Source organism: Balearica regulorum, chromosome 20 (genome assembly GCF_011004875.1).
Source record: "Balearica regulorum gibbericeps isolate bBalReg1 chromosome 20, bBalReg1.pri, whole genome shotgun sequence".
In the NCBI taxonomy this organism is placed as follows: Eukaryota; Metazoa; Chordata; class Aves; order Gruiformes; family Gruidae; genus Balearica; species Balearica regulorum.
Genome location: NC_046203.1, coordinates 5,115,001 through 5,244,707, shown reverse-complemented (window position 1 = coordinate 5,244,707; position 129,707 = coordinate 5,115,001). Strand labels below are relative to the sequence as shown.

Sequence of the window (129,707 nt, the reverse complement as noted above, 5' to 3'; positions counted from 1 at the left end):
TAGAGGGCTTTTTAAAACCACCATTCTACTCTTTCTATTTGTCTTCTGAATACTTTTAGAGAAATAGAATATCTTGAGAATTGTTTCTTGTTTGCATGAAAAGGTCTTACCTACTCATTCCTGTCTCTGCCACGGTCTCAGCACACAGAGAAGAGCGAGGCATGGCCAGCCCTTCTCAAACACCTGCGCGGGGGCCTCGGCCCTTCCCAGGGCACCTGTGAAGACAGAGCACGTGTGCATCCTCCCTCCGCCGTACTCCTCCTCCCCCAGAATGCCTGCAACCGAAGGGCCCGATATATCCACCCAAATGCTGCTTTAATAATTCATTAAGCTGTGTAGATCATGCTCTCTCTATACCTCCTTAAAACATCTGATTCATCTCTTTTAGATCTGTTGGTACCATTGGTCGGATACTAAAGGTGTAAAGTGTGTTGTGTGAGAATTAAGACGTGCCTGCCGACCTCTGCCCGCGAACGGCCATCCCGCGGAGTGATGCTGGCCTTGTCACACCCCATGCAGTCTCAGGAAGGGAGGAAGACAGGTAAGAGCAGAGGAAGCTTGGAATAATGTTAAGCTGTTTTTCTTTCTCTATTCTTTACATGCATTCCTGGTGAAGTTTTAAACTTTGCTTGCTGAAAATAAAACAAATGAAGAAACAGAAAGAACCAGACATTCAAGAGAGCTTGCAAACACGCAGAGATATGTTTGCTGACCACTAGGATGCAGCAACTTCCAAAACAAACAGCATCTGCATAGAGCAAGACTCAGCAAGAGCTAAGAATAATTAAAGATGTTAAACAAAGAAATATTCTCAGTTTCTCTGAATTGCAGGGAGGGTTCAGTACTATCTCCTTTGTCCTTTACTATTTCAGCTCCAAAACCAGCACCTCAAACAAACTGCCATGAGTTGCTCAGAGGCAGGTAGGTGCTGATGGTCCTTTGCTCTGCTCCCCAGCAGAGCGCTGCTCTGTTCTGCCATCCTCCCGTTCCCGCGGCTGAGACGAGTCCTGCCTGGCACAAGGGCATTGGGGCGGTGGGGGCAAATCCTGCGGTTGGTTTCGCTGAGCTCTCACCCAGGCATTCACCTGCCCCAGTGCCCCGAGCTCAGGGGTGGGCTGAGCGGGCAGCGCAGAGTGCCAGTGCAGGACAGCCCTGGGCTGGGAGGGGAAGAGCGCTGCCTCCTCGGAGAGGTGCAGCTGAGGCCCGAGCGGCAGAACTCTGTGAAACCATCCATTCATTAACTGTCCTGCACCGAAAACAGAGCCTTTGGTGAGTGCTTGAGGTTTTTTCCACAGGTTTTCCACTTCTCGTTGTAAGTAAAGTTTGTTTTTCACAAACATGGAGATGCTTTGGTGTAAGCAAAATTGCACATATGCTAAAATATGCCTTGGGCAAAATGTTACCGTTCCAACATCTTTCTTAATGAAGTAGGCTGATCGTAAGTGTGGACATGACCTTTCGTTTTGATGTAACAGGTACTGATGTACAGTTTACTCAGCATGCAGAAAGCAAATTTCCTCTGTTGTCCTAGCAATTATAATCCTTTCTCCTCAGAGACTACTGTTGTATTGTAGCAGAAAGAAGCAAAAGAATAGACTTCACAATTCCTGGAGCTCAGGCATACTTTTCCTGCTTTTTAATCTTTGTGTTCTCTATATTGTGCCTTGCACAGTCGTGTCGTGGGCTCCTCCTGGGTTCCTGTCTGATGTTTTCATAGGGTCAATACGTTAAAACAACAGTGCTGTTGAGAAGGTACAGGCAAATAAAATCACCGTTGTGAGTTTGGAAAAGATTATCAGACATCACAAAATATGACAAAAATGATGGATGACTTTGGAGTATAAGCTTGCACATGAGCATCTTTACTAATGCCAGCAGTATTAAGAGTTTTCAGATTCACGTGCCTCCACCCTAAGCCTTTTGCAACAGGGGTTTGCTGAGCACACCGCCTGCACTCCACAGCCTGGAGAATCGCCAGTCCACGGTTAGGTAATGTTGTATTACCATTCATCCACCTCAGTTTGTTCAAACTGGAGGTCCCCATTGCAAGTTTAAGCAATGAGGATGAATTTCACCTTCCGTGGACCTCCTGCTATCGCTGTCGAGAAGACAGCTTCTCCGGGGAAGCTGCGTGACAGTGGCTGCTGGCACTGACACTGCACCTACTCTCTGAATCTGCTTCCTAGGCTTGTCACATCAAGAGTGTGTCCTCGGAGATGCTGAGGATAATTAATGCCCAGCTGAGTAACTTTCCAGGGATTGCTGAAGAGGAAGGAATATTTCAGTGCTCAAAACCCTATTGCCACCCTCACGCATTACTCTCCTCAACTCTCACTTCCCAGAGAAATAGTACAACCACCCTCTTTCCTTTCCCCTGCATACTTCATCCTGCAGGCTAAACTGCCTCCCCGTCTTTACTTTTCCAGAAGTCACTGTTTTCCACTGGGTATCATGCTGGCAGAGCTACACGTAACTATTCCCTACATTACTTTCAAAGCATCAGGAACTAAATGAGAGATTTTTTTCCTAATTGGGTCAAATCAAGAGCTAAACCTGCACCGTGGGAGAAACGCTCGCTCAAATCTTTCTTTTCTCACTTAGCTCCATCTACTGACATTACAGAAGATTGCATATAGTTGCAGAGCTGTGCTACACATACCAGACATGCTCTGTCTTCCATCAATAATAATTTTAAGGTTAATTCTTCAAGAGATTAGAAAAAAGCTGCTATCAAGCAAAAGACAAGGGCTTGTGTACGTTTACCCCACGGGGTTTTTAGATCAGAAGTGTGAAGTGAATTACAGGGTACGATAACCCAGAGGAAAGTTAGCTGCTTGTCGGTGAAAAGCATTTTGGAGCCAGTTCAATAACCCACCACGAGACCACACATCAGAATTGTATTTATTTAGGGACCTAATTGAAATGGAGCCTGTAAGGAGGAGCCAACATCAGAGGCAAGATGCAGTTAAGATCTGAGAAAAGGTGGTATTTGTGGGCAGAAATAGCGCAGAGTGTATATGGGGCCAAACCTGGTAGTCCTCACCCAGGCGGAGTTCCCGCTGAATGGGATGGGTTGAAGTCACGAGGTGGTTTTGCCAGGGAAAGGCTTGTTAGCTCAAGCCTCTGGGTAATTTTCCCGGGCTGTGATGCAGGTCTGCTTTCACAAGTGCTGGCACTCTGTCTGCCTCTTGGCTCTTCTGAATCCCTTCTCCATTTTGCTAAGAATCCAACCGCCGAGCCACGCTGTGCCCTCCTCCCGGCGCTCACTGATCAGACGGGCGATAGCATTTCACGTTTGGTCTAGTGGTATGGTTTGATTATTGTTGTTTTGTTGGTCTGTGCTGCAGGATGTTCTAAGCTTGTTTTTACCAAAGGAAAAAAAAAAAAGGAATGTCAGATTGGAAAAGCCTGTTGTCATTTAAACTCGAACAAGCATTTTGGGGCAAAATGCTGAAATCCTTATTCAGAAAAAAGCTTCAAAATCAGACTCTTAGAATCCACTCAGGTGGCTTAAAATCATGAAGAGCAATAAATAACGGTTGAGTTGGCCTCCTGCTCTCAGAGTATCACGAGTCACACTGTCAGCTCTTAGCTGTGAGCGCAGGGACTAGAACCTCACATTTTAAAGTAAGCGCTAGGAGTCCTACGTAGCCCAAGGGCTCCTGGAGCTGAACCTTCAAAGGCAATATTGAACCCCATGACGCCTATGGTAAACCCCCAATATTGTATATAGGGGGGTCATAGTCACTCATTTAAGAAAAGGCTGAATAAAAGTGCGGTGGGATCACAAACAGCTGCATTTTACCTTTTATTTTCACTTTGGAACAGCACTTTGAGGGCTCATATTTTGCAGAATTTAGTTAGAAAACCCATAGTTGTTGTGCCGGAAACAGCTTCAAGGAGAGGCAGACATCGTCAACCATTTCCCTCCGCTGTGGTCCCCTCCTAGCACTGGGCATATACTCCAAGGTAAAACTCTCTCTACTTATGTTAAACTGATAGTGTAAGTAGTAAAGTCTTTTCCCTTTTGGTTTAAATGAATCCTTGCCACTTAAGTTCATGTTTATTTTTATAATATGGACTCTCTGTCGTTTATTGCTCCCAAAGGGACTCCAAATACCATGATGGTTATGAGTGAACCTGGGAATATACTTCTGAATTGCTTGTGATTTATCCGGTTTCTGATGCACATAATAACACAGCTCTTCCAAAGCCTGTTCAAGGCTTTTAATTATTAATTTCTGTACTTTGTGTGGCACCATGTGACAGTTATTGCTGCTGTGGGTGGGAATTACTGTGTCTGTGCTTTCTGGTAACAGCATTGTCATTGGGAATTTCATATTTCAGGCTAACTGCAGAATGGCTTTGGAACAGCTTGAACCTGTCCGCAGCAACAGAACAAAAGTCATTTCAAACTAGGCCCTTCGCAGCATCAGGACGCCGAGGAGCGCAGAGCTCAAGGGGAAAGATGAGACCAACAGGGGCCGTGAAGATAGATGGTGGGAGCAGAAGTAAACATGCAGCACACCTTCCGAGTCACCCCAGGCTGCGCTATACCTCTTACTAAAGATAATACAAGAATGGGATGACTCTACGTTTAAGCAATTTTATATTCCTTGGTGCCAGCTGCCAACAGCTCTAACCCCACATAACTCTTTGAAAAAGCCAACGGATCCAACCAGGTAACAGTGTGACGATTTCGGTGCGCCCAGGCCTCCCGTACCATTCCCAGACACTTTGCAGCACTGTGTAAGCAGCGCGCGCTGGTAAGCATTTGTCCTCCTAGCAGCACAGGACATGTTCCGTTGCAGAGTCTGCGTTGCCCTGCACTGTAAAACAGGTCCGTGGCTTTGTCCTGCTCCATGCTCCCCTCTCTGCCTCGTGCACCCAGCTTTTCTCAGGAGAGACAGAGGTTTTACCACCCCAGACGCGCATCTTGCCGGGTGCCGAGTGCAGGGCTGGACCCTTACGCTGAGGACGCCACAGAACTGGGTCCGTGTGGAGGACCTTCAGCAGCGACCAGAGGAGAAGCCCTCCCTCCCCCCTTCCTCCTCAGTTACTAAATCTGTTTAAACCAGGGGAGAGGGGTGAGGAAGTGAGACCTTTTGGAGAAGCCACATAGATGTTTGTTTTCCTTGGGGGTTTATATCAACATTGGTCTTGACATTTTGCCTCTTATTATGTGTGGCTCTTTAAAGGGTGAAATAATATTTTCTTTTGCTTGAGAAAAGGACAAAGTTCAGACAAAGCGCTCAACCCAAAATCATTTTCTTCTTTCCCAACAGTTTACACATTGTCTACACTATGGCTCTGTGTAAAGCGCCACTCTGCAAACAAAAGGAGACTGGCAGGGAGATGCTGCTCCTCCGGGTCCACCCAGCCCTCCACAGGCAGAGGGCACACCACAAACCCACCCTGGTATGCTTCCTAGCGACCGACTTTAATAGGTTTCATAATTGGCAAAATGTGCTTTGAAGTTTAAAAATGCAATTTTTCTCTCTGTCAACCTCTTCTCCCTTCATCTGGCAAAAGCCCGTTTCCAGCACAGGCTGTTTATTTGTGCGCCCACAGGGCTGATGCCGGCCCCGGTCAAAGCATTTAGGAGCAACCAGGGCAGCATCTTTTTTGCACGCTGCCCAGAAGGAGCTTCCTCTGCCTTTTCCCACTGCGGCCTCGAGCTGCGCAGGTCTGGAGGGGAAGCAGCAGCAGGGACAGGGAAGGGTCAGACATGGAGTTATGCCTCTGGGCAGAAGCTGCAGGACCAGGAGGAAGCCTACCGTAGCCCATACTGATGTTTAATTAGGGTCAATCTAACTCATATGACTCTTCACCTGTATCCCCAAGGGAGTAAAAGGAAAAGCTTAGTTAAAATGCAGGCTTTAAAATTATTTCTGTGCTGTCCCTCACAGAGCAAAGAGAGTCATCTGAGCAGGAAACCCCGGCAAAACATGTTAGTAATTGCAGACGCTCAGATGTGATTGAGAAGTAAACTGAGTAACACGGGAAAAAAATAAATAGATATATAGAAGACAAAGATATGGGAAAGCTGCTTGCTTCAGAAAGTTGCCAGAGTTTTCGGATAACTTCTGGTGGTTGTAAGTGAACAGTCGATAACGCATCCTGTCACAGCTCCACAACCCACCTCGACCCCCAGCCTGGGAGCCCCGTCCCTCCCTGCGGACGCGGGAGCTGACAGAGCAGGGTGGCAAGTCAGCACAGAAGGAGGGTCGCTCCCTCTGCACCGTGCAAGTGTGGAGGGAAGGAAATGGGGCATTGAAGTGAATTTGGTGGGGAATTCATAAGACAAAGATGCAAAAGGCCTAAGCCAGAAGAAAGCGACTCTGGGAAGAAGGATGCTGCTGGGCTCAGTGCTGCTGGTCGTAGTAGGGACAAAAAGACCAATGGCTAACCCTCACACTTCAACGTCAGAGCTGTAAGCTGATGGACCAGCTCTCCTCCCTGCTTTGCTGAACGTGCTGTTGGAAAGCAAAGGGGTCCTGACACCATCAGGAATGAGGGTGAAATATTTTCCTAGCTGGCACTGAAAGGTGCTGATGGCGGTGAGAGCTGAGGCCAAACAGATGCATCATAGCGTGCGAGAAAAATCTCGCTGCAGCTTCAGCTGGAGATCAGGTGGGCGAATGGTTTACGGCAAAGGACCTCGTGTATCGCCACGGGTCAGTGGGATGGGCTCAGAATGGGAGATGCAGGAGGGATGTGGGGAGGAGACTGGGCCAGGGTGAGATGGCCTGTGATTGACAACGCAGATGGGAAATCAAAAGACAAAAGCCCATCCTTGCCATATCTGCCTCTGAACACGCATCGCCTCGCACGCAGCACGTGTGTCTCTCAGGGCACGCTGCCTCTCGCATGCTCGAAACCTAAATAAAGCCCTTTTGTTACACACCTTCCTCGGTGTTTAGTGGCATTGCGTCTTCTAATCCTATCTGAAGCTCAGAAGTGCTAATGCTTGGGTAAATATTTTCTGCTGTGAAAAGCTGGGGTTGTTTCTTGTTAGTGTAAAGTTGTAGTTCATTTTTGAATTAGATAAGGGTAGCCGCTTCTATTGCCCTTTGTAGATAGATTTTATTTTGTGAAAGATGCTGGAATTTGGGTTTGATTACATTCAGTAGAGAGTTAAGTATAATACTTAAAATTGTAACATACTAATTGCTATAGATACAGAGCATTGTATTATAAAAAAAGTACATCACTCATTTGCAGAATTATTTTACCCCAATATTTAATTGTAACCTAATAAATCTGCATAGTCTGAAATCAAGTGAAAACAGACCCAAATAATAATCTGCAAACCTCTGGTAGTAAAATGGGATTTTTCTGTAACTCATGCACTTCTATTTCAAACATATTTTTTTTATTCAGTGTTCTCTTTAGGAATGTATTGCATAGACAGACAGTCTTCAAGCAATACAAACCCATAAAATATATATCAACAGAAAGTTAGCAAGAGTCACGTAACTAGCTGTGATAAGAAATACACACAGAGGCTACGCCGTGCTCTCTAGGTGGGATGGAAGGGGTCGCCCTGCTAAGTTTGCTCACTATGATGTAACCTACCCCAGCGACTCCGAAGTACGCGACATATTACCATTACCTCAAAACAGCTGTTCAAATGCTGTAGGACATGCAGCAGACCTCTGACCCGCAGGTGAAGAGGGAATGAATGCAAATCATAATTCCCCAATTATTTGGGGGTGAAATGTGACACTGGAGTTAGTGCTCACCAATCAGGTTAACAAGTTAGCCGAAACTTTATCTTTCTGTACTTAAATTACTGGGAAATCATCTTGGTGCCCTGATCGAAGAGATATCGATCATCCCTTGTTTACAGAAGGGCTGCAGGGGTCGGATGCTGTCCCCGACCGGGCACTGCAGCGTCCCCCACCCCGCGGCACTGCTGGGCTGCAGCCGTCCCGGGCACGGTCCCGGCTGCCCCACGGCCCCGGCTGCCCTCGCCCTCCCATCCCTGCCGCATGGCTCCATCGCTGCGGCCCGCGCTCTGCAACCGGGAAGCGTCGTGCGGTTTCTGTCTCGCACGTGGGGGAGCTGGAGCGAGCACAGCAACACAACTCTGGTCTTGAAGACTTCTAAGTGGTCATGTTTGTTAGGCATTTATCTACAGACACCAAGAGTAGCTTGCTGCAAAACGTGAAGCTAACGAGAAGCTCAGGAGCTCTCCACGTCTCCAACACCTCCACGCCATCGGCGCAGGGTGACCAGCTTTGCTGAGGAACAGGCGGGCGAGACAGGGAGTGCTGCTCCAGAGCACCCAGCGGCAGCCGCAGCTCTGCTGGGGAGCTGGAGGCCGACACACACGGACCCCTGCCCAGCCCACCGCCCCGGCGGGCGCAGCTGCACTCCCGTGCCGCAGCACCTGGACGGAGCAGCACCGTGCAAACAAGGACCGCAGGCACACCCCATCATCCGCAGAGCAAACCTCTCCTCCCCTGATAACTGCACAGTAATTTAAGGGCCCCGTTACAGCAGTAATGGTATTCTGGGTGAAGGCTGATGCTTCTTTGAGTTTAACAGCTCATGGTAAATATGGTGTATGTTGTCAGGGTAAGATTTATCCTTTCCTTTCATTCTACCAGCTGTCAAATGTGTTTGATTTTTCTCAAGCTTTGAGTGTAGCAGGAATTTAGCCAATAAATACAACTGATGATGATTTTCACTTCGGTTTCAAGCATCTGCCATTCATAACGAAGCCTGATTAAAAATGTAAGAAGATTATTTTTAGTTTTAGAATGTGGCAGAGCCTTGCTGCAAAACATGGTGTGAGGCATGAATAATTAACTTAAAAAAACCCAAGGTATATCAAGCTCCATAAAGCAAACGAGCGAATCCTCCGCGGACGCTGCTTTTGCTGTGACGTATCCTGTGTGCAGAGCACAGTGTAGCAGGCGTGCCTCCTGTGCGACAGCCAACTCTTCGGCTCTCGTTGAAATTTCTGTGCTTTTTTTGTGCCTTACTGGCAGCGAGTTGCAAGTTAGTGACTCCCCGCGCCGTGAACAACTTCAGCGTGGTTTTAGAGCCTGTGAATCCTTCAGAAAGCGATGGAGGAAATGCAGGAGCGGCTCTCCAGGTGGTGGCAGGAGCAGACAGGACTGCTGAAATTCAGTTTTTCTTCTCTCCATAGGGCTTCATGGCTCTGTGCATGGAGAGTGGCTCCCCTCCCTGCTGAGCTGGGTCTATGGAGATGTAGCTTTTGCACTGCATAAAGCCCTGCCAGCAGCAGCACGCACACAAATCAGCGTCTCCCCAATGGGAACCTGCCCCCCGAGCCCTGCCGGCATCTCCCTGCAGCAGTGCCGGGGCCCACGGATGTGCCTCCAGCTCACTGCTGCTGAACCTGCCGCTGGAGCTTCTCTGCCTCTTTCTCCATTTTCACAGGGTGGATGTTAAAGAGAGCTTTTCCTAGAAACTGTGCAGCAGGTGGGAAGCTGTGGCGCAGAGCGGGGACTCGCTCTGTTACTCCTCATCTGTGCCAGGAGCCGGCAGGCAATCCCTGCGGCGGGACGCAGGCAGCGCTGGAGCAGATGAAGGAAGGTGATGCGGCTGCGGGCCCCAACTCCGGCAGTGGTTGATCTCCTGCCCGTTGTATTGTTAACTCCTGAATATTTAGTATATGAAGATGTAAACAATGAGGATTGGTTGTTTTAGGGATTCACTTACTTTTACTCACGTTACAAAACCACCTCTAGTTTCTTGGAAGGAATTGAAATTGACAGGACCGAATTGTCTGATAATAAATTTATCAAGATGTTAATGATCATCAGCTTCTCTGTGTACTACTTGGCAAAATCACTACAGGTCTTCCTATTAGCTGGAACTGCTACCCATTTAGGGCTTGCTTTGAAATTTTATCTTTCCATCTTGTTTTCTGTTTCCTCCTTTTTTTTTTTTTCTTTTTCTTCTTTTCAGAGACCTCATCTGTTTGCCAGCATTCTCTGATCAACATCTCTCATGTGTTTCCTATTAAGGCTATGATGTGTCTAGCCATTTTACTTCTCCTGCCCTTTTAAGTGGTGTCAGTCTTTTTGCTTTGCTACTAGTTGCCTTTTATCTCTGCAGTCTCCAATTCTCAGCGCACATCATTACCTAACTCTTGAACTATCTTTTTCTTACTCACTATGACAAATCTCAGAGGCCTGTGGCAAGCCCTTGCCAGGATGTAGCTAACGATGCCTGACTGGCCGTCAGGAGAAGTGGCTTTCTGTGAAAAAACAGAAACTCCCTGCTTTTGTGACCTCAGTTGTGGACGGGGGCATCTGCCAGGCATCTCTGGCATCGGGCATCCTCTGAGCACAATATGCTCTGCCAAACCCAAGCGGATTTCTGTTGGGACCACAGCACAGAAACCAGCATTCCTCCTGCCGGCGCAACGCCCTGGTAGACGCTGCGCCCAGGACGATGGCTGTGCCCATCCACGGGTGCCTGATCCTGTCCTCGCTTCCCCGAACTCTGGGGGGTCGGGGTCTGCTTCGTCACACTGTGGAGCAGCACGCACGGCTAGCTGGGGAGCCTGAGACGCACCTGAAGGCTGGTGCTGGAGCCTTCAAATATTTGAAGGCCTTGCTTAAAAAGGGAAAAACCCATCAAATGTTATCCAGTATTAATTCCTTATGGCCCCGTGAGCTCTCTTTGAGTACGAGAATTTGTTTGAGGTGTTTATTTTGGCTAGTCTCTGTGCTTTCATGATTGCTTTTCTTCCAGGCTTTTCTCTTTCTAGCTGTTTTCCTGCATGGTGTACTGTGTATGGTCACCTTAATGTCTGGCTTATTTATTTGTATTTTATGCTGCATATAATTCAAAAGTGGATGTCACTAATGATCCACAGACAACACCACAGAGCACCACATAACCTCAATCTGTAACTAACTATGGATAGTGGCATCCTACACAGTTACTAAGAATAGCTTCTAAATATATAACCAAACCCAGGGCTCCAGGGGCTCCCTCATCTCGAATGACTGGTAATCTTTCCGTCCCAGCTGTCACAGCCCTTCTAGTGGCATTAGGCTCTGACACTCTGCCAGGGACTGTGCCCGAGCTTGCGGAGGTCTAATCCGGGGGGTAATAGATGCTATCTGGTATCTGGACAGACAAAATTATTACAGGGCTCATTTGCGGGCAGCGGACGTACGTTACCCAGCCGCTGTCTCTGCAAGTCCATGGGACAGACTTGCCGGAGAAATCAGACACTGGCATCGCCTGCCTCCCAAAACGACGCAAGGCTGGCTAGCCAGGCACTATTCAGGGCTGGCTGGTAGCACACAGCAGTAGAGCGGGCAAGAGGCCGCACGACAGCCCTCCTGGGGCTGCTGGCGATGCACACGAGGTCACCTTTCAGCCAGCTGGCAGAAGTGGGCGGAAGGCTCAAAATCACAACTCAGCGTTAACATAGCAGCTTTTCCTGTGCCTTTCACAGCAGGCGCTGCGGGACGAGCAGCGTGCTCTCCCGAGCAGGGCAGTACGGCGCCAGGGCACGGCCACCCCGGTGTGACACCGCTCCCCTCTGTGCCGCTCTCAGCGGGTGCACCCAGTGAGGCGCTGGGGGTTTGCCCCACGCCGACCCTCCCAACGCCCATCCCCGTGGGGATCCCCGCTTCCCCTCCTGCCGGGGAGCACACCCGCGGTGCAGGGAAGGCATCACGCCCGCACTGACCAGGCGCTCGTGTTCCCTCGCTGCCGCTCGCTCTCGCTCGATGCGGTGCTGCTGGGGGGCTGGCAGCAAGGACAAGTGGCCAAATAGGAAAATGAAATTAAATGAAATGCATGCAGTGTGGTTCCCTGTCCAAGTAAAACTCCTCAGGATCGGAAGAAATCAAATCTCTACTTTTCCCTGTGTCCAACTTTCCCTATGAAAAACATGAATAAATGAAAAAACTCCCTGTGAAAGTTCCTCTAAAGGTGTATAAAATAAGACTTGGATTACATATGATCTATATGACTCGCCTGTAAAGTCTTAATCTATTCTGGGCTGTTTTATAGGAAAGGTCCCAGATAGCACTTAGAATCAGCTAGAATTCAGACAAAATTTTCAATTCAAAAAGATGATCTTCATTAGGGTAATTTCAGCATAAACCCATTATTTTTTCTCACACCAAATCACAAATTAAAATACATTTTAAATACAAATGCACCCACATCAAAAATTTCAGAACATTTTCCTAAAGGAAATCGTAAGAGTCCAATCAGAACTGACACTTTCCATAATGAAACTGGTTTAAAAAGCCTTTTGCAAAAAACCCATTTTTGACATTACTTATTTCTAAGAGCTCTGTTACAAACGTGATGTCCAATTACAGAAAATGAAGAGAAAGCATTCTGTAAACAAGCCTCTTTCCGTGCTTGTACTTGCCTCCCTTGACAAGAGCCGGCGCTTTCTGCAGCGCCTGAGCAGCCCCGTGGAAACGACAAGCGATGGAGCTCCTGCTGCAGCTCCCACCAGGGAGGCACGTCGCTGCTTCACACGCTCAGAGCTGGTTACTGCTCCTGCGGGGAACCTGCACGAGAGCCCGGAGGGTAGCTGCCTGACAGCAGCAAACACCTCGCATCGCTCTGGGTTGGTAACCGTTTATTTGCACGCTTCATTCTGAAAGTAAGGACTTTCCCCTCTGTCTGTAGCTGTATGGGAATTCTGCCCCTGTAAATTGGTCACCCGTGAGGCTGTCACCACTTGCCCCCGCAGCAGCTCCACGCCATGCTGCACCCGGGGGAGCCATTGCAGCAGTGTTAGCACTCGTAACTCTCAGCAATACCCAGCTGCTCCCGCAAAGGGCTGCTTCCAGGGCTTCTGTCCCCTGCGCAGTGACACCTGCGAGAGGACAAGCCTGCAAAGCCCCGTCACCCATGGCCAGGGCTGACACGGCCGCCCCATTCAGCGGAGTGCTTTGAGAAACCGAAAGCCTCACGGCTGTCAGCACCGGCACCCCTGCCTGCTGTGGGGAGCCAGGTCTGAGCCATCTCTGCCCAACGTGCCGGCAGCACGCCTGGCCGGCCGCTCGGGCCGGTCTCTGCTCTTTGCGCACCCCTGTGGAGGGGACTCCTGGACGGGTCTGTAATTACGCCTCCCACACAGTCTGCGCTGGCACTGGCATTCCCAGCTTCAGGAACCCCCCAGAAGCCCCCTTTGAAAATACCTGGAGCACCACAACAACGTGCCATTTCACCCAGCACCGTGCGCTGCCTGCGCCCTTCTCGTGAACTTGCCAAGCTTGTGCTTACGGATTCACAGATACTAAAGTGGTAATTGGAGTAAAAGCACAGAGCTGCTTTGGCTCTAGCTGGAAGAAAATCTACTCATTGCTCCTTGAAAAATAAAACAAAACCAAAGCAAATCTTTATTTTTGTAAGAATAAGTGAAGCAGAAGGCAGTGGATAGTCTCTTGCACGGCTCTGTCTTTAGTGGACAAGTGCTCTTGGTTTCGCCATGCACCTGGGTGTGCAAAGCCTCTGGCATTTGTCACAAAATGCCACAGGAAGGGCTGCACACTGACACCAACAACGCTGAGAAATCACAAGACAGTCCTCATTTTTCAAGTGCAAATTGAGTGATAACTGTTTAGGAATTCAGCCCCATAGGTTGAACCAGAAAGGTGTTCCAGCTCAGTTTTCCAGAGGGTATGAAAAGGATTTCCTGCAGTGTGGTTCGTTCAACTCACTTTTCATAAGCTAGTTTTCAACAACATCATCCAAAAGCCATTAGTTTCATTGTATGTATCATGCCAGGTTATTTAGTAGGTCAGAAGGAAAATTTAAATGGACAGGTGCTTTAAATTACAAGATGGTGGAGGTGGTTAATAAAAAAATACTAGAAAACATCGGTAACCTTATTTTGGGCTTGAAGTGGGTTCTGTAACTGATGGGCAAATGGCTTGGAGAAACACAGAGATCTGTCAGAAGTGGTAGGTTCAAAATGCATTCAGGAAATCAAGCTGCTCCCCAGAGATCAGAGCACAGTGCATGCTTCCCAGACGTTATGCACCTTTAAAACTATTTATTTCCTCTTGGATATTTGCACCATGGGGACAATTAATTACATGACGCAAATGTCTTATATGTGTGACACAGAGAGAAACCTCAAAAAGCTTTTGTATTTCTTGTCACAACCTGAAAGGTGCGAGAACCATGATGGGCTGCCTCCAGGTACACTGCAGCTGACCTGAGCAGAGACCGAACCCGCCTCCGCACTTCTGTGTCGTGGGCTGCACAGATGTGAGAAAGGAAGAGGAGACCGTCTGGAGCTTGGGGTGCTTCAGCTGTAACCCACCTCCACCCTGCTTGGAGTACACGGACTGTGTAACAGGTCCCACCATCTAACAAGAACCAAGCAAGAGGCTTCTTGCAGCTGAGCATCTGAGCATGGGGTGCTGGCCACCAGCATTATCCAGAACCTGGCAAATGACTTCAACAACAGCTTAGCAACCTCCTGCCACTGCCACAGCCTCACAGACTGATGCAGCACACGGATATAGCACCCAGCGCACAGTCCTGAGGTCTTTGAGCACCCAGGGACTCCTGGGGTCACAGCTCGTACCACCACCTCTTGGTGCCTTGCACAGAGCCAGCACCTATGCAAAGGCAGAGCAGGGCCATGACATGGGGACGTAGAGGAGACGTCACGTGCGTGCTGCCAAGCCCACCGTGCATGCACAAGAGACTGCAATCGCTCAGAAATACTACCAGTGCCAGCAAGACAGCTCAGGAAGAGATGTACTAACACAAAGGAGAAAAATACAGGAAGGATTTAACAGGGAGATGAAGAGGATTTAATTATTTCTTACATTGGAGGCTACTTATTGAGATGTTTACTGAAAGATTGGTGCTTGTAAGGCATTCATGTATACAGCATGCAAGAAGGGCGAGTCTGGTTTGTATAAGCATTCCCCAACATCACCACATCTTATCTGATTCCTTTGGCTCAGAGATCAGACTGGAAATCTAATGGGAGTCAACTGCTTTCCAAGATGCTTGATATTTCCTAATTATTCCAGGTTGGAAACATGTCAACAGCCAGAGCAGAGATGCTTTAGCATCTATTAATTCCTGGCCAAATTCAGACTGTTCCTCTGCTCACGCAGCTCAGGGCACAGGAGGAAGGACAGAGGTAATTAAGTTGTAGGAAAAAGCTACTCGGTACAGCAGGCAGTAACAGGGAACAGGCAAATGACTGAGGGCACGACTGGCAGCCAGGACAGCAAAAGCTTTGGGCTGCCCCTCGGCTGCTTTCCACCCTGCCTGGGACAGCTCAGGACCACAGGGGTCCCTCCGGCAGGGGTGGGAGGCTTGCAAAACACAGCCTCCTGCCACGCACGTGCCTGCAGGATGTTCTCAGGCTTCAAATGCAATTCCCTTCTGAGGCTTGAGAGAAAGATTGTCTTTATTTGCCTACAGTTTGTCTTGCCAGACTGCAGAGAGGTTAGCATCTTTAACTAGTTTGGTTGATGCTGCCCCAACCTGACTGAACTGTGCCCTTTAGCCACCCTAGACCTTGTTAGGATCTGACCTTGAGGCTGGGGAGAGAGGAAATGCACAAAGTCACAGGGAACAACAGGAAATAAAAGAGCAAACCCCTCATTTTTTTTTCTGCCTTGGACACCCTGATGATGCAGCCTCAGATGATGATGTGCAGCCAATGTTTGGGTAAGAGGACGGGGTTACTGTCTGAGCCCCAGAAAGTGAAGCTGCATGCTCTGTGCTTCATTAGACTGCTCATCCTGTGAGACGTGCTCTGGGCGGCATGCTTGCAGTCACTGGAAATTCCAGCTTTTTTCTTTTTCCTCTGCATCTTCCCCACGTGCATAGCTTGCATGCCAGGGGATGAGTTTCTCTGCCCGCACGCTTTTCTGATTGTTTGAACAACTTGTGCCAATGCAGCATGAAATCTAATGAACTAATTGCTGCAGGAGCAGGTGATGGTTTGGACTTTGGAAAATATACATAATGTGTATGTTTTGCTATAGTATAGCATGCCTCGTGTCATCTCCTTCCTAGCAAGAAATGGCAGAAGAACCTATAGGATGCCTTTGTTTCATGCAGTGTAGTATGCATGCCGTTATGCAGACATCACATACTTTAGAAATAGATATTACATGCTATCAAAATAACAGACACATTTTGTATTCAAGAAAGAAACATTTTAGTCTGTTTTGGTGGGCCAAATCCCTCTGCTGCCTGGCCATTTGGGTTCTGATGGCATCGGTGAATCTGTTTGAAATCTGAACATACAGTCTAGTTGTGGGATGCTAAACTCAGACTGTAAGATGCGTTGCAATAAGATGAGACAGAAATTACTATGCCATTGAGGATTGTATGGTTTTGTGTAGTAAACACAACTATGCTTATGTTATCCATACTAGAAACATACTGGAAAAAAAAAGTGATATTAAATAGTTGAGACAGGCAGAATTTGGCCTGGAATCTGGATTTCACATTGGATGTTTTTAAAAATCAGAGAAACAGATATAGTAAAATAAAAGCAGCCTTTTAAAATGAAGGAATAAAACATGAAAAAATTTTCTATTGGGTTCCTTCTAATACTGATTCGGGCTTCCACCCTTATCACAGGAAAAACTGACATAGTCAGTGTTGTCAGTAACAAACTGCAGTCTAGCCTAGAACCACATTTGCTCATAACGAAGCTTGAAAGTAACACCTCCTTCCTAACTACTTAACTCCATGGGTAACTTTCCCACCTTAAGATTTTAAAAATCTTGAAAATAACTTCTGACTACTTTTGCTTCTTCATCTAAATGGACAAGCATACGTCAGATCCTCAGAGATCATCTACTTGACATCAGAAATTCAGTGCTCTGAACACTGAAAACTTTTAGCTATGCCCATGAAGAAAAAGCAGACAGTACGCTGTGGTTTTAACACTACTTTGCAGCATCAGGTGTAACCTGAAGGGCCAATTCCTCTCCATGAGGGGTCCCACACCCAAATCCAGCAGATTCACACTCTGCCTCCAGGGATACTCTGCAGCCCAGCCAGGGCTGTGCAGGCAGCACAGGCTGTGACCCACTGCCTGCTCCTGCCTGTCCCACGGCCCCGGGGAGCACCCTGTCCCAGGCTGGCAGCCCCCAGGAAGCCAGGGACACCGGCAGCAGCCCCGTGGCTCAGCCACCGCCTCGCCAACCTCCATGCACACACCCCAGAGCGCCATCTTTGCTGCCTGGCCTGGGGCAGCGGCCCCTTTTTCCCCTCGGTTTTACTCAGTCACACCAGATGCCCCCACTCTGATCAAAGTACTCCAGCAGCTCTCATGATAGTGGCAAATGAGGCATCGTTACCACAGAACCGGCAACATCATTTGGGCAAACTCCAGTACCCGCAGCTAGGGTTGGCTCGCGCCTGTCCCCAGCAATGATGAATGAGGGAAAATGGAGTGAAAACAAAAGCCCAGATGCCCACAGGGTTGCTCCCCACCGTGGGTGCCGTTATGGTGCAGAGGGGGAAGCGTGTGGCCGCCGAGGACAAACCCAGCACTGGGATTTGCAGCCAGACCCGACCCTGGTCACGCCACGGCAGGAGCAGCCAGGCCCTTCCCGTGGGCCTGCCCCGGCTCACGACCCCAACCCCGCGCACCGCGCTGCCGGCCGAGCGGGTTCTGAGGAGGCTCAGTGACCGCCCTGCGTCCAAAACCGACACCCGCTGCTGCTCCCCACAGCGGCGACAGGCCGGGCTTGGAGAGGAGAAACCCGAGGGGGTGCGTCCCCCCGGCCACAAGCCCATCTGCCCGACCCTCCGGGTCTTCAGGAGGTTTTCATTAAATTTCGTGTGCAGGAATAAGCCTCAAGAAGATTACACGCAGGTCCAGATACTGCCCTGAGCAGCATCCTGACGTGTTTCAAACGGAGCCTAAACCAACACAGGATCATACATGTGTTTTGAATGTTTTTGGCATTTCTTTAGCGTGCTTGCAGTATTTGCACTACTAAACCGCAGCTTCCTTCTTTGGGGAAAATAAGAAAGGTCAGAGGAATATCTCATAAACACAAGCAGAAAAAAGCAAGATGCATTTCGCATACCGCTGTAGGTACCTGAAATGCGTAAGCGACCAGGAAAGCGCAGTTCTGGTGTTTGCTCCGGTAGCTGCAGGGCTGCCCTCACAGAGGCCGAACGCTCCCCCAGGCCACCCTGCCGCCATCCCCAGCTCGCTGCAACCACCCGGCTCTGCTCAGCAGCTGGAAACGGACCTTTGCTCCAGCCCTCAGCACCAAGCGGGGCCACACCACGGCCTGGCAGCAGCAGGGCAGCTTCTGCGAGCCCAGAGACAGCATCAGAAACCATCCCGGCTTACAGGAGAGTGGATTTTTTGAAACTATTTCAGCTGGAGTTCAAACACGAACAAAGCTAACTCTATGAAGGTTCATATGTTAAAACCTGACACAGGTATTTTTAGTGTGCAGAAAAGAAAAAAACCCAGCCTCTACATTTTCCTATGTTTTATCCTCAGAAAAAAAACCTCAAACAATTTGGACAATCTAGCTTGAGCTTTCACTGTTGCTGAGCTCTGCATTGATCTGGATAAGTAATGCTTGTGTTACAGCGAACCTCTGCCTCATCTGGACTTAAAACCTCCACAGAAGGCAGCTTCTGCCCTGTCTTTGGTTATCTGCAGAAAACCTTAATTGCCCTTAATACTAAAGATGAATGTTTTGTTCCAGCTTGGTCTTATTTCAGTGCATTTGGCATGTTTGGTCTCCTAGCTCTGCATGCCAGGTAGAAGTTGGTGAAACTTTGGATACTAGTTTGAGTATTTTCTTTGTTGTTAAAACACTATCATGAAAGCTACTGAAAGAAAACATACAGTAATGTTTTGTTAAAATCTGAAAGTGAAATAAACAACTAGCATTGCTTAAAATGCTGCAGTCATTTATGGTTTGCATTTTTATGCATCCAGGCTCACTTTTACAGTTCTCCCTTTCCACTCTAGTGAAATAGCCTTAAATAAGAGAAAATAGATGCAAGAGTAGCTGCTATTTCTCCAATTTTTAAAAGCAAGCAAACAACAGAAAAATTATTTCCCCCCACCCAGTTTTCTTCAGGGGAAAAGGAAAGAGAGGACACAGAATCCTCCTTCTACTTCCTTTTCCTAAGTTTCTCTTCCCCTACTAAGAATTCAAAAAGAATAAACCAAGTAAAAATACAGTGGAAAAATGAATTTTTTTCTACTTATTTTTAAATGAAAGATTAATTCTTAATACAAATTTTATAGTAATAAAGCTCTATGACAAAAATTGTATTTCTACACAAAATTACTTGAATGTAACATGATGCTCTTAAAACCAACAACTTTGTTTATTACAGCAAATGGTTAGACAGGGTCTTTTGGCCAAACAAAGATCTGAAGTGGTTTTATTCTAAGCACAGACCATCCTCTGCTCTTGAGCATCCTCTCCCATCTGGGTGCTACAGAGCGGTCTCTCAGCCCTGCCACCCTCTACACACACCAGCGTGGTCCTTCGAGTCTGTGGCAGTGGATGGCAATCCCACGCCTGTCAATGTCACGGGATGGAAAGAGGCTGAAAAGCTGATTTAGAAATAGGGAGCCAGCACATCAAGCCCTCGCTGGGTGTCTCCCAGCTGGCGTACAGGGTCTGCCCGGGAGCCAGCCGGCTGCCCCGCGTGGGAACCACCCACCCCCCAAAACCTCCTCCACTGCCACCACCCTGCTCTGGCAGCCAGGCGCTCTCCTCCCCATTCCGGACATCCTCCAGCTCTCTGGGGGCATAGCCGAGCTGTGTGTGCGTGGGGAGGGAGCTCCACCAACATCGGGGCAGGGTGCCCTGGGGAAGGGTCCTTCTGCACGGGGTGCAGGGAAGGTGCCTCTGCAGAAAGGAGGGGGAAGGGGCAGCAGCCTGGCCAGCCCAGACAAGGAGTACAGACACCTATCCTGCTGAGATAGTGCTAGATGGGCACCTTCATCGCACAAGAAAGTGGCTTTGTACAAGATAACTTGCCTCTCTTATTCCAGTAGTATTGCGACTGTAAAAATCATGCCTATGAAATTTTATACTAGATGGATTAAGAGGAATTTACTTCAGTAAAACTTCATGAGAGCAAATCTTGCAGTTTTATGGTGCAAATTTTGCATTCTCTTGATGACCTTTTTCTTGTTTGCAACCAGAGCTCAAGCTTGCACTGAGCTGGCACTTGACAGTGAAGGAATACATCACCAGCCTGGCCTGTCATGACTTAGTGCAGAAGCCAACCCCATGTCAGCTTGAGCCAGCAGAGAACATCACAGATCCTCCAGGAAAGAATGGCCCAATCCTCAAATGACCAGTTTTCAATCTGCCTCATTCAAAAAGGCCCCCAAACAAGGAAATACAGAGACCTCAGATTTGGTTTTGTGTATCAAGCTAAAAATAAACCCCAACATTTAAAAGAAGGATCAGGTGAAATCAGTGAATTTTGCCTGGTTTCCATCCAAAACCTCAAATCCACTCAGGTTGTACCAAAACTCACACAGGTTCACCAAGAGCTCACCTGGTTTCCAGTTTCATTGCCAAAGTTCTGCATAGCTTTACAGGCATCCCAATTAAATCCAGAGCGAATCCCCTGTGAAGCCCTAGGTATAATACTTCTATATTCTGCTTTCTTTTTTATGCCTATACCCAAATCACTGCCAAATCGAGGCATCTATAAGTATTGGAAACACTTCAATTATTTAAGAGTACACGCACAGTGGAGAGTCAATTAAAATCACTGATGTGCTTTTTTTTGTGTTGTAAGTGTTTCCATTTGGAAGCAATTCAACTCAAATTCTAGCAAAGCCCTTCAGAGCATATTGAACTGATTTAAGGAGTTTGCATCCAAAAAATTTGAAATTTAAACAATGAAAAAAGAGGTTAAAAGGCGCATTAATGGTTGTTTATAAATCATGCCCTCAAATGTTAAGAAAACACACTGCCTTCCTTGTTGGCAGGAGGGGAAAAAAAAAAGAGCATACAGTAGATGCACAGATGTGGGCAGAGGATTAGGTGAGGTTTCCCCAGTGCCGTGGCATAGCAGCACAGGCCAGAGGGTGGGCGAGGGGCCGCAGCCCCAACCAGGCTGCAGCTCCGGGTGAAGCGGAGCCGCGCAGCCACTCTCCATCAGAGGTGCTGGACCCAGCCCAGCCTGGTGCTGTGTCCTTGCCTCTCCCTGCCAGGAGAGCGGACAGACTTGCTGTGCTGTCAACCTGCTGGGGCCCATTTTCAGGGGATACTGTTTTAAAAACAAAATGCTTCTGCTATTCTTTAACACCTTATTTTAGACTAGTTGAGAGCAAGCTCCACCAAGACAGAGCCTGAATCCAAGGGGACAATATTAGCACACCTGAACAGCACTTTTTTTTCATCCCTTTGCGTGCACTTACAAAAAATGAAAGGGATCTGCTTTCATCTGTCTGAAAACAACAATTTCCTATGAAAGAGCTTCAGCCCTGAGGGTGCTGTGGGTGTCTCTGCCCCTCCCCATCAATATTCTTTTGCCTGCACAAATGGAAAAAATTGGGGCAGCCCCTAGGCTAGTAATACTTCTCCAAAGGTTTCTTTCAAAACAAAACACAAAAGCATAAAAAAACCCCCCTAGTGACCGCTGCAGATTGTATGTGGAAAATCCAGAGACTTCCCAGAATTGCTCCAAATTCAAAATCCCCTGGGGAAACGGGCCTTGTTTTATAACTAGCACAGGAGCTGGTGACTCCAAAAGGGGTGGAGGCACACGCGCAAAAAGACACAGGAAGAGACGTGGGATTGAGGGAATTCACCCGCAGGCTGCGAAGGGGAGGGAGAAAAGCAGGGACACAGCGAACGATCACAGACCCGCTCTAGAGCACATGGCAAGCGATGCCTGCGCCTTCACTCACACATCTTCCCGACGGGCCTGCACCCTCCGTGCGAGGGCCATCCCTGCGGCTCCCGGGGGCCGCACCAGCACACTGCCGGAGGGGCTGCGCTGCGGCCAGGGCAGCTGGGCAGGCATGGGGCCAGCGTCCGTCCTGAGAGCCAGAGACCCATGGCTGCAGGAGAGAGGTGGACGTCGAGAGCTGCCCTTGCTCTTTGGAAACAGCAAATGCCCCCAAGTCCAACAGCTGTCTCAGCACTCTTGCACAATGGCTGTGGTGCTGCTAGCATCATTGGGAATTAGGGTCCAAGAAGATCATTTGGACTCCCAAAATGCTACGTGCCAAAATTAGATGTAGCTTGGAAAATGTGCCTGCAGTTAAATAAGTCAGTCCCCTGGCAAGCACAGCAAAGCCTCCATCTCCCACCTGTGCCCTTCATGCACACAGTTTGCTTGCACATGTCTAGGCTGCTGCGAGGTGTTCTGCTGACATATTTGTCTTTATTTGTGCATCCTGCAGAGCTGCATAATTACCTTTCAAACAAAAAGCACTGATGGAAACTTGAGGCTAACTCAATGCTTGTTTTGTGGGTTCAGTTCTCTCTCCATTTGTGCAACTACATTTCATTATACATGAGGATGGATGCACAGGGAACCATCCCTGTGTTAAAAAAAAAAAAAGAGGAGCTCTGTTCATCCAGCTGCCCCCCCCCCCCCCCCCATATTAGGCAGCCCTGCCTTGCTCCTGCCCTGGCACTGCAGCAGGCAGCACAGGCAGGCAGGCCACTGCCTCAGTGCTAATGGTTGGAGCACGGATCTAGAGCAGACATTCACAGCAAAGCATCTCCCTGCAAAGCTCACACAGGTACCACCGCAGCCCCCACTCAGTCTGCTGGGGACTGCTGCGCACACCCCGTGTCGCTGAGGGGTCCTGTGCCGCTGCCTCCCTCCCGCAGAGCCCCATAGGCTGCGACGCCCCTGGCCCCGCTCCCCTCACTTGCCTGCAACTTTGAGACAAGCAAGAGTTTCTGGCAAAGGATTTATCAGCCCATCAAGTGCTTTCCTGCCTGGAAGTGGGGTTTTGTGCGAGAAGTGCAGCAGGCACAGGCTTTAGAGGGGTGCACTTCCCCATGCCACACCTAGCTGCGTTCAGAGACAGCTGCTCTCCCCAAACCCCTCGCATCGGTAAGGACTGCGGTGCCTCCACAGACGGGTGCTCCTAGTGTTAATGAAACAGCTGCCAAGATCTCCAAATCTCTCCTGCACGGAGAATGCCATTACCACAACAGTCAGGAGGCAGCTCAGCTCAGTCTAGCTGGCTACGGCCCTCCTCTTCCTCTCCATCGTGCTTCTTCACTGTTTCTGTGCTTTTCTCACAGCTTGAGCAGTGGAGGAGCAAGCCCTCCCTCCATTTAAGTCTCTTCCCTCTGCAAGGGCACAAGGTCACTCCCAGCACGAGTGCTCGGGACAAAGCCTCCTGCCACCACTCGTGGTTTTCCCTGAATGCTGCTGCCTGCCCTGCAGTGGCACTCACGGTGCTTTTAGCTTTTTGAATCATTTATGGTATTATCGAGACCGGGCACAGCCAGAGAGAATTTAACCCCTTGCATTGCCATCCCAGATTCTGCAGGCAGCGAGTGCCGTGGCAGCAGAGCTTGCCGGGACGCGTGTGCATTTGCTCCAGGTGGGAGAAGCCTGGTTCAGAGATGGGCTGGTGGCTCCCAGCGCCATCGAGGTGTGCGTTCGCTGGTGAGAACGCCGCGCGCTCTGCCAAGCCGCAGGGAAAGAACCAGATTTCAGCTGGAGGTCTGCCTGGCAGGCCAGGGTCATACGCAGAGGAAAGCTGTATAAAGCTGAAGTGGTTCCTTGGTGCAGTTTAATGGCAAAAGGAAAGCACGTAGGGAAGAAACAAAATAGACGCAGATTAAGAGCAAAGCAGCGTTAGACACTTCACGCCCCTGTGACATTTTTGAGAGTGTATCTCTATAGCCATCCTGCCAGCAGGAAGGGGGGTCCAAGTCTAACCTCTCAGTAGCATAAACATTGCTAAAGAAAACTGAATCAAACCGATACAAAACCAATGACAGAAGCATCTGGGTTGTGTCCACACAGACCTGCCTCGAGGATATCCTCAACAGACCGAACCTGCATACCAAGCGGGTGTAACTTTCTCACACTGTTTCTTCACTCTCATTTTCTCCCATCCCTTCCTTTTCTCTTTACCTACCAGCAAAAGAAGCAGTAACAAATAATAAAACAGCAATCTGCAAGCAGTACAGACAATGGAGCAGGCTACAAGCATGCGTATCCCACAGCAGAGCCTCAGAGCTCCAGGGATCTTGACATTGGGATGCTCTGCCTTGGGGTGTCACAAACTGGGCTGGAACCAGGATTTAACGCACATAAGAGTTCCCCACAGTTTCACTATTTCAGGTGAGTGTTTACTTCTGCAGGCCAGGCTAACAATCTGAGAGTCAGACACTTACTAACAGCTCTGTTTACAAAGCAATTGTGTCATACCCGGGATCAGCAAACCACAGAAAATTCTGCAAGGGAGCTCACTTTGTGGTGGATTTGCAGGGAAAATCCCAGAGTCTCTGAACATCAGATGCCTAAGCCGAGCCCTGCAGCTCTCTGATTCAGTGTGACGAACAGGGACAGCTACACAGCTGGCATCATCCCCCTGCACCGAGGTGATGCTTCTGCCTGTGCGCAACCCTGCCGAGACGCCGGGGCCATCTTGCTGTGCAAGAGCAGGGAGCAAACATCGGGGCTGTGCCTGGTCTAGCGCAGCACAGACCTCAGCACTCAGCTCTTTAATCTGTTCCTCTCCTCCTTGCTGTTATTTATAACTATTTAAAGCACCTATTGAGTCCTGTCTGTAAAAGGCCTGGGTGCTTTTTGATCATGCCATGAATCTTTTCCTCACAGACTTCTCCTGGACCTACGCAGTTTTCCTGAAGAGCTGCACACACTTCTGTTCTTTTCAGAGGAGGAGTCCCAAGCGAGGATTACGGAGCTATAAAAGCGGAAGCGGACTGCTTGGCAGAGCATTCCTTGAGATTTGCCAGCCTAAGCACACAGATGTTTCTCAGATGGGTGAATTTGGAAATGAAGATCTACGTGGCATCTGTCAAAGGGCTAGTGTTTCTGATCTGTGACAAACACTGCGCAGGATCCTGTCTTTCCTGCCAGGCTAACGCTGCACACAGCAGATCTACCCATCACTGAAGCTAATCCCGAGTAATTTATTAATCTTCTTGTGCACACTCGTTTGTACCTCATAATTCTCTTGTCCATAATGAAAAATTATCTCATTGCAGTTGTCCTTCCAGAGCCAAGGAGAGCTGCAGCAAAGGCACACAAATGCTGTTTGGATGATGGACCACCCCTTAACTACATTCACCATAGCAGCCCTCAGAAATGTGCCTGCAAACCCTCTCGGAGGGAGGTGTTTCTGAATCGTAACTGCAGTAACTTTCTTGCCAATAATCTTCAAGGAGCTGATCAGAGCAGAAGCGAGCAGCTGCTCCGTCAGACACCGGGGGGGCAGGATGCTGGCAGCACACCCCAGCGCAGGCTGCTGCCGGAGAGGGACCTTTTCAGTCTCCAACCAGTCCCCAAATTTGTTCTTCCCAATGGCCTGCACCTCAGTGAGAACAAGACTTTTACCTTAAGGGACTCAAGTGGTGGCCACATTCAAGGCTCACATCCACCACTGCTCGGGGCTGATCTGATGTTCGGGGGTCCAGCGCAGGGGCAAAATGCGTACAACTGCGAAAAACCCTGTGGCGGACCCATCATAGCGCTTCCCTTTCGTCCCAGCGCTGCGGAGGGGTCCCAACCTGCCTGCTTGCTGGGGTGTGCACGGAGCTTTCATCCGCACCCAGAGCTGCCTTGCTCTGGGTGGAGGGCAGCAACTCCTGCTGCAGATGGGCCTGTGGTGTTTCACCTCTCACAAGCGCAATGGCAAAGCTGCTTCGGCAGTGCTCGCTCCTACAGACAGCAGAAGTTCCCTGCTCTGAGCCGGGGCAAGCTATAGACGGGGGCAGAGAAGATGAAAAGGATGTACAAACACCAGAACACATTTGCTCATCATGAATCCCAAATCATAATTCTTCACTTTGGAGTATGCAATAAAAATCCAACTGCAAAGTGCTTACAGTTGTTGTAATATTCTGTAAATCACAAAAGAAAGAGAAAAGAATTAGGCTACAGGTTTCTGAGGAGTTATGAATAATGGATTGTCAGCCTCAGTTCAGACCCATGCTAAAAATCTTTTTAACTAATGCATTAACTCTTTCACTGCTACTGCAGATGAAAGCGTTAGGGTCACAAGATGTTACAATTTCAACATCCTGCTCCAATTCATCCAGATATATTGTAGGTGCCTGTTGGACCCAGCTCCCCTTTCTACAGAGTGAGATTTCACATTCAAAGCTGCTGAGAGTGTTAATTAATTATTAGAGTATTGCAGAAAACATAGGGAACTCACATGCCTACATAAAAAAGTCTGCCAAAAGTCATCAAATGAAGAAACCATGAAAGAGGGAAAAGGATTACTGGTAATCCCTCACAACCATACTCATAGCTTGCAACATGCAATGCTTGCAGAGAGGCTAAAAAAATATAATCATCTATAATCGTCATTCAATGCTTTTTCCTCAAACAGTGCTGCCACAGGACTCCTTAGGTTCCTGCGGTACACTCCAAGTTATCTTTACATCTGCTGCTGAGATAAATGCCCACAAGCAAGAGAATCCCAGTCCTGCCTGGCACTCCCTGCTGGGACAAGCTCTGGCACACGCGGCCCCGTGCGACGCGGCCGTACTGGCGGTGGGCACGTCTCTGCGCTTGCTGGGCTAAAGCTGGAGCAGATCCCCTGCCCCGAGGAGCAGATCCCCTGCCCCGAGTGCTCAGTTCTGTGCCCCTGGCTGGAGTGGGACTGGGTGCGTTTCATTTAATGCCTCAAAATTCTTCCTCTGCTTTGCTGCTTGGATTCACTTCACAGGGGCTTCTGGGATTTCACCTCCACCCTTCAGAGTGCAATGTTCCTCACTACTTTGTGGTGAGGACAGAGGCGTCTGGCACAAAAAGGGATGTGGCTTGCTGCTCTGAATAGCTGCGTGGAGAACGCAGTTGGTTTAGGCACAAGGTTTGTGACACAGAGGCTCTGCAGAGGAGAAGTGACGCAAAACATCACGCTCATTCAGCTACCTTGCACTTTTCCTTGGGGTTGCTACTCCCTTGCTGCCTCCTACTCCACCTTGGTACCACTGACCCCTGTGGTCAGGGCACCCCCACCACCCCCCTCTTCTTGCTGTGGAGAGCGTGGTACCTGGCTGTAAGCGAGCGAGAGGCTCAGGAAACAGGTAACTCCCCGCAGCAGGACAGCAGATGAGTGCTTTCTAAGGTGACCTTGCCTGGCTGCTCATTTCTCTGTTGGAAACGTCAGGCTCCTGGAGTCACGGAGTGCTGGTGTCCTGCACTGGAGAACTCGCCTGTTCCCTCCTGGAAGCCAACAGGCAGCAGAGCAGCCGTGCAACAAGGGGGAGCGGGCAGGCCCGCTGCCAGGCGAGCATACCAGACAGCATGTCTGACCTCAGGAATATTGATTAATACGAGGACATGACTGTCTGCAGAACGTCTAGCAAAGTGCAGCACTGAATTTCATTCATAAACATTCAAAAAAAGGCATAAATCCATCTGTGAGCCTACCAAGCCTCATGCTGTGTTCGTTCCCTCCCCTTCAGCAGCAAGCCAGAGCCCTGGGCAGGCACCGGGCAGCAGAGAGGTGCCGTCTGCTGGTACCGACTTCCCTCCTAGCACCGAGCACTCCAGCGAGGCCAGCTCTCCAGCGTGTGTATTCAGCTGTGCCAGGAAATACACTAAATACTAAACCAGCATAATGGCAACAGTAAATAACAATGTTTTGACCTCATACACTCTTTGATCTGGGGATAACAAACATTTACAAACAGAATTTAGTGAGGAACAGACCCTTGGGTGCTAACTGCCTCTGCTCTAGACCACACTGCCTTCCAGCTGAAGAAAGCAAGCAACTCTGCCACAGTATTTATTTTTTATTTCTATCTCTGACTTGCTAGAGTTCATTCTGCAAGTATTACAATGGACTACGATGAAACTTTGCAGGATAGACGTGGCTGGCAAGGAGGGATGCTCCCAGACCAGTGCATGGAAGACAGATAGCTTGGGAAGGCCGTCCCAGGACATTCATTTGCCCTCTCCAGTTGCAGGGAGAGCTGCACAAGGAAGCAATGATTCAAGCTGAATGTCTGTCTCTGGTGCTAATTATAAAATAATTTCTGGTTTTGAAGAGTACTTGCACTGCTATTTTAAATGCAGCTTTAGAAGCAACTGCTTGGGCTGTCAATAAGGGCTTGACCACTATGGCTTGGTACCTCTCACCTGCATCCTCCAGGTGACAGCATCATCTGCCCTGGCACAACTCACAGCAGTTCGGAAAGGGAGGAAAATTATACAGTCTCTTCCTCATTGCCTGAAATAGGGATCCCAGCACATGGATAAAGTCATTAACTGGGCAGGGTGACAAAACCTGACTTGTGCTGCAATTGCTTTCAGATGGTTTGCATCATAGCAGCATCAGCAACACAACTCTCTCTCTTGTTCCCCATGCCAGACAAGCTCCTTAGAGTAATAAAGCAGTTCACACCAAAGTACCGAAAGGGGAAAACATCTTCAAACTTCTGCAGAAATTACGGAGAGCACATTGTAGAAAAACTTGTGGATGCCAGATCACCAGGGGGATCTGCTCTCGTCACGGCCGGGGTGCACTCCATTCATTACAGCAGGCTATCGCGACAGCGCTGGCTCCTGCCCCGCACTGGCAGCGTGGCTGCAGGGGTCCCTCCGGCCGGCCGCGGGGCGATTCTCCAGGCGCCGGGCAGAAAGCGGCAGCGGCCCCGCCTGCCCCCCGTGCGCCGGGCCAGCGAGAGGGCAGAGCCGGGCTGCCTTTCCACCGCCACCCGGTGCCGAAGCGCCGCGGCGCGCAGGCGGTGCCCACGCCGGAGGGGGCTGTCTCTCCCCGGGTTCATAGCCGGGCTCCGAGGGCAGCTCCCTGCGGCGGCAGGGCCCGGCTCCCCCCCCCCCCCCCCGCGTCTCCCGGCGCTGGGCCCCCGCCGGGCCCGACCGGCCCGCAGCTCACCGCAGCGAGCGGCTCCTCCTCCCGGCGCAGAGCCGCCCCCCCCGGAGCCCCCCCCCCCCCCGCCGCTGCCGCTCCGCCGTCCCGCCCCTGACACCTAGCGGCCGTTCCCGGGCGGGGCCGTTCCCGGGCGGGCCCGCTCCGACACGCGTGGGGGCCGGGGCAGAGGAGGGCACGGCGAGGACGGCACCGGCCTCCCCGGAGCCAGCGCAGCCCCGGAGGGTGGCACCGCTCCCCGGTCGTGGGGACGGGCACCCCCCCCGCAACTGCATCGGCTGGCCACCAGCACAAATTCATGATAAAGCACAGCAGGAAAACTTCTGCCCCTGCCTTGAGTTCTTACACGAAGGCAAAATAAAGTTGCCATTTCTTTACCCGAATTTTCCCTTCACACACCTGCCACTCGTGCAGGCATTCCTCCGGGCAGACTGAGCCCCAGGACAGAGGATGAAAAGGGATTGTGACCGAGTTACGAGCAGCACAAAATAATTCTCCAGAATAAAAAGTAAAACTAATGGCAAATCAAAGACAAAGCTAAGACCACCCAAAATAAAGATGTACAGAATGTTTACAGGTTGCGATATGTGACCAGCATATAGGGAGATTTATGCATGTTCAAATCTTGCCTCTCTCCTTCTCCCCTCACTGTTTTTGCAGCCACAGAGAAAACCCGCTAAAGAACTGTAGGATGTATGCTACCACACAGCATCACCCTACATAATGTTAGGGATCAGCAGACAATGTCTAGGAGGGCTTTAGGCTCTCGCAGGTTCCACAAAGGCCCGGCTGTGGTCAGTGCTGGATAACTGGCTGGATGCAGGAGGTCCATTGATGCACCGAGCAGCACAGAGGTCCTGGCCCGCTGGGGTCAGTAGGGATGGATGCCCCGTGCAGGAGCTCACACTCCACCAGCAGTGCAGAGCTGAAATGCTCCTGTGAGTAAACAAGGTCTGCCCCGCTTCGCCACACGGCAGGGCTGGCTGAAGTGTCCAGCTCACACACTGCTGGGTTACAGAGCCTGCACCCAAGTAGCTCTTACTAGGAAGCATGTTGTGCTGGATTATTTAGCCCCAGATCACTTCTCACCACAAGCGAAAATATTTGTCTCTCTCTGGATGGACAAAGGAATGAGAAAAATAAAATACCCATCCCACTTACTTTTATTTAGCACAGCTGGCAAGACCTCAGTCCCTGGGCATGAGGCTTCCTGGAAGTGGGTGAACACCAGCAAGCAGCTCTTGAGGTTCATGATATTCCTTGATGCCACATTTCCTGCCCTCTCCTGCTCTGCACAGGTCTTCCACCAGCCATTATTCGCTATGCTTGGCATTCAGGCACTCACCTGTCTCAGAAGAGCTATTTGGTGCAACAACAGATGGACAGAGGTTGGCAAGCACTAAACAGAGCACTCAAGGGGCCTTGGCACATGTTTCTCTGATCTCTGCTCTGCCACATTGTTCATGATAACTAAAGCTAAAGGCCAAAGTCAGATATGAACAAAGTCTCCTCCTCTCCCCATCCACCAAAGCACAAGTGTTGCATACTTCCCTTGTGCATTGGTCCTAGACATTACCTTGCACATGTCCCAGTGCTGTCCACACACTGGGCCATTTTGGGACCCCAGTCCAGTTCACACTGTCTCTCCTTTTGGGTGGCTGCTGCCCTGTGAAGCCCTGCCCGACCCAGGGCAGCTCAGCCCCGAGCCTGGCACAGCATCACTGAGGCTTACGAAGGTTTCCCTCTTCCTCTTGGGAGGGAAACTATTGCATAGCCAAAGAGCACTCCTGCTCTGAGAAGGAGCCTTGTGCTGCCTGACACAGGGCAATGATAGACAATCAGATGAACCTTGAGAAAGCTCAACGCCCTCAGGCTGTGGGCTAACACGATGTCTGTCCAGCCAGAGTTCACCTCCAGCCTGCACAGCCGCAGGTGCCAAGCTGAACCTGCGAAGCGCAGCAGTGACCAGGCAGAACCTGGCAGCAGCTGCCAGCAGCAGCACTTGGGACAGGTACTGCATAAAGCAATCTAATAGGCAGCATACATTATTATTATTTATACAGGTGTCAGAGGTGCACATGCCACTTTACAGATTAATAAAAGGAAACTCCTTACCACTGTGGTTTGCAAATGTAGAGATTCTGCAGTGGGAATCAGTAGAAGTTATTCATACAGTTGATACAGGAGAAAGTAGAAACATGTTATATCTGCAGCATACTGTACTTCCACTAAAGTTACATTCCTATCTCTAGGTACAGGTACAGAAGTGTTCTAAGCCATTATTCCCTGCAAATACATCTGTTAGTAAGCATCTCCAAACACTCCTCCCTGCGGCCGTTTGAGTCCGATGGCACTGTGATCCTCCCTGAGCAGGACTGGGGCTGGTCCCGTGTCTCGTAACGGGCACTACAACGCTGGCTGTTTGTACGGGGCAGAGGTGGTATTTCAGGCTGAAACCCAAACGCTAACACAGAACTCCTAGGAACATCAGACATGAAAACCTAAACTGATAAAATATTCCAAACTAAACCCTGCAAGTGTCAGCAGCTGACGGTGCGGAGTCTAATCCAGTCTGGCTGTTACTTTCCGAGTGACACATTGGTCATTCTTATTCATTGTGATGTTCATTAGTACCTGGGGAATTCGTTACTAAACACATACAGGTTACCTGCATTGTAGCTACTGCAAGAAACAGGCATTTCTGTCCTCAGTTATATTTTACAGCTGTAATGACATCAGTAAAAAGCATTTTTGGATCGGATTTAAAACTGAAAAGTCAAGGCAAAGCTTAGATGCCGCAGTTGCGAGGAACTGCCACAAATACCTTCAGCAGAGCTGGATATTAAAACCCGTGAGCTTGTTTGGTCAGAGTAAAGTAATAAACCACTATGTTCAATCACATTGGAATGCAAGGGCTGCAGCGAGCGTGGTGATGCCTCCGCACTGCCGTGCCCTTTCCAATGGCTGCTGCACGCAAACTTTTCAGCACAAAATCTGAAGGAAAAGTAAATTCCGATGCAAAGAATACACAAAACAACATTGCAGAGAATAGCAGTGACCAAAAACTAATCATCGTGACACTTCAGCATGTATGACCAAAGAACAAGAGACCTGTTGCTGAGAGGCAAAGGGCAGCTGGGCTAAATTAGCTGAGCAAGTTTGAGTCTGGATAGTGTCATTAGGAGAAAAGCAGAACTATGCCATAAACTCTAATGAATGCATTAATGGATGGCTTGTGCCTCTCAAAAGGGGAAAAAACGGTTTAAATAAAGTTATTAACACAGCCCACCTGTGTTTGGCTCTTGGACTATGTTGTTTAAATAGCCCATTAACTCTTGGAGTAACTAATCTTGAAAGTGAATATAGCCTTTCTGAAGTAGACATTTAACTACATTCATATAATTCAATTAGATTGAGCATTCTTAGTCCAAAGCCAGTATTCTATGCTTTCATCTCTAATAATGGTGCACAGACAAACCTGGTTAATATGGTGTTAAAAAAAGAATTTGCATTTGTAATGGTAACCAGAAATAAATTGCTGGACTGAACCCTAAGATATAACATGCAATTTAAGTGGTATGAGTTAGCATTATTATTGTAATACAGAATTTTAAGGTTATATTTAATTCTGAAACCTGTATTACAAGAGTGAGCTGAGTTTTACAGCTCTGCCTTAAACTCACAAGGGAAAATTAATTATTTTTTAAAAACTGATATTGAAATAAAGTTTCTTTTCCGGGTACCAGAACTCACATCAGTAAACAGACAACACCCTGGACTGCTCCTGCTTGGGGTTTGGGGGGAAGCAGGGGAGCGAGGAAGAAAAACAAATCGTGGCCTGAACAAGTTCATCCTGTTAATAAATAGTTAAAGCAAATTCATTAGGAAACAGGAATTTTATAGATTTAGTTAAAGGTTTCTTCCTATTTATGTCACTGAGAAATGATAAAATTCCTTTTATCACTCTACAACTTGTTAATGTTTTACCCCAGGACCACTTCATCTGTAATAAACATCTTAACAAAATATGCATCCCTAGGGAGGAACCGTTAATTTCCTTAAGGCCTCACACATGTAATAGGTTTTTATTGCATGCAGGTGCTTTGTGAAATTGCATTGACTTGTAATAAACATCCAGTAAAGAGCAGGTAGCACCTAAAAGGGGGAAGTGTTTGTGCACCTGTCTGAAGAGACTTAACACACCCTAATCCTCCACGGGCTTCTCCTCGGCTGCGCATAGACACATCACCGAGCCTCACCTTCTAGGGCGTCTGCTGCCTCTAATCACAGCAAGGTAAATGCTTGGATTTTTACAGTTGTGTTTAACCAGCTTAACAAATAATGCTAGGTGAATTTAGTATATTCAAATATGTTTATTGCTGCTTTGACTAAAATTGCAGCATAAATTACAATCAATTAAACACACTCTAAAGGATAGGGAAAATAATGCATGGCAGATTTTCCTTTTCTTTTGTAGAAAGTTATCTGTATAAGACTCTTCATAGAATTAATATATTTTATTAATCTGTTTAGAATGAAGTATAAAGAAAGTTTAACATAATTCTTACCAGTAATAACATACCTTATGTATTTCAGTGAGGATAGCTTTGCCTTAAGTGTTTACTTTTGAAAGTTTATTATTTTTTAAAACCATTTGAACAAAGATGTATCTATAGTTTTCCATGGACACTTATTGAGGAGGGCTTTTTTTGCTCATCCCAGTAATTAACAGGAATGAAAACTCTGTGTTTCAAGAGAATCCCCATCTAGCAGCAGCGTTGCATACATATGTTGAAGCTCTTTGGTTTTGGTTTTTTTTTTTCTTTGCTGATTCTCTGTGTTCTGACAGAACACTTGCAATACCTGCGAGCAAAGAATTGCTCCCCCTCCTAGGGGAACGCAGTGGGTATCTCTAAAGGATGACATACGCAGAAAACCAGGGAGTTAATGTTCTGTGTCACCATTTGAGGCAATACTACCGAGTCCGTAACTAAGAAATTCTTCAAAGGTACAAAATCCACAACTTACAAAAAGTTCTTCAGTAAAACATCTGCATATTTCCTTCCTCTTTCTACATACAATTTCCCAGTGAAGGGATAAAGGCAAAATTGCAGCTAGAAGCCAAGTAAATGCTTCTGGAGATCTCCAGTAGCTCCGATGAGAAGTCTTTGAGATGAGACCGGATCAAACGCCTTGGGCTGAAACTGCCGAAGTTTCGCTCGCCACAGGGTACCAGAAGCGGCTTGCGCAGGGCAGCAGCGGGGCAGTCGCTCACGCACCCCTCGGTGAAACGTGGGGCAAGCTTTCAAAAGCTCCGGCGCTTAAAAACACAAGTTTACTTAAAAATTTTACCCAAGTGCATAGGATGGCCTTTTGACCTTTAATGGAACTATCACTGAAACGCCTAAGATGATTTTTAATTTCACATTTGGGTATTTTTGAAAACTATGACTGCATGCAAGATTATTAAGAACTTAAATGTTTTGACTAGCCCAAACAGAAGGACATTTGCTTCATAGTACAAAGCATCACCTGAAATATTTATTAATGACTGAAGCATTTAAGTTCAGCAAAAATTTGTAAGAATCCAAGAACTATTTTAGGGGTGTGTTTAATTAAAAAAATTATTTACTTTTCACCAGCCCCTTCCTGAACCAGGTACATAATGTAAAAACTCAGCTGTGATGTTATTGAAGTCAAGAACAACAAAAAAAAATACCAAAATGAATCCTGACTTCTTGGGGGGAGGAGGTAAATTTACTCATTACTGAGTTATAAGAAAACTATTCCTGTCAAAGTGAGTGAAAGACAAATTTAGAGTTTTGTGTGAAAAAATAGTAGAAAAAAAAAAGAACTGAATGAAAAAAACTAAGAGCAAAGACTAGGATAGCGAATTCTGAAGGAAATCTCCCCAAATTTAAGGGGCAGAGGAAAAAGAAACAATAAGTAACCTCACACCTGAGCTAAGATGGCAAAGAAAAATAGCACTGCAAAAATCAGGAAAGCATTTAAACACATAAGTCACTCGTGCGCAGCCCCATTAAGCCCGAAGGGGCTGTGCACACACAGAGGGCTCTGCCGGAGCCAGGCCCTCGGCTCTGACCCCTGCGAAACACCACATGCCCAAGGAGGCTGATGAATTATACGCACGGCATCTACGAGGGCTCATTAGAAAATATTGCACCGGGCTGCGGAGGCAGGAGGTGGTCCCGGCGTGCAGGGGGTGTTGTGGGAGAGCAGACGGGGCACACCGCGGGGATGCCGAGGGGCTTTGGGGGTCTCCTGCAGCGGGTGATGCTGGGGACGGCGCTGCGGGAAGGAACACAGGGCGCTGCGGGCACAAGGGCTGCTCCCTCCGCGCCCCGACATGTGCAGGGCACCGCTGCCTGTCTCAGGCTCGCCAGGCCGAGTGGGGAGAGCCACTGAGAGACAGCTTTGGGGGGCTTTTAGCCAGGAGAGCCCACCAGTGTTGGGGAACAGGGTGGCGATGGGGCTGGGGAAGGAGCAGCCGTGGCCTGCATCCCTGTGCCAGTGGTCCCAGCCCATCCTGGGAGAGGATGGGTGGCAGGGGGTGCTCGGGGGACCCCGCTGTCCCCAACCTGCTTGAGAGAGAGGCAACAACGACTCCCAGGACCACAGTCATGCTCAGTGGGCGCTTAGTCTAAGCGGAAGAAGAGCCAGGGACCCCCACCACCCTTGGCCAGGAGCTGGAGGACAGTGTGGCGAGCAGCAGAGCTCACAGCCCTCCTCTTCCTCACAGGCTTCGAGCGAGCCCTGCTCAGTGCGAGGCACAGCGTGGTGCGTTGAACCACAAGTAGTCTGGTAGGACTTAACAGTAAAAGGAAAAAAACAACTTATACTTGTCAGTCAGCAGCATTTGAGCTGTTTTTCCCTCCTGAAACAGCCACACAGGTATTTCCTTCCACCCGAGCGGCTCCTGGATGTGCCCCCGGGCTGCACCGCACCGGGGGCCATTCCCCATGGGTGCAGGGCGAGCATCCCCAGTGGGCTCCGTGCATCCCCGTCCTGCAGGAACACCCGCTCCTGCATGGAGCCCCGGCCAGTGGAGCGGGCAGGCAGCAGCTCTCCAGGAGCATCGCAGGGTGCAGGCAGGGGGGTGCCAGCGCCGCCAGCCCCTCCGGAAAACCCCCAACCCCGGCTCTGCGCGGAGCGAATGAAGGGCAGAGGCACCGGGGCCGGCGGTGGCAGCTGTGCTGTACGGGACAGGGCCCAGAGCAGCAACTTGTGTTTCCTGCAGCTCTGAGCTGCTTTTTAAAGGGGTCAAATAGTAGGAACAATCATCTTCAAAGAGAGAGGATTTATAGATGCTGCCAGGTCCCAGGCTTTGCCCATCAGAGCTCGAAGCAGACGGGCGTGCTTCCTTCACTTGTTATCTCAGCCATGCGTCTCACGGGCTGCCCTGAGAGCTGCGATTTCTGAATCCCGGTGGCTGCCATTTTAAATATTCCCTCAGAAAAGCTTGACGTAGCATCTTGATTTTTCAAAGAAAAAAAAAAAAAACCAAGAAAAACAATCAGCCCCCTCAGTACTAAGGAAAAAAAAATAGAGACAGGAGTCATAGAGGCAAATGTAATTAGGAAACATATGAGAAGATTCAAAAAAGTTCAAAAGAATATGAGAAAGGAAATGTATAAAAAGTAAATAAAACACATTGTTTAAAAATGTTTCATATTAGACTTCCCCTATAAACATTTTACTTTTTATTTTATAGATTTCATGCTATTCTAATCAACTTTATTTTTGTAACTTCACAACTGAAACTGCAAACCTTACAGCCTGTTTTCACGTTTCTGGTGTGTCCTGTCAGTCTTTTATATCTCTCTAGATGGGGGGAAAATAAAGTCAATGAAGTGAGCCAAAAAATTCTAATTTCAAAACTTTTATAGAAATTTCTCCTGAAGAAACTCAGGCACCACATCATGGAAAGATCATAAAGGTTTGGTGAAAACAGCTCCAACTCCCAGACAAATCAAAGACTAAATAGTTTACTATTGCTTACGAAGAGTATGTAAACTTGTAAAGGATATTAATGAAGGTGTAAACTCTTACTGAGGAAAAACAAATCTTTGCTGTAGAGGACTGGGGTATTAAAATAAAGCAAACACAACACCTCATCTGCCATGCCTTAAACTGCACCAGAACGTTGGAATTAGAGAAGCCAGGTAATCTAAAAAACAATTTAGAGATGCAAGGCTTTTGCTGGCCTGCAGTCATCTGGATGAAGGTCCCATCTCATCTTTACAATCAAAGAGTTAACTCTGATGTCCCAGCACACAAATAAGTAAATGTGGGATAATTAGGAAACAAATTCTGCAAACATCTTGAAAGGGGCTGGAGACCTTTGATCTTTATAGAAAAGAAAACATTACAATACAGTCTAGCTTTTGGGGTCTGCACACATTTTATACCAAGGCAGAGGATGGTATCTTTCTTAAAAATCAAGTAACACCTAATTCCATCATACCCTAATTATCTTAACTGATTTCATATGTCTAAAGGTATTTCACCAAAAGATTAGAGTAGAAAGAGGGACTGACAAAATAATTAAATATGCAATTTGCCAAGCTTGGGCAATATGGCTTTGAAATCACCTTTTCAGGAAGTTTTACAGCTTGTTCATTGACATATATATTGCAGCCTTCAGATTCTTATTTAAGCTCTTTTGATTACTTTAATGGATTAATACCCGAGTACCATCAATGTAAAGTCTAATACTCAAGCCTGTTTCTAATTTGCCAAAAGTTGCACTAGTTTCCTTTTGGTGTTATGATAAGAAAAAAATAATCTGTGTCTTGATACATATATATTTTCTTTTAAATCATAAAATTCCTTCTTCCAAGGAATTCTGTGAATACAGAAATAGGCCTGTATCTAATGTCCTTTTTGGTTACTTTGCTTTCGTGTTTTCTAAGGTTTTGGTGACTTAACCAAAATACACACGACCGTAACAACATGCGGGGTGGTGTGTTTTACCAGAAGAGCACAGAATTGCCCCTTTAATCCTTTCAGGTTTATTTTGGCAAAAAAAGCACCTTGTAGTGAATTCATGTCTGGAACCTTCACCACCACACCATTTTGAGGGGCACGCAAACCTGGGCTGGCATGGCAGCACCTGCCCTGGTGCCCGTGACAGATGTGCCCAGCTCCAGTGGCATCACCCGCTCTCTCCCCTCCGGAGCTGCCACGGCTGCATGACAGCTCTAACCACGCATCCACGGCACGGACAGCACCGAGGTGGGAAGACAGCCTCACCACCTTTCCAGGTCTGTCTTCCAGCCAGTCACAGGGAGGACATTTCTATACTCGCAGCAGTAGCAATATTCCTACTTCTCTCTCCTGCTCTGCACCTTTAGGGATGCAAAGTTTGCAGGAAAACTTTCCATGTAAAATCTGTGACCAGCTACTGGAAACCCTGATAGCAAACCTGAGACATCAAAGCAAGAGTTGTCCAACCAAGACTCTGACACTGGCCAGCAGCAAATACCCGAAGCAGAGCGATGCATCCCATAGATGCTCTTTTGACACCCCACAGCCAAGGAGTTTAACCAAGACACAGGTGGTTTCTGTGTCCATCAGCCCTCAGTAAACTCCTTCCCTCCCGGTTCTCATCACAGCCTGTAGTAACTCATTTCATGGCATAGTGACAGGCTACACAAAGGACCGCTGTCCTCAGCTTGTTTTGCATGACACAACAGCAATGGCCATCTCTTGCTACGCAAACACACGCACGGCTCGTCTGGCCGGGTACGGCTCTCTCACCAAGATGAAATACAGAAGGAACACTGCGGAAGTTGAAAGACATTTTAAAAATAAAATGAAAATACACACCTGAAGAGTTAAATGATTTGGCTATGGATACCCAGAAGCATCACTACTCAAATGCAATTCAAGCATGAACCAAACGAACAACTGCGTAGCAGGGAAAAGGCAGCCAGCTTCCCAAACACAGTAAGAAGTAAAGCTCACTTTACCTTTCCTAACCCATCTACTGAGTTTTCTTGCTCTGCCCTGTGCAGAGATGAACAGCCCTCCAGAATTCCTTGGGAAAACATCCTTCTTCTAGCACTTGTTTGACAAACCTTCCTGGGCTACTCAGTTACTGGTCGTGCACACCGTAAGTGTCCGTATGGCCAATGCTCACACAGCCAGGGCCAACCTGGCTTCTGTTCCACAGCCTGCGGCATGTGCCATCTCTCCATTTCAGTTCAAGTTTTATGAAACCAAAAGGAAAGGCAAGCTTTAAATATTTAAATGGAAAATAAATTCAGCTTTAGACATGCACAAGACTCTGGATACCAGAAAGGGGAAAGGTCTTCAGCCATTTCTCCAGAAACCAACTCACATTCTTTAATGAAGAACAGTTTTTCTTGAGATTTAACAAAACAATCTAACCCAAACCAGCACAGCCTTTGCCTCTTCCTGAAGGATTCCAGCCTAATCATAAACTTCATCTGAAAGATTAGAGAATATAACTGATACTCACAGTTTGGAAGAAGATGCAGCCAGCAGCAACTCTAACACAGCCATTCTGCAAATGGCTGCTAATTGGCTCCACACCTGCAAGAGATGATAGAAAAAAGCCTTTCTGCCGGAGGAGAGCTCTGGGCAGGTCCCTCCTTTTATTGTTCATCGGAGAGCCTGGCTTTGCCGGCTTGCACCTGGTTAACTTTCTTTGCGTGTGGTCACACTGGCTTCTGTGGGACTCCCGGGTGTGTTGAGTGTCAGTGCCCTTCATCCTCCTCCATAAACAGACCCAGCTCTAGATTGTTGGGGTTGTTTTCCTACTGATGTTTTTCAGGTTTATTAATTCTCTGTTACACATTATCATTTGAAGACATCAGAAATGACCCAGGATAGAGAAAGGGCACTTGCTGACCACAAACATGTGTGCAATGTTCTTGGTTAGAAAGGTTGTCTGTGGGTTATTTGAAGGTCTCAGAGCAGGGGATGGAGAAATGCTGGTGGACTCCGGTCTTTGCTGCCCACAGGACGCTGCTCTCCCGGCTGAGGAAGCAGCGGATCCCCGTGGCGAGCGCTGACCTTCCAGGGCAGAGGAGCGGGTCTGCTGGCTGAGCTGGGGAGCCTTGCCCAAGGACTTCTGCCAGGGCTGGTCCTCCAGCCCCTGCTGCACGCAGCCGGGGGGAGGCTGGCTGGGGCACCGCCGGGGATGCCGCCAGCGCGGGAGCTCCGGGCCGTTCACCTGCGCCTCTCGCGTCCCCATCACGGGGCAGCCTGAATCTGGACGGGCAGGAACGGCGCTGCCGCCGTGTGCTGCCTGCTGCAAAGCCCACCATCACTGCATGTTGGTGGTGCAGGGAGCACGGGCTGCCAACAGATCCCTGCCTTTGCCAGCGGGAGGGGAAGGTGCGGAGGGCTGGGAAAGGAGGGAAAGAATAGTGCTGCTTTGATGCCAAGACATAGTTCAGGGCCTGTTTGCTTATTAGTGTCCATAAAGTTTCACCAAGTGACACACGGTAGGATTAAAAATATAGGTAATGTCAGAAATGTTCCCTGGAAGCCACAGTTCAGCAGACGCCTTTAAAAATAACTAATTGAACCACAACAGAGAGACACCAAACTGACCCAATCCTTTCTGTCTTTAAAATCATGTACATACACTATATTTCAGGGTCAATTTATCACAACATGCCCCTTCCTCACTGGTGCATAGCAAAAGGGAGTGCACAGACATATTTATAGCAGTCACTGCTTATCAGATGGTATAAATATGTCCGTGCTGAAATAAATCAAGATGTGGATGTGAAGCTCAGAGACCCGTAGCAAGAAGGAAGTGTTGATGAGCATCTGGACCAAGGAGCCTCTCCTGTGGGCATGGGGCAGGCTGCCCGCCCTCCGTGATGAGACGAGCTCCCCGTGGTGAGGGCGGATCGGGACTGATGAATACTGGGCACTGCGGTGGGGATTGGCCTTTTTTTTTTTTTTTTTCTTTCATGCTTGCACCAAGGAGCCTTCTCTGTATTCTCTTTTTCTGATTGTTGCTCTGTAGCTGTTTACCTAATTGCATTTTGGATATAATGAAGCTCCCCAAGACAAGGGTTTGTCTCAGCTTATCTGAGTCAGGTTTTGGACCTGCCTCCTGTGATATTAGTTGTAAGGCATCATTAAGGCATGTCATGCTCCTCTGCTGAACTACAGAAAAAATAAATGATTTTCCTAAATTTTTAGCTGTTACCAATTTACTCTAATCTCATTAGCACTGTTGTCCAAATTCTAAACATCCCTGCAGCTGAAAAACCCGAAGGAAACTTTGGATACTATGGGATTAAGACAAAAAAGCCAACAAAGTGGGTTCCCCATCAGCCGTTGCTTTTGGGAGAGCAGTATCTAGTGCATCCCCAGATACAGAAATAGGCTCAGAGGGAGTTTGGGCACAGGAGAGGTGCGGGGACACTTTCAATTCAGGGTCATTTCTTGCTCACTTGTGCATCTTGTGTCTCCTGCAGCCTTGGGAAACAGCTAAGATTTAAGGTTTGCCAAACTGAGAATACAAATGCATTGATAGGAAAATCAGTTTAACGTTCAGACAGCAAAACATAGTAATTCACAAATCAGCAGAAGTCTTGGGACAGAGCTGCTGGCAGTGATGCAAAAAATATTCACAAAAGAATTACAGAAACTGCACGGAACTGGCTTGTTAGGAAGACTACTTAGCAAGCAAAAATGCCAGCAAACACTACCAAAATGGAGCTGCTAGGTTTCCTTACGGGGACCATTTAAGATAACGCCCACTCCTGTGCCTGGACAGTTAGGGCCTTCTAAGAATAAACTGATTAAAGAACATTTTGCAACCTATAAACTTGGTGCAGTTTAAAAGAAGTCTTTTAACCTTGGAGGTCTTATTTTCCTTAATAAGAAGTTGGGAAACCCCTTGCTTTCCCCAGTTTGATCAGCTCATTAACGGACAGACAATATCTCAGGAGCTGCTGATACTCAATGCTTTAATAATAACATCTGCTGACTTCCTCAGGGCCCTTTTCAGAAGAAATTAGGTACAGGTTTGCATGCCAAAGAAAGCAGGGATGTCATGAATCTGCATCCAGCTGGGAAAAGCAGACAGGCTGCAGAATCGCTGCTGCCACGCAGTCACCGCCCAAGCAAAGCCCGGCCGGAGGAGGCAGGTTTTGTTCCCTCTCCCTCCCCTTTTACGAAGAGCATAAACCCGGACTGCCGTGCCTGCTCCACGGCCCCCCGCCCCGAGCATCGCCCTGCGCGAGACCGAGGGGGTGGGGTGCCACCGAAAGGGCTGGTAACTGCTGTGGGATTTTTTTAATCTAGTTTCCTATGAAAACAAGGTTCCTGTGATCGCTGTATGCTTGTCTGTCTGCCTGTCCTGACCAATAACTTTGAACTCTTTTCTTTACTGATTTAAACCAGATTTCACAGAGAGGTAGAAGTCTCAAGGATAATTAAGTTCCTAAAAGTTTCATATAAGTAGGCATTTGGGCAGAAAAAGGAATTTAGAGTTAGAACAGGCAAAAAGTTTGCATTAAGGGTTTTGAGTCCATCAACTGGCTTCTGCTGACTGCGACAGGTCACTGCTGGGAGGCTGTGGGAAAAGTTTTAGGTGTAGGTGGGAAGAGCAGAAAATCTTTGTGTCATTCAGATAAAAGTCAGTTGCAGGAAACCACCTCCGTTACCTCCAGCGCTCGTGAAACAAATTGATTCTCATGCATCCCCGAAGTCTGTACTTCTTGGTTTTTGCCGGGCAGGGCGCTTCGCAGCGGCGTCCCACCGCAGGGGTTGCCATCGGGCAGCCGTGCCACCGCACCGCACAGCGCCGGCTGCCAGCCCGGGGCTGCCTCCAGCACCCATCCTGCCCGGTCCTGCTGTTGGAGGGAAACGGTGGTTACGGTGCCGTGGGTGCTGTGCCGTGGGTTACTCTGCCGTGGGTGCTGTGCCATGTGGCCGTGGGCGAATCAGGCTGTTTGTGGTCTGGGGGTGGAGGCGAATTGTACATGTGGGCTTTTATACAGGTAAGAAAGGTGGCGTTCCAGAAAGGAGGCCAATTTAGTAGCAAGTTTTGGTGTGCTGTCGTTAGGTCCTTAGGCAGTGCAGCTTGCCGTGGCATTCACGCTACACCCCGTGCTCGGCCCACCACCACCCCCCCAGTTCGGGCTGGGCAGGCAGCTCGGGAGAAGGGCTGTCCCGGTCGCAGTTACTGTGCCCCTCTCCTTCCCCTTGCTCCCCTCGTGCCCTCTGCTTGTTCCCTGACGCCTCCCGACCAAGCCCTCAGGTGCTGCTGCAGGACACGCTACAGGCAATAGCAGTAACGGGCTTCTTGCCTACTTTTTGAAGAATGACTATTTTCAGGCACTCCTGCTGGGAGCGTTTCCCTGGCAGGGAAATGACCTAAAATGACCTTACGGCACATCGGCTTCTGGGGCTCCATGTTTTCTTGACACTTCAGTGACTTTATAGGCACCGTCCCCCAGCTTCCAGCAAACCCAAACAACCCAAATCCCAAACCTTCGCCATGACCGTGGGAACAGCCCACTGGTGTGCTCCCAGAGGAAGGGCAGCGCCGAGGGAGGGAGGGAGGGAGGGACGTGGAGTCGGGCACTGCTGCACTCCCCTCCCGAAAGAGCCTCAGCTTTACCTCTGCTGCTCCCAGCGAGTGTTTAGCAAAGACTTAATGATGGAAACTACGTGGCCCTCCCAGGGGCCCTCCCTTTAGGGAGTTTTCTTAATATCCGCTATGAATTTTCCTTGTTACCCTTTAAACCCACCATACTTCTGGTGCTCTCCGTCACAGGAGAGGAGACCCACAGAGGCTCGTGGGTCCATCACCGAGGAAGCGCATCCCTCCCCAGCCTCTTCTGCTGATGCCCCAACAGCTCAGCTGCCCACGGCGCGTCCAGCACCGTCCCCTGGGCGACCAGTGGTAAACCTGCCACAAACCCACCCAAACTTGGCCGAATCTAAGACACGACCCCGCTCTTGTCTCTTTGCCCAGCTGACAGCGCACTTCAATTTGGTCAAAAATCTGTTCTGGACAATCACTATCTTTATTGTTCCATTCCAGATTAGTTTAAATTATAAAACTATAAACTATAAGCAAACCAGTGGGCAGACTCACCCGTGTGACGTAGGTGTGAAAACCCTCCTAAGAGCAGAGCACAGCCTCCTCCTGCCTGCTTCTAGTCTTCGCTGCAGCAAGGACCTGGCAGCTGCAGGCAACGCCGGGGAGCGCGAACCCCGGACCGGGCAGGGCTGCTGCTGCCGGGGAGCTCTGCCGCCTCGGAGAGCACCAGGAGCTGGGGCAAAGCCCTCTCCGTCTCTCCCCTCCCTCCTTCATTTTCCAAATGGCTGGAGAAACAACTGGTTTGCTATTTTTTTTTCATTGAAGATCAACAGTGAATTTCTGCTTATGATTTAATGTATTTATTTTTTTAATTATCCTCTAATATAAAATAAAAAAAAAAATCAGGGAAAAAACGTCCCAGTGAAAATGTTTCAGCATGGGCCATGAGGCACGGGGGGGTCCCCTGTGCGGGTCTCCGAGCCCCCTTTGCTCAGGTGCCAGCGGGGTTTCTCTGAGGAGCTGCAAGGGCGGCACAGGAGCCGATCTCCAGGCACTGCCAGAGCTCTGACTGGGGCGAACCCTTCCTAGAAAGGCCTTTTTCCCATTATGAAAAGCAAGATTTTAGTTATAACTGCAAAAAAAGAAACAAATGAAGGAAGCTGTGGTTTTGTCCAACGCACGGCTGCAGTTACTGGAGGACAGAGGGAAGACACGGGGGTTCAGAGCAACATTTTGTTCACAGGTCAGTTTACGATCACCGCGTGAACCACCAACGTAATGCCCAGGGCTTCACATCGCACTCCCCAACACCGATTGCTTCTCCTGCCCGCTGGGGCTCACGCGCTCGAAGCCTCACCTGGGTGCCAACCGGCACAAGTGCCGCCGGCGGCAGCTGACGCAGGGCAGCTCGGAGCCGCGGGGAGCGCTGGGCAGCGGCTGGCGGGTCCCCGCTCTGCCTGCGTGGGAAACCGCCTGGCATCGGTTGTCCCTCTCCGGGATAATCCTGCTCCGAAGCACCAGGAGCTCTGGGCTTTGGGTGGGGACGTGCGTTATTTCATGTCGGGTTTCTTCACTCACTCGCGTGCATTTTGGAGGAACCCCTAAGGATGCGCTTGGGTCCCGTTGAACGATGGATGTCGCATTGGGCCCTTAGGATATGTAACTATAGCAAACCTTTTTGGGACGCTCTCAGCTGAGCAGATAGCATTTAAAGGGCTATTCCCGTAAAAGCCCCTCCAAGAGGATTACCTGGAGTTTGCTTTGGACTTTTTTTTTATCAGCAGCCCATATTGCTTGCCATATTGCCATATTGGCAAGCGAGCAGCAGAGCACTCCTTTATGTGTACAGGTATATTTTGGAAAGCTACGATACGGCACGGTCTCCATCGTATGAGTTGGTGGGAAGACTGTAAAATAATACCTGGCAGAGCAGCTGGATGAATACTCAGTTTAATTTAAGACCCAACACTCACAAGTCAAACTACAAAGTGGTCCCACTTGGGGCATTCTCGCAGTTTTTGGTTTAATCGAGCAAAATTCTAGAGGTCAAATTTCACCCTCAGTAGAAGTATGTCACGAGACTTCCAGCTTTTCTGGTGGAAAAAACCCAACCTAGAACCTGTTTCCTCCAGAGAATTGCACTACGGTTTGATCGGGCTTTTTCTCCTTGACATGTCGCCCATTTTATTAACTTCTGCTTTGCTTTAAAAAGAGGCATCTACCGTTTTGCTTCCCTGAAGAAGCTCATAATGTTATAATTCAAGTGTCAGGACAGATTAGGTTAAATGTACTGTGTGATTCCCAAAGGAAAACAAACTTCCAAACATACTCTATTTGCCTTGTTACATGTCATGGATTGCATTAGAGCTGAACATGTAATTCTGTCGCCTAATGTGTTAAAGTTGGCATGAATTTTATTCTCTGTGCAAGGTGAGAAATTACTTAGCTAACAAAACATTTCGTTTCCCCCTCTTTGCGTTCTTTCTTTATGAGATTCTGAATGTGACATTTTCACAAAAAATCCCTGCACTTATTTGTGAAAAATGTATATTAAAACCAAAACACATCAAATGGAAAGAAATCACAGATGGTTTTATTCACAAGCAGTAGAATTAATGGCCTTCCCTACTCTTTATAAATATTGGAAGCAGATGAGTTCATTACTATTTCACTCTAATAAAGAAAACCTGCTTTATTTTGACAAGACATCTACTTATCTAGTGTTTCTACTGAATAATAAATCTATTTTCTTTGAAAAATAAAATAAAGGTTATCAATAAACAAAAACCTGCCTGGAAAATTTGTCAATCAAAAAAACCCCAAACATCTTTGTTTCTGATAATGCAGCAATGGAATTCAAGGGATTTTGAAAATGTCACTAATTTTCAGAATAGAAAGTTTTGAAATGTTTACTTTGTGGTTGTCTTAAATTTTTACATCTTTCAACAAAGCAAGCAGAAAAGTGAAAACATCTGAAAAGGCTTTTGAAAAGAAAAGAGTCAGCACAAGCTGGATAAAGCTGTGGGCTCCTTTATCTTCGAGAAATCTGCACACATGGAGTGGAGTTTAGGACTTTTTTTTTAACTATGCATTCAAACACTTCCCAGTTCACAATCCAGGCTACATCGACTTTGCCAGACCTTCAAAGTGCTCCTGGCAGCCTTTCCTGCGCTGGGATAAAACATCTTCCCCTAGGGAAGCAAAAGCTGAGTCATTTTTAACCCCAAACAACATTCACTGATGTGGTCATCTTGTTAGTCATGGAAATCCTGTGTTATTTCTATTTATGCTTCTTTCAACACTTATTAACCAAGGAGTGAGGAGGTTTGATTTTAAACTGCAGAAGATGTTTATCCTCTCCAGGGCCATGACAATCAGTTACATGGCTTATCCATCATTTCAGAGAAAGGAAAAGATTTTGAGAAACTCCCCAGGCAAGTTAATTTTTAAAGCTGTAGGAGGGAGAGGAGAAAAGAAAACAAACACCACCACCAAAGCCACAGGCACACAAAGCCTGACACAACGTCTAACGCCGCAGGGACCGCGGCCGGCTCCTTCCAGCCCTTGCGCCTGCTGCTTCCCCTTTGACAAAAGGAGGATTTCCTTGGGGCAGGAATGGCCAGGAGACACCTCGCCGGAGACAAACGGCTGCTCCCGGTGCCGGGAGGACTAAGCAAAGCAGAAGAAATAAGGAATTTTCCTTAGAAAACAAATTCCATGAATGATGGACAACGTAAAGCAGCTCCGGTCTCACCCTACGCCTGCGCCTAGGGACCCTCCGGGGCAGGCGGGTCGGTCCCTGAGGTACCCGGGACCGTTGGTGCAACGCGGAGGGGCCGCACTGAGCCAACGCCGAGTGCCTGGACAAGCTGATGGCCGGGGGGGGCCGGTGCTGTCACCCTCCCAGGCCTCCGCACCGGCTGAGACCCTGCGCAGGGCTCATGGCGATGCCCCTCTCGGCACAGCTGAGTTCTCCGCTTGCATCAAAAAACCCTTTGCAGACAAATTTAAGTTTAGTTTGTCCAACAAGGGACAAACGCAGGAGAAGGAACTGAAATATCGGAGAATATTGTTCTAGCTGAGGGGGAAAAGATGGTTCAATGGATGGAGATTTATGTTTTCATAACAAAAGGAAATTCTGTTCAGGCACTGGCCTGGCCTGGGATGGCACCAAGGGATGCGGCAGGTGAGGCTCTGGGTTTTCTTTCTCTCTGTTTTTATCATCCCCGCCAAGCCGTGCTTTTGAACACAACGCCCACGCTCCAGCTTTGGTCAGCGAGCACAACACCTCCGGCCAAAGTGCCACACGATGCCTGGAGGGGTAGGCCGGGATGTCTCCTTGCAGGAGGCAGGGAAGAGGGAGGAGGATGCCTTCACTTCCCCAGGCTTTGAGCATCGCTGTTGCTCCAAGGACGGAGACCCCCTTCCAGCCCATCACCACCAGTAACAGCAACTCTTTAGATTACGGCTGTTTCAGAAGAAATGCTGCAGAAGTGACAGAAAGATTTGGTGAAGAATTAATCTATTGTTTTTAACATTCAATAATTACCCCAAAATTCTGAGCAGCTGAATTAGGAAATGCGAAGATCAGAGGCTGAGCAGAAATCCTGGGATTTTGGTAAAGTCTGGAGTATTTCAACAGCAGAGTGATCCCAGAGGCCTCACGGGGGGAGGAGTGCCACTCACCACCAGCGGGAGGAAGGGCAGCTCACACTGTATGAGAGGGTCCCACCACAAACAAAAACAAGGGTTGGACGACGAGGGTCCTCCCCGGCAGACACGCCTGGAAGCTCGGCCGTATTTCCAGGCAGCGGTTGCGCAGCCCCACGCGGCTTCCCGTGCCACAGAACAGAGCCCACGTCCAGTGGCAACAGCTAATTAGGCAGAAGTGGCTTTGATGTTCGCAGGCATCACCCGCTCAGCGATGGCTCCGAGGCAGCTCGCATGCCTGCCCACCACACTCCGGCACGGGAAGACGTGAGCCGGCATGCGGGACGGGCCCACTCTGGTTTACGTCCCCCCCGCGCCGCCTCCTCCCCGGCCGGGATATTCAATCAGGTGCCGGTGACGGCTCCCACAGCAGCTCCAAGATGCAGTTTCTTAGGTTTTGGTGGAACAAGTGGTACTCACTTTCAAAAGGAGGTTATAAAAACATGTGCCTGAAGAGAATGTCGGGAACTTGGGTATTAATCTCCTTTAATTCAAAGACCACTCAAAATAAGCGAGACAGAAATATTGGCTGGGGTGAGAGAAGATGCCAGAGGTCGTATTGTGCACCACCAGCTTGGGTCAAGTTCAGAAGAGTAATTTAGCACAAAGAATAACAATTTCCCGTTTTAGTGGTGTGGTATTATCCTCTCCCTAGTTGAGAAGCCCATTTCCCCCGCGGGGGCTCGCTGGCACCAGCCGCACAGGTACCAGCCTGCCCGCAGCGATGCCGGCCCACCGCAGCTCAGACCCCTGTGGCCGCCTGCCCGAGCCCGATGGGAACGGCTCTGCCTCTATCCCCAGCGCGTCAGCTCTGAGCTGAAACGCTGCACCAGAGAACGGCTGCCCGGGCGGCCGCTGGGCGAGAAAGGCCTCCCCGGAAGCCATGCCTGCGGCCAGGTCACTGTGCGGTGGAGCAGGCAGCAGCCGGGGGCCCGGGGGGCCAGGGAGGTATCGTGCAGCTCCATGCAAGCAGCACACTGCTGTCACACTGCACGCTACTGTCACCTGCTGCACGTGACTGCAGAAGTCCCTTGCTGCTGCGGCTGCAATGCCAGGAGCTGCTGGCCAGAGCCATCACCGCCCCGAGCTGCGGCAGCACTGCCATCCCCGGCACGGCGAAGCACGTCTGTACAGAAAAGCCTGGGGAAGCACTGGCCACGCACAAGTGCGCACACGTTAAAACCAGTTAATTTAAAGAAAGCCTGTGCTGATGAGTCAAGCCTGCGCTCGTGCTTCCAAGCTGCGAGGCCGACTCCATGACTTTAACTTGACCTCCTCATAATTACACACAACGCAAATTTTGCAGTTGATAATTGTGGGTGACTAAAGTTGTTAATCTCTATAGAGGAGAAACAAGTTGTTTCACCGACGTTGCCATCATTTACTGTAGTGACACACTTATTGCCACATGCATTTGGGACGTGGCCTGCGTGGCAGTGTAGATGTCACGTGCGGTCCCTTACGTTCCAGAAAACACTTACGTTGAGCTATTTTGACTTCTGTGTTTTGACTTTGCAGCATACCTTTCGAGAGAAACATTTTGGACAGATTTTCCAAGGCTTTTTATATCTAATTTCCAAGGACAAAAAAACACAAACAAAAGCAAATTACCTGCAGGGGGATCATGCTGTCACCTCTGAAGCTGCCCCTTCAGATCCACGAGCAGACTGTAGCTGCTCCAGTCAGCCCAGAGACCGGCCAGCACCGCAGCAGTCACCGCTGTTTGCTGCTCCTCCTCGGAGGCTTCGCAGCCCCTGGTCCGGACTCCAAGGATGCCTCTGCTCCCGTTTCGTTATTCCTCCTGTGCCTGAAGCCAGGTCTCATCTTTTGCGGCGTCCTTCGCCTTCCTGGGCAGCTCGAGAGCAGAGGAAAAGGTGTCTCTGGTCTCGGCCCTCACGTCCCACCACAGCTGCTCCAAAAGTCCCCGTCAGCCCCAAGCAGAAGCAAATGGCAATCTGCTCAGCTCTGGCAGAGGAAAAAGCACCTTTCCAAGCGAGTATCTCACGTTAAAGCCTGCAATCCCTGTTCTTTACTGAGACTCTCAAATCCGAGGACTGTCATTAGCAACGATTTGGTATTTTCTTCCAAAAACAGATCGGAGATGTGAAGGCAGAACCCCACCTCTGCAGGACACCACTGGGAACACCCACGGGGCGACAAACCCGGCTCTGTGCCCTCGCGGTGTGTAAGGCTGACCCCGCGCCATTCTCATTCCTTAACGAACGCTGTCAGGGTGCAAGGCCCAAGGCCACTGCAGGCAGCGTTACCTGTACCAGGAGAACTTGTGATTACGTCGGGAAGCAGAAGCGGTTCCAGGTGCCACAGCTACAACCGCTACCCAGCAGCTCAGTTCAGAATAAGCACTGACTCATGTTTTAATCCTCCTGATGTTTTTAACTACTTTCAAAACATCCGGGTTTGGGACCCGAAGAAGTCAATGCAATGGTGGCGCAGAGGGACAAGAGTGGCTGGTCCCAAGGGACGTCCCTTTCCGCTCCCGCCCGTCAGAGCTGCGCCGTTTTAAGCTGCTTAAACTCCAAATTTAAAACACAAAACACAGAGAATAAACTGGTTAAAACAAGTTTTATTTAACAAATTATATTAAGAATACAGACTAAGTTATCACACAATGAAACTTCCCTTTGTAAAATACAGGAGGGTCATCTAAAATAAATATAAAACGTAGTAACATTCATAAGATTAATGCACAGTAAATTCACTTTCAATAACCCAACAAAATGCATAGCATCTTAAAAAACCACTTTGCAACTGCATAAAAGGTTGCTCTCTTCCATTTGCATTATGACATTTAAAACTGTTGCTGTTAGGAAACAATTTCACAATAAACAACCAGAATATCCAAACTGTTTGGTTTCCCTGTACTGAATGAATTGAGCAGCACCTTACTGAGCTTTTTCACGAGCAGAGGAGCACCCTCCCTACTGCAACGCTGCCAGAGTTTTATGGCTCAGGATAACTCACGCCGACACCGCTCGGCTGCCCCACTGCCGGGAGAGATTCCCGTCTGTTTGTCAAGGCTCGAAGGCTGAGGTAATTATTTGAATGCGGTGAGACGCGCGTGCCCTTCAGGAGTGGGAACGGCTCTCTGGTGAGCTGCTCTGCCGGCACCCACGGGACGTGCCCGCTGCCAGCCCGGCCAGGCCCCGGGGCTGCTCTGGGAGAGCGGCCAGCGGGCAGAACGGGGCAGACGGACCCCGTGTCGCCCGAGGGCAGTGGGGAGGCGAAGGCCAGCGTGGGACTGGCCAGCTCCAAAGGCGCCGCATCCCATTTTCCCTCCCCCAGGGAGACTTTTAGGGCCCCCGTGCAGAGGAGGTGCGCAGACCTGCGGACGCACGCCAGCATGGGACGTGCCGTGCCCTCGCCGGGATGCTCTCCAGGCTCTGCGGTGTGCGGGTTCGGTTGGAAGAACTCAGGAAACCGGTGGGGGCAGGGACGGGTGTGAAACCAAACAAGCCCAAAGCTACAGACTACCAACAACCTCGTACTACACAGGAGGCTCGCGGGGATCCTCTCCTACGAACACCGCGGGCAAACTCAGTGACAGTCCAAGGAAAAGTTTGACAAAGTTTATTCCTATGTAACTACAGCTACGAGATGCTCCCACAGGGAAGGCACCTGCTACGACTGTCCACACTTGAATTTTATCACAAAGTTCACACTCTACATTACTGTCTGGACTAATTTCTTGCCTTTCCATCGTTAACATATTAGACAGCACAGCCTGGCCTGGACGGCCCACGAGTCATCTCGGCACACTACCTGCTCTTTGCCGTGAGAAATCCAGGAGGCAGTGCGTCACTACTAATTCACATCAGAAGGTGTATTTTACAGTAAGCAAACCCCTCACTGCTGCTTTTCTGTCTCTGTCGCAGACATACGATAATTTGGCAAACTAATTTCTCCATCAGCCACAAGATTAAGCTACCTAGAGACTAGTTTTGTTCTTGAAATAGAGGCAAGTAGCCAAGCACATCTGGTAAAGCTCTGCAAATCCACTTCTGATGCTTTCCACTGACTCATCCCCTCCCTTTATGCTCCAGGCTTCTCCACAGTCAGACAACATCAACATCAGGCTCCCCGAAGGTTTATTGCCTGGACCAATGCTACCACAGTTGCCTTTTGATCAGGGAGGGAGGAAGATGCAGAGGGATGCTGGTACTGGCTATGGCACATGCCAACGGGGAGGACTTGCTGCGAGGATGCAAGGACCAGCCTTGCAATGAGTTGCTCTCAGTACAAAAGGTACGGAACAGCAAATAAAACCTGCCTGTGGAAATGCTGACCTGCTGCCCAAGATCTTGGGAATTCAGAGGTGCAATAAAAAAGCTTTCTATAATCGGTGGACTGAAAAGACGACACGTACAGTCAACCACCCTGCACCGTGTGTCACTCTGTGCTTCCAAGCGCTGGCTCTCAGCCCTCTCCCCTTCGGCAATGCCCAGTTTTCCAGCCTTCGGTTAGCAGGTCTGAGAGCTCAGCTGGCTCTCAGCAGCTGTAGCTCTTTGCTCAAAACACCTCTTTTGCATTTGTACCACAAGAACTGCATTGCACTATTCATGCTTTCAGTAGAGGGTATCCTTGCAGTGCCACAGTGCAGAAACACACTGTGAAGATCAAACTAATCTCTCAAGTTTCTTTGCAGATGCAGCCCTGAAGCAGCTTTGCTAGCCCAGTGTGAGAGAGGGAAGAATAAGAACCAACTATACAAATATATCCTGAAGATTTCTTAGACGTCTGTCCCAGCTGCATGTCCTGTCAGCGTTTTGAGCCATCCAGTGTTTCTTGTAGGTCACTGAAAAGAAAGCTGAGCTCGCAATCTCTACGGCAGCTGAGCAAACGTAACTGTTGCTATAAATACTATGGCACCAATTTTACCTAAGCTAAATCTCACAGGAAGGCACTCGGAGCTATGTCCCCGTTTTTCCAAGACACACCAAGACGTGCCCCACCGAATGCGAGGCTCGGCAGCAATCCAAACCTGCTCCTCACCGAGCGCTCCAGCTGCTGCAGAGTTGGCCCTGCCCTCAGCATGGGAAGACGGGGCTCCTGGCAGCTGTCTCCCCATCTCCCAGCGGCAGGAACGGCCCCTGGAGCTCTGCAGACTCTGCACTGGCTGCTCTGCACCAGCCCGCAGCCCTCGCTCCACCCCAGTAAGAGGGAAGGTCAGCTCTCTGCAGCTCCCTCATCCCAAAGCTATGAGCGCCGCACCGCTGCAGACAGCTTCTACCTACCTGCAGTGTCCACTAAGCCGCAGGAGAAGCTATAAACAGATGCCACAGAAAACTACAGAACAAATTACAAGCAGAAAAATAGAAAGACAAAAGATAGATGAGATGGGCATAGTACTACAGCATGGAGTGGATTTGAACTTCAAGTGAACCTGAGCCGAATGACCAGGCTGCCATGGTATGTTCATTTGTCGATGTCGGCATCATCAATCTAGCCTTTGTGAAGCTTGGCAGTGAGGTCTGGCTTTGCTTTCCTGCAGGATAAATAAGAACTAAAAATGGTGCTGCAACCTCCAAGTAAAGGAGCACTTCCAGGGGGGTCACCCAAACCTCCAGAGCTGGTGCAAGTGGCATAGCTTTAATTCTTTTGCCCAAATAGGACACATCTGCAACCGAATCGGCCTTTGCTTCCCAATCGCACAGCCTTGCTTTACAGAGGCAGTTTTAGAAAATGATTTACCTGATTGGAAGAAGTTGAAGCAAAGACTTGGAATCAGTCTGTCCTGAATGTTACGGTATTTTGTGCTCATTATCCCAGCAATACGGTATGGTGCCTTAAAACCAGAAATGAATCTTTGGACAAGAAATATTTTACATATGTACAAATAAAAAATACAAGCTGACAGTACAAAACCTACTGTTAGTCACCATTCTGTCCAACTAGAAAACGCAAGATTAATCAAAAGCAGTGCAAAGCAGGTCAGGGCATACGTATGACCCAGACTGAGAGCGGCAATACTGTTATTTGTTACTATGGCAATTGCATTTCAACAGGGTTAGGTAATCAGTATTTTACAATATAAAAAGTTGTACGTTTTAACACTTACTTAAAAATTGCCATTTTGCTGCCATGATGTAGTTTTTGTTCTACAGCAGAAACTTGAAAAAGCAGCACAGAGTCAGATGGGCACTTCTAAATAACTTATTACAGCAACAGACTTCTCCAAGACATGCATTTGACTCGGGAGCGAGCTAAGGTCAGCGATCACAAGGAGGCTGAGGTCAGGGTTTAATGCATCCCACTCTCATCCTGCACTACGTCAGAGTTCAGTGCTTCCCTGTGCGTGCACAAGGGAACAGGCACATCTCTTGTTTTAGCAGCTAGCGGGGCAAATATGAGAAAAGTGTCCGAAGTGATGGGCAGGTGACAGCATCCACGTTGTCAGCAGGGCCCCTGCTCCATGGGCAGCTCGGCCAGGGGTCAGCGGGAGCTGCTGGGCTGGCTCTGCCTGGGCTGCAGCCAGCATCCAGCCCGGAAAGAAATACAGGACGTTTATCGCTCTGGGTCCTGACGGACACACAGACACCCTGTGCAAAGCGGAGGTGCTTCACCTTGGTAACTGCAGTGCAGCTTGTGCTTTCTGTGCCCCCCCGCCTTGCCAGTGCCAGCGGAGAGGGTCCCAGGCAGCTCCGAGCACACGACCCCGGCTCTGCCAGCCGACAGCAAAAACAAGTGACCACAGTCTGGGGTTCATCCCGGCCGCAGCAGAGCTGCTGCGTGCCTGTACCTCGGCAGAGGCAGACAGGGCATCCGCCGCAGCTTGGTGCTGCCCGCCGGACTGAGCACCGCAGGGGCCTCCTGCCACGAGGTGTTGAGAGCCCATCAGCAGCTCCGGGCCAGCCCAGGATGCGGGATGCCCAGGGGCTTGTGGATTAACCAGCCGTATCTTTTACTTTTTCTTACTTTCAGGGCTCGCTGCTGAGCATTTCTTGATGGTCTGCAAGCTCATGGCTTGTTGTTTGCAGCAGTTTGTGACTGTCCTGCAGCAGGGGTTACAAATTGGGGACCACCAAGGGGCTGCCGTCAGGCTCCCAGTCACGTACTCACGTGCAGAGGCGTCCGCAGCAGCGTGGGGCAGGGGGGGGACAGCTGCCAAAGGGTTGCGCAGTCCCAACGCGTGGAGCAGCGTGTGCAAGAAGAGGTGGTGCAGTGCAGGGCGGGCGGCGATGGCCGGATGAGCGGAGGTCTGCCGGGACGGCCCCGGTGCCACGTCCCGCTCAGTAGTATGCACGCACACGCCTGCTCCAGCGCCGGCGGCCCCTCTCAGGACTGCGGGACGGGTGGGCACCTGGTGGGGCTGGGCGGCAGGCGGGCCGCCGCGCTCTGCTCCGTCCGGAAGCTGTAGTCGTACTGCAGGGCAAAGCGAGACAGAGGGAACCGTGGGGCACCGCTTGACAGCAGCCTGGGCCAGGGCGTGCGGCCACACAGCCATGTAGCCATGCAGCCACGCTCCCTGGCCTGTGCCTGGGGTGGGACATTACAACACGCAGAAGAACGAGATAAGAATTGGGCCTGGCAGCACCCTGAGCCGTGATCTCGTCCCCCCTGCCCCAGGCAGGACCATGCCGGGTGAGCCGGCTGGCACCGCCTGACCCCACGTCGGTAACCGTCCCCGGTAGGATTCACCCCCATCCCCTAAACCCCAGCTTTAACACAACATGACCACACTCATCCTGCGCATAAGGCGGCTAGTCAGAGAAGTTCCCCTTTGCAGGCCTCATTTACACAAGATAGTATCATCATAATTAACATTTCTGGATTGGCAAGGTGGGTGAAAATTCCTATATACAAGACCCTGCACCTGACAGATATCCCTGCAGCTGGCCGGAGGCTGCTGCAGCCCAAGGGATGTGCCTGCAGCCGATGGACATCCCTGCAGCTGAGGGATGTCCCTACTGCCGGCTGGATGCAGCCGAGCGGGCCTGGGCACCGCAGCGCGCGTGGAGCGTGCCGTAGCAGTGCCATCTCGTGGCACACCGTGGGCCGCACCCTGACAGCCCCAGGCCGCTCTGGACGGTGCTGTGGCCCCTTGCCGTGCCATGGCACCCCCAGGAGAGGCCGGGGCTGCGGTGGCTCTCCCATTGCGAGTGATCGAGTGGTGCGACTGGAGTGATACGCTGGGGCTGCCGGGGGCTGCTTGGGCAGGAGCGGCACACCACCCTGGCACACTCATTGTAACGGCTCCACGTATGGACTGTCCTCCCCCACGTCTCCCAGTGTCCCGTTCGTGGCTCCTGGGATGTCACCAAGATGTTCCCACGTTCCTTTGGGCCGGGCTCATTTGTCACCACTCCTCTCAGCCAGCCTGGGGCACGGGACACGCGGACAATGAGATGTCACCGGGAACTCAGCGCCTTTGCTGGTGCCTGACCCCAGCCACGTGTGTGGGGATGGAATCACAGTGCCGGACAGGCTGGCTGTGCCAGGGCTGCCGCGGGCTTGTCCACGGTGCCGAGACCCCTCGGAGCTGTGTGAGGGCCGTGTGCTTCTTGTGGAGAGAGACGAGCTGACCTGCTCCTCCTGCCAGTTCCCAGCAGACGTAGGCTTGGCCTTCTCTGCTCCAACGCCGAAACCTCCTCTCCATCCCGGCGTGCCCAGCAGCCATGTGAGCGAGGCCACCGACGCTCCAGCCCGGAGGTGCCAGCTCCTCCCGAAAACACGCTCCGTCCCGCAGAGCAGCGCAGCCCTCCCCTCCCTGGGCTGAGAGGGGAAACTGAGGCGGGGGGGGGGGGGCCGAGCCGGGGGCACGGGAGGAGCCGGGGGCGGGGCGGGGGGGGGGGAGCTGCGGGGGGAACGGGAGGGGAACGGGGGGCTGCGGGGGGGGGGGGGGCGGGGGGTTGCGGGCTCTGCGGGGAGGCGCGCGGCCGGCAGAGGGCGCGCGGGGACCGCGGCGCGTGCCCCCGCCGCCACCGGCTCTTTGCCGCCGCGAGAACCGGGCCGGGCTCCGGGCGACGCCGCGGAACCGGCAGCTCCCTCCACACGACGCCGCAGAGCCCCGTGCAGCGCACACTTCGCTCGCATCGCGGGGAAACTGTGCGAGGGGATGTGTCAAGGAGCCGTCTTTCTCAAGACTGCCTTTTAATTGGCAAACACGTCTTCATTAATTTTACCTCAATGTCATGATGTCACAGCTAGCGGTACCAGCCCCAAGCTAAATAAGCAATAAGCCTCATTTTTCAACACGCAAACACATAAAGATGTCAGCTCAAACTGTTTACTAATTAACACTTAAAAAGACACAAATTAGATATGCGTGGCTAAGAGCAATTATAATCAAGACGAATTTCTCTAGTCATTTGGGAACTGAAAAAAATGCCTAATTGCTGGAACCAATGTTTTAAAAACTGAAATCATGCCAGTTAGCAAATATGTTCATTTAAAGAACATTTCATGTGACTACGCTCTGGAGAATTGACTACAAACATGAGAACAAGGAAAAATATTTCTGTATAAAATTAAAATTTTAAGCTCTTTTAGATTTACAACTTCTCCATTAAATATATTTGCAAAGAGCAGCCCATGAAAACTTGTAGCAATTAAGTGGTTAAATGAACTGCCTTCCTTGTCAGGTTAAAAGGAATGATTAATATTAGATGCTCACTTTACTAATTAGACTCTCTCCAGACTTTTTCTCAACGCCAAGCTAAAACAAAGACGGGGTGCACTCCGCCAGCACCCCGCGAGCGCGGCAGGCCCACGGCAGCCCGACGGCTGACCACGCTGCTGACAGCCACGTGGCGCAGCAGCACCCGCTGCCGCCCGAGCCACGAACGGTTCCGGTGCCTTCGCTGCCGCCTGCACCGCTCTGCACCGTACAGAGCCGCCTCGCCTGCCGAGACGCCCGCTTGGTGACGTTCCCCTGCCCCGGACGGGCAGGGCCAGCGAGGACAAACCCCTGCAGCCCCGCGGGGAGAGCCAGCAGCGGCACTGCTGGGGTTCTGCTCCCTTCAGCCCCAACGTCCACCAAAACAGCCGTGGGCGAACAGCACCCACAGCTTAAACCCGCCTTCGCTGGGCTTCACCCTCTTCATGCACCACTTCTTCACATGCTCCTTGGGGCACGGCGGTGCAGTCCTGCTGCAACGACACGCTGACTTAAGGTGCAGCCTGAGCGTGCAGTACAGGATTTGTGCCTACTTTCACCACTTTTCCTGAAAGGGTGGAGTCCTTTCATTCGGCTCGCCTCGCAGCTCGGAGGATGGGTGCGTACGTCTGCAAATGTGGCGACAGAGAACAATAACTCTTGGAATTCTTTGGGAATATTTTTTGCAAGGCATCTAGCTCCAGGGAAAATGTTCTCGCTGCTCTGGAAATCCAGATTTGCTGTAATGGTGCTATTGCTTGCAAGGGAAATAAAGCCATGCAGAAATTCACAATATTTATATGCGTAGCTATCTATGTGCAGACAAGATGCTTCATCAAGGAATATGGGCTGCATAATTATACTTTTCATTACTCTGTAATGTACACAGCCTGTAACGGAACAGGAGGGTGTGGGGAGAGCCGACAGGTATCAACCTTTAATCCAAGGCCGCACAAATCACTCCGGTGCCGGTGTCTCCGCATTCCGCTGCCCTGCACGGGGCACGGGGGAGGGCTGCACAGCCCACCCCTCCAGGCAACACCCCGAGCTGCCAAGACCTCTCCCGGACCAGGCAACACGCAGAGGGCTGCAGAAGCAAATCCAACGCGTGGGGCCCTCTGACAGATGCAGGCAGTCCCAAACAGAGGCACCGCACCCGTGCCATGCTGCAGGACCGCAGCGCCCGAGGCAGTGAGTGCTTCTGCCAGCGATTGCCCGTGTCGGGCAGCATCTTCAGAGTCACCGTCACTGCTCCCCTGGCCTGCCAGGTGCTTGGAGAGCCCCGGCAACAGACCACCTTCTTTTCATACTCAGTCAAAGCTTCTGGGCAGGAGAAGAGGGTGGATTTAGGAACTTGGACTCACAACTCAAAAAGTAGAGAAGCCATGAGGAGTCTGGAAGTTTTGCTACGCCATCTTCTTACTCTCTGCCTTTAACCCAGCTGGTCGGCACAAGAGATGACGTTTGTGACCGATGGTGCCCGCGAAGAAGCACGTGCTGCTGAGACAGTTTTCCGAGACTTCAGCTGAGGGGCAGCCCTTGCAGACCGGCGGCTCCTCGGCACCGTGCAGCCCAAGTCACGCATGTGCCAAAATGCTCCTTCGGGAACACGAGACCACCCTCAGTTTGATGGCTGTCTCTGCCCTGAGCTCCTGGAAGGTGCACACTCACAGAAAGTGCAGCCCGGTTTTCCTAGTAACAAGTTGCCAGCACCATTAAACCGAAAAATGATGAAGTAGTTTACCTGACATCGCTCAGTCAAGTTCATTTGCTTCCTTGAGATGCAAGAGGCAACCTAACACAAACAGTGTGCTGCTTGTAACATGTTTTGTTCATAAATGAAAAAGAAAGGTTAAGACAGACAGACATCTGGAATTAAACAGAGGGCAGCAGACTTCACCATTAGATTCAACACCTAAAGCATCTTCACCCGGCACAGATCACAGAGGACATCCCTAATTCTGAGCTGCCTGTTTGACCTCGTGTTGACTTTATCCACCAGCAGTGACTCGAGAAAGACAAGAGGCCTTTTCCATAAGGGAAGGGATCTTACAACGAAGTGAATGCCACTCTCGCGACGCTTTTGCTTAGTGCCTGAATGGCTACCTACCTCCTTTTCGATTTCTGCAAGGGTTTTGATTGTGATGCCCAAGAGATCAACTGGCTGCATCTGGCAAGAAAAAGAAAAAAAAAGTAACAGAAATTTAGGGGTTTTTTGTTTCGGTTTTGCTTTGTTTAAAGTCAGCAAATACTCTATCGCCAGAGATTTAGAGGCACCATCTGTAAACACATGCATAATCCTGTTCCTCAGCGCACCACGAGAGTGAAGAAGGCGGCGGCAGGTTGGGGATAACAGCTCTAAGGGCTCTCTCCCTAAGCAGGGACAGCTGACACTCATCTCGGTGCTGCTTTGCACAGGTAGATCTTTAGCCATCTCCCTGCCGCAGGACGGCTGCTACTGAACGCGCTTTGTAACACCCTATGGATTTCGTACGTCCGCAGCACGTAGGTGTGAGCAGCACCGGCTGTGGGAAGCCCCGACCAAACTGACCATATGGTGGCAATGGTGTCTAAAGGATCCGAGGGGAGGATTAGCACGACCTAATCTCTCTGCATTTGTCCTCGCAGCAGGGACTCCAGCTTTCTGGGAATAACGGCCCATAAACAACCCTTTCAGAAAGCAACGGTTGTGAAAAACCGTGTCCGGCTGCACACACAGGTTGTGTCAGCAGGAAGAAGAAAGCACAAAGCGGGAGCACGACATGAAAAATCAGATACAGCTGATGGCTTGGTGTTTGCCTTAACAGCTTCTTGTAAATTGATTTTTAAAGAGATATTGGTTTAGGATTGGATGAATTAGGGAACTGGTAATGGGATGCTGAGCCTTTGAGCTCTGGATCACCAACTTAAACTAGCACTGACCCAGTGACGCTCAAAAGTCATTCTGAATTGGTACTGGGGTTTCCATTTCGGCCGAGCAAACCTGCCCTGCCCAGGCCATCGGCAGCACTCTCCACCGGCACGGCAGTGCTGTACATTTGCAGCTTTCTTTACAATCTATGCTAAGAAATTAGAAATGCTTCCAGCACCAAAGAGTCTGGTTGCCATTCCTACTTCTGATGGTGATAAACCTCAACTCCTGGGACAATTCAGTTTCAGAAATGATCTGGCAAAAGCCATTCCCACCCTATGGAAAGTACCGTGAAGCACAACCTTGGGTTGCATCTCAAGCACCGGGTATGTATTAGGCCCCAGAGTAGAAAAGCTCCCAGAAGCAGGGAATTTGCGTTGATGCTTTGTGATCACTCTCCATGAAAAGATGAATTTCAGACACTGGGAGAACAACGAAGGCAACTCACCCCTTCAGGAGCGCAGGCAAACTTCTCCGAAATCATAAAAGGCACTCCATCCATTGCTGAAAGGGACAAAACGGGCAGACATGTCACATTTCCAGCTGACTTCTGACATGCAACTTCACGCATTCCCAGTGACAGATCAAGTATTCACGGCATTGACACATGATTGATAGCTCGTAGAAGTTATTGCCAGGCTTGTCCTCCCTCTAACTCGCCAGTGGTTTCTCTCTGTTCAAGACTCAGCTGGGTTAGTCCCTACCAGATCAGGAATTCAATGAACCCTCCCTGCTCTACCCACATACAATTTCATGGTCTCAACTTTCCGTCTTCCAATTTGGTTCAGCTGCCAAAACAGGACAGTATTTGAAACTGAAAACAAATACAGCTTAGGAGGACAGACATCTCTTTACCACTTCCACAGAGAACCATCTGAGTGAACTCAGTGGTGTCTGAGCAAGAGGATAAGGACCATACCTGGCTCAGGTGGCTCCCCAGAGCAGCAAGTACTCCTGCCTGGGGCCAAGCACCCTCCCTGGCCTGGCTGCTGCCAGTGCAAACTCAGCAGTGAGCAACGGAGCTCAAACACTTGCAAACCACATCTGGAAGATGGAAACCAGTGGAGGATGGGGACAGGCACAAGGACATGACAGCATGTGGCACAGCCTTGTGTCACCTGGCCAACCTCTCTGTAGTACAACCTTAAGGATACCAAGAGGATTGTTTGCCTTTATATTCTCTTGTGTATTCTTCTTAGGTAGTGCGGTGACGTTCAGTGGTTTTGTCTTGCTATTGCCACCTCAGAAACGTCACAGAAGCCTCCCACCACAAGGTGTGTCAGTGCAAGGGAGACACTTATTTTTAAAACATGTAACTCGGCAATTTCCACACAAGACTGAAAAGGGCACATTTCTAAGGCAGAGTGCAGCCCCAAATACACCCGGTTTATTTCAGTTACACCTTTAATGTTTTCAGTCTTTAAATTTCAGCTCTGAAAGAAATAAAAACCTCAAACTACAGCAAATTTAAGTCCCGAAATGCCCTCAATTAAGCCTCAGATAGGGTTTTCTTTCACAAAGCATCTACGCCCACGAACCTGGTGTTTCTCTGCTTGCTGTTTGTAACTTCCATCAGCACCAGTGAGTTACCACGTTAGTGATTTAACAAGCATTATTTAGGAATACTTAGCATTTTATATTTGCTTTGGATATTTTTGACTTTAAAAAAACCCTCCTCTGGAGTCATTTCATTATCAAAGGTGCTATGTGGCAGTCACAGCACTACATGAAACAAAAGGAAACAGATGAAAAGCAGCATCACCAAATCCAGGAAGTTTTGAACCTGAAAGACCATCTGCATTTGTTATCCCGACAGAAACCTGCTTTGATCAGTCACACGCCGGCTTTTGTAAAGTAATTTAAAGAATAAGTCACGATGAGTGCGCACGCTCCCCCGGCAGCCCCCGCCGGACTGCCTCCATCCGTCCTTCGGTCCTTGCGCGCTCCAGCCCTCCCAGAGCTCAAAACTGCAGAGCAAAGCAGCAGATGAAAGCAGGGTGTGCCAAAGGCTCAGCAGCGCAATTAGCACTCTCCTAAACAAACGAGCTTCAACAGAGCTGTAATTAAGCAGGCCTGTAATTAAGTATATGCCCTTTATCATAACGATCATGCTTAAAAATGGCATGATGCATGGAAGTGTGTTATTAATGCTGCACTCCCAAAGCGCAGGAGCGTGCACTGGAGCCAGCGTGTCAGGCCCGTCACTAGGCTGCTGGTAAAATACATTAAAAGGAGAAATCGGAAAACAACACACTCATTCAACAGCTCTTTTCACAGCCAGGCACCAGGAGTCACGAGGATTTAAATACCCACCAATTCAGGAAACTTTACACTGCCATGGCCGGCCACCTCCCGCAGCCTCCCCCAGCCTGCCGGCAGGAGCTGTTTGGGCACGCAGGGGCTGCAGGCAGATGGTGGGGACCTGCCTGAGATGCGTGGGGAGCGGCCGCTGGCCCCCTCGCCTCGGCTTCCAGGCTGAACCATGGCCCCGGCCAAAGTAAATGCTTCAAAGGAAGGAGATCCCCGTGCCCCCACCTTGCCCCTGGAGGTACCGCCTGCCGTCCCGCAGCACTGGCCGCAGGTTGATTCAAAGCTCCTGTTGCCTAAGGAGGGTTTTTTCATGTTCACGAGGACTTCATGGGTGAGACACCCAACTTGCTTTTTAAGAGTGTAAATCCAAATCCAAGAAGATTAACAAACGCGGTAACAATTTGTTCCAGCACAACACTGAACCATCTCACGTTAACGCTAGCTTTTATATCTTGTGGACAAGGCCGTGTCACACAACGTGTGCTTCGTGGGGTCCCACGCACCACGCTGCTTTGAACAAAACCCCAGCTGCAGCAATACATGTCTGCACTCATTTTACCGGGGAGGCTCAGCACTGCAAACCCCTGCCGATGCCCTCTCCCGGCACAGGGCCATCTCTCCATGTTTCCCAGGTGGAGCATGGCTGTGCGGCACAAGCAGTGATGCTGCCGTGATGGGGCTGCACATGTGCAAGCTCACGCTTGGAGCTTCTGTGGATTGAAGCCTTAAAAGCACTCCCCACCGCACACCAGCTCACTGAGACTCGCAGAAGAGGGAAGGAGGTAACTGCAGGAAGCGATCTCCAGGGCCCAGCATCTCCAGCAACAGGCAGGAAAGAGCTCCCACCGCTGTGCCGCAGTGTCCAGCACCGGGGTCTGGGTGCGGGTGCCATCGCTGCTGCCCTGCACCGTGAGACAGTACACAACTGCCATTTACAGCAGCCAGTTAATTTCATAATAAAATTAAATGAAACCAGAACTGTAGGAGGCTTTTAATTCCATGTCCCTTGTTTTGATGTTGTGCTGTAAATAAACATCAGCAGCAGCCTCTGATTCCTCCTTTCTTCTCTTTTTTTCTCCCTGTTGCTTTTGAAGCATTCCTGGCAGTCTCTGATGAGCAGAGAATTCTGCCCGGTGTTACCATTTCCATGAGCAGTGTCAAAACTGACCAGCCAGGCTTTGGCCTGGAGCTGCAGTTCTTGTTTTAGTCTGGCCAAGAGCTATTCAATGCTCCTTGATGTCAATTTGTGCCATGTTCGAGACCAGCAGACAGTAACATAAAAGGATAAAAGGAACTGGTGCTGGTGAATGATAAAATGGAGGTCTCTTTCCAAAGGCAACGTGTACCGGTTCAGAACAAAACAGGTGGGCAAGGTCCCATTTTTACAGCACTGCCACCAGTAGCATTACTCACACCACCACGAGTAAGCTCACGCATTGACCCACGTAGGTTTTGACATCTTCAAAAGGCTGTAACTTTAAAATATTTTTAAAGACCTATAAAACGTTTGCACCTTGCACGTTTCACTTCCTTGCACGTGTAGGTAAAGCTGCTCTTGCCCTGCACTGCTCCAAGCAGAAACATCACCTCCGCCAGCGCCGTTCTGAGGCAGCCCCAGCCCTCGGGCGGTCGTGGCTCCCAGCCCCACGTGGGGAATCGCCACTCGCCCGCAGAGCCTCCCGCCCTGGGAGGACGCCCGCAGCCCCAGGGCAAGGCACTGAAGGGCTGAATCCAGGAGGCAGCAGGTTCTCCCCGTGCAACTACACCCACAGCATCTGCAACAGATGACGGAGGTGCCTGTGCTCTCCTCCCTCAAAATGGAATAAAATAAAAACGGATTTCAGAAAAAAAAATGTTTTCAATGGCTGTTTGGCGTCTTCCAGGAGCAACTCCTTCCTAGGGGTCACATCCAATTAGCTCAGTATCTGCAATTAGATAAAAGAGTCACAGAATCATAGAATGGTTTGGGCTGGAAGAGACCTTGAGGACCATCCAGTTCCACCCCCCTGCCATGGGCAGGGACACCCTCCACTAGCCCAGGTTGCCCAAAGCCCCATCCAACCTGGCCTTGAACACTGCCAGGGAGCCCGGGGCAGCCACAGCTTCTCTGGGCCACCTGTGCCAGGGCCTCAGCACCCTCACAGGGAAGAATTTCTGCCTCAGATCTCATCTCCATCTCCCGTCCTGCAGCTTCAGGCCATTCCCCTTGTCCTGTCACACCCTGCCCTGGTAACCAGTCCCTCCCCAGCTTTCCTGGAGCCCCTTCAGGTGCTGGAGTTGAAAGGAGCCAGTGGCCAGAACTGCGCCCTAAAACCAAACCCCGAAGGACCGCATCTCCATCAATCCCCGACGGCAGCCGGGAGGAGGCTGGACCCTCTGGTGAGGGTCACCCAAAAGGGCCCCGGAGCCACCCCCTTGGTGCAGGACCAGCTTTTAACTGGTGGCGGCTACTTCATTATAATTTACTAAGACTTACTCTCAGCCTTTAAAGGGCAGGCCACAAAACTGTGCTCTATAAATACAACTTGTTAGCTCGCTTAGAAATTCTCTCTTTAATCTGAAAAAGTACTGTCACCCTCCTCTAAGCACACGATAGATGCTGCCTTCTGTGCTGTAGACTCCAACTAAATCTCAGTTGTCAAATTAGTAATTCATCTTTCTTGAATAACTATATTTTTAGCAAAGCTACCAGATTTAAATAATCAGACCTGCCAATGCTACCCTAATTTAAACATGCTGACGAACTTTCACAGGCAGCATCAGCTAACATAATGAGTTTCTGGGTGACAAAGAACTTCAGACCGTAGTTCTCTACACTACCCAGCGTAATAAGCACTTGTTCTTTTCTACAATGCGCACATAAAAGAGGAATCTAAATAATAATTGCTGTAATTATCTTGAAAAATATGTGGTGATTAATGGTGATTATGAAAATCTGTATAATTGTTCATTGAAATCTCCAATGATCAGATGCTTTCTTGAAACAGCCATTAATGAAGAACTTGGGAACACAAAAAGCATCAAAACTCAAGCCAAGCTCCTGACCGTTTGAAGCATGTGAGGATGCGATTGCACACACGCCTGGCTGAGCTTCCACCCCTCTTATGAACTCTCTGCAAGAGGTTCTAAGATGTCCATGATGTGACGCATATGTCATTGCGGTTCAAAGCACGAAGTTCAACCTGTTATTTATGCAAATAATTAATTACTCTTGTATCCAACTAGCAGTTTGTCATGACACATTAATGACTTGATAGACTTCTATGAACTAGTGAACACAGGACAGCAGAGCGCTTTTATCGTCATTTAATTTAAAAACGATCCTGTGTGAAATTATCTAGTCGTGAGTGATGGAAGCATAAAGAACAGACTCAGCAAAGCTTCTTTTGGATCATTGCTTTATTAATGGTAACGTCAGGGAAATGAAAAATGCTAACATTGTCATATTTAGCTCCTGGGTATAGATGAATAGCTGCCTCAGTGCTTGGCGGGTTCAGTTTGCACACTGCAGTGAGCGCTAATTCTTCACACCACTATTGTGGGGATACACAGCCATGGAAGGGTTTATATACCTCAACTCCCAAGGAAATAACAGCTGTTTCTGCATTTAAATTCTCACCATAAGCTTTTATAGCTTTGGATTTCTTTATTGCTACTTTTGCATGGCCTTTTACACTTGAATTTTCAACTGCCGATATTAAAAATACTTAAATAAATAAATCCCTTGCAAAACATTTTCCTGCGTGACTTTGAAAATTAAGCATTGCTAATCCAAACCAACAAAAAAACCCCAATGCTGAATGTACCATCGCCACCTTTAAAATTTAAATGATCTTAGATTTTAGAAATGGCTTTCTGTAATACTGCAAAAGTCTTCAGATTTTCCCCAGACCTGAAATGCTAGCGGAGTGTTTATGTTTTACCAAGATGAATATCTCATAAACCAGCCTACAGCAATACCATAAAACCAGCAAAGCTCACCTGTTTAGAGAAAACTTTATTTTCAGCTAAAACACCAGAGGAAATAATGTCTCCGCATTTCCACCAGGAACATGGAAGCGGGTAAGAACCAGGGGGCTGGCACAGAACGTAGGCACGGCAGCGCTCGGAGTGGGTCGCTGCACACACCCGCCAAGGGAAGCCACAGTTAGACCGGAGGGACGTGCAACGTGCAAGCCCCCGTCCTGCGTGGACACCGAGGGAGCCCGCCAGAAGAGCTTGCTGCCCCCCAGCACACAGCCCAGCTCAGGCGGGCAGGAGGGCCCTTCCAACGCCACCTCCACGTCAGCGAGAAAGCGCAGCCCACGTGCAGTCCTGTCCCCCAGGCCGAGGAGGGCGACAGACAGCTCTTGCCATCAGAGGCGGTGCCCTGCGTGGGGAGAGTCACCTGCGGCTGATGGAACACCTACTCTCTGGAACCGTGGCTGTTAATGGGGTGTGACAGCGCTAGGCTGACGGCTTCCCAAAGAACAGGACGGGGACTTCCAAAGGCCTTGCAGTGCATGCAGGCAGCAGGTCCACTGCTGCCTGCCCAGTGGGGCTGCTCCGGCCAACGGCACGGCCATTCCCGGCCAGCCGGCACGGCAGGACTCACGCCGGTGCTGGTGGGACGGTGCTGCACCAGCCAGGCCCTGCTCTCCAGCACTGCAGGCGTTGTGTGTGGAGGAATCCTTGAGCAGCAACCAAGACATCCCTGCCCGTGCCCCCTCCAGCCCCTGCCTGCACCCCAGCCACCCCGACACGCCGCGCGTTCAGCACGCGCACAGCTCTGGCTCCCGTTCGCATGTCTCTGCTCCCCACCGAGTGCCCCAGCGTGAGCTCTGCGCACCTGAACCTGTACACCTGTGCGTGAAGGATGACACAGGACACCAGTGTGAACCCAGGCATGTTATGCGATCTCACTACAGGGGGAAGTCATTCAAAAGCATGGAAAAAATGTTTTACAGCAGTCTGCAACGCATCAAAAGAAGGATGCAAGCTTTTCAAAATAAACCACGCTCTCCATAATGTACAGCTAAGCCTCCTACTTCTGTATTTCTGTACACGGTAATTTAAATAGCAGCCTGAATAGTAAACATGTGTGTGTGCTCTCTGTGCTACCGTGCACCGAGTCCCAGATGGAACACCACCATTCTGCATTTCCAAATCACTAATGATAGCAAAACCTCAGGGGGAAAACAAAAGCAAACTCTCCCGCGAGCTCCTGCCAAGCCGGCTGCAATCGGGAATGCTGAGACCGCCCCAGGCTGCGCTCTCTGGCTGCAGACACCGCCCCCCAAACACACACTTCTTTATTTAATAAAGTACCCAAATATTAAGACATTGACCCCATTTCTTTTGGCTCATCACCAGTGCCTTTTCAGCCTACCCAGACCAGCCCTACAGTAAGGGACCCCTTGGACGAGGGGTGGGGGAACGCAGAGCTGCCCTCAGCCCAGCAGACCACCATGACGCAACAAACCAGCCGCAGCCTGACTGCGTCTCCAAGACATATTGCAGTTTACGTTGTCGCTCGGGCTCACCATCTGTGCCATTCCCACAGAGGCCGCCGGTGCCGGCTGTGCTGAGGGGATCAGTGGGTTGCTGGCCCTACGCAGCCCCTCGTTAGTCGAACGCACTGACGAGAGGAGAACAGAGTGGCCAGGATGGCCCTACGCTCCGCTCAAGCGATGGACGCCACGGGCCTGGCTGGCCGTGCTGCGTGGGCTCTGCCCGCACACCCGGCGCTGGAGGTGCCCCCAGCAGCCCCCAGCTGGCCCGTGGGCAGGGGCGCGGGGCTCAGCCCGCCACCTCCCCGCTTGTTCAGCTCCACCGGACCCAAGGCACAAGCCCCAGCTCACCAGACGGCCCCAGAGCACCACACCCAGCTCTGGGGGCAGCGGCACTGCTGGTTCCGCAGCTCCCGGGGGAGCAGGAGCTCGCACCAGGGAGCTCTCTGTCGCAGGGGAGCGAGGGAATGGGAGCGCGACCCGGCTGGGAACCCCCCGGCCCCAAACGCCCCGGCCGTGTGCCCGGCGTCCAGGCCGGGGCCAGGCAGCGGGATGGCGGCAGCACCGAACCGCACGACGCTTGGTGCGGTGAGCGGGAGAGCAGGGGCCTCCTGGGCTGTGGAAGGAAACCTCCACGATGGGAAAGGTTTACAGCTTTCCTGTTCGTCTTGAAACGACTTTGATTAAAAAACCAGACCTGGACTAAATTTTCATTTTTGCTAATTTGATTGTCAGCCTTGATTTTCTCTGTTTCCTGCATAGCCCACGACACAGCACAATTAGTTCTTTACTGCTAGATCAAGCCATGAAAACACTTGAGAAAATACTCCTGGTTTTGATTATTTTCTTTTTTAAATAAAGTGAAGGTTAAGTACTGCATGGTGATGGCTAAGTAGTACCTCAGCGCTGCGGCTGTATCAGCACCAGAGAACATGGAGAGACTTCAAACAAGCTCTTCAAATTGCAAGTGTTTAGGAGCTCTTGATTTTATTATTTTTTAATAAAATGTCCCCTTTGAAGTCTCCGCACCACACTAAACTTCAAAGATCACACCTAAGCATGTGCTACTTCCAAGCAACAACCCTTAATTAATTAGATCAGAGCAGATACAAAACAGGGCACTTGTGCGGGGCTGCGGCAGAGCCGGGGCAGGTCCCACTCGAGGACCGGGAGGCGAAGCGGAGGCGCTCACTCCTCCAGCCTCCGCGCACGGGCCGCCGCGCTGAAGAGAAACACAGACGCGTTTCAATTACTTTCAGCTCTAGCCGTAATGATAGACAGACTCCTTGGAAGTCATTAAACATGTAATGTCTGTCTGCTGCAGAGAGGCAGGGAGGCGCAGGCAAGCAGGACTCGGGCTGGAGCAAGCAGTTGCAAAAAGCATCTCGGGAAGCACCCACAATAGCTGCAGTGTTCCCCGGCCGGCGGCTGTAAATTTCTCCCTCTTGATGAGAGAAACATCCTGTTGGGTAACAGCTGCTTCCTTCCAGCACTGATATTTTTTGCATTTCAGTCATTTCAACACTGCAGGTTAGGAGCAGGGTATATTAAAGAAACACACTGCATTTTGTCACAGTATCTGGCCCTGGGAGCTTTGATTTTCCTTTGCTGAGACACCTACGGAGGTGTGATTTCATACAACGGGGGCAGGGAGGTGACCACTGTGAGGGTACTGGGCTCCCCGACTCCAAAACCTCTCTGAACGGGGACCAGGTCACCGGCAGACGCTCACACTTGCAACAACAGCTGTGATCCTGCCCAGCACCAGTACCGTGCATTCTCCAGCTGTGCACTGGGTGACCAACATCTGTCCCACAGGGCTCCCTGGGGAGGTAAGGGTGCACAGCACCCTCTCTTAACATGGTTTTGTTTTAAAGGACTTTAGTTTTTTTTAAACACACAGGCAGCTTTTTGCTTCCAATAAAAGCTGCGGAAAGGAGACAGATCAGCTGTCCTGAAAGCATCGTGCTCTCCATACCACAGGCAGCCCTAAACGGGAACGGAAAGCAGAAACTCATCACAAGCACGGCTGCAAAGGACGTGGGGCTCCCACCTCCTGCCCAGGAGCTCACTGATGCACAGAAGATGTGCTCCCACCGTCCAGCGATGTAACACTCACCTAGCCAGAAGAGCCTTTACAAGGACCCAAAGCTGAGGTCTTCAGCATAGGAGAGGACGCCAGCCCGGCAAGGGAGGCTGTACCTAACGCTGAGGTCTGGGGAGCCGAAAAGTCGGGGGGGGAGGTCTCCCCATCCTCCCAGCAGCCAGGCCACAGAGCCACGGCCTGCGGAGCCGAAAGCTCTTCCGCAGGAGGAGATCCACTGTGCCACTGCACAGCAAGACAGGATCCAGATCTCCTAATGTAATTTAATTTTTAAGTGCTCAGAGTCATTAGCAGAGCCACATATTTCTATCAGGTAAATTTCATTTGCATATGCAAATTATATCTAAATACACTGCACCATTAATATGATCACTAATTACATAATAATAGTCACCAATCTCCACACAGATCAAACTTACAGTTTTGTAGCTATTAAGGAAATTGTGCTTTGTAATTAAGATAATCCTCATTTCCAGATGCTAATTAACTATATAATAATTAGCTTCTTTTGCTAATGCAAATTAAGTATTTTCATCCTTATTGGTAGGAGAGTTGCTTATCACTTAAAAAAGAAACAACCTAGAAATAATCCCTCCTCCCCCTTAAAGGTGAAAAGGTAACTCCATTTTTATCAGTCTCATTTGCGAATGCAAATTAGCCCTGATTAATCAAGTCACAGATAAATGCGCCCACGGACGGCTGCCTGGAGCTTCCCTCCCGCCCTCGCAGGACAAGGACCGGCCAGGCCCACGGGAGCACCCGGCTGGGCACAGCTCCTCTCCCATGGGCCCGAGCGTGGCGGGGAGCGGTGGCGAGCCCAGCTGCGGGACGTGCAGCCCGGCCGGACAGAGCAGGGGCCGAGAGCCGCCGTCCGGGGCCGTGGCACCGCGTGGCTCCATCCACGGAGCCTCCCGAGCTGCGGTGGGTGGGCTGGCGGTGGGTGCGGGGGAACCCTACCTGGCGAGGAGCCGCCGCCACCAGCCATCCTGCCTCGGCAGGACGCGGCCCTGGCTGCAGCGCATCCATCATCTGCTAAACCAATCCACCCGCTCCGCACCGCCATTTGTCATTAATTATGCTAATCAGCAAGCCATTACTCTCTGATGACACCGCAGCACTTATTAGCTAGTTATGGCTTTTCAAAAGCACAGCTTATTGTGTATGCAAGTGCCGCGCATACATTAGCCTACAGGGAAGAAATGTCCAATTATGAAAAGAAGAAATTTGCTATTATCTCCTTCTAACAAACCAATTTAGTAATTATAAAAGTCTCTGAACTCAGAAGGATTTTTTAAGAAGAGCTGAGTGATGAAACCGGAGAATTTTGTTTGCAATAACTTTCCGAGCTGGAACTAAAGTGACAATAGGGGAATGAACAGTTTTTATTATCATAATTACAATTCTTGTATCTTAACTTTAGATGATCGAAAAGCAGACTTTATCTAAAAGCACAACTGTATTTGGCTCTCTCCTTAACGTATCTGATTTATTTTAGTAGATACACAACTAAATTTGCCTAATGCAATACAGATATTTACACGGGTCTAGCCTATTCGCAGCCTGCGGATTTTACCAACTGCACGGTTACGTGAGCAGCAGCGGCCCTCGCCAAGCCCTTGCACGCCAGGAGACAACGCGCGATGAGGTCTGAACGACCTTGCCGGGGTGCAGGCAGCAGCCGAGCGGGGACGCGGCTGACGCTTACGGAGCTAACCAGATCGGAGGGTGTCTGAAGAACAGCCTTGTTGTAGCATCCAATCCCTTTAAGATTCCTGAGTTGTTTTGCTCACTGCGAGAGGAATACCACTAGTTTTAGAAGCTTAATATGTGTTAAGAGCTCATTAATATCATCAGAGTAAATGGGCCTATTAAAACATCTTTAAGCAATATCTGAACATAAATCTCCCTAAACTATATTTAATGACTGTACTTAAGATACATTATATGCAAGTCTTAATGAGACATTAGATAGCATTTTGAAGATTAAAATTAGAGAATCCATATAAAGTCTGTCCACTTAATGTAGCCTTAAGCTACACTGATGAAAAGCATTACTACCAAATTATTACTTCATTAGAACAAATATTTTCTAATCATTTCTGATTTATGCCATTAGTCGTCTCCATATATATTATTCGTATATATATTAGAGTATACACAAAACAATTTTCTAGTTCCACAGGAGACGGGAGAAATTTTGAGCCTTCTAATGGCTGAGTTAATTACTTGTCTTTTTTCCTATTGAGTTAAAAATAAGCACTCTTTATAAAAGTCCATTTACTGTATCCCCACTTTTCTAATTTAATTGGAGATTTTAATTCCATTAACCACAAGGTCATTTTTTAAACATTCGCTGTTTTGCTTTGCAAAGATTAGCAAGACACCTCGGACTCAGCCCCTCCTCGGAGGTCGAAGCGTGGCGGCAGAGGCCAGGATGAAGCCCGGCCCAGGAACGAGCAGGACCCTCGCACCGCGAGGCCACCGGCTGCTCCTTGGCGAAGGCGTCGTGCCCCGGGGCTGAGCGGGTGAGGAAGATCGAGCAACTCAAAGCCTCCGTCTGGAGGAAGGCGGCAGCGCTGCCCGAGCAAAGCGACTCATGCCTGCCCATGGCACGACACAACAAGGGATAGGACGCAACGCCAAAATTAACGGAGGCCTGGTTACTCCTGGACAAACCCACGGCAGCCCACGAATGCCCACTGCGGCGTGCCGCCTGCTCCGGTGGGACGGAGGGCAGCTGCGGCAGCCCCTGGCCATGGCGTGCCCACAGGACCAGCACCCACCGTGGCACGGCCGGGACAGCGAGGCAGCGGGACACCACCGCCAACAACTGAGTCACCGCCAAAATGAATCGCAATAACCTTATTAGCAAGAGGGCTTTATGTGTGGTTTATTTTGTATAAACAGCTTTTCATTAGATAAATGAAGCCCAACAACCTTTATAAATGTTTTCAATTATGAAATTATGCCATTGAGATATCCGGATGATGATAATCTGGGAAAACACCAGTGACACCTCTTGACAGGAGTCAGAGCGTGCTGCCTGGATGACTGCTCCTCCCAATAAAATACAGCCTAGCCACACCAGTCATTTAAAGAAATCCCTCTTTATTAGATGAAATCTGTAGCAACAAGACTATTTTCATTTGTTCTGCCCAAGTCTTCTATCCAAAAGAGAGAGCATCTCATTGTAACAATTTTGCATTTTTAACTGTGCAAATTAAGCATTCTTCATAAATAACAGCCTGGTTTTCTGCACTAGAACTCCTTTTTATTAGCAGCACAGTAATGAACAATGAGCAATGTGTTCTATTATTCTTTGTCAAATCACAGAATGCTACATTAGAATAACTCTGCTGGTCAATGTAATATAGTAGATTAAATTCAACTTCTGTGCAAAAACCACTGTAAAACAGCATGATAAGAAGGCTATAAAAAATTTAATTTTACTCCAAACTCCATCAGAAAAAAAAAATGGTGTGAAAAGTAATTTTGCATAATCAGTACACGCCATCTGGAACAATTAACCGATTTCTATAGAACTATGAGGATCAGTCATATCTGCTTATTAAAGATCAGAAATTATACAAGTAATAAATCCTTGAAAAAACTAAGCGTACTCCCGCCTGTCAACGCTATTTTAACTTCAAATACTGAAGAACGCCTGATAAGGCTGAAAAGAAGAGATTAATATATGCAAATTACATCCAGCATTTAAAATCCCCAACAACTGTCTCCGGTTTTCTGTCCCTTATTGCTGCCTTTATGTTTTATTCATACACCAACTCACCTGTCACTTCATAAGCTATAATATTATGGGGGTATTATTAAACAGCATAAAGCCGTGCTTTAATTGGAAAGCTTCATTGCATTTTCCAATTATTTGGAGTAAATTAAAAGCAGATGCACATAGTTTAATAAGGAGTCTAATATCAGTTCCGGGAAATCAAAATTCATTGTCATTACTATGCCGTGATAGTTTTGCAAACTGTACTCAATTTCAGAGGTTTTGAAAAGAAAATCTGTCTATGCAATCTGTTAATTGTCATTCGGTTAATAACTGTTTAAATATCCAAACCACAGAGCAGCTTCCTATTTAAAAAAAATTAAACTATGGCACTCCGAAAAGCAAAACAAATACAGTGCAGCCCGCCTCAGAGGTTGTGTTCCACAAGCAACCGGTGCGAGTCCCGCCAGCTCGTCCTCCTGCAGCAGCCGAGCTCCTGTGACAACTGCTGCTGGGTGTGCGGAGCAGGGGCAGAGCGGCACCGCGCACTGGCGGGGCTCCACGCCACCAGTGGGGTCCCCTCTGGCTTCACCCTCCCCCTCGGCACAGCCCTGCTCCAGCCGCTGTTTGCTTTCGGATGCGCCCTGCACGTTCCGCCGGCGTCAATGCCTTCGCCACCGCCCACGCCACGGGGCTGGGGAACGTCCCTGCCGGGGCACCTGCTCATACATAATTCAAAGCTTCAGGGGCAGCAGCCAGATAATCCTCTCGGCAGAGATCAACAAGCAGCTTCGCTGGAGGGAGACGCGTGATGTGAGAAAAACGGGTGAAGTCTGGACGTCTGGTACGTTACAGCAGGAGAAGGCGAGACTTCCCACGCCAGCCTGAGCTTTGCGGGACAGCTGAGACTGAACGCAAGAGAAAGAGCAGCACCGCAGCCAGAGCTGTCACGTTCTTGTACGAGTACGCAAGAGTGAGATGATGAAGATAAAGAATGCCACTTCGGACGACAGCAGGTTAATCAGAAAATCACGTCTGAAAAATCATACAGGCAGCAGAACTTGTGGCTTCATCTTTTGCTGTTTGGGCCAAGCCTGCCTGAGCACAGCACTGGTAACGCAGGGCAGTACGCTGCAGCAGCAAGCACGCAAAGAATCCGTACACCGTGGATGAGCTTATTAAATAAGAAATACACTTTGTTTGAATCTTATTAAATATAGTATTAAGTAACACTTACATTTCCCTTTCTGAAATACGCAGCTGCAGCATTTTACATGAGACTTCAGTCTCCCTGAACTGCTGGATGTTAATGGAGCCCTTTATATTTTGAAGATTATCCAGGTCTCAGTCCAAAGACTGGAAATTGCAACAGGGCAAAGAACAGGCTGACTTTAATCTCAGCCTCAGTAAAGAGGTTTCAATGCACAATAAAGCTCGTATCACAACTCGTCTGCTTTTTGGACCATCCCGATTAAAATTCAGTGTCACAAAAAATAAGTTTAGTTCCGCTTCTATTCTTAAGACGTGCAAAGAACATACACGTGGGAATCGGAATCCACAGTAAGATGTAGCACAGGGCCTCCCCCTTTGGAGAGCAGCGTGTACTAACACACTTGAACATAGGAGGGTATCTCAAAACCACCAGAAACTATGCTGGAAGATGAAGATAAAGGCAATTCTTGTGCAGTGATCCAAAAAATAGCATCTTCCTTTTTTTCAAAATTACCTGTTTTAATAAAGCAGACACACTGTGCCAAGTGAACCATTTAATTATCTGCAAAAATGATGAAGCAAAACAATAGTTTGCAAAAATAAATGACTAACCTCTGATTAAAATGTCTGTCCTCATTACAGACAGATAAAAGATACAGTATCTTTTAAAAGAAAATGTACATTGAAGAGAAGTAAGTGGCAGTTGTGGCATAGATAACCTGACATTTTGCAACAAGAAAGAAGTTGACATATGGGCACTGAAATGTAATGAAATTTTTTTTTTCTTCTATTTCTTAATCTAGAAAGACCTCTGAAAGATTTCTTTTGTAATTAAAAAAAGAAAAAGGAAAAAAAAAAAGGGGGCCACATGCAACAAGGCATTCCTGAATGCATCGCTGAGCGGTGGAAAGCAAAGCTGCCAGCACCCAGCCCGGCCGTCGCAGCCGCAGGGCTCCAGCCAGCCTCCACGGCCGCATGCCGGCGTTTTGGTGCAAAACTCACGGCCACGCCGAGTCAATCGACCGAGCTCCAGAAAGGAAGGAGGAATCTGGAAGCAAACTGCTGCCATAAGACCAGTGTGTGAATAAATGCTTCCAACAAAGCTACCCAGACAAATTACAACTCCCCCCTGCCAAGCTCCGCATTATCCCATACAGAAAGGCAACTTGGTTTCCTTTTCGGGAATCCACTGGCTTTGATGTTTTTCCAGATCATTAACATCAGTTTCCACTCTCTCTGCTGCCTCCAGAGATCTGAATGGTAACGCAGTATGGAACAAACACCAAACCTCACTGTGTTTCCTACAGGAGCTGAAGAGCATCCCCCTCTCCCCACGGCCGCGCTGCCGACAGACCCCGGCTCCCCTCGCCACCCCAGCCGGGCTCCACGGGACCGAGCCCCTCTGCCCCCTCCCCAAGGAGGGACCTGCCCCAGGGGACTCTCTGGATACTTCAAAAGTCATCTCCTGCTGGGAGAGTTCACCTGAGCGACCCAGCAAATCGAGCTCGGACTGGAACCCGCATTTGCAAATGTCTCCCTCTACAACTGCAGCCCAACCGTCCCGCTTCAGGATGGCAACTGCTTTGACCGCTTGCCGGCCCCGAGTCACTACCTGTGGCCTACCAGACACCGCAACAAAACCATCCTGCTACCCAACCAGATCACAAAGTTTGTCCTGACCTTCCTATAAAATGTCTTAAAGATGTAAATAAACATTTTTATACAATAAAGAAATATTTATATATAAAATACAATAATAAACATCCACTAAAATAAATATTTACTTCTTTAAGGTAAATTTACTTAAGGTAAATATTATGGTAGCAAATATTGGTGCACAATTCCAAAATAAACAAATTAGAGATGGGGAGGAAGTGCCACCTGTTAAGAGCTGCCCACAAAAACATCCTTCTTCACGGCAAGCTGCCAAACACACATCAGCCAACACCAAGCTGGCAACTGGCCCCGATTCCCTTCCTTGGTGCTCAGTCCAGTTTCTCTGGGAATACCACCTGACACAAATAACTGTGTTGATAACGTGATTAAAGACAATTACAAAATAATATTTTTTTTTATGATAAGAAATACACGCAAAGGCATTGCTACATCAAATAACTGCTTTGAAAACCCGCCGCTCCTAAGCAAATAAATGGCAAACATTGCAGCCTTGTTAACAATCGCAGATGTTGCTTTATCAGTAGATAAAGCATATGACATGTTTCAGAATGTGACATTTAAGCTTCAACCTAGAGGACATGACATTTTTCCTTCAAAAGAGAGTGAAAACCTTCACCTTCAGGTCAGTATCAGCAAAACTGAAGAATGCTGGCATTTTCAGAAAACAGCCGTGATCACGGATAGAGTCTGACCGTTAAGAAAGGCGAGAAGCGGCGTTTGGGTGGCGCACGGCTCCACGCAGGAGCAGCAAGGCTGCGGGCAGGCGGCACAAACGGCTCGAGCAGAGGCTGTGGCGACAGGCACGGGGCGACACGCTGGTCCCTGCGGGGCCAGGAGCTCTGGCAGGCACCACTGCTGCTCCGCAACCGCTTCTGTGGGATCTCTAACTGAACCGAGAGCTCTTCAAATGGTATGAGATTCTTAAGCGTATTTTAAGAAAGAATTCAGTTAACTTTTATACAGTGTGAATAACGTATGCCTCTGGATCTTGTTTTAGTTCTGTGGATTAACACAACTTGAGGTACCGAACTTATGGATGGCTTATCAGTACGCCAAGCTAACATCGACTATCTCTAAGTACTTGCATAAATGTTTTAATTGTTTTGGGCTGACAGCTGGCAAGCATTACTTGAAAAATACTATCAAGAAAAATACATCAAAGTATGTTCTGCTTTCATTCTGTTGCTTTTTCAGCAGTTTCCATATTTGTGTTCAAAAAAAATGAAACTCAGTCCTACCAAGGGTAACTGTGATCATCCTGTTACCTCCAGCTTTCTGCTAGAACAAAAACCCTTGGAGACAGGGTTATACAACTGAAGTAAGGTTCTGGCTGAGATGACAGCTGTAGCAGTATTTGTAAGTTCACACACTTCTTTCCTACACAAAATTGGTACAGAGAGGCTCTAATTACTTTGTGCACACATTCTGATGGGGCTGTGCAGAAGTATCTGATACACTCCACACAATGCGATTTCTGCCTTGACAGGCTCAGAGCGGATCAAGAGAAGGTAGGAGTATTGACTGTCCTATATTGAAATTATGTAAGTTCGTATGCTACAACTGACAAACACGCTTATCTGCAACATGACTCAGAAGTTGGCTACAGTAAAATTTCAGGGCAGAAAAGAACAACCCTACCCAGCAGCGTGCAGGGTCACACACCAAAGCCAGCAATAGCTTTGCCCAGCTGAGAAAAGCCACGCTACGGGGGAGCACACAGCTTCGACCAGCTCGTGATTTCCCAGAAACCACAGCTAAGACCATAAAAATCTCATTTTGCAAACTCAGTCACTAGTTTCCAATGCAACATCCTGCCACGTGCTCTGCAAGGTGTGTTAAGATTTTTTTTCCATCTCTAATCCTTTTCCTGAGACGAGTCGGTTGAGTACGTCTCAAACTGGCAGGTTGAAGCGATTCTGAAAGTGAAATCAAAGGCTGGAGCTGGCGCGGGGAGGCTCTGCCAGCTCCGAGGGCAGAGTGCTGTGCCCCCCGCAGCGGAGGTCATGCATGGCTGGCTGTGCAACCTCTCCGCTGCCGGCCTCGTCCCCAGGCAGGAGACAGCTTTCGCCTGGAATCAGAATTTGAAGGGGGCTTTCAACGGAAGATTTTGTAATTCGAAAGGTTTACGTTTCAGTGGCACTTACACAGCAGAAAACTTATTGGAGGCAAGATCCCCAAGAGGCATCAGCATACCGGTCTGAAACACACTGTTTATTAACTTCAGAGAGCACTACGGTGGTATTAGAGCCCATCCAATTAGTGAGGCCTGCAGGAGTATTTGCACTCCTAAACCTCTTGGTTTCTGAAAGGGTTAAAGCTTATTATTAGCATATAATTTACAGGTCCTTTCTCCCAGGAAAGAAATAATGCACAGTAAATGCCACATTCGTTTTAATAATACATGTTACAGTCTGTGCCCAACATCTGCACAAAGGTAAAGCAGACAGATTTTTTTGACATGTCCCACTCTGCCATCCAAACACAGGCTTTTTGTTTCTTAAGTGACGGAAGGTTTAATCAAGAAAGCAGGCAATTCATCAATCGAAACAAGGCTGCTCACACCGCCCTGACAGCACACACATGGTTTTATACAGAAGAAACCTCGCCACCTGTCAGCAGCACCTTTTACATCAGGATATACAAATACACAGAGTGATCAATCCTCCAGCTCTTCCCATTCATTTCTTCGTTTTCTTATTATATTTTTCTTTATGCTAGATGTTGCCCTCATTCTCTGTAGGGATAGATGGGAGACAAGGCAAGCTATGGCTGTTTATACACTATCATAAAAATTTATATACCCTTACAGTGACTTATTTCCCTTCTATTTGAGTACCATTATTATAAATAATTTTTCACTTCATTCAGGAATTTTTCCTGTACGTTATTATCTGTGGCTGCCTGAGAGGGCTCCCTCTCTCCCTCACTGTCCTTGTGGCTCTGATAAGCCAAAGCAATATGCAGCCAGGAGATGGTGAAGTCTGAAATGAAGGCAGTATGTAGTCACAACAACATCTTAATTAAGCTGAAGGCCATGAAGAAAGACTACGCCGTGAAATACTGAGCAGTGTCTGTCGACAGGTCTGTCTGGAGCAAGGCATTCTTCTTCCAGCAGCTGCCCGTTCGAACATGCATATTAAGCCTGTCAGCTCCTCAGCACCGCACTCCCAGCAGCACCCGGAGACCTTTTGCAGATCAACTTAGAAGTAATTCGGGCGTACGGCACGGGGTAGGACCAGGGAGCCTGTGGGCACGGAGCCAGCAGCACCAGCGCAAGTGCAGACGGCAGTGCCGTGCTGCAGCGGCACGTGGCATGCTCCCTGCGTGGAGCCGCGAGGTCCGGGCAGTAGTTTCCTATACACGCCCTGTCAAAGACGGATTTGTTAGTTTGCTGTACGGAGAGGAGCCTTCCCAACTTTCTGCTCACCCAATGTTTCATTGTCAAGACTGGAAATGACAAAATGCTGGTTAAAAACTGTAATTACTGCTTTTGGGACCATTTTTCCCTCAGCTCCAGCTTTGTGATAACAATCACATTACATACCCCAAGGACATGGGTATGTAATGGGACAGTTCCAGTGAGGATCCGGCAATTTCTGCCAAAATGTATTTTGCGATAGGTAGTAGGCTCAACAGCCAAAATTCATTGCACCTTCCACCAACAGGCCGAACCCCAGAGGGAAGTGTCCGTTTCATTGACTACTGAGAAAATCATGGGTGTCTACAGAGAGCCATGCCGCCACTCTTAATTCCACCCTCCCTAAATAGCCCATGCTGTCCCCACCACAAGAATTCAGACTGAGGCGATACTGAAACTGGAAGATAACAGACCGCTCACAACAGCTTTTGTCTCCCTGTGCCAGCACCAGGAGACCTCCCATTTTGCCGAGAGCCAAGAGAGGGAGCCCGCAGGCTCGTCTGTGCGTGGCCACCCCATGGAACCGGAGAGCAGTCCTGTACCCACTGGAGCACCGGTCGCCTCGCCGGCCGCTCGCCGCCACAGCCCGCACGTCTCCCACACGCCCACGTCTCCCCCGGCGCCGCAGGCCCCGCAGCACACTGCAGCCAGGACCCCACAGCAGCAAATCACATCCCGGCAGAGCAATTAGGGACGACAGTGGAAGCGCGTTAATAAATTTCCCGTTGCCATGGCACTGCAGCAAGGCACTCGCATTGCAGCACAGATAAAACGGACTGGCTGCAAACTACACCAACGTAACAGGAAACTTCAGAATGGTTTCCACAGCTCGTCTGGGGGCTAATCTACCTCGGCAACGTTTAAGCACGCAAAGGGAATTGTCCCAGCACCTCATCACAGCCGCTGAAAAGGCAGCAGTGGTCAGGAGTTACGCATGAAGATCCCTGCCAATGCACAGGATGTTTCATATGACAAGACCCTTTCTTCAGAAACGATTCACAGCTGCAATAACCATTACAGTACATGTATGCACAACAACTTGTATAACAACGTGTCTGGAGGAGAATGTGCAGTTGGGGGGGGGGGGCGAGGGGAAGAGTTATATACTTTGACTGAAATGTGCTTGAGCAAACGTGGAAGACTAATGCCATGCCCAGTTTTGCAGACCCATTTTGTGCTTTGCCTATAATTATCTGGTAAAGTATTCAGGTTCTTTGCAAAACAGGTCATCTTTCCCAGCTGCACTGCAAGCAGAAGCAGTCCAGGGCAAGTCCTAGAGCAGGGCTGTTCTAAGTAACGTTCATGCAGAGTCGCTGCCTCACTGTTTGCACATTTGATGCTTTCTCAGGAGATAAAGTGCAGCTTTCAGTCCTCCGTGCAGGACTGTCTCATGTGAGCACAAGAACACGCCTTCCCTTACATTTCTAAATCTATTAGGGCAGGAGAGTAACAAGAAAAACGAGTACTGACAAGAATTATGCAATTGTTATATTCCATCTATTTAGGAACCCGAAGCTGCAGTTTCAGGCAGAGATTACCTTTTAAATAACCCTTTGATTATGGTACATGAATTAATGCCATGTTCCCATGTTAGAAGTGTCACTCACTATTAATAGCAAGAATCTGTGAATGGCACATTTTTGCCATCTTCTCTTCCCTGATTATGCACAAGCACTACCTATTGTGCAGCCCACTGAATCCACTGCTGCTGCTTCTGGGTTTCCAAACGGTCCTGAAAACCTCCTTCAGTCAGATGAAGGGACTGTACTTTCATTAGGTTTTGACAGAGTCAGGTTTAAAGCCAATATTTTTCTCCTCTTGCAAAAAAATGACATAACAAAGAGAAAACTGTGGCTAAGCGGGATTCTACCATGCCTGTCACCATCAGGTGTAATACTACCTTGCATCCCAGCACTACTCAGCTGAAGCATAGAATATGAGCTAGCCTCTAAGAGAAGAAGTAGGTGAAACACACTGTTGTGCCACACCTGCACCTACCATTTTTCTTTAGTTTGCAGAACCAAGAGTCCTTTTGCTGTGGTTCGTGAATAGCTTCCAGACCACACAGCTCTCAGCATGTTCAGGAGTGCTGGTGACAGACTCCGTGAGGTACAACCCTGTAAGAAGCATCCCTGCCTCTCATTCCTAGCAGCATTTCTTCCCGGGCTCTGAGAACCAGGCTACGTTCCTTTTTTTGCTCACTCCTCCTTCAGGAAAGCAAGCACTTAAAGGCAGGACCTCCTCCAGAGGAGCAGAGCTGTCAGGGACAGCTCACAGGGACCTCAGCTCCAAACCGAACCCACCATGTGGTCCTGAAGCACAGTAACAGGTACCTGTACCTGCACAGGTGAAGGAATGGGCTTGATCCTCACCACTCTATTTAAATACACATTTTTGCTGCAGACTACTACTAGTTAAAAATAAAAAACAGCTAAAATACTCATCGGCAGGTTTTTTCCACACTGACATCTGGAAACTGTCACTAGCTCTAGCACTTGTGCACTAGCCTAGAATGGTGAACAGAGAGAAAGCTACCGCTAGAGAGACAAAGCATGCAAGCACATGCTTCTTAAAAATATTGCAGACCTCCCCATATCCTAACATCTCATTTCAAATTTACCCTAATACTGAGAAAACAAATCTACGCAGTGCCAGTATTCAGAATATAGAAATAGGAAAGAGTAAAGATCTCAACTGTTTTTGATGTGTATGTTGAGTGTAGCAAAGAACAGTGTGTACCAAAATCATCCTTGCTAGGCAGGACAAAGCTTCCTGTGAAACGGGCAGAGGTGTCATCTCTTATGACTCACCTGGGAAGATCATGAAAAAGACAAGGAACAAAGTTTGTGTTGGTGTTGCTTTCCATCAGAGCTCTGATCTAGCACCTCCGTGGGCAGCAGCATCCCCCCCTGAGGGCTGCAATCTCCCCAGTGATCAGTAACGTTTGTTGCCAGTGACACATGTGCCTGGGTGTTTTCTGGGGTCTCTGCACCCCTTCTGCTCTCGACATTTAAATGGCACTGAGGCAAAGCTGGACGTTTGTTTCATGGGTCCCACACACCTGGCTGTTTGCGCAAGCAGGGCTGCTTTACTTGGTTACACCACGGATTACACAGAAGAGCAGAGGAACCATCGCGTGCGCCAGCTTACCTGATATGGCATACAAATTTGAGTGCTGGTGCTCCAAGTCCAGGCGAGTGCTGTGACTTTTCCCTCGAAAGCTGGCAGGGAGCGTCAGCGAGATATGCCTGAGGAAGGGAGATGGGTAATGGAGAGGACATTACTACAGAGCAGAAGACGTTGCTGCTGTCAGCTCGCTCTTGCCTGACGAGTCCAGTCAGGTTAAGCAACAAACATCAATTTTAACACTGCTTCCAAAAGCCAGAGCAGGCCCCAAATACCAGGGGGAGGCCAAGGTGGCGGTTCAGCCATTACAGCCAAGGGTGGTTCAGCTGCTTTACCTGCTCCTCAGTCCAGCTGTGAGCAAGACCAGCTACACCCTGGCACAAGCCCCCTCCGCCCCACCAAACCCCGACTTGGCCAACAACCAAAGCGCTACAGAGGCGGCCATCCACCCTCCAGCAGGACACGGCAGCTCCTCGCAAGGCGGCACCCAGGGACAGCCTGTACGGTGGCCAGCGAGCACGATCCCCTCTGCAAATGCAAGTCTCAACATAAGGCACCAAGAGAGTGCCTGAACACCCTGCAGGACTCAACTGCATTTCCTTCAAGGCAGAAAGCGCTAACAGCACGTGCTTTGGATTTTTCCGTGCCAGAAACTTCTGAGTATATCCACAAACAAGATCTTTGAAACTCTCTTGATGACTAAGGCCTGCTCCAAACCTACTCAGAGCCCGCTGCACGCTCCCACGCTCCCCGAGGCGCGGGCGATGCACACGCTGAGCTCCCCCACCCCAGTCCCCGAGAAAAGGGAAGCCAAACTTCACTCGTCACCTCTCTAGCTGCAGCAGTGTGCGACGCCCTCCCTCCCTCCCTCTCAACAACGCTCTGCCCGGCAGTCCTGCAGCACAGAGATATTTTTAAATTGTCCATTAAACCTTCCTATAAATAGGAAAAAACAGACCTCATGGAAGTGAAGTTGAAACTATTTTCAGTGGCTCACAACTTATTAAACGGAAAATCCAGCACAAGGCAAGTCTGGACACAGGCTAGATGAGGTGGGAGACCTTCCCGGGAACACACGGTGTGGGAGGGCGGGATGCGACGCCCAGCAAGCCCCAATCTCACCGGGCCCCAGGGCTGGAGAGAGAGCTGTGCATGAAGCTGCTGGAGCCCGGAGCTGCTCTGCACCAGCCTCTGGCATGAGGACGGACCGACAGCCCTTCGGGTGCAAACAGCCCGTGCCGGCTGCCCCCACCCAGCAGGACACAGCCCAGGAAAGGCACGGGCTGCCCAGGCACAGGAGAGCGTGAGCAAGGCTGCTCGCCACACAGACACGGCTCTGCCTCCGCCATCCCGCTGGACCTCCCGCCTGGCTCAGCCACGGAGCTCCACTGAGAAGCCTACCCTGAGAAAAAAGTTTCTGCTAGTAACCACTATTGATAGCCCAGATTTCTATGTTTTCTATGCTTTGCTGAGAGATTCTGGCTTTTCCCTTTTAATTCCAATCTGTGTTTTTCTAATGCTGATCCCAGTTCTGCGTGAATTTTTATAAAATCATTAATCTTCTGGACCCCGTTGCCATACGTACTGAAGATGCTCCCTCTTCATAGCGAGGATAAGTGCAGGACGAGAGCGGAGGCATCATTTCACACCAGCGAGAGTTACTGGACATGGAGAGACCCTCGGCATCACTCTCCTACCAGAAAAACCAGGCGGCCTTTGTGTCCTCTCACAAACTCCCCATCTGCGAGAAAGGGCCCTGCATGTTCTCCAGCAGAGAATCAAATCCATGTTTTAGCTAGCAGGTTTTATCTATCGAGCAAATCATCTGGAAATTATCTGCCTTTAAAAACAGGACACATTTTGTGAAGAACTATGTATTTTTAGACCTTGATGCAGCTGATGGTGAACAGCATGGATAAAATGAGAAAAAGCAAACATCAGCTTCAGTTTGCTTGTGCTTCCCAAAGCTATTTCTAACCAAAAAAAGATGGTGTGAAAATATTTTCAAATTTGGCTAACAGTTTGCTGTTTAAAACACAATCCATATGAGACTCTTTGCGAGCAGAGGCAGGTTTGTCATGAACACACTTTAAAACAGAAGACCACTGCCTGTAGGCATTACACGCTTTTCATTTGTTTTTTAATAGCAGTATCCAAAAATACTTTCCGAGGCACCAAAACAGCCAACAGAAAAACTTTGCAATTTCTCTTGCTTGCACAGGGGACTGCTTTCTTCACCCCAAAGAAAACAGCAGGAATTGTTTTAGAAGTAAACAAAGCAGATCTACTTAAAAGGCCCATTTCTGAGCAGGGTATTTTAAAAGCTTCTACCAGCTTCTGCCGCCAGAGAGGCTGACCCTCCTCCACCCGCACAACCCCCCTCCACACCCCACCACAAGCCGGCTGGACCACGGGAGGCTGCGAGGGAGGTGCCGAGCATCCCTTCAGCCAGGGGACTGCGGCATCCCGCAGCAGGCACTGCGTGAGCCCCACGGGGGAGCCCCCAGCCCCACAGACACACGCAGCTGCCCTCCAGGAAAGCTCTGAATCCTTAGTTTGCAAAAGACTTTCTGAACCAGGTCCCCAGTCGCTACTAGTGTGCCTGGCAGCTCACGCAAGCACCAGCTTTCACGACCGCCATATGCTGAAGCGGTGCGCGTGTTCCACGTGTGTAATTAAAATGAATCGCTCTCCATCCGAGGGACTGTGACCACGCACGCACGAATATGGCAGCGGAAGATGACGCACCCAGACCTCACTGCCTAACTCCTCAGGGCATCCCGTTTGCTCTCCACGTTAGACGTATCGACATTAAAAGACACACCGAGATATTCCCTCGTGGCAGCGGGAATTACAAAGGCTACACGTGGGTACACACCTTCAGACCTGCTCTCAGCGGGCAAGAGCTCCCGTGACTGCTCCTGGGGCCCAAAAGCCAGAAGCGCCAGTTCGGCTGCTGCTGAGCACGGCCTGCCAGCACCCAGGCTGCTACGACAGCGTTTGGAAATGACAGCCTGTGTACCCCCCCATGGCCCCTTTCCATCTCTGAGGCAGGACAAATGGGCACTTCATCACTCCCACCGAGCCACACCGAGGAGAGCCAGCTGTCTCCAAGGAGAACATTTAGCTGCAAGACCACAAGACAGAAGGCAGCCACTGCTAGAAGGGGTCCAGCTCTCCCCTTCCCCTTTTAAAAGCATGACATTGTAGGGAAAACCCGGGAAACAAAGTCCAATTTATTTTAAATTAATGCAAACTTTGGCCAGGATCAATATAACTTATACCTACTAAGTTGATTGCATAATGCATTTTCCTTATGCGATGTGAAAGCCAAATCATTTTGCATTGTAGAAGACAAAAAAAAGTACAAAAAAAAAAAGGCTGCCATTGAAAAGCAAGAAAATCCCAATTACAAAGTCCCCAAGTTCCTAAACACATATCGTGAAAGTATGTGCAGCTCTGCAGCATATGGCAAATCAATTACTAGTTTAAATTTTAAAACAAAAACATGGCAAATGTGTTGCAGAAATAATCAAGAACAACGGTTTGGTTTAGATTACAGCGGCCACTAGAGTTTTGAATACAATTAATCATCATTCCAGGCAATGGGAAGCCATATTGACACTTATTCCTAATTTGAATATTTAATTAGGGTGAAGTTCTTCATCAAATTATCACAGAACTGGGAGGAAAGCCTAAAAGATTTAAACAATTACTACTTTAACCCTTCACCGACTGCTCACCTGCGAGCACAAGAATCTTTTCCCCGTTCTGCAAAGCAAGAACACGCTCAGGCAATACGAAAAGACAGTGTTCAAAAGACACGACAACTACCCTGGGAAAGGCACGCGGACACGTGGCATCCTGCAGGGCTTCGGAGATGCCAGACTGACACAGGCTTCTGACTACTTACACTCCTCGACCTTTACTGGAGCAAAGTTTTCACGCCAGATCTCTATTTTAGCATCAAGTGCAATTCCTAGGGCTTTTGTGTTTGGGGTTGGTTGGGTTTTTTTCCCCCTTGTTTGCTTTGTTCAAACTGAAGAGCCTGTCCAGAATCATCTGCCAGGTTCACATGCCGAGGGACAAAACCCTCTTTGAGGGATAGCGAAGCGGCTGCCTGGTCCTTCCCAGGAGGTTTCCCAGCCCCTGCCCTGCCGCCCACGGATGGGGCTGGACCCCGGCGCCACTCCAGACCCACTGCGCCTCCACCACACCATGGGCATCCTCCCTCCGCACACCTCTGCCTCAGATTGCTCAAACATCCCTTTATGTGCTGTATTAATCCATATAAGAAAATCTTTTTTAATGAGGAGTGATATAGTTATGAACTCTCTAGAGCCATAATTAGAGCAAACTAATTGAAGTTGTGTTTTGACACACTTTCCAAATTCACGGGTACTGCATGACATATTCACAACACTACTGCTGCACAGCCATGGCGACAGCAAAATCATTAGGCTAATAACGCTTATTTGCATTCTTATCATGCCAGCAGCATGCCGTTAAATACTGCTTCAACTAGTGCTCGTTTACTCTGAAAGTTTCCACTGAAAGATATTAACAGTAATTATTAGTACTTTAGTGGAATCTCTAATGTTAAGGAATGGCAACTCACATTAACTATCCCCATGCCAATTATTTTCCTTTTGAACCGTCACAAAAAGCAGCTTGCTTCCTCTTGCCAAATGAAAGCAACGAGGCGGATTTGGTGCTGCAGGATGGATGGACGCCTGCCCACGCGAGGCCAGCCACCGCGACTCCAGCCTGCTCTCTGCGGCGCTGAAGCAGAACCCGCACTGCTCCAGCACGGGTTAAATACAAAAAATATTTTTCCCCAGCATACAATAATTTCCAGGCAATTTAGGATGAAACAACTGCGACAGCACAGTTCAGGACAGGGTAGATTTAATTACTCTCTTAACTTCAGTTTTTCTTTTAGTCATTAAATCCACAGAACAAGTCTACATACAATAGCAACAGAAGCAGCACATGAGAGAAAACGCCTTCACATGCTAGCTAGCAAAGGTGGTTTGAGGTCTGCGCACATTATGGCCACTTTTTTGAATGTTTTTGGAGAGAAACTTGCATAAAACAGGCCCAGGAATGCCCAAGAGTTCCAAATCCGTTATTAATAACTGTCTGCAGGAAGGTGATGAACTGCTTTTGAAGTTAGGGGGCAAGTACTCATAAAAAAATAACAGAGGATCATAAGGGGAAATGCCAGATATCAAAGGATGCCCCATAATTCATATAAAAATATCAACAACGCACAGCAAAAGAACAACGGTACGTTTTTACTTTCCAGCTAGATTGGATGAGCGTGGTAGAAAAATAGGGCAAAACTCTGAAGAACTGCCCCACATTATCAAACATATTGGAAACCATACCGCATGTTGCGGACTGGAATTGTCCTGTGCTTTGATGTACCACTGTCATGACTGCAACTTATTTTAAATGAACTTAAGAACAGTGCTGCAAACACTGCGGTCTCATAGCAATACCTTCAAATAAAAAAGACCCGTATCTTCCCTAATCAATGGATTATGCAAAGATCACGCCTCATGAAAAACTGAGGACAGAACAATTCAATTCCAAGCTGTAGAAAGCTGAAAACACACCTATAAGAAGTTACTATCAGGCTGCAGCTCTCAGGAAAGGTAATCCACCTGGAAAGCTTTGCCCGTGGAGGGAGGAAAAAGCCCATTTTGAAGCAGAGGAGCTGCTGGAGTTTCCCTGACCAGAAGACCTCTCAGCAACCGCTCGCTCCACCAGAATGCATTTTCCCCAGCTGCAGCTTCCAGCCAAGGCCACAGCAGATATCTACAGCTCCAGTGGTGTCCAGAATCCCATCTACAGTATTTATTCACAGTCCTTAACTTTTACTGTGCTCAGGCACTGCGATGCCAGAACACCTACCTCATACTCCAAAGAACTGCAATGAAAAACAACACTGTGAGGCAAGAATCACCTCGGGTAATGGACTTCATTCCAGACAATCTATTCTAATCGTGTAAACCAAATATTTAAATACTTTCTAAAACCTTCCTGACCCTTTGCCTAAAACAAGCAACATATGGGCTTTGCAAGCATTTCATCTCATTCCAAGCTACTAAAATATCCTGTTTCCCAAAAATCAATGAGAGCTGGTGGTGCCAGATTCAGATTCTATAAAAGCCCAAATGCATGAGAGAATGAAAAAGGGAGTGAGTGATTCTTTCCACTTTTAGATTTACCCATTTAATTTTCACAGCTGTAGAAAGGGAAAAAGGCCTGTCTGCAGCATGCAGCCTCAATGCACTACATACACCATGCCTCTGCATCCCCCTCCCCGACCGACTGCGCCTCGAAGACAGGGGAAAATGATGTTGCGCTATTCTGTCAAAACTAAAGCAATCACCAGCTGAAGGGAACGAACCCCGATGACGCTAACAAGGGAGCATGATCTACTGCAGACCAACAACCCAAAGTGTAAGGCTTAATGCAGGATGAAGTTCCTGCAGCTTCCTCTATACAGGGATTAATTTAGATCAGAGAACTTAAGTAACCCAGATAGAACAGCTGCCAAACAATAGAAAAAACCCAACAAGTTTAATTTACACTGCTTGAAAGTCTGAGCTGTAGCCCATTAAATTGTTATAGGCAGAGGACTGCATCAAAGAACTAAGACCTCATAGTGTAAGCATGAAGTGCTTATGAAGTGGTTGTCTTAGATGAGCGGCGCGGTGTCTCTGGAGGCTGCAGCGGGAAGAGCGCAGCTTTCCACATCCTTCACGAGCTACTCTCCAGAGTCAGGAGTTTTCAGATAATGAAGCAGTAGGGAAAAATTGCCAAACAGCAGAAATACTCCAAAAAGATAAATTACACATGGTGTAAGCTTCCTCGGTTAGGATTTTAAATTCTGTCAAATTAATCAGCACAACAAAGCCTGGGCTCACGCGTCCGACAAGGAGCATCTCTCCGAGCGAGCTCCTTGCCGGGGGGTGGTGCAGAGGGGGGGCTGCTGCCCAGCCAGACCCCGGGGTGCTGCAGGCACAGCCCAGCCCGTGGGGAGCAGCGACACCTCCTCTGCAAAACTGTTAAACAAATATTCCACATAAAGACTCATTTGGGAAGAGCACGTTGTCAGCACTTTGCCAGTAATAAATAATGACAGTCCAAACACTTTACTAAAAGCAATAAACTCAAGAAGTGTTTTGGAAAATGGTGAAAGTGATTGATTTAAAGAAGGAAATATCTGAACACAACCACATGCGCTTCAGGGTGAAAGCACAGATTACAAATCAACAGTGGCAGAGATCATATTAAATAGCAGACAACACAGAAGTTTTAGGGAAAAACCGCTCAATTCCCCCTGCAGGGCTTATTTAACAACTGAGTGTATAGCTTCTTTCAATGAATACCTTTAGTTTGTACTTAATGACCCTACACTATACCCTAAAGAAAACATGCCTCCAGGAATATTACTATACCAGGAACAGGGCTCTATAAAGAAAAATTACTCTAAGGATATCGAAGCCTCTTTGCTCAGAGCACTCCCCAAATTTTTCAATGCATCCTCAAAATCAGCTAAATCAAACTTCTTTAAACTACAGTTAATGTGTGTCTCAGCTGCTGCAAGGGATTCTTGTGCCTGGAAACCACTCATATTGTTTAAACATTTTTTCCTAATCATCATTTTCTACCACTAAAACATACTGGACTGTGACCAATTTTTGCACGTCTTCATCCAGCTGAGTTGGACGCAAGCCATACGGTCAGTGCAATTTCATAACAAATTCCTTATGGGAAACAGACTCTGGATAAATGTATGCCAGCACCCCTTACCCACTCAAACCACCATGTTCAGATTTGCACTGCCTACACACATCTCGGACATTTCATCCCTAAATTTCATTTCTTACTGTACCCACTGGAATGGGTCTATGGAAACACTTCCTCCAAGCTTTAACTTACTGTTTCAATATCACTGTTTTTTTTAATCCATAGCTACTGTGATGCAAACCCAGCCCTCGGACCATCCTTGACCTCCTTGTAGGCTACCTAATTTAGAAACTAGGAATATCGTGCTGTATTTCACAATACAAGTGATTTGAGCATTCAAACCAAAGAATGTTTTATTAGTTGCAAATCAGAAGGTAGTTTTACTTTAGTAAGAGCACTTTTGATGGAAGAGATTAGAAAATGCAACTCCAAAAAGGAAGCATTTTGTAGAAAGCATCAGACTGTCAGAGACCCCCCGGCAACATTTCTCAGAGCAGTTTCCAGTCAAACCAGGAACATCCATCCCAAAGTACTCCTTAGTTGGTAGCATCGGGTTCAGATGAAGGATTTTAAGGTAGATCCCCACCACTGTGTGAAAGCATCCTGGCCATCAGGCTACCAGCGGTGTCTGCCTCCGGTCAGGGCAGCTTTCTGAAGTCTGGCTTTGCTCCCCCCAGAGCAGAAAAGCATTGAAACCCTGGAACCTTTTCCTCTACAGACTCTCCATAAAATCTGTTTTAAATGTCTTAAAGAAAAAAAATTAAGATAGCTATTTACAAATAACATCATTACTACTTAAAAAATAGGGAAAGTAAAAGGCTTCCCACTTCCCTTCAATTAACCCACTGCACAGAGCAAGACTGGCTTATCATCAGACGAGTTCGGGTCTCCACCATACAGGCTCGTTGGTGCTGCTTTATTAGCTGCCACCTATTGCACATCATCAGCCCCCAGCAGAAAGCCACACACTGATCACTTTCCAAGCTTACACGACAAAGTTCAAACACCATTAATAAATCAATTTGAAAAATCAGACTTCTCTGCCTAGAAAGGAAATTCTTACATTCCTTAACATTAAACTCCACTGGGAGCAGAGGAACAGGAGCAAATCATTTCCCTTTCTAAGAAGGGGTAGCTTAACTATTTAAAAGGTAATTGGGAGCATGGGAGGAAAAATTACACATCCTGCTCTTATTTCAGGGGTTTAAGTAGGGCAATTGCTATCTTCTTATCAAAACCAGAGCAGCGCTTCCCTGGTGCAGTACTCCTGCCAGATCAGTATTTCAATACCTGAGCGCTTGGTGGCACAGACCGACTGTGCTCAGAGCACGGAGAGGGCGCGCGGGGAGGGAGGGCTGCCAGCCACGCTGCAGACCCACAGCTGCAAGGGGTGTGAGCTGCAGCACAAATGAGCTGTTTCTGTAGCTTATTAGCCATGCGGATCAGGCAGGAGTTACAAGCACAGCAGACCTGTGCTGGGGCCCCAGGTTTGGTACAACGCGCAGCCCCTCTCTGCAGGGGCCAGGACCCCTGGGGAGGAGGCAGGCAGCAGGGAGAGGCCACACGCTGCTCTGTCCCCAGGCATCGCTCCTGGGCTGGGGCAGAGCCCCCGCAGGCAGAATCCAGAGGGACCACCACTTCCCTGGGACAGGCCAGCATGCAGCCCTGTGGCCACACCGGTGCTGCCGTCGCGACCGGCACCCTGCCTGTGGCCCCCTCCAGCTGGGACGGTACAGAGCACCCACTGCCTTTTCCAGTGGAGCTCCACCTCCAGCACCAGCAGCTCAGTCCCGTGCCTGCCCATGGTGGGCATTTCATACAGAAATGCACCGAGGGAGGCTTTGCCTGGCTCCCCCCAACTGCAACGGGCTGCCACACTCCAGCTCACCCCATACTCGCTGCCTCTCAGGCCAACCTGGCCACTTCGCCTTGCTAACCCGAAAAAAACCGTGATCTTTCCATCCAGATGGTTTGTGCCAGCTTCAGCTGTCCCCATCGCTGTGCACACAGGAGTGAGCCGCTGCGCTGTACCAGTGATGTGCTGCTCTCAGGGAAGCAGCTACCCCTCTCCCGATCCTCTTTCCACCCAGCTCTGTGAACTGGTGCCTCCTTCTGCCAGTGCCCATGACGACTCGCGCCTGGCTGCACCAGGAGCCCAGGCGCAAGAAACTCGACTGAGCCACTCGGCATTCCTGACTGCCACCCCACCAGGATGGCAACTCCCTCCCCAAGCAGCGCTCCTGTGCTGCTGGCCTCTCCCGCCAGCTCTGCCACCTCTCCTGACCTCAGGCACGTTTGGAGGTGCGGCACTTGGGGCTGACACCGTTTTGCTCACCCGTGTGCCTTTCTGCTCAGCCCAGAGCACGAACAACCGACTCACAGCTCTGCCTCCCGGATGGCAGCGAGCACCATGAGCCTCACCAAGGCCTGCAGGTCGGGCTTACCCCTGCCCCAGGACTGGCAGGCCCTCTCCTCGCCCTCCCTCTCTGGTCCCCTCTTAGAACAGCCACGAGACGTGCCACAGGCAGCCCAGGAAGGCAGCCGGAGTTGTTCTGCCCTTCTGGACCTGAACACCGAGCACCCAGCTGTGCTAACACACAATACGAATACAAGCGGATTGCAGCAAGATCTTCCTTCTCCCTGGTAAGCCATTAACCTTTCAGATGACAGCCTTGCAAACTAAATGACTGAACGATTCCCAGGGTCAGCGCGAATCTACATTTTCAAAACCTGACATCAACAAGTAAAAGTTGTGACTGAATCCCAGTCTCTCCGAGAGGAAGATTAAACGCCTGTGACACATCATCTGCAATCAGAGTGCTCCATTTCCCAAAGTATCTGTCACAGATTGATAACATCCACGCAAAAAGTTAAGTGCAATTATGTCTGTCACTGTAAAACACACTTCAGCAGCACTGACTGACATCTTGCTTGCAGCTGACAAATTGAGAGAGGGCTGTTTGAACGAGGGTGGTAGAAACTCCTGCAGCACCTTGGGAAGGGACGCAAAAGGCACTCCCGAACCACAGAAGCCACACAGGCTCACAAAGCACCGCGGCTGTGACGGGAGCCATCGCGTAGGCAGCTGCAAGACAAAATGGTTCGAGGTTGGCCCTGCGTGCATTCACGAAAGTCAGGGACTTGCTCCCAAAAGGCTGGAACTGGATTCAAAGAGAAGAACATCACACACAAATCCTGCTCTAGCCTACTCCAACAGAGCTCGAGGCACGGAGAGGCTGAGCCCCAAGACACTGCTCAAATGCTCGTGTACTTTTCTCCAAGACCCCAGCCCATGCACTGGCAATTGCTGATCCACAGGCCGGGTGAAGCAGAAGTGTCAAAAGGCCAGACCTGTTACCAGCACCTCTTTTGGGGGAGTGCTACCTTCTCGTAGCCCAAAGCGATGTCACCATGCAGCACTAGAGAGTGCAAGCCTTGCACACAGAGCAGAGATAACCGAGGAAAGCCACATTAAACTCCTGCTGGCGACTCAAGTCAACAAAAGACAGTTTTTTAGTAGCAGCCTTCTAGGATGGGAAACTGCAAGTGCATTTCTCCAGGCTGCCATTAGCGCCAAGAAGCTCTCGCAGAATTTGGAGAGAGAAGACAGTAAAGCAGCTTGATGCCTCACACAATGGCACGGTTGTGCTCCACAGCACAGCATGCCATCCTCGCTGGGATGCGCGAGGGCTGCCGTTAGAGACCATTAAGCCAGATGCCTGCAGTAGGAAACACCAAGGAGAAGAAATGGCTGAAAAATAACATATGCAGTCCAGCACGAATATCAAACAAAGCCTCCCCTTGTGCAGTTCTGACTGCGAGCCGTAACCCCACGACACAAGCGGCGGAAGCAGCATCGCCGACGCGCAGCAAGCTGCGGAGGTCAAACCTCTGACACATGACAAAACTCTGATGTGCCGCCACCCACTGCCATCAGTAACTTACATCATGGATCAGAGGAGGAAGCATGGCTGGTGCAGAAATAAACATCTCTCACGGTAAAAAATCCTTCCATTTAGGAAGGTTTTGCTGTGCAGAAGCTCACTGGTGTGTTTTACTGGTTTAGTATCCAGTGCTAGCAATTGCTCTGAAGCACCCAAGCATACCCTCTTGATTTAAAATTATTTTATAATACTAGACAGCAACTGAAAAGAATAGCTTAAATATCGGGCCAGCCTAACGGCAGAATCTCCACAGTGCTCTCTGTTTGGCACTGCTCACCAATTTTCTCTTAGCACTCACAGCAGCAGCAGAGTAACTCACTGCTGTTCCTATCAGGATATATCCACATGGAATAAAACAGCAAACTGGCTACCAGTGTAATCTCATCTCTCTTTTTGGTGACGTAAAAATAAGAGGTTACTTGTGACTACAATCTTCCACAAACATTAAGTGTTGAGTAACTTACCACACTGCTGATAAAGTATTAGAAAAGGCTTTCAAGTAGTATGTGTTCGCCGTAAGAATGAAATATTTGCAGGATGCACCTTTATATACATTTCTATTTCTTAAAAAATATATTGGATAATAAATAATCAGAGTAAAAAAACAGACATGAAAGATGCTTTGAATGATCAGGCTGGCGGTGTAAAAGTTACCTGTAAATCACGCACAGGGCATGAGAGTGGAGCTGGCTACAGACAGGTGGTTTTTACTAGGAGGCATTAATGTAACATTCAATTATTCCACTGCATACTGGCTGTTTTAACTCAGCCAAATTAGAATACATTTTATATTGACTATTTTGACATTTGCTTTATTTGGCAAGTAAAACAAAACTGATCCAATTTCCTTGCAGCCATTGTAAACCATAAACTGTACAACAAGAGGTTATAAAATATATAAGCCTTGTAAACACTTCTTTTCAGACTGTCGCTGATGCTCTGAGCTCTAATTTTGGCCCTGTTCCCAATAGCTCTGACGCTGCTCTGCAGCCTTCCCTGCTCGGCCATAAAGTGACCCTTCCACACTTAGTGATTAAAGACTGCCATTGACATTCTCTTGCTATGATAATTTTTTCTCTTTATTGTGGAAATCTGCCCAAGCAGGAATTTCTTGCTGACAGAAAATGAAGATCTGTGCTCTAAAATCAAGACATCTTCCCCTATGATCTCGCATGGCCTGTGCTAGCATGTAGCTTATGTCCAGTGGGACAGGCTGAAACCTCCAGAAGGCTGCTGGCTTTTCATCTCTGTTTGAGAAGCAAGACAGCATCTCTGCCTGCGGTCCTGTACTGTCAGGTGTGCGGCAAGCAGCGTGCCATGGCACGGCAGGCAACTGAGCAAAACTCTCAGTGAAAGAAACACCCAAATGCTTTGGAGAGCTCAAAGAGCCACTGCAAGACAGTAGATTTAAGCCTGGGTCATGGGTGAAGGCTCAAATGTACACCCCTGCCTAAAAGATACCCAATAGCTTCTTCGGGAACAGTTTACAAGCGTCACTCTCTGACACGATCTGTAAATCAAGACTCCAAAGGACACGAGCATTTTCCATCCATGATACAATGACCTTTGTATACAAGCCGATCCCCCTGGAATTCCCCTCCGTTGTCGTCTTCAAAATTCTAGCTCTCAACAGTTATTGTAATACTGTAAACATATCTGCAGTATACCAAATGCCTAGTGCAAAAATACGTGTTCAGTTAATTAAGCAAAAGCCCAAAGGGACCCGTAGAGAACGTGCTGTCCCCCAGCAAAAGCCCGGCCCAGAGCTCAGCGATGAGCCCATCTCACGGTGGATGCTGTGCTTTCATAGCAAATGCCAGGAGTATAAAGTGCTCAGTTTAACCTCTGTCTGGGTGGTCTGTTGCTTAACAACACTCTGTTTTGTCCAGAGGAATCCAGCAAGTAAGCTGTCAATACAGGACTGCCGTTATATGCAAGTATACACACAAATGCATATATTTATACACACACGCAAATATTGTCTGTAAGACAGGGAAAACAACCTGGACAGACACTATGCCAGTGTCTGCCCAAAAGTGCTGCTCCTGTCAGTCACTGCAGGATGAGCAGCCTGCTCTGCATGCTCAATGTAGCTGCAAGACTGGAGCACAGTAGTTGGGTCCAAGAAAAGGAAAAATAGAGCCAGTACCTGAAACCATGAGTGGACTGATTCTGGAGAATGAGCAAAACTTGTCTCCCTATGCATTAAAATCTGTATGAACATTTCTCCCTCACTTTGGTCAAGGACAGAAATCAGCTTGGCTACAGTGCTAGCCCACCCACCCTCCAGGGGTGACTCACACGCACTTGGAAACTACATCATCTTGCACAGTTTAAAGCAAAGCAAAGATGTAGTTTGCTGTTTCCCTTCCTCTGCGGGCTGCTTCTTTCTTCTGACTTCTTCACCCATATGTCTTTATACAACAACAAAGGAACATCCACTAGACAAACACCTGAAAGAACATTCCCTCATTATCAGATCATGCCATGTAATCATTCATTCTGCTGTGGTACCCAGGACTTGATTCTGCCAGGAAGGGTTAGTAACAATACACCATGCAGCATCAGGCAGAAGGGGCTGGAAAGCAGAAAACTTACTTCGGCAGGTTAGGAGCTGGTGTTGAAGATGGTACTTGGGAAGGAGGAGTTGCAGGCTGTGAAGATTCATGGTTGCGTGGAACTCTGCCCATCCGGTACCAAATGCCCATGTTGTTCAACTCCCTGTGTAATCAACACAGAAGACATTAATGCTACAAACAAATGCTGCACATGCACACAAGTACTAAGCACTGACGTGTTTCACAAACAGCTTGGCTGATGAGAACCAGTCTAATTGGGGAGGGGGGAGGTGTGTTAGCTAATTCCTACATCAAACTCAGTAACGCTTGTACTTATGTAGACTCTTCCAATGACAAGGTTCAGCTCTTACTACTACTACTCAGTAATTATAGGAAAACAGGGTGCTTAGCCTTGGTACAACTGAATTCATTACAACAGCTTCTGGAGTGAGGGGTACTTACCCTATGAACGTGTACTGAGGAGGAGCTTGTTTAGATCTACCCAGGATTCGGATATCACAGATTGCTGCCTCTGTAGAATCTCGAGGGATGAATTTAATGCACAGCCTCTTCTTTCTGAAAGCTATTTCTTCTGCAAAAACAACCCAGGACACAGGGTGGGTTTTATGCAAGATTAGGGTATAAATGTTATTTATTGTCTCTCCAGATATTAGGGAGATAATTATGGAAGGAACTGGAGCCAAAGAACAGATATATGTCAGCAAACTAGACAGTGCAGTGCCATTCAGTGACTGGAGAAATCTTCTATCAGGAGCTCTCTGTACGCTGTGTGAGATTTGTTATTAGGCACTGCGATAAACCAATACTCCCTACTACCCCCTGCAGAGAAGATAAGACATCACGTACACCACAGAGTACTGCACCACAGAACAGAAATGGCAGGTGATTTTTCCACTTCCACATACTTCTCACATTCACTTCCTCTTTCCAAGGTAACGTTCGCTTTACCAGCCTGGATGGTTGTATCTAAATATTCCTCCCACAAGCATCACCTTTAAGAACGTACCTGGAAGCTGCTGATACAACTGGTCAGTTTATTCTGCCAAGCGCTTCCAAGCAGCCAACCAAACCAAGAGGAGGGGCAGGCAGAAAACCAGACTGCCATGCAGAGGGGCTAACAGTAAAAGCTGTCTGCCCAAACCTCACGCATCTTAGGTGTTACTGACCTCTCCTGACTCAGTCAGCATCACTGAAATGATACTCCCATTGCGTTTGCCCTGGTATCTTTGTAGGGATAAACCTGATTTACAAAGCAGTAATTGCTAGGACCTCCTATGGGGCAATGTGCTGCACTGACCCATGGTCAGGGCGTGGGTGAATCTGCTGCACGGCTCCTTCCTGCTACGCATCACACAGCAACTTCACTTGTTCCCATGTTATCCATCAAGAAAAACTTAAGCCCATCTGAGCTAAGCCTTATCTGTATAATGAATTCATGTATATGCATGCCGTGTGTCTGCACGCAGATACAATCCACATCCAGCCATGGGCCAGTCGCATGATAGCGGCTGGTACCAGCGCACGGATGTGGATTTGCGGTGCTTGGAAACCATTGCTCTATCTCACCCTAAAGAGTCCATGAGAGTCTCAATGGGAGCAAGGTGAGGTTTCTATTTGTGAATGCAGGCACTTGAAAGACATGACTGAAATCTATTGATAAACTGAAAATCTAAAGTGCAGACACTGAATGAAAATCTGGAAACAACCAACAACTACACACAAGTGCCTGCAAAATAAAAACCCGTCAGTTTAATAAGAATAAATATCCTCCAGCTTAGAAATATGCTCTCACTTCAACAGATGGCAAGCAGCCCTGTCTCTATAGGCTCCTCCTGTTTTGTAATCTGCACCTTGGAGAAAGCAATCCATCCCAGCCTCTGAAATTTGCTGTCGCACCAGCACCAATAAATGTACAGGCAGCGCGAGGTGTGTCACAACACAGCATCTGTGCATGCAGCTTTGCTGTTACAGTGCTGCTTTTTAGAGATGTTAAATACCTGTATACCTGAAGCCTAGTCTTCTCCTGCTTTGGAGAACTAGGGCTTTTATTTCAAGTGCCTAAAACCGATTTTAGGAGCCCAGGGTTTAAAGCTTCCACATTTGAAAATTTTCTCAGAACCTAGTAAAGAGTACTATATTTAACATATTTCCTACAAGTCAGCTGTTGGAGAAGCGCACAGAAACATGTATAACCACAAATTTAAATCTGAACAAAATCAGTGCCTTACTGATTTTGAACAAAATTAGTTGACTTTCACAGTAAGTACAAAGCTGACTATTTGCTTTTGTCTCTGGTCTCTTTCACACTTGGCTAGAGTCTGCAGTCTGTAGCAAACTTGGTTTAGGAGCGGGATTCATTAATTACACATGCTTAACCAGAGTTAATTTTAAGTAAACATATTATAAACAGTCAATCGAAATGTGTTCATTCATGCTAATGGAAGCTGAGATATGCACCACTTCATTAATACAGACAGTGCCTCTGCTTTAAAGATTGTATGGGTTGCAATCCAATGCATTTTAAATTAATGACTAAGTTCCCTTCCACCAGGACTTTCACAAAAATTACAGCAGCACACAGTAAGTTTCCAGCACTCCCGGGGTGAGCAGGATAAGCCAACAGCTCTCCCCTGCACCATATGTGCCCAGGAATTCTCCAGGGAAAGGGGGTGACCCAGGGGAATAGGAAATGGGCTGCAGACCTTTCACTTCTAGGTCAGGGGCTCAAATCAGAACCAGGTCGGCAGTGACTGAAAAGCCATCCTCATCTGCTGCACCCATGAGTGAATTATTCCCTGCAAAGCGGGCTCAGGTAACTCCTTTCTACTCCTAACTAGGTTGGATTTCATTACTGATGAGCCCTGGTACCAGCCCTGCTCGAGCAGTAGCTGTACACTCCGTACCAGGGCATGGTGTCCTGCCACCCTTCCACACTCAGCTCCCGTGGGGCTTGTCCCCAGTCTCCTCTGCACCGTGAGCCCAAGGCGCTTGATACCTGCTGCAGAGCAGAGAGCTGCAACCAGATGTGGCTCCAGCTGCTGCCGCCATGAGTCTCGGGGGATCCAAATACACTGTTTGGGAACTGCTGGCTTAAATGTTGCAGCAAAGCCATTTTGGCCTTGCAGAAGGATGAGGATGGTTATTTTCCCTGGGCTTTCCACTTGTGCCTTCTCTCAGCAAGCACAAACATACCCCACCATCCTCTGCACTGCCTGCCAGGACACGGGCCTTCGTTTGTTCATGCACGGAGGTGTAAATCCGGCATGCTTGAACCCAGCACCACAAGCACGCACCCTTCCTTTCGGCATCCATTTGCGAACATCCCTCAGCACAGCAGCTCTGCTCCCGTCAGGCCTAGTCCACCCTTGCAAAACGAAAGAACAAACTATTCCTTCCCTCCTCAGATCTGTGCTTCTAGCAGGCAAGCTGGTGACAGTCAGGCGCAGTATTAAAAAGCCTGAAGAGCACTGGAAAACCAAAGCCTGTTTCCTTGCAGTGCAGAGCTGTCCCCAAACATGCACGCGTAGCCCCAGAGAGCAGCAGCGCTGAGAGCGTGCCCCTGCCTGGGACACAGCCCTCCACCGCCCAACCACACAGGCACCGGTGGAGGTCCTCCCAAGGCACAGGACTGAAGAACAGACACCAACTTACGTGTATCAATGGTCTCCTGGATGGGGATGAAGCCCACGGGTAAAGTGTCCTTGATATCAATGAGCTTCATATCAACCAAGACATTGCCTAAATGACTCTTTGGAGAGAGAAAAGAAAAAGTTGACTATGACAACGTCACCAAATTCAAACCCAGCTTTTCTCACCTACTGAACCCCAAGATGCTTTGTCATGGTATCTGACCGCCAACTTTAAAAACAGTAAGGAGGTACCAAGCCAGCCCTTGCACTGTTCCCTCTGCAGAAACTACATAGTGATTGACTGGGAAACACCAGACAACTTCTGGCATTTAGAGGTTCTTACACCTCATCCACTGCCATGCTTCTGGGTCCTCAGAAGCCCAACCGAATTCTTCCCTTTGGAAACATGGCAGTTCAAGTATCACCTCCACCAACTTATCCACTAAGCAGGTCACCTTAGTTCTCACACACTCTACATCTACAACAGCAACACGACATTTCCGTGACAGTAACAGCAGAAAGCATTACGGGAAGATGGTTCATGCAGACACAGCCAAAGTTATTACATGCATTAGCTAATTAGTACTGAATAGACATGGTTCTAGCTCCAAACACAGGCACGCTCCAGAAGAGCAGGCCATTTGGAACGAAGAACTTCATTTGGAGTCCATATGAATTCTGAACTGATGCCTCGTCCTATTAATCAAGGCTTGAAGAGCTCAAAACACAATTCAGAATGACAGCCTCCACAATTGTTTAGAGACCAGATTTTCTTTGCAGTTCTCGTTAAAGCCAACATTGCTGCCAATAATCTGGATTCACGTATGGAAGAAAAACACACTTTACTTACTGCACAGCCTTTATAAACAGAAATGCAATACAGAACAATTAAAATTTCATCCTAAGCCATCAAACCATGTCAGTGTGTTTTACTGTTACTGGTTGCTAAGTACCTCCTTTAGTTTTTATCTGGCAGAGTATTTCAGGCAAACCTCTACTCTCTGATTATTACGCTGAACTATTTTAAAACGCAGCCTCTGAAATAAGGGGAGATCAGGTCTGAGTTTATTTTTTTGGAGGTTCTGCATTTCGTGGTCAACTCCTCACCAGGAGGGCCACCACGCCTGCAGCCCTGTCCCACCACACACAAGCATGGCACACGTCCTTTGCTTGTACAAAGTGACTGAGGCCAGGCAGCCCCCACGTGCCTCTGTCCCCTCTTTGACCAGGGCATCTCAGAGCAAGCAATGCTGGATGCTGCAAAGCCTGAATGTATCAGTTAACGTGGTCCTGGCACAGCAAATGGTAGATGAAGCGGTCGCTGCCGATTCATCTTTCATGTTTTATTTATCCAAACTGTCTGGCTGCGTTACATCAGCGTGCAACTTTCAGCTGAACCAACGATCATTCCTCCATCAACAGCAGACAGGTAGGAGAGATGCCTCTGATAAGTTCATTAGCTGCTGAAACACAGGGAGTCAGCACTGATGCTCTGCTGTACGCACAGGAGAAAAGGGCAAAGCCTCCCCGTTTGAGAGATGCACCATTCAGGGCCTCCTCGCCATGGCACTCAAATAACAGCCATGTCCTCATAAACTGTCAAATATTGTAAGCTGTTGAGAATGATGATTCTGATAAAGAGACACTACAGACTGTCTCCGTTACAAAGCAGGTATCTGAGGCGCATTAACTCTGCTAACTACAACATGTTCTTCAGGACAGATAGTTCCCAGTGTTTTGTTAAAAACAGAAAACCCCCGAGTGGTAAAACTTCCAAACCCAAAGCTCCGCAACTCATCCACATCCAGGTGAGAGGAGCCTCTCCGTCCTGGATGAGAGCTCTAGATTGCTGCTACCCAGGAGGACTGAGGCCTTTTAACCCTCAGAGGTGCCCAGCTGGGCAGCACATCATACCCCTATGTGGCTAGGGCGGGCTGAGAGGGGAGGGAAAGCTCTTGCTAGGCCAACCGGGGACAAGGGTGCTGCTCCTTGCACAAGGGGAGAAGGCTGTTCCCCACCAGTCCAGTCCCCAACTCCTCCCAGCCCATCAGCCCGCTTCCAGCCTTCCTGCAGCCGGAGGACCAGGAGCGCCGGTCAGCTCTGCGTGCTTCCCAGGGGCTGGCAGACAGGCACTGGCATCTACTGCTCTGGTCTCTGCCCCACAAAAGGCCCCCTTGCACACACGAAGCCCATGGCCTCAAGCAGCACAGCACTTCTGTCTAGTGCGGGCAGAGGGGGGTCCTCAGAGGGAGCCTGCTCTGGTGGCCGGACGAGGCCAACCAGCCTTGGGAAACCCACCCTCCGAGAAGAGAGAGTGCTCCTACCACCCACTGGGTATGGCTGTAGTGAACCACAGCAGGACCGGCTCCAGGCCAGCACCAAACACAGGCAACACTGCAGGCAGGCTGCTGCCCAGGAGCTCTGCCAGAGGTACCCACGGGTCCAACATGCCACTGACACAGGGCTCGAGACAACCTGTGCGTGGGATGCAGCGACTCGCACCACACCTTGCACACCAGGCTGCTGCGCGGCTGGGACCAGCAGTCCTCCCCACGCTGCCTTTAACACACTCATCAATATGAGGAACGTATTCCCAAACTGTGCTGAGCAGAGGATTCGTGCCAAAAGCCCAACAGGCACTGACTGAGGGTATTTACACTGTCTCTGGTAGCCAGCAGTTGCTACTATCCCGTAATTATTTCTGACAACCCCGCATTTAAGGTAGCCACAGATAAACGTAATACTCGAATCATCACAGATCTTCCTGTTTAATACCCTCCATGCCTATTCTGGGGCTATTATTCCTGCTACTGCAGGTAGCCCAGGATGAAAAGCACAATTATTGTCCATCCACCCCAGGAAGTGATATTTCCCATAGCTCTGGAGCTTTATTTTAATCTAGAGGCAGGCAGGGAAGCGGATGGAATAAAGGTCAAATACTGGAAACTGGCAGCCTCCAGCTTTCCTGTCAGGACCCACAATCAACCTCAGAAGTCGCAGTTGCTTTTCTGTTCCCGTCATTGGTGAAAGCACAAGTACAAAAATGCTATCTCCGTACCCTGATGGTTGAATCCTCGTGAATATCCAAAACACGACAAAAAGCAGGATTACCCACTAGATGGAGTGCATTCATTGTAGAATTAAATAGTTCCTCTGGAAAAAGAGGAAGTTTTCACACTAGCCGCAACCAAAAAACACAGTAGAAGGCATCAGGCTCTCGCTGCACATGGTCTCCTCTCCTCCACCGAAGATGTGGGCAGACAACTGCCACTAACCAGAAATTAACTTATGCTTAAAGCCATACTGGTGCAAGATTACAAGAACATGGTAGCACATGCACAATGTGGGATAATTTTCAAGAATCAGCACCAAAAACAACAAAAAGAAAATCTAATCCTGCAAGAATGTATCTGTGATGCCCCTGGATTCAGAAACTAACGTTTCCTTCATCAAAACTACCTGCAGCATTTGCTTCTCAAGCTAGAGTTAGAAGTTCATCAGGATCATGAGCATGCAGCATCCGTTGCTACAGCAGGAAATGCTAGTGTGAGGGAGTTGCTGAAATGCAAGAATTCCCTTTTCTGCAGCTTTTATTGCAGATTTGGCCAGCAATTTCTTTTGATGAAGAACACAGACAAAATGCAAATATCTAGCTGTCGCAGTTTGCCTCCTGACTCACCCAAACTCAATGAAATGCCTCCTTAAATTAAAATTGGTTCCATAAAATGAATCATCTTATGGGTAAGAGCATACCAGGCACAGATACAAATCATGCAGACACTCAAACGGACTTACATTTTCTTTTGAAAATGATCTTGTGAAGCACAGGTATCGTGTGACCTTGGATTTAAATAAGCCATCTTTCCAGAGGTCAGCATCCAAGCCATCTGCTGTTTGTGCAACCTGGAAGGAAGAGACAGAGGGAGAGAAGAGACATGTGAGCCAAGATAAAGTTAATATATGTGCAGTACTTCTTCCTCAGACCTCTTCTAATTAACGGTAGCCCGAACTCTCACAGCATCTCATTAGTTTCTTCACGAGGTGCAGTGTAAAGAACTTCCAAGAGGAGGTATAAAAAGAAGTTCTAAAAATGCTGCCTCTTGGGAGTCCGTTGATTAAAGATGCTCTGACAAAGGCTATTCTAATGAGGAAACAGCAACTTTGGCTACAGTCTCCAAACAATAGTTTGGAAAAGTCAGCATATCGAGGCTCTCATTACCACCCTACATGCAAGGGCGCACTGGGGCAAGCTGTGAGGAGGGGTCCGTGTAGACAAAGCATAGAAACCATCCAATCTCAGTATTATTTTCACAGAAAAGTCATCAAGGAATTCTTGCTCCCAGGCCAAAAAAAAATCGCTTCCAGCAGCTGAGGAAAGCCCTGGTCACTCGCAGACTGTAGCAGCTGTGCCACATCTGAGGACGCACCCTGCAAACGTCCCTCTCCAATGCAACCCTGTGTCCAGTCGAAGCAATGGCACACACCGCACGGAGGGCAAAGGAAACGACCCCAAGCCCTCCAACGAAGAGAGGCACGTGCATGAAGAGGAAGGCAGAAGATCTCACCTTCAAGCTGATTCAAGGAACGGGCACGAGGCAGCACCAGCCCAGGGAAAGGGCTCTTCTGTATTGGCAGCTGGGCACTTGCCCTGCACGGTGCAAGCTGGCAAGAGCCCCTGTCCCAAAAGGTTTGTTGTCGAATAAGAGCGGAGACAAGGCGGCAAACAAGGGCAGCAGAAATAAGATCACCCCACCAGACTAACACCCAACTGATGGCTCCCAACAGGAGACTCTAGCATGGTCTGAAGTTATGCAGTGCAGCTGAACTTCTGCCTAATGCCTCTCAGATGGGGGCAAACAACTCCACTGCAGCTCTTCCAAGTCTAATCTTACTGAATTGAGCAAGACCTTGGCCCCAGAGCAGCCCAAAAGAGCTGACATTTGTTGATACTGTTTGCACCCATGTTTTGTCAAGAGAGACTCTGCACAGGGCATAGGAAGCAAGAGATGTGTGCTGACAAGACCCTCCAATTATCCGAAGTGTGGGAGAGAAAAGTGTATTTATTGTCTGATCAGCAACGGGAGCAAAGTGCGTTGGCTGCTCTTCACATTTTGGCAACTGCTGTTCACAAGCCCCTGCTCTGCTCAAGCCTTTGTATAACGCACACAGCTTTTGCAGTTAGGCTTCTGCAAAGAAACATGCATCACTTTTAAATAGTAAAACTTTAAAACAGGATTTTGGTGGAATTTTCTGTTTATTATTCCTCAAATTCAACTCTTTCCTAAAGTGCTAGTTTAGGAGCATAGGAAATTCACGTGCATCTCCCTCCCCATGGGTAAGTCAGTTCTGGTGAAAAGCTCTTGAGAAAACAGACTGCTTAGCAAAACTGCTGGCATATAGGGACACTTAGCTTGAACTCCAGCCCCTGTTAGACACAGTTTGAGGGACTACAACCAGATTTGTTAATTAATATAGTTTGAGTTCTATGTTTCAGTTTTTCTTGTGTTAGCCAGTTTTGTTTTCTTTGTTCCCACACATTAAAGATGCTCAAAACTCAACAGAGAGCAACAGACCCAGTCTGCAGCTGTAAAATTGGTGCTGTACAAATTGCTGTCAGATGAACTTTCTGTCTAACCTCTGTAAGCTTTAGGAACTTTACATTACTTAGAACAATACCAAATAATTTTTGAGGTGTAAGTACATCACTTCAGTTGATATCTCCTCTACAACTCACTGCCCAGGGCACAGCTGGATCACAGCTGGCTGAGATACCTGAAGGGCCCCCACGCTGGCAGGCTGGCACTGCCACCCCTCCGGAGGAAGGGAGGCCTGGCACTTTTACACCCTAACGGTGAAAAACCCCCAAAACCTCCAACCCAAATGACACCCCCTTTTAGGAACAACCCTGCCATTCTACCCCATCAAGTATCTAGTAGAAAGACCCAAGCTGGTTCTGTGAGAAGCCACATGACAAGGCACCCGACCCATGTCCGGGGAGGCACAGCAGTCCAGGCTGACCCCACACTCCTGCCCCTGCCCCACGGCTGGCCCAGGCAGCACGGGAGCCGGGCAGAGTGGGAGCCGCTGGCAGCCGATGGCCGGACGCAGGAGCCAGCAGTGCCAGGCCTGGCCCACAGCACTGCCCCCCAGGGACAGGGTCCCTGCTGAGCAGCCACTCAGCCCCTCCAATGCTCCCCCACCCAGCTGAGCTGACGGTTGCTGCCCAGCTGCCTGCCCCAGCAGCACCAGGCAGGCCGTACCACACCACCTGCAGAGCCTTGCAGGATGGGAGCAGCGGAGCAAGAAACAGCCGAGGGTAAGAGCTCGCCAGCCCCACACCCTGCAGGAATGCCAGCAAACCATTCCTGCTTCTGCCGAAATGCAACAGTCACAGGCGACATCCCCAGCAATTAACCCTGAGTGCTCTGCCTCTGCATCATCCTGCTGAAGACTTTTTCCAAGCCTGGAGAATGTAAGCATGCATTAACTTGTCAGAAAACTCATGGGGAAAGAAAACAGAGCAATATAAACAGGAAACTTCTTACATCATCTGCTGGGCTCCTGCAGGCAAGGAGGATCCCCACCACCTCCCGAAGCAGAGCTGTGCCTGAGCAGCGCTGCTTCACAATGGCAGCATGCCCTCGGGGGGGGGGCAACGTGGGAAGGGAGCCGACCTGGAGAGACCAAGGCAGACCCGTCCAGCAGGATGGGCACTGTGCAAGGCACCTTGGCTAAGAGGCGAGGAACGCATGGGACAGAGGACACGGCACCCCAAGCACAAGGAGTGGTCCTTCTCCTCATGGAGCTGGGGGAAGATGCTCCCCAAGCACGTGCTACGAACAGATGGCCTTGGAGTGACACCCAGTAAGGGCAGTGTTCCCCAGCTCACCCGTCCAAGTGTGGAGCGATCTACCTGCTGCCCAGCAGTCAGTATGGGGTTACTGCTACCACAGGACAGGAGTTTGGCAAACAGGCCCACTAAACTGCCTGCCCCGCCAGAGGTGCGCAGGGCTGCCCCTGCTCCAGCACAGCCCTGGGTGAGCAGCACGCTTAGGCTTTCGCTCCAGAGCAAACCCCACCATGGAGCTGGCGTTCAGCCTGCAGCAAGGAACGCGGCTGCAAGGGAACCACACCTCTCTCCTACCCCAGGCTCCCTGCCTCCCACCTCTCCTCCTTTTCCTCCCCACCCATACACTCAGTCTTGCCAGTTTGGGCAGATATTCAGGAATCTAAGTTCATACACACTCTGTACATTTTGGCAAAATCAAGTCTGTGGTGCTTCAGCTGTTAAAAGACCTAGCTAGTCATTACAAGCATCAGTAGCTGTTTTCTAAGCAGACACAAAGCCAATGGAGATTTCCAAGTAATTAAAAAAACTACCAAGGGAAAAAGATCTCTGACCCATTCGTCAAGATTCCCCTGGGTCTGGTACCCTGGGCTCTGCCGCACCACCACCTCCAGCCGGGCAGTACACCAAACCCTGGGGCTCCACACAAACCTGGGAAACAGACCGGGACATGCCCTGGGCATTTAACTTGCACCTGAAAGCACCCATGTCTTTGCTTGTTTGTTTTAAAGAGGAGCAGAGGGAAAAGGAAGGAAAAGAATATGGCAATGGTTGTATATTGGAGAAAGGACATGAATAAAAGGGAGACTGGGTAAAGCCTATAAATAATACAGCTGTCTTAAAGATAGAACTGGGTACTTCATCACAAAACTCAAAACCATCAGTGAAACTACACTATGTCAAATTCATCACTAATAGGAGGAAATACTTTCCCACGCAACTCTGAATGCACCTGTGGAACTGAATGTTGCAGGATGCTGTAGCAAAAAGCAAAGCGATCAGATCCCTAAGGAGACTACGACAACATCCCAAGATGTTAACTGCTGTTAACACTTCCAAAGAGATGAGAGTGGGTTCTCCTTTTCAGGGTGCAGTTTGAACCTCTAACTATTAGGGCTTTAGGGAGCACACTCCTAGGATGGAGCTACCACAGCTGCCTTCATCAAGGCTGTACACCCCTGAAGCAACAACTGTCGGTGCCTCATTAGGGAAATTATGTATCTGGAGAAACACAGAGCCCTAGACCTCTTGAGTCTGCACGTCGCCTGCGTCTCAGAACACGACTTCCTCTGCTGTGCTGAGAAGCACACTTTGCACGCTCCATGCCTTCAGATAGGACAGACTGGGTTCCAGAGAGGTCAAGGGGAAGCAGCAGCCCTGCATACTACACACCGCTCCAGAGCCCTAGCTCCTGTGGAGAAGCCACCTTCCCAGACATCCAGGCAACAAAAGCACAGCCCCGCATGCCACCGTCCCATGGTTTGGGCACCAGGACATCCTGTTCACATCAGGGCAGCACCCACAGCGGGTGCCGTATGGTGGAAAGGACACTGCTGTGGCTCACAGCACCCAGGCAGAGAGCTGGACTGCTGATTTGCCATACAGGAGGCTGAAGGAGTAAGCCTGTGGAAGCCATGCTTTGGGTAAAACAACTGCAGGCAGCCTGCAGCAGGGACTGCTGGCCCAGGGTCGGAGAACAGCTCCTTGTAAACAGAGAAGGCAGAGGAAAGGCAGCCTCTTCTGTGCCCCCTAGGAGAGAGCGACCCACATTCACAAGCATTATTACAACACCACCGTAATTGGATTAAGCCACAGGAAGACTCTTTTATCTTGTTTAGTTTAAACTGTGTTAGCACTGAAGCTCCCTATTAAACCTCAGACAGGCTATCTGGGGTGAGCGCTCTCTCTGCCCAGTCATTTAGGCAGAATGCAATTCTGTTATCACAACTCTCACATTGTCCCGTGCTCCTTTATCAGGGCAAGCAGCTAATTACACAGCCTGGCTCACACAGGTAATCAGCACTCAGAAAAATGCAGTAAATGCAAAAACCTTCCAGGTCTTTAAGGAGCCTTTTCACGATTCCCTCCCTCGTGCCTACATCAGACTGATCCATTTTCTTCCCTCTCACACTGAACAGGATATGCAATGATCCAGAGCTGAAAAAGGTGTAAGCAAAGCCTCAAGTCAAATGGTTTTGACTCCCAACCACGCAAGCTGTGCGACTCTGGAAACCCAAGGTGTGATGTAGCACAGTTGGAGCAAGATACATAGAAAGTGAGCAGATGTACTACAGGCAAAATCTTTCCATATAAAGCTCTGCAAGGTCAGTATTTTATAATATTTCACTGTTTGGGACACTGAACTATGGGGAGAAAAATCATGCTGTTGATTACACAGCAACTAATTCAAGGAACAAACAGCTGTTAAAGTGACCTACCTTTACCCATTCCCATATTCATCTCTGTTGTATCCAGCTGCCTTTTCCTACTGCCTAGCCTCCTGCCAAAGCTTAGTTTACAGGTTTGCATTCTGTCCCTCAAAATCATCCTTGCAATTTCAGCTGGATGCAAAACTCTTTGCTTCCCATTCTGGAGCTTCTCATAATCATTGTGAAGTGCTGATATGAGGGATTAAACAGCTGATGCGGGATCCATTTATTCAGAGATATAATTTGTGCAATACTTAGGACTCCTTCAGGATGAATGTTACTAGGATTATTAAATTTGCATGCCACAGTGGCCAGCTGTTTCTGAAAATCCCTCCTCCAGGTAATTATGCTCCTCTGGAGTGGCACAGATGAAGCAGCACAATTGCGCCCACAAACCTCCACTAAGGGCAAGCACTAAGTGCTGTGGGCTGAGAGGTGGGCAGCTGGATATCAAATTACTTCTTAAAAGCACACCTCTGAAGGCAAGCCCTCTCTGGAAGAGACGCTGCTCCCAGCAAAGTAACTAGTTCCCAGCACTAGTGCAGAGCCAAAGCATTAGCAACAGCAGCTGAAATAGCTCTACTTACTACATCATAACCTGTCGGTGCTCGGTTCCGGGATGCAACCACACCAACACCCGTGATGGGATCCATCGGCAAGTCGGGCAAGGCATCTGAGAGGTCTCGCACTTCAGGCATTATGGACTGATCCTGAAAGAAAGGAGCAGAATTAAAGGGCTGCTCAGCAGCATGCCCCAGTAGAAGACAGAGAGCACCAAGAGCCTGCATGCATGCCACAGTGCCTGTGCTGACACACCACAGACTGCCAAGTTAAACACAGGATTAGGCCAGACACACCTTCTGCACTTTCATTTGCTTTTGATAAGAGGGTACATTTGTGCAATGCCCAATAGGTTTGGAATTTGGGCCAGCAGCCTCCTCTGAGGTTAATTTTGTTGTTTCCAGGATACTTAGCATGGGCTGGTCTCCATTTAGTGATGATGGGAAAACTCAAGTTCATTGCCTTCCCTCCCAGAGAGCAAATTTCATCCCTGAGTCAGGCTGGCTGAAGCAGCTCTGACATTTTTTAGCAGCAAGAAATCTGTTCCTAATGGCTTCACTAGGAGGTTCCCCAGCCACTATGGGTATTAAACACGCTGGGGGTTCCCCTGCAAGGCTTCAGTCCCATCGCACCCTCCTGAACCAGACTATTTTTGTGTAACAGCACAGATGTATCTGGCACTGTATGCAAATTCGCGCTTGCTGCAGAGCCTCAACACGAGGGGAGCACAGATGAAGCAGCACAGGACGGTCTGATGCAAAGCAGATAGAGGCCTTGAAGAGGCCTGAGCATCTTCCAGGAGAAGGGAGACATCACAGAGTACTTCAGGGGAGGGAGATACACAGAGGAGAATAGAAGCAGGTAAGACCAACCAATTTCAGAGAGATGCTGTTGCAAGAAGCAGGAGGAGAAGACAAGAGGGCTGCCGAAACAACTTGCTGAGGAGGACGGGGAAAGGTGCCACTGCCTCAGCATGTGGTCTCCTGCAGAGGCAGCTGGTTAGGGCAAGTCTTCTCCAGCTTTCAGGCAGGAATGCCCCAGGAAACCGTCCCCCACACACCCCGAAATAAAAGGGCAGTGCTTGATGTAAACAAGCATTACTGCTGCGCAGCCAGACAAGCTGTGAACCAGAGCTACCTAATTCAATCCCCTCCTCAGAGCAATTAAACCCCAGCATTTCTAGGCCATGTAGATGACTGGTTACTTACTGCTTCTAGAAAAGGCAGAGGTGAGTGCTGGTGCCAGTGGGACCTGGATTTACACTTCACAATGCCCAGTCTGAACAAACATCGTGCTGCAGGCAATAAAAGAGAGCAAATCTGGGCCCTATGTAAATAATAATAATGTCACACGAACAGCCAGACTACCTGAGGAGTCCAGAACAACAGAAGCTGGTGATCAGCAATGGTGAAAACACTATTGCTGACAAACCAAACCCAGGAGAGCGCTCTGCTTTGGTACCTAGACAAACACCCAGCACGCACAGAGCAACGCGGACCCACTTTGCTGCCTACACAGCTTACGCCTCCAAAGCACAAGCAGAAGCTCACACCCCTGAGCCGTAGGGGCTCGCCCTCCCCTCCCGATGGGCTCCCTGTCCTCAGGGCAGGCAAGAGCGGAGGACCTGCCACAAGAACACTGGTGGCACCAGGCACAGCCCAGACAAACCCTGCACCATTGCCCACGCTGCTCACCGGCTCACCCAGCCGCCTCGCAAATAATCCAGAATCCACTGCCTAAAACACACAGTATCGAGCAAACATAATGTGAATTTAACAAAGAACTTACAATCTGTTCGTCATACAGACTCACATTTTCTGAAACTTTTCCAAGTCACTCTCAATAATGTGATGACTTGTTATTACACAGCGGGAGGAGCTGGGAGATAACGAATGCTCATACAAGCTTCTCTTAGGCCATTTGGAACTGAAATCCAGGTAAGTGAAGATATTCCCCAGCACACTAAGAACACCGCACGGGAGGTTCCAGCACAGCAGCAGCTGCACCCAGGGAAACAAATCTGCTCCCCGGTGTCTCTGGCCTCCACCAAACCCACCCTGATGAAGGGCTGGCTCACTCCGCAGAGGTGGGAGGAACAGGGGCGGCTGGGATGGCACCGACACCTCACCTTGCGGGGGGGGGGGGAAGCAGAGAGGCTGTGGCCCCTCTAAGAACCTGGGAGAACCCAGGCAGGCAGGGAGCCCCTGGCACTCCCTCCTCTTCTGCAGCAGTGATGGCAGGGATGGGGGTAATGCTGCCCAGGGCCCGGCTCAGCACACTAGGGCCTGCTGCAGGGAGGCCCAGCTGCACCAGCAGGAACCCGAGCAGCAGCAGGGTCAGCCTGGGGCCCTGGGGTCCCGGGACCACCACAGGAAGGGGGTGGGTGCCTCTACCCGCGGCACAGTGCTGCTGGGCAGAGCCCCTCGGCCTAACGGCACCCCATGCTCAGCAGGAAGAAGAAGGGCACCTTTGTTGGAGCCGTTTGCGGCCCCGCTCGGTGTGGCAGGGGGAGGGGAAACCGCATCAATCCTCACTTTGTGCTGGCTCACACAAAGCCGCTCTATGGCGGCAGCAGCAGCTAAGCACGGAGAACAGGGTTTCCGCCTCGAGAGGGCGGGAGGCGGAAGCTGTGGGGTGAGCTGCGATGCAGCACTGGTGCAGGGCCCGGAGCAGCACCCAGTGACAGTGAGGGCCCTGCACCAAGCTCCCTCTGCCCACCATCACTGTGCAGCATCCGGCGAGCCCGGTGCCTTCCTCTGCCTGGGGCTCAGGCCACGGCCCATGGCCGCAGCTGGCGGGGACAGGCAGGCTGAGCATCTGCCCAGAAAATGAACGTTTGCATCTCTGGGCAGCGTGGCGTGCCCTGCTCTGCAACAGGACGGCTGGGGCAGCAGTGCTTGAAGGCAGCTGGGCCCATGCCCGGCCACCACAACATGGCAAGGGCTACGGGCAAGGGGTGCCAGTCAGGCTCTGCCACACCAGGCCAGCCGCAGCTTCCCACTGCGCGGGTGGCATCAAGGATGCATCTGGAACAGATATGGAGCAGCAGCAATTGGTTTGCACACTCAGATAAATGTTTTTGTGAACTCTGCGCAGGTCAGAGGGGAGTCTCTGGCTGGGCAATCACACAGATGATTAGTTACATTGCACTTCTCCCCCAGGGCATCTGCAAAGTTTGGTTTCTTTTCTATCACACCTTTGAACTTAAAAATAAAAAACAAACGGTGAAAGAACAGATTAGATTAAGGAGCATGATTCTATAAATACTCTTATTAGACAGCTTGTTATTTTAAATTTCTCTTTAAACAACTCAAGTTTGACCTATAAGCCCGCCTAACATCACGGTGACCAAGAACTCAAACCAGCTGACCAGGAGATGGCCCTTCACCATCCTGCGCTAAGCTGCATTTGCTCAGCTCTGCCAATGGGCCTCCGCTGCTCTGCCTGCTGCAGGGTTATTCTGGGAACAGCCCAAAACAATTAGAAGAACATTTTTCCCATTAGTTGGGAGCATGCTTCCTGGAGGTCATTCTCAACTGCAGGGCCACATCCAGCCCCCAACACGCCCAGGCAGCAAAGGGAAGCTGAATGCAAGCCCTGGGGCAGGAAGAAGCTTCAAAACACCACAGGGGCCGCTCAGACAAAGCCAGCGGGGAAAGGATGTGCCTCCACCAGAGAAAATCACTGTGCATCCTGCCAGCACCAGGCGCAAGCAGCATGCAGCAGAGAGGGGCAGGATGGCTGTAGGACAAGATGTGGGGAACAGGCTCTTGGCACACAGCTGCCACACTGCCAGCTTCATCCCAAATGCTTTCTGCCCCCTCAAACTGGCCATGCTGCAGGGCAGGAGGTGCAGGGGCCCCAGGGATGTTGATGCCCAGCTGCAGGAGAGGCCTTCAGGGACTCTGCCAGCCTCTGCCACAGCTGCCTCCCCTCTGCCCTCGGCCAAGGCCCTGCTTTATCTTCTTTGCCTCCTCCTGCCCAGGGTTTGGGGCACCACTTGCTCCATGTGGCACCAACCCAGACCCGGCATGGCCGGACCCAGACTGGCCGCAGCGGGCACCTCTGCAGACACGTGGCACATACCCCATCCTGCTCCCTCAGCAGTACAGCCAGGCCCCCTGCTTCAGCCCAGCAGAGACTGCTCTACAGGCCGCAGCACGTGGAGGGGGTAGCAGAGATCAGCGCCGGGGTGCTCTGCAGCAGGCAGCTCCAGGCTGTGCCACCAACCAGGCTTCCAGAAGCCTTTGCACCGGAAGTTTGAGGCCAGGGGCTGATGGCCTTTCACGCAAACCAGAGCAAGCTCTGTCCTGTCCTGCCACCCCAAGTCCAGAGGCTGCCAGCCTGCAGGGCAAGCCACCAGGTACAGGCAGGGGAGAAGAGCAGAGAAAGTGCAGGCAGCGACATTTAGTTAGACAGCTACACACGTACAGTCCAGCCAGGGTCTTGGTTTGATCCGTCACCACACAACGCTCACCAGTGCTCTGTCTGGGTCCTCCTACTGCAAAGTACCTACTTCCAACACGCACATCGAGTCTCCGCCCTGGAAGATGCATAACATGGGCTTGTGCTGCCCTGGCAATGCGGAGCCCTCTACTCTCCAGGTAGTCGCCCCAGTACCCCAAGCCTCTCACCCTGCAGAGAGGGCAAAGCTGAGGGCAGCTCATCACCCCAGAAGAGGCTGTCTTGCAGCCCATGCCCACAGTCACACACACCTCACCTTCTCCCAGCATCCCCGAGATTGTCTGTTCACATGCTTTTCACTCGCTTTCACCCATTTTCTTGCTAGCTCATCTTGGCTTTTATTAGTTTATCCTAGGCATACTTTTCTGCTGGCTTCACTGGCTATTTCAAGTGTTCCACAGAGGTGACTGACCCCACACACTGCCAGGCTTTGGCTCGGACATATATATAGCAATGGAATACATGAATGTATAACTGTGAGTTTACAGAGCATTTTCCTTCTCGGTGTTCCTTTTCAACTAGTTAGGCAAGTTCAAGAGCTGGTGGGTGCATGATCAGATCAGGCCTGATGATGTATTTGCCACAGAAGCATCATGCTGCCAGCAAAGCAGGTCAAGTTCTGAAGTGAAATAGCAAGGGACTTGGAGAGAGAATGGTCTTATTGTTTCTTCCTTCAACTACAAGCCCTGCACTTTGACACTGACTTGCTCTTCCCACAGGCAGAAGAGTATGAGCTAAGGCAAAACTGGAAAAAAGTTATCAACTACCCCAGTGAGTTCCTGCACCCTGCGGGAAAATTATCCCATCAAACCAAAGCAGACACGCTGCTAAAACCGTCGTTCACATGCTTGGGATAGAACTCCATCATTTTGAAAGGCAGTAGGTACTGCTAGCACAATGCGGGTCACTTAGAAGTTACACTGACGTACTCCTCCACATGCCCGGTCCTCCCACCCCGTCCGGGAACAGGACATAGTCCCAGCCAATTTTCTATTTCTGTTCATGGAATAGGACATAGTTTCAATCAGAAAAACTGGAGACCGCAGCAGGACACAGGGTCAGGGCCCCAGCAGCCTCCATGACAAGCAGGCAGAATTTCAGTTTCACTTGTTGCCCCAACAAAAGTATGTCTGGAATCACCCCTGCACCCAGGCTCCCATCTTTGAGACAGCTGACCGTATCAGTTGCAAAATCTCTACAGTTTGTGACTGAACTGGATGGAAACAGGAACTTAAGTCACAGAATGAACAAAATTGAGATCTTGTATTGCTTCACAGCAGTTCTAACTATGGACGCGCGTTTGTGAGGAGTGTCCTATTTCAAACCAAAATAAGTTTCTATACACAAATGGCCTTGCACCAGAGCAGCAAAATTTAAACGACATTCAGTTCAGTTATTTCTATCTTGGCACATGTACGACCATCTCCCTGGTGGCTGCAGGAACCCTGGAGCCTAGGATTCACTTTATCAGAGCAGCACACACTACAAGACTGAAACATTGCATCTTTTATTTCACACCTCCAGAAGCTCAAACTAAGCCTTCATCCCAGTATGCTGAGAAAGCCTAGAAACCCTCTAGTTTTTTCTCAGCTAAAAATTACAGGGATGACACTGCCAACCTGCCACACAACACGCAGGCTCCACTAAGGAACACGTTAGCATGTTCTCACTCAGTTAAAACAAAACGCAAGACAGAGAAACCTTAGTTTTAGCCCAACCAGCTGAACACCTGCTGAAGCTCAGCCTGTCTTGTGTCAGCCAAAGGACCCTGCCTGTGTTACCACAGCCAAGCCGTGAATGCCCCAGCTCAGAGAAAGCCTGGAAAATCCTGAAACGTGGTGGATCTTTGAGAACCTCTCCAGAAACCACAGTGAAAACTCACAAGCCTCGGTAATGCAGGAGGTGAGTACGTAAAATGCAGACTGCTCTGGCCAGTACTGTAGAGAGAGCGAGCCCATATTATCACCTTCAGATACGAAGAAACCTCAGACAGGTGAGAAAAACGGGCAGTCAACTAAACCCACACTGTAAACACTAGCAGCAAAAGATCAAAAAACCACAGGTTTTTCTGTCATTTTCTCTAACCAGTCACTAATAAAATTTGTAGTAAAGCAGGTCAAGGTCACCAGGGCTTCGCTCCACTGCTAATCACCGAAGCTGCTCCAGCACCTGGCCGCCAGCAGAGCCTTGGATCTCCCTCAGGGCACAGCAGGGAGCTCAGGACCAGACCAGCGCTCGGCTGGGCTGGCAGCGCTGCGAAGGCGCAGTCTCCCCGCGACGCACGGCACCGGCAGGCCCGAGCCCGGCGTGCCCCCGCCGGCCCCTCCACCGCAGGCAGCCGGGCACTCCAGGGGGCCCAGGCGGGCTCTGCCCCAGCCCGCTGACCGGGACCTCGGGGCCGTCCCAAGCGGGGGCGGGGGTGGGGTGGGGGTGGGGTGGGGGTGTTCGGGGCCGCCCGCCCCGGCCGTGTGAGCTCCCCCCGGCGCCGGACCCCGCGGGGCCGAGAGAGACAGCCGGGCAGGGCCCCGGTCTCGGACGCGCCGCCCCCGCCGGGCCGCCCTGCAGGAGCCCCGAGCACCCGCCGGGCCCGGCCCCTCTCCCGGGAGCGCGGCGGCCGCGCCGGGCCGGGTCGCGCCGAGGGACCGCGGCGGGTCTGGGGACACTTAACTGTTGCCCGTGCGGCGGGCGGCGGGTCGCGGCTCCCCCGTCGCAGGCAGAAGCAGCTCCTCATCGCCCGGCAGGGCCGGCGCGGCGCGGCCCGGCCCGGCGGGAGGAGCGGCGGCGGCGGGGGAGCGGCCTGCGGGCCCGGGCGGAGCGGAGCGGGGAGCGGCAGGCAGGCCGCGGCCCTGCCCCGCGCGGAGCCTTACCCGGCGGAGCGCGCTGTGCCGGGCCCCGGGGAGCGGGGGGCTGGAGCCGCAGCAGCGCAGCACAGCGCAGCTCGGGCTCCCCCCGCCGCCGCGCAGGCCCCCGCCCCCGCCGCTCCGCGCCCACACGCGCCCGGACCGCGGTGCGCAGGGCCCAGAGCCCGCCCCGCACCGGCCTCCGCACCGCCCCGCACCGGCAGCACCGCGACCCCGGCCGCTCCGACACCCCTCCCCGGCCCCCTCCGTCCGTCCGTCCGTCCCTCCCCCGGGGCACTCACCTCAGCGGCCGCGCAACGCTCCCTCCCGCCGCCCGGGCACGGCCCGAAGCGAAACCGGCCCCGCAGGCCGGCACGGCACACGGCTGCCCTGCCCCTGCCCCACCCACGGCGGACGCGCCCCGGGGCCCCGCCACCCCCAGGGCCCCGCCACCCCCGGGGCTCTGCCCCCCAGCGTCCCGACACGAGGCCCAGAGGCCAGCTGCTGCCAGCCCCGCGCCACCAAAAATTCAAACTGTTCCAGAGAAAACGGTTCCGCTGACTGACCGCCACTTGGGTGGAAACGCCTCGACAGCTTCTCCTGGCTGGTGGCCTGCCCCAGCCTGCCCCATGGTCCTTGAGTGTCTGGAAGATGGGCAATGCCAGGTGGGAAAAGGGCTGAATAATTGTAATTCAATCAATATAACCTCAGTCTTCCTCTGAAAGCTACAGCTAGCAGATAGGCAGCAGGTGCTGTGGGCTGATGAACGGCAAAGTGTGCCAAAGCAAGCTAGTTTTCTGCTCCTTGAGAAGACAGTCCTCTGGGGTTAGGGGATAGGCAGCTCTGGGAGCTGCCTTGACTTCAGTAAGATGCTCTCTCTCACCATGGCCTGAAAAACTAAGCAAATACAGCCCGGAGAGGTCAGCATTCACCAGGCTGGTTGGGTAACCAGAAACATTAGAGGTCCACTCATAGCACAGAAGATATCCTGACCTGAGGTTCTGCAGGGGTCTGGTTCTGCTCAATATTATCACGTGCCAGTGATGAAATTGAGAACACACTTATTAAATTAGCAGATGATGCAAATCATAGCATAACCTGGAACAGTAGTGGGGCCTGTAGCCATAATCACATGAATTAATCCTGCAGCTGTCCTGCATTTGGTTTTGAGCAACTTACCTCAAGGAAGGTCATCAGCAATAATCTAGAGAGCAGCAGGATTGGTGTAAGGGTTGACATCAATGGCCTTTGATGCAAGACTGAGTCAGAGCTGCTAATCTAAAGGAAAAAGAAAAAAGTGCCTGCAGAGCTGGGTGCAGCTGAGGACTGGGGGAGTTCTTGGGTTTGATCCTCAGGGTTGTTCCAGCTCCTTGCTCTTCATCCTGGCGTGGTCAGACTTACTACCAAGAGAAGTAAACTTTGATTAGTTAGTGTTTGAGACGCTTGTCTGAAAAGCAACATATACATTAGTGGGTTTGTACTCCTGTCTGTAAAGCAAAGTGTTCTGCAACAGCAGGATCCTGGCGTCCCATTTTCTCCTGGATACAACCCTGGACTGGGAGCAAACCTTCCTCCTGTTCTGGCTGGTGCTTCTCTCCAGAAAAGCACGTTAGACTGGTGCTTGCTGAACTGTGGTAATAACTGGGTATTCTTAACCACAGCCCTATTCCCTCACTGTTCATCCAAGGCTTTCTGGCTTCTACCGCATACAGCCCTGATGGCTGGTAGTGGCTTCTGGGTCCAAAGATTTAAAAAAAAAAAAATAAAAAAAAAATATATATCTATAGCGATAAGGAATACAATGCATTTTTTTTTATTTGGAGAGTAATTTAGAGAAAAGAAAAGATGATGCCTGGTGGAAATGAGAAATATATGTCCCATACATAATGTATGCCCCAAATGCCCTATTACAAATACAACAAGATTTCCTGAACTGGAGAAGTTGTTACACATTACAGTGTGCTAATGCTCCCCCATGGAGATGCTGATACTGAGAGAGTCTTTAGTGTAATAATATTAAAAATCCTAGAGTTTCAATAAGATCCTCCCTGCTACCACTGTGGTAGGAAATGAATTGATTCCAAAGGAAGACTCTAATTGCTGCTTAGTATCCACAAAATATTCTAAGATTCACTGCAAACATATATCCCAACGTGTCTGTGGCATGATCTGCAATAACACTTTTTTCCAGAGAGACAGTCGCTTTCCAGCACAGTTTAGCTCAGCTCGGAGAAGCTGCCCGGGGAGAGCACTGCGCTGCCCAGGGAGCCAACGCCTCTGCTGCAGCTGGGCAGGATGCACAGCGCAGGGTGAGCTCTCGGCGCTTCTGCCCGTGGAGACCCTTAGACCCTGGCAGAGGTTTGAGGCTGGGGAAAGGCACCCTTGTGCTCTTTCACAGGCTCTGAATCAGCAGATATTTGCACGCTTGGTATTAGGGACATGAATAGCTTTACTGGAGTTGGTTAATCTACCAGTGTAAAGTTACTCAAAAGCATAAGTATTTGCAAGTATAATGTTTTCCTCTGAATATTTTACATAAATCTTTTTCAAAATGCATTTATTTACGTCTGTTTATTCAGAGCATGTCTTTTCTCACGAGTTCTGCAGTCACGTACACACTGTCCAGTTCATACCAGTGTCTTGTTTTCAGGACGCTGAATAGGAGGAATTTAAGTCAGTCTTGGCTACGATGCTGGAGCTGTGGCTGAACAAACACGGCTCGCTCATCCTTGAGTGGATGGACGCCAAAATTTGCATCCTCCAAAACATTGTTCCAAATAAAAGTGCATGTTAGCCAGGTCTGTTAGCTGTGCACGACTTGCTCTGTTTGTGTTACCCCTCTCCGTTCAACCGCGGCAGCACGACTTTGCTGTAAGCGTGTGCTGGTGCCGGGATGGGGATGTGCAGCACTGTGGGCCCACGCAGGGAGCACTGGCCCAGCTCTGCTTCACATGCACAGTCCCTCACTCCCAAGGGGGAGCAGAAATTCCTGGCAACCGCTGGTCAGGCTTCACTATCAAAAAAGATCCCAGTTTGCAGGGGGAAACACTATGACAAACCATAAAGGATTCTGCATCCTCATCCTGACTGTAAGCTCAAGCCCTTGTTTGTTTAAAATCCGTTATGCTGCAGGAATTCATCTCTCTCTGTAGCCACATTTAGTGTAGCAGTGAAATACTGCTGCATGTACCATTTTTTCCATGCCTGCCTTTAGAGAAAAATCAGCCCAGAGTTTAGTTTCGTGCTGGAACAGCTGCAGGTTGAGGCTCAGCTGCTGCCTGGTTTTAAGGATTCTTGAAGGTAGGTTTAACCTGCTGCCTCTAACTTAGTGCACCAAGATGTCTCTTTGCAGCTACAACTTCCTTTCTATATTTCTATTTTAAAACTTGATTATTCTAAAAGGAATGAAAAGGTCCTCCTATCTCCTGCACATGTTTTAATGCAGGTACCTCTGTAAGTGGGAAGGGTGCGGCTGTCCACATACATCCCGCCCGTCACCAATGCACCTTGAAGGACAGCGACCGATGGAGAGAAGGGGGGAAGTGTGCAGCTGACAACTTTTATATCAGTGGCAAGTTTTTAACTAAAGCAAACAAGCCACTCCAAAGGTTTTTAAAGACCTGCAAACTCTGCAGTAGGCACCTGCTTTCTACTGGGACAGATGGGGGTTGCTTTTTAATGAAGAGATGATTTCAGGCAGCAACATGATCCTGAGAAGAGATGCAGGGATATTTCAGGAGCCCAGTACTCAGAAACTCCCAGACCACCCACCAGGTTTCACAGCATTTTTGCATTTTGTTTTACTTTGAGTTTAATCTTTCATTCTTGTTCAACAAGGCTGTGTAATATTTCCTGCAGGGAAAATAGCTCACTATTTTACTGCTGCAGTCCTCCTCATTTTTGGCTGTCTGATGCTCCTCGGTGTGTGTTACCGCTGGCAGGCCAGGCTGCAGCCCAATCAGAGCTCCTCACCGGCCAGACCAGGCATGCCACGGCCAGGCGGATACTTTGCTGAAAGTGTGGCAGTCCTCGCCTCTGAGCTGCACTTTTGGTTCCCTGCCACATCTGCACTGACACTTCCTTCTGTCCCTTCCGATTTGGTCTGACCACGACACCGAGGAAGCGTATGACTTCAGCCAAGGTTAAAAGATGTCATTTCTGAATTTAAGCTGAAGAGTGAAGTGGCACACAGCATCACCGCATCTTCGGTTTTGGGGCAGTGCATGTAAAACTCAAGTGGCAGCCCAGACGCCTGAGCCCACAGCTGGTGGCACGGCTCCTCGGTCTGCTGCCCACCCCAAGCCTCTCCCCACCTTCCCCTCCGGCCGCAGCTCAGGCAGCCTGGTGACCTGCAGCTTAATTATGAGTGTGCTGCATGACCCCAGGGTGGGGTGGAAAGTGATTTTTGGAAGTGCCAGGTGTCTGTGTGAGTAGGTGGCTTGCAGATACCTTCAGCCGGTGCAGGATTGCAGCATGCACAGGGCTCTTTACAGCACAAAGCAGCAGCAGCGCTCAGCCCACTATTTATATATTATGGATCATAATATTTAAGTGGCCTGGCTATAACCCTGTAACTAGTTTTCCTTGACAGAATGAGTATTGCTCAGCACATACTAACAGCTGTCTGTAAAACACATTTATGAATTGTTCATAAATTTCCCAACAGTGGCAAACCCTGCGATGAGGCCCCCACGCTGCTCCTGGAGCCCCCACGCAAGTGGGTGCCACCCGTCCCCCCCTGCCACCGAGGACAATGCTGGCGCTGGCTGCACCCCGGCAGCAAGGAGCCCAGGCTGGGCCCTGGGGACCAGGAGTGGTGGGTGGGTGCTGGGGGAGCCTGGGCAGGGTCCCTCCTGCGGGCAGGGTCCCTCCTGGCAGGCGCTGAGCACGCTCGGGCAGAGCCCTGCCCGGGGAAGGCTGGGAGCCAGCCTGCTCCAGAGAGGGCTCATCCGGCCGGGATATCAGCACAGAGAACGAACAGCCATGCTGTTCGGGAATAGCGGGCGGCTGGTTCCCATGCTCCGTGCCTCGTGCTTGTGTTGCAGCCGAGTCCCTGGGAGATGCTGCAGCTCACGCAGGAGCCTGCATGCAGAAGGAAAACACTGCATTTACTGTTATCAGCTCCTCACTTAGCCCCAGGTCAGCAAAGCACTAAACCCAAGCGTTCAGTCCCAAGCACGTGCTTAACCAGCTCCTGAATTAGAAGAACGGCTGGGGGTCAGTGACTCAGTGGCAGCCCCAAAGGAACCAGCCTGCGAGTCTGCCTGTTGAAGTCAGACAGCCCCGACAGCAGCCATGAAGCCATGGCCGCATCCTGCTTTGGCAGGCTCCTGCGGGGAGGGCAGGTCGCTCCTGGGGGACGTGCATGGCTGTGGGGCACGCAGCTGTGGGGCTGGATGCTGCCTGCGCCCTTGCCGCAGGCAGGTGGGTTCAGAGCCTGGCAGGCATTGGGCAGAGGTGAGCAGGGGATCACCAGACACCCCAGAACACATTCGCTGCGGGGCCGTGGAGCTCATGCGCCTGCACGCAGGTCAGTGTCCTGCTGGTGCCTGCAAGCACATTTCCAGGACCTTGCACAGGAACCGGCTCTGTCGGGCAGCCAACTTCTCCATTCCCACCACAGACATTCAGGAAAATATTATTTGCTACCTGGAGCATCACACTCACAGGACATGAGTGAGCAATGCCTGGTAAGTTACCAAAATAGCCTTTGCAGAAGATTGCTCTGAACTGTGGTTTCAGTGATCCATTCTGGAACAGACAAAGTGATCTGGAAAAGGCACTATTTCTTGATTTATTTCCTGTTTACTTTCCTATCCCATAGCTGTTACTAAATAGCACTGATTCTGTACAGGTAAGCCCTCATGTTTGTCTTATAGTCCCCATTTCAGTGATGGTACACAGAACAGCAATACACAACACCCTTGCTAGTGAGAATTGTGATTTACACGGCACCCAGTGACTGCCTGCCCAGGGCATGCGTCCAGCCGTACCCCTGTAAAGGGGCTCAAGGGAATCCTCACCCGGAGGGATGGTCCAGGAGGAGAGACTTTCACCAGCTCCCTCCCAGGATGGGGAAACCAGGGCCCAAAGCATCCTGTACCTGCCTGGGTCGCAGGGAGCTGCTGGCATCTTTTAATGGCACAAGGCTGAAATCCAGATTCGTGAGCCCCGTTTCGAGGCCCCGCAGCCAGGACCAGCCCTGTTTGTTCTGCAGAGACACCCCGGGACTGAGGTACAACTGCTGTTCCACCCAAAGGGAGGGCAGAAAAAACTCCATGCGGCCTAATTACCAAGGAGAGCCACACTTCCAGATTCTCAGATTATGAATAATAGCCACAGTGAGATGAAAACCTTTGCTTGAATAATTTTGAATGATGAACACATTTGGGGAAATAATGTTTTCTTTGCAGACCTCCTCTGATGAAGTGCTACTGCTTGCCTTGCTTTCTTGCCCGGGGTGGGCACTGTCCCACGGCGCGGCCCCAGGCGTGTGCCATCCCCGGCTGCCGGCGGGACGGAGGGAGCTGGGCTGGGCAGCACACCGCTTACTGCTCTGCCAAGGCCTTCCCTGCGGGTAATGCAGGGAAAATCCACAGATGTCGGCTATCAGGGATGCGAAGCTGCTGTCCCAGGAACACACTGGCAGCAAACAGCGTTCAGATGACCGGGTGTTTGCACAAAGGAATGCCGGTAAGTTAATAGGTGACCATTTGGCAGGCGGCGCTGGGAAGTCGGTCATGGTTCAGCTGCCTTTGCAAGACTTTTTCTAGTTGCAGCCCTTTCTCCATTTAGCCATGCAGGACCCCAAAACCACAGCTCTGGTCTTCAGACTCTCCAAAGCAGGGCCACAGCCGGCACCCTTCACTGCTCTTAAACCTAAAGAAGTAATTCGTGTATTGGTTAAACTGCTGCAGCCAGAGAATGAATGCCCCCAGTTGCAGCCCCGAGCCTTCATCCCTACCTCGCTTCCCGCCATTGCGGAGCGCAGCAGCACCGGGTAATGCCAAGGGCCCTGTCCCCTCCTGCAAGAGCACGTCGGCTCCCTCCATCGCAATTCCCAGGCCAGCTGGCAGCATTAGACGCTGCTGCTTGGCTCCTTGGCTACTGCAGCTTGTGCATATTAGCACCCCAGCGAGTTTCTCATCCGTCTGACAGGACTCAGTGTGGATAACGATGCCAAAGTCGGTCGTAACTGGACAATTACAGTATCACTGGGAGATCAGAAAAATTGCAATCCAAATATCCTTAATGAAGAGCCAGTGAGAACAGCGAGAGCCTCCCCAGCCTCTCCTGGCTGTCCCCAAATGCAAGGTCCCCGGCCCCAGGGCATCACAGCACCCTCGGGTAAGGGCAGGATCTGACCGGATGAATTATGCAGCTGCGGCTCAGGACCAGAAAGGGGAGTACGAGCTCAGAAATGAGGTCTCCATGGAAAAACCTAAACCCGCCGTGGCCAGCAGTTGAAGGAGAAGCCCTGACTCTGCTGAGCGGTTCTGAGCCGCACCGTGGTGAGACTGCAGGCAGAGCCTCCTGTGCAGGCAGCTACAGCGATGGCAGGGAAGAGGCTGCACGCTCAGCACCTGCTTTAATGTCCTCTCAGCTTTACCAATACTTGAAACATCACGTCTGTAGGATCCCTTTAGGAAAACACTCCTAACAATCCTTACAAGGAGGGAGATAAAACCAAAACGAAGCGCATCAGCCAGTTCCCTCAGAAAGATTTCTGCATCGCTGGGAAGTACAAGAGGATGGGTATCATGTGATGGGAGAATCTACAGATCACCCAGCATCACTAATGAGAAGCCATTCTTTGAATACATAATTTGACATCCCATTTTATTTTCCTTCCAGCTTTGAGTTTACTCCTACATAAGTTTTGAGGTTTTTGTTCCACAATTACAGGCCTGCGGTTCCCTCAAAGCACATCCTGAGAGGCAGACACTTCTGAAGCCGGACTGCTCCCCTGCTGCCAAAATCATCAATTTCTTGCTAACCAAAGGGAGATTCAACACAGAGGAGAACGACTTTCCTTTCAGGGTATATAATATGCCTCAACAACGCGATAATGAGCTGACATTAGAAAGAGAAGGGCTCTTCCAGCTCCTTTCTAGCCCAGAGGATGCTTGTGCCAAGCATAGCTTTCATATGGAAAGTGGTGCATTTTTTCAATGTAAATATTTTAAGAACAGTGTTTTATAAGCGAGAAAAAAACTCACTTGAGTTTAACAGGAAAGCCTATTCACAGAGTTTCTTCTTTTTCAGTCAAAGACCTTGCTGCAGGACACTGCTCCCTCTGTCTCTTGGGTAATCGTGGGATTTCCTACACTAACTTGTCCCGTATTTACTTTCTTGGCTGTTCCTTTCTCCTGTCGGTGCTACCCTGCCCTCCAAGCAGGGCAGGAATCGGCGCATCAGCCGCCGCACGGTGCCAGCCCCGATGCCCACGACAGGCACCAACAAGCACCTTCCCAGGGCCCAGCTGGGTGGGGAGCGGGTCCCTCTGCCCCGGGGTGGGGGGGCAGCGGCAGAGCTCCCAGCCGCAGCAGCACAGCAAGTGCTTGTGCAAGCTTGTGCACACATGCACAAGCATAGGACGTGTGGAGGTGCTGGGGGGTCTGCTGAGGCAGCAGGGCAGGGACACCCCCCCACACCCACCAGCAGCCCCTCACAGTGCCTGAGCGAGGCGAGCAGGGCTGGCCGTGTCCCGGTTCAGCCCCCCACCCAGACCAGCCGGCAAGTCTATGGGATGAGACAGGTGCCAAGCTGGGAAGCCGACCCACAGGTTAGGTCAGGTCCAGTGGCTGCTGGCAGGTCCCTGGGGACAAGGCAGGACCAAAGCGAAGCCAGTCTGCCAGTCAGGGGCTGGAGCCACAGGGTCTGTGGGGGACAGGCCTGAGCCCCCTGCGGCACAGCAGCCGTGCAGCATGTCCCAGCACTCAGCGGGGCACCCTCCTCCCTCCCGCACAGCTCGCACACCTGGACAGCGGGAAAAAGGGCTGAGAAACGCCTCGTTCTCTCCTGCCCCATGGATTGCTGTTTTCGTCTTAAAAGTGACAGTAAAACAGCATCCATATTACGGTGACATTAGCAGAATAGCTGCCACAGGGTTGCCTCCTGCTTTATGCTTTTCAGGCAGAGTCCAGCAGCAAGAGATCAAAAACTGTTTTTATGTCGCTTCAGAGCTGTGTCGGCTCAATGAGCCAACAAACCCTGCAGTGCCGGCGTGCGTCCTGCTAGCGCTGCTTAGCACTCGGAGCATTAAATTATTGACAGGATGCTGCTTGTGAACCTGCAGCACTCCTGACCCAGATACTCGTCGTCACTAAACCTGGAAGACAGAAGTCTCCAAAATGTCAAATTTGCTGAAATATTCATGTTGTAAATACAGATGGTATAAAATCTCCAGCGAGGTTACAGCCTGCGTATTTACTTATGTCAGCTCCACTACCGAGAGCGAATGAGTCACAGCCACTTTATTAAATTCACACGCAATACCAAGGAAGGCAACGCACGATGTTGAATGGGCTTTAGGTGACACAAGCTCCTTGCATACATTACTGCTTCCAAGAAAAAACACTCCTCTCTCCTCTCCGCTCTGACACAATATTAACTCTGCTTTCTCCATTGCCCTGCTGGAAGCAAGTCAAAGCTGCAGCATTATTTCCGCAACAGAAGGTGCAACAAGCAAATGGGCATTAATCCTGAATAATGGATCCAGCAATGTCAGGGATGAGCCTCTCCCGCTCGTGGGGAATGCAAAATCCCAGAGAAGGCAGGCGCTCCTGGCCCAGCCCAGCAGGGTCCCTGGCTGAGACAAGCTTTCGGAGCAGCGCAGCAGAGCTGTCCTTCGGCAGGAGATACATTCAGCTCCGTTGTGGCTGAAGAGCGCCTGTCCTGGCAGGACCGGTGGGAGGGAAAATCTCCGTGAAAGGCCAGCTGGGACCCTGCCCTCTGCTGCTCTCTGAACCAGCCTGGCGAAGAGCACCTGCAGTCACCTCCCGCTCTCGAGCCGGCTCAGCAGTGCACGGGGCGGCACTGGGTAGATCTCCAACCCCAAATGAAAGAGATGCATCTCCCTCAGTGACCTGACTCCCACCATTCGCCAGAAACCTCCCATTTAGGTGGAAGCACGATTGACCCTAAGTTCCATCATCAGCTGACAAAACGGGCGAGGAGATTTCGAACGTTGTTGTTTAGAGCCGAGCCTGAAGCTTCCCTCGCTGCTGCCTGAGTATCTGGGCAGGAGAAACATCGACTCAAATCAAGAGCTGTTGCCACGATACGGAGTTGGGCAGTTCCCAGTTAGCACAGGAGGTAGCACTGGAGTCACAGGACCAAACTCCCTCTTCCTACAGACAGAAAGGCCTTCAGCTCCTGCCCCACGGTGACTTAATTCTTTTTAAGGATTCCATAGCATGGCCATAGCAAGGATGGACCTCCACAGCCTGGTGCACGCTGTGCGGAGAGGCTCACGCCTTCCCACCACAGGGTCCCCTGGCCAGCGGTAGCATCACGATGCCGTCCACGCTCGCTCAAGAAAAAGTCAGGTTCATTCCCTCCCCCAACACCATGGGGACCTGAAAAGAGTCCCCATTTCCTGAGAGACAGTTTTGATGGAAACGACGATGAGCAGCAAACTAGAGACCTCTCCTACCAAATGGTTTCCCAGGCGTAACGAGGGTGGGCTTGTGCAAGGTGGGGGCACGTGTTAGCAGAGGATGCGTGCATCCACCAAGTGGGACCTCC

At 49.7% G+C, this 129,707-nt stretch overlaps 1 protein-coding gene across 13 annotated transcripts; it reads right to left on the bottom strand.

Moving 5' to 3' along the window:
* Positions 1 to 46,634: 46,634 nt before the first annotated feature.
* On the bottom strand, positions 46,635 to 119,366 carry MVB12B (multivesicular body subunit 12B). Of its 13 annotated transcripts, none has more exons than XM_075772729.1 (11): positions 119,261 to 119,366; positions 112,863 to 112,948; positions 111,681 to 111,803; positions 105,613 to 105,720; positions 101,840 to 101,936; positions 98,630 to 98,759; positions 98,208 to 98,330; positions 83,926 to 84,023; positions 61,287 to 61,342; positions 60,038 to 60,097; positions 46,646 to 46,795 (listed from the first exon to the last, which is right to left on the bottom strand). In XM_075772729.1, the coding sequence occupies exons 3-11, from the start codon at positions 111,789 to 111,791 to the stop codon at positions 46,697 to 46,699; spliced, it is 882 nt and encodes a 293-aa protein (XP_075628844.1). In that variant the 5' UTR covers positions 111,792 to 111,803; positions 112,863 to 112,948; positions 119,261 to 119,366; the 3' UTR covers positions 46,646 to 46,696. The 13 variants fall into 13 exon arrangements, with proteins under 13 accessions (XP_075628839.1, XP_075628845.1, XP_075628846.1 ...); XM_075772727.1 differs by lacking the exon at positions 119,261 to 119,366 and adding an exon at positions 118,986 to 119,129; XM_075772726.1 differs by lacking the exon at positions 119,261 to 119,366 and adding an exon at positions 118,787 to 118,944.
* Positions 119,367 to 129,707: the final 10,341 nt, after the last annotated feature.

Coding starts and splice junctions, on each gene's coding strand:
- MVB12B (XM_075772724.1), bottom strand. CDS start 118,849: ATGAGGAGCTGCTTCTGCCTGCGACGGGGGAGCCGCGACCCGCCGCCC. Junction 84,024..98,207: donor CCAGCTCCTAACCTGCCGAA/GTAAGTTTTCTG, acceptor TCCCTTCCTCAG/GCATATCTCGCTGACGCTCC. Junction 46,796..60,037: donor TTGCAGAAATCGAAAAGGAG/GTAGGTAGCCAT, acceptor TTGCTTCCCTAG/GGGAAGATGTTTTATCCCAG.